Source organism: Eucalyptus grandis, chromosome 5 (assembly GCF_016545825.1).
Source record: "Eucalyptus grandis isolate ANBG69807.140 chromosome 5, ASM1654582v1, whole genome shotgun sequence".
In the NCBI taxonomy this organism is placed as follows: domain Eukaryota; kingdom Viridiplantae; phylum Streptophyta; class Magnoliopsida; order Myrtales; family Myrtaceae; genus Eucalyptus; species Eucalyptus grandis.
The window spans coordinates 48,785,820-48,929,998 of record NC_052616.1 but is presented as its reverse complement, the minus strand read 5'-3'; the positions used below and the strand labels follow the sequence as shown (position 1 = coordinate 48,929,998).

The 144,179-nt window shown below is 38.2% G+C and overlaps 5 protein-coding genes, 1 long non-coding RNA gene and 4 pseudogenes across 8 annotated transcripts; 1 reads left to right on the top strand and 9 right to left on the bottom strand.

Moving 5' to 3' along the window:
• Nucleotides 1-10,349: 10,349 nt before the first annotated feature.
• Nucleotides 10,350-19,847, bottom strand: LOC120293977 (disease resistance protein RPV1-like). The gene is made up of 5 exons (XM_039313813.1): nt 19,760-19,847; nt 19,285-19,648; nt 18,080-19,175; nt 12,459-12,740; nt 10,350-12,107 (listed from the first exon to the last, which is right to left on the bottom strand). The coding sequence occupies exons 1-5, from the start codon at nt 19,845-19,847 to the stop codon at nt 10,350-10,352; spliced, it is 3,588 nt and encodes a 1,195-aa protein (XP_039169747.1).
• Nucleotides 19,848-25,100: 5,253 nt separating this feature from the next.
• On the bottom strand, nt 25,101-50,663 carry LOC120293976 (annotated as a pseudogene).
• Nucleotides 50,664-59,346: 8,683 nt separating this feature from the next.
• On the bottom strand, nt 59,347-63,883 carry LOC120293975 (annotated as a pseudogene).
• A 1,188-nt stretch (nt 63,884-65,071) lies between these two features.
• Nucleotides 65,072-67,797, bottom strand: LOC120293974 (26S proteasome non-ATPase regulatory subunit 12 homolog B-like). The gene is made up of 5 exons (XM_039313812.1): nt 67,591-67,797; nt 66,838-66,942; nt 66,189-66,247; nt 65,929-66,082; nt 65,072-65,185 (listed from the first exon to the last, which is right to left on the bottom strand). Exons 1-5 carry the CDS (start codon nt 67,795-67,797, stop codon nt 65,072-65,074), a joined length of 639 nt encoding a protein of 212 aa, XP_039169746.1.
• Nucleotides 67,798-79,353: 11,556 nt separating this feature from the next.
• Nucleotides 79,354-80,880, bottom strand: LOC120293973 (disease resistance protein RPV1-like). The gene is made up of 2 exons (XM_039313811.1): nt 80,858-80,880; nt 79,354-80,722 (listed from the first exon to the last, which is right to left on the bottom strand). The coding sequence occupies exons 1-2, from the start codon at nt 80,878-80,880 to the stop codon at nt 80,173-80,175; spliced, it is 573 nt and encodes a 190-aa protein (XP_039169745.1). The 3' UTR covers nt 79,354-80,172.
• An 11,275-nt stretch (nt 80,881-92,155) lies between these two features.
• Nucleotides 92,156-93,620, bottom strand: LOC120293539. 2 transcript variants are annotated; one of them, XR_005551540.1, is made up of 4 exons: nt 93,012-93,620; nt 92,753-92,906; nt 92,598-92,672; nt 92,156-92,509 (listed from the first exon to the last, which is right to left on the bottom strand). It is a non-coding gene; the product is annotated as an uncharacterized LOC120293539 (long non-coding RNA). The 2 variants fall into 2 exon arrangements; XR_005551539.1 differs by having other exon boundaries at nt 92,156-92,485.
• Nucleotides 93,621-98,696: 5,076 nt separating this feature from the next.
• Nucleotides 98,697-101,171, bottom strand: LOC120293972 (annotated as a pseudogene).
• A 207-nt stretch (nt 101,172-101,378) lies between these two features.
• Nucleotides 101,379-104,649, top strand: LOC120293971 (annotated as a pseudogene).
• A 1,178-nt stretch (nt 104,650-105,827) lies between these two features.
• On the bottom strand, nt 105,828-107,058 carry LOC120293970 (UPF0481 protein At3g47200-like). The gene is made up of 2 exons (XM_039313810.1): nt 106,477-107,058; nt 105,828-106,082 (listed from the first exon to the last, which is right to left on the bottom strand). Exons 1-2 carry the CDS (start codon nt 107,056-107,058, stop codon nt 105,828-105,830), a joined length of 837 nt encoding a protein of 278 aa, XP_039169744.1.
• Nucleotides 107,059-125,561: 18,503 nt separating this feature from the next.
• LOC104447265 (zingipain-2) lies at nt 125,562-141,741 on the bottom strand. 2 transcript variants are annotated; one of them, XM_039312578.1, is made up of 2 exons: nt 141,264-141,741; nt 125,562-126,377 (listed from the first exon to the last, which is right to left on the bottom strand). In XM_039312578.1, exons 1-2 carry the CDS (start codon nt 141,703-141,705, stop codon nt 125,797-125,799), a joined length of 1,023 nt encoding a protein of 340 aa, XP_039168512.1. In that variant the 5' UTR covers nt 141,706-141,741; the 3' UTR covers nt 125,562-125,796. The 2 variants fall into 2 exon arrangements, with proteins under 2 accessions (XP_039168512.1, XP_010059331.1); XM_010061029.3 differs by lacking the exon at nt 125,562-126,377 and adding an exon at nt 140,291-141,099.
• Between the last annotated feature and the right edge of the window lie 2,438 nt (nt 141,742-144,179).

Below are 144,179 nucleotides of genomic sequence, written 5' to 3'. Positions count from 1 at the left end.
ACTTTAGTAGAGAGATTTATCAATTACGTGAATCTCTTATGGACCCTCCACCTTTCGGTCGAGAGTAACAAGGCTAATATGCACCAGAAGTCGTGCCGTTGATTGCTCTTTTTTAGGGAAAATGACTAAAAAAGTCATAAACCTATTGCAATTGTGTCAATTCAGTTCTAAACTTTTTTTTGGCCAATTTAATCATAAACCTTTTATAATTGTGCCAGTTTAGTCCATCCGGTCAAAATTGGCCGGTCGGCCGACGTGGACACCGTTGTTTGGCAAAAGTTGACATTGCAATTTTTTAATATATATTTTTATTTTTTTCTAATTTTTAAATATTTTTATTTTTTTTTCACTTTCTCTTTTCTCGGCGAGATGAGGCCCTACCAAATGGCGAGGCTCGGCCTCACCCGGCCAAGGCGACAGATCAACCTCGTCGGTAGGCGGCAAGGCCGTTGTTGCTAGATCTCGGTGAGGTTGAGCAAAGGACGGCAAGATGCTCGACCTCGCCATGGTTGGGTGGGGCCTCGCCCAGCCAAGGCGAGGTAGACCTTGCCGGTGGGCCGGCAAGGCTCCTCACCGATTTGGGGTCCAAGGGCTCCTTGCCGATCTAGCGACGCGGCCTCGCCGAGGCCGGGCGGGGTTGAGCCTCACCGTATCCGGTGGGGCCTCTCCCGGCTGACGGCAAGGCTGGCCTTCTTGGCTGCCAAAGGAAAAAGAAAGTGAAAAATAAAATAAAAAAATAATTAATAAATAAAAAATATTTAAAATTTCGAAAAAAAATTAAAAAATTGCCATGTTAGCTTTCGCCGGCGGTTGGCGTCCATGTGCGTCGGTCAATTTTAGCCAAATGGACTAAACTGGCATAATTGTAAAAGGTTTATGACTAAATTGGCTAAAAAAAAAAAGGTTCATGACTGAATTGGCACAATTGCAATAAATTTAGAATTTTTTTGGTAATTCTCCTCTTTTTCATCACGTGAGGATTGTGATGTGCTTTGACAGAAACACAGAAAAAAAGGAAGATTGTTTTGGCCGCCTCTAAAAAAATTATGAAGATAGGGCCAATTCTTTTTTGGTAAGCAATGAGGGCAAAATCATAGATTTACACCATTACTTTACTAATAAAACTTGATCCCATCTGATCTCCTATCAACAAATGAAGCAAACCTCTCATTGGCCAAGATAGGGCCATTCCCAATCCATAGCTTTTATGCACAACAATTTGCCTTGTCTCTTGTCAACCATTCGATGCAAGTGCTTTAACTTATGTTGGCGGTTGTTCAATCAAAACGTTTTTAGTACCAATCATTGGATTGAGCATGATTAAATTACTGTGCTCAAGGCCACTAGGTCGTAGCAAAGGCCGAAAAATGAGGAAAACTTCTATGGTAACTGGTACACCTGCTGTAATGTACAATATTACAATGCGTCATAATAATTAAGTATAGCAACATCATAACTCAGAGAAAAATTGTTACATGACATTATAATATATTATTGTAATCAAGTGAAAAAATAGTGTAATGGAAGTGTGCGGCTAAAGTTTTCGGAATACAAGTAGAATCAACACTTGATTTACCCCTTCGTCATGTTTGATAGCATATATTATCGTATTCACATCGTATCCGATCTCTTCAGATGAATTTTGGATCACATAAACCTGTATAAGTTCGAATAAGCAATAATTAAAAAAAAATTAACTGCAAAGGTAACATAGAATAATTAATGGACTGGCAAACTGACACTTACAAACCACTGGGGTTACCCCAATTGTCACCCTTCCCACATGAGAAGGTAGAGATGGAGAATTCAAATCTCCACTTTCTCAAAAAGGGTGGGGTGAGGAAAATTTAATTTTAGGTGGGGATTCGATTCCCAAACCTTGCAAAGAGGTATGACAAAAATTTGAGAGTGAATTGAGAGTTGGAGTAGAATTTTAAAAAAAAAAAACTAACGCTTACTCATAACAATTCGTAGCTACATTGGACTGACTAGTGGCAATTCGAAATCGAACAACCAAAATTTCCATGGGACCAGTTGGTGGCCGTTGCTATTCCCGCAAACAACTAGCAAGCTTTTGTCCCAAATTAAGCCCGACAGAAGTCTTCAGGCTAGAATTTTGTAGGCCTAAAATCAACTTAGATCGACTCAAACCAAATTACTTTTATCAGGTGAGAGCTGGTTTTTAACCCCAAGCCAACGTCGAAATCTCTGTTTTGTTTTTCAAAAATCGAATTATTAATTTAGCATGCAATTACCAAATAATTAAAATAATACTACTTAATATTTTTAAAATTTTATCCATAGAAGTTCTGTTCCCTCTAACTTTTAGGGCTTATGGCTTTCAAAAATTTGTTCATAGTCATACATCAGGATGCTAAAAATTAAAGACAATCGAGCTTGCTTTCGAATAGTTTTCTTTTGTACTTTTTTGTTCAGCTTCTTGGCGACTTTCTTGTTTTTTTTTTTTTTGGCAGCAATGTTTCATTTTATCTAAACTTTTTTTTTTAAATTTTCATAACTGTTTTTAAAATATTTTTTATTCTTTGTAATATGTTTGGGCTAGTGTGAGCTTCCCAGATCCGAGGCCCCAACCGAACTTAGCTCAAGCGCAGCATGAGCAATCAAATAGCAAATTTTTTTGGGGGGGTGGTGGGGGTGTGGGGGTGTGGGGTTTGGAGAGAGAGAGATTAATGTTACATGGCCGTTGAGAAATTGATTTATTAGTCGGAGCTTTTCACCAAAACTTAAAGTTTCTCACTGTGTTACCCAAATACAGGCCCCAAGAGTTGAGAGAAATATCAAAACCAATGGACGTTGAAACATATTCCAGTGACTGAAAACTACGTCTCTCCAGGAGATCAAAAATGCTATTATCTTATCCAAACGAAGCTCCCCAGAATTTGGTTTTTAGAACTGCCAACAATCAAGTGAGTTCAAAAGAAACAAAATCTCTCCTCTGAAGATAATATTCAAATGTGAAATGAAACAGAAAAAAGAAAAAAGAAAAAGCATTCGTTAGCCTTTACTCTGGAGAGATAATGTTATCTCCAATGTTAGAAAAACACAAGAACCAGCAATATTTGTAATGCGAAATAGAATTTAGTAACAAGGCGCTCATTTCAGCCCTAATGAGTCTGCACATGCTGTGCAGCTGTGATGGTAACTGTTCTGTTGGTTCAAGTTTTGGACCTTGAAAGCCCACAAATCTTCAATTAAAATGAGGGGAAAGGGGAAAGATGAAAAGACCAAATTACATTCCTATGCAGAAAGTATTATCCATTATATTATTTCATTGCAAAACAAGTGCCCAGATCTAGTCCCCCTGCAAAATATGAAATCAAATTTAAGCCAGCTACACGAGAGTTCTATGATGAATACCTCCGGTCCCCACTTCAGAATACAATGTGAAGCAGCATTCTTAAGGCCTCTCACTTTTTGCGCGTGAGAGAGAGGGAGACTCAAGGGGAGAGTGATCATTCATTCAACTAAGAAAGAACATCCTTAAGCTCTCAAAGCAGCCTCATGAACCATGGTTTCCTTGTGGATTTTGTGGCAACTTTTCTCGGCAAGATCAAGCAGCTTTTCAACATTTGTTGCCCACGAGTTCAGGATGTCATTGCTGTCCTTTGTCGTATGGAAACAGGCAGCTCCCATTGGCCTATCTATCTTTCCCTTTACGGACTTGGAAAAACCATTTTGGAGAGATGCTTCTCAGCTTCCTAAACGGTAATATAGAACTAACAGGTCATGCTGATAGAATATCATACAGGCTTGTATAATCATATTACATGGTCTCTTTATCAGATGACAAGTGTTAATTAACAAACTGAGGCATTTGAATAATTAAAGCAATCTAAAACAGCAGTAGTAGAACCCTAAAATGAGAGCTGTTTTCCTTGAGTGATTTAGCTCACAGATTTTTGAACACATTAAGAAAGCTCTGACAGCGAGATGTACTTTTGCAACACAGGAAATGGTGTGTTAATACTGGCAAAGAAAGCTTGCTAGGCTATTTTAGCAATATAGCAGAGTTCCTCCTACCCTTCTAAAGTGCATTAGAATTTCAGGCTCTATGGGATGAGAAATGGTCTCACAATGCCAGATAATGACCCTTACAACAAATTTATTAGAAGTTGACTAAGCCAATTGTACACATATGCCGGTCAGAAATGTTTACGAAATATAACTATGAAGATAACATTCTCAGATCCATGAAAAACCTTTGGCTTTCAAGGCACCAAAACCTCTTTTTACACTATTTTAAAACTTGTATCCAAGTCCAGCAGCCATGGCCCAATCAGGGGTCATAGGTAGAGAGGCCGCTCAGTGTTAAATGAGCGGTCTGGGCAATCATTCATAGAAAGTGACATTGATAAAAATAAACATAGTGACATTGATAAAAAAAACATAAACAAATGTTCCACATAGTCAGACCTAGATACTAAGGCATAACAGCTCTGCAAGTATCTTTAAAGTAATCCTCGAGTAATACTTTGAAACGACAATAAAATTCTGCAGAAATAGAGGGAGTCACATCTGAATGATGATCCAATGAAAAGAAGAAAAACAATGAAGTTCTGTAATTACATTTTCAATGATTCTCTGTCTAAGATCTTCTACCACCTTCTCAACAAGTGCACCTACTAGCAAGTTTTCTCATTCTCAAATTCATCTTTGAAAGTACTTTAAAGGGGAGTCCGTTAAATAAACTCCACCGTGACCAATTGTTTCAGCAGCAACCAGCGTTAAAATATCAAAGGCATGGTCGATCAGATTCTTTGGCACATTACTGAGATATTACAAGATGTGCAACCAATTACCTAGAACAATTCAAAGATGGTACCTGAATAGGGAAATTTCTGAGAGATGGTTATCCTCTAAAGCGGCATTGAGAAGGCTTCACTGCATAGGATCATATGTTGATCGAACTAAGTACTAGCAGATTTTCCTTAAAACCTGCATTTAATTAAATCACAGAATGAACAGCTGTACCTTGAAAAACTCAGTGTAGACTTGACAAGAAAAGAGCTTCACCGGTATCCACTGCTCTGGGTTTCCTTTCACTGATGGAATCTCATATATCACCTTATAGTATCAACAAATCTCAAGGTAATCATTGTAATGTGAGTATTAACTATACCTGCATCGTTAACCACATAAATGCGAGGTAAACTAAGATGCGAGTTCAAATCTATCAAGTACACATCTGACACGTCAGAACTTGCAATAGAGCTAGAAAGGAAGAAGAGTATGTGCCAAATATATAAAGTCGTACAAGTTCATGGTTTGAACCACAACCTGAATAACAGGTGGCACTTGATCGGCAAAAACAAATTATTTAAAAGAAAGTGGAACCGTACCATGAGTCATAGTATATCCATTTCAAGTCCAGAAGTTACAGAATATCAGCTTGCGCTTGTTCCACAATGTTTTCACCTTCTTTAGGCTTTTTCTTCTGTTTGGAAGGCTCTGCATCAAACGCCTGGGGGCTGATCTTCCTGGAAAGGATATATGCACAACACAATCCCGGCAACCTAAGCACAAACGAATCTGCAAAATCCATTGATCAGAAAACCAATCATAGCAATAGTGCATAAAACGGCTTAAAGCCAATACAAAAAACCCATACTTGTTAAAAAATAAAGGAAATTTTCTCCGTCCTTGCCATTGCTCCACACGTTTCTACCTGCATTTCAAACCCATCATAGGAATGTTGGACAAGGAAAAACTGATGGGAACCGGCTAACAAAAACCAATTACAAGATCAGTGACAACAGAAGTAAACTTCTAGTAACCCAAATTTCTTGATTTGAATCAGTAGCTTTTGCTATAAGATCATGTTCATTTGTTTTTGCAATTTTCTTGATCAACCGCGCTCTCTCAATTTCGACATATATCTGCATGCTGAAACTAGCTATAGAAACCATGAAACAAAAGCAGATTGCTGATTAACATAAGCTGCAATAGAGTTTGTAAAGCAAGGTGCAATACAAATACAGGAATCTCTATGAAGAGGATCCCAGCCAACTGAAAACTTGCGAATGCCACAAGCACCATAATATACCCATTAAGGATGAGGGCAACACCTCGTTCTCATTTATAATCCCTTTACAGTTCAATCACAAAGTTAGCCCTGATCAGCAGGTTTGGCCTTTAGACCTGGGGCCTTATTTAGTTTACTATGAGATTGAGTGTTAGATAAATAGACAAAGTAGGATTTTGCTGTAACCAACTTTTATTCTTGTTGATTTCATCCTATACAGATAGCAATCCGAAGAATGAATTTCACGATAAAAATCCTGTATAGTACAAATAATAGCCACAAGTCATAATGCTCCGACTGATCCAGAGGAATTTATCAGCATTCAGCATGGCATAACAATGAAATACCATCAATGAAGAGTGACAATTCCACCAGCTCATCACCTGAAAGAAGGATGAAAAGGCAAATACCTGGACATAGGTTAACCTTGATGATCCTATTCACTTCTAACTAGGGCGCGTAAGATACTTCTATTATTACAGGATATGTTCGGAACAACTAGATACAGAAAAAACAATTTAACATGTATGATTATCCAAGTATCATTGTCATCAAATAATTTTGACTCCTTTATATCACTTGAAGAGGAACGCAAAGAGTGCTTTATTCAGGGAAGACAAAAGTTCATGCCCCAAGAACTAGGTAAACGACCTAACACAATAATCTTGGCCCCTGCTTTTTTAAATATTCCTTTCTCCAGCAGCAAACATAGCACATGCTGTGTTCATGCAAGGGAGAAACTCCATGGCAAATCCTTATTGGAGGGGAGAGGTACAGCCTGTACTCATAGTTCATCTTTAATTGATTGTGTATTAATTTGTCTGTGGGTAGACAAACATCAATCCCTCAATTAGTATTAGGAATCACTCCTCTGGCACCCAATCTCAGTTTCTTTTCTCACCGGTTTCTTTGTTATGTAAAAGGTATAATAAGTAAGGCACCAAGGAAAAACCTAACCATCTAAAACAAAGAGAATCCATCTCTATACAAAATAATTCAAACCCTAAAACAAATCTACTAACCAGAATGAAAACAAAGAGGAGCACCCACTACTGATTCACTAATCCCTGAAAAGATGATAAAACAATATAAAACTACTGAACTCAAACATTGTGCCTTTTCTATTTGTTGTCATAGACCGAGGATATTATCTATTTTCCAATCCTCCACTCCCACGTCTAACTTCAATTCCAAAAGAAGGGTGCGTCCATCTTGTGAAAGTCCAGGTTCAGAGTATTTTGCTAGTAACTGCCTCCTAGATAGTGCTGCAATGTGCAGCTTATCCACATTGCTTGGTGCATTATTTTCCTACTGAGCTGAAAGAATTATTTTTGTCCTTTGTTGATGAGAACTTCTGGTTAGTGCTCTTGGTAGTGTTCTTGGTGCATTATTTTCCTACTCAGCTGAAAAATATTTGCCAATAACTAATCTCGGTTATATGCTTCTGTTGAGCTACCTGGAAACCCTTCAACAATTTCTACCTATTGAGTTTGCCGTATCCTCCAACGCCAAGTGGTTATGATGGAAACTCACTTTGTACTAGTAAGGCGCTGAAGACTCGGTGAAATTGGTCAATTTTCACTTCATAAGTGTAAATACAAGCACCGTGCCAGAAAGGATATCGCCAGGCTCATCCCTTTGCTTTTTTCGTCTTTTTATACGTACACAGGCGCCACCATTTAAACTTCCACCACCAGAATACCAACCCCAACATTTCTTCCTTTAAATTCAAGGAAAATAGAGAGAGAGGAACTAACCAGGTAGGTGAATCAGGCATCGAAATTGGAGAATTGCTAAAGGACGGATTCGATCAAAAGGAAAAAGAACTAACCCGTCTCGATCCGCTTCTCTAGAAATCGGAAGGCGAGCTTGAAGAATCGGCAAAAAATTCTGCGCACACAATCGCTCTGGAGCCCTCAGGGGAAGGAAAGTGGAGAGGGAAAGAGCACTCGGTCGCGAAAACTCTCCTCCCCCGTTCTTTCCCCTTCTCTGAACACACACCGATGAGAGAGACTAAAAACGGTAAATAAAAAGTTCAGGGGAATTAAAAAAAAAAAAGTAAAAAAGAGAGAAAGAAATAAATAAAAGAGAAATGGGAAGAGCAATCGGAGATCCGAAACACCTTCTGTGAAACTTCCGCTGGCCCGACTCCGCCGCCATCCGGGAGCGATGATGCTTCGTCTCTCGGTGTTAGCACCGCTAGTCCTGTTCATGTGCATTGCCAGAGGCTGGTAATAGGTGGAGTGATGATAGACTGCGAGGATGTTGCTACTCGCCATGAACATGAAATTTGAATATACTGAGTTCAAAGGCGTCATCTCCCAATTCTAGCATGATTCATACAGATAGCATTGCTCAATCTTGTGATAGTTCAGAAGTTCCGTTCGGATGCGCATATGGTTCTCCTCCGAAATTCTGAAGTTCGGCTTCTCTGGGAGGTTCAATATCCATGCAGACAAAGATTATTAAGGAATTGCAAAGCAGCAGGAGACGGATGCTTCCATACTGGAAAGTCGAAACAGAGCATCGCTAGAACAAAATCCTCATTGCCATAGCGAGGAAATCCCAGCGATGGGATGGCTAATGAGCAGAAGAATGAATCGCGTGGTGACAGGTTAAACGGTGTGCATCTCGTTAGGATCAAACTCAACAGCATAAGCAGTTCATCGGAAATTTAAAACTGACATTGGAACTATGAACTCGCACTTTGCAGTCCATGACATTAAAGCTTGAAAGAACCTGAAGAATTCTGGGGGATCCTGAGCGCCATAAATCCGGCAGTATGATCTCCTTCTCCTTTGCCTATGTGTTTTTGTGCTTTGCCTCCAGAAGCTTCCTTAACAATCCACATGTTAATCACTAATTTTACTCTGAGTAGACAAACGAGAACAGACAAAAGAGAGAAATGCAGTTGAAATATCGCAGAACGAAAAAAAAAAAAAAACCAATTCAAGCAATCAGGAAAAGCAAGCAAATTCACGTCATTCTTCTGTAAGATTTTAGTTGCTGACCTTAAGAAACTGAGATGACTATGGTCCAAGGGATTTTCTTAAAGAGCTGCTTGTTCTTCCAACATCTTGTAATTTCCACCGCATCAATATCACGTATAAACCAGTATGCCTGGCCTGGCATTATAAGAATCAAATAGATATAAAAAAGTTTAACTGGCCGTGTCAACCAAGCAAGCAAGTCATAGATGACCTGCGAGCAAGCACAACCACCTTCAAATACAGAACTTGCAAAAAGATTACTACTTCTAAAAGTCTGGTTCTCGATATCAAGTTGAGAATGAAGAACCATAGGGGATGAAAAGTGACAAATTATTTTCTCAAAAGGCACTCTTACGTTCTAGTCCTCCAACAAGGGCTGCCAGTGACATTTCTACCATGATCAAGAGAAAGGTTTCATTCTAACCACGAAACTTGCATCACTCGGTAATGTGAAAAGAAGCATCACTCACAGATGATATGCCAAGACTGCCAGCTTCATTCCTGCCAATATCAAGACTAAGATTTTGCCTTGTCAAGGGACATGGATCGTCTCAAATATAGCAATCTCGTGCGACCAAAATATTGCAAGTTCTGACACCCTGACAAAATCTCGTAAAGTCTCAATAGACGAGCATCTTGAAGTCTATATACTTCCTAGGTATCTTGATCCTTTGAGCCTTGGGATGTCCGATAGTTCCCAACATCTGTCACCATCAAGTTCCTTAAATCTTCAAATGCCAACACATCCAGATATTGTGCTAACGACTTGCATCCTTGAATAGACAAAACTTTTGTGGGATGAGAATTTCAAGCACGATAATCTTCCTAGCAAAGTGCAACCACAGATATCCAATATTACCAATAGTCAAGACCAATAAGGCCACGAATTTTAAGACTCTTACAGTTTGCAGCATGAAATGCCCTTGAATATTTTAAAGTAAAAATTCCGGTAATCTTTTGATAGATCTGCACCCAGAGATATCCAATCTTACCAATAAATCCAATCTGTCAAAGCCAAGAATTTCAACTAGAATGTGGCAACTTGTGGCATAGTATTCCCCCAGACCTTTTGAGCTTGGAAGGTCTGGTAATCTTTCAATGGGCACGCATTCAAAACCTTACCAAAGATTGTAACCGGCGAAGGCCTCGACTTCAATAAAATCCCTCAGATTGTTTAAACTTGAAGGTCTGGTAATCTTTTGATAGATATGCACCTAGAAATATCCAATCTTACCAATAATTCTAACATGTAAAGACCATGAATTTCAATTAGGTATTGGCAATTTGCAATATTCCAATGGCATCAGACAATTCCACTATGTCAAGATCCTCAACTTCTGCCGATTTCGAATGCTTTTGGGTATTTCCACAACTGCTGTAGATCTTAAATCCAGCTCAGTCAATGATGTCAACTTTGCAATCGAATTAGGAATTTCTCTCAAGGAGCAGCATCGTCGTAACAACAACCGCTTCAGAGACACAAGGGAGCCTATGGAGTCCGGAAGTTGAGCAAGTTCACCGCATTTCCTTAGGTCAAGGAGAGATAGAGATGTTAGATGGCCAATGGAGTTGGGTATGTAGGCTAACGATGCGCAATAAGAGGCATCAAGAACCTCAAGCTCCTTTAGAGAGCCAATGCTTTTGGTTAGTTCCGCAATCCCTGTACGTCTCAAATCTAGCTCACTCAATGATGTCAACTTTTCAATCGAGTTGGGGATCTCTGTCAAACATCGGCATTCTCGTAACAACAAGCGTTGTAGAGACACAAGGGAGCCTATAGAGTGTGGAAGTTGAGCAAGTTTTCGACAAAATCTTAGGTCAAGGAGAGATAAAGATGCTAGATGGCCTATGGAGCTAGGTATGCAAGTTAATGATGCACAATAAGAGGCATTAAGAGTCTTGAGCTCTTTCAGAAAACCAATGCTTTCAGGTAATTTTGCAATTGATGTATGTTCCAAATTCAATTGAGTCAATGATGTTAACCTTCCGATCGAGTCTGGGATCTCTCTCAACAAGCAACATTCTTGTAGCAACAAGCGTTGTAGAGAAACAAGGGAGAATCTTAGGTCAAGCAGAGACTGAGATGCAAGATGGCCTATGGAGTTAGGTACACAGGCTAACAATGCACAATAAGAGGCATCAAGAATCTTGAGTTCCTTCAAAGAACCAATGCTTTCAGGTAATTGCACAATCGCCGTAGATTTTAAATCCAACTCAATCAATAATGCCAACTTTCCGATCGAGTCGGGGATCTCACTCAACGAATGGCATTTCCGTAATAACAAGCGTTGTAGAGATTTTAGATGGCCTATGGAACTGGGTATATGGGCTAACAATTCACAGTTAGAGGCATCAAGAGTCTTAAGCTTCTTCAGAGATCCAATGGATTCAGGTAATTCTTCAATTTGTGAATGAGATAGGTCTAGGTGTGTTAACGACAGAAGGGAGCCCAAGGATTCTGGTAATTCTTTGATGCATGAATAAGATAGGTTCAAATGAGTTAGCAACTCAAGGGAGTCCATGGATTCAGGTAATTCTTTAATCCGTGAATGAGATAGGTCCATCTGAATTAACAACACAAGAGAGCCTATGGATGCAGGTAATTCTTCAATCCGTGAATGGGATAGGTCAATCTGAGTTAATGACTCGAGGGAGCCAATGGATTCAGGTAGTTCTTCAATCCATGATTGAGATAGGTCCAACTGAGTTAACGACACAAGGGAGCTTATGGATTCTGGAAGTTGAGCAAGATATTCACAACATGAGGCACGTAAAATCTCTAGCTTGCTCAAACTACCTGTCAAAATAGGAATCTCTTTTATAGCGCTATCATTTATGATAAGCTCCTTCAATTCTTCCATTCTACCTACTGTTGCCGGTAGCTCCTTCAGTCTCCAACATCTCCTAACAATCAAGGAAACGAGGGTCTTGATATCCTCGATAGAAGGATGAATCTCTTCCAGATTCTCACAATCTTCAAGAATCAAAATCTCCAAGCTTTTGAAATCGGACAAGTCGGGAGTTCTTATCAAAGAATGACCCGAGAGGTTGAGAACTTTGAGCTCAGCTGCCATCTGAATGAAAGAGATGATAGCTTGGTGAGATTGGGCCACTCCAACTTGTGACTTTTCACTACTCCTATTAGACTTTTTAAAATTCCTTAAAGATATCCATGCTACACTACTCCTATTTAGACTTTTCAAAAACCATATATAAATGTTTTGAAGCTTGGTTCCCATTCTATCATTGCCATGATGCTCCACTACTTTGTGTCCATTTAATTGAATATTTCTTAAGTAGTAACATTTGGCTACTTCACTAACATGTAAATGTTCCTTTTCAAAAGAAAGGAAGGAGAATTTGGTTCCATTGAACTTTCGACAGCATGTAATTATTCACAAGAGGTAGCCTTCTCTACATCTTACCTTGAGGGGATCCCATCCTCTCCAATCCTTCAAAATTTCACTCCACGACAAATCGAGCACAACTAATTTCTTCGGGTGAAAGTTGGCTGCTGCAAAATCTGAGGGACAATCCTTCCACTGTAACCATCTTAATCTAGGAAGTAAGTTTTGGAAGTCTCCAGCAAGATTCGCAGCCCTCACTTGAAGGAACCTCAAGTTGCTCAAATTTTCAAATTGTTTACTTGTGTAGCTTCTTCCTTGTCCATTTTTGTTAAGAGAAAGAGCCACAATCTTACGTGTGCCCTGCAATTATGAAACATTGTGGACCGTACATTTTGAATGATGAGAGAAGACCAATTGTATGCAAGAAAAATGAACTAAATTCAATTTGCTATCATATTATTCTAGTATACGCTTATCGCTTTCAACTTTGTGGATGACAAATTGTGGTTGCATGTTATACATTTAATTAAGGGTTAATATTAGAAAAAATCATAAATTATGCCTACTGTAACACAACCCAAAGTTGTTTTTGTATCACTAAAAAACTGTAAACTTGCACATTGCGTATAAGTATCCCAATTTTTTTTTTTTTTTTGTGTCACAAAAAAATCCTAATTTATACCAAGATGACAAATATACTTTGGATGGAACCGTAATAAACAAGTTTGGGTTTTTTCGTGACACAAAAAAAGTTTGGAGTATTTATGTCACAGTGTGCAAGTTTACGGTTTTTTAATGATACAAAACAAGTTGGGATATTTGTGTCACGGTGGGCGTAATTTAGGATTCTTTGTAGTATTAGGTAATATTATTTACTTGTTTTCAAAAAGTAAGTTTGGATAGACACATTTTTTCATACTTTTAATAATAATTTAGAAGGTGTTTGGTTTTGAAATAGTATGTTTATTATGTGATTTGCATTCCTCTCATTTCTCCAATTAAACGCATCGCATGACCACATTAAAGTTCAATTAGGCTCAACTTCAAGTGTACAATAAAAATATCCTACGCAGGTATTCTTTTTGTCTAAGATGAAATAGACATCATAAAATCCTTGGAGCTATGTCATTATTCATAAAACAACACCTTTCTGACTACTAAAAAAAAGGAGAAATGCCGCTATTCACATGCATTGCATATGTAATCTTTTAGTAAAATTTGGAAATTTTGTCATTTTGCATCCACCATGAATAACCTTCCCATATTTATTCTTAAAATTAAATGACTTTCGACAATGTGTTCCCTTCTACACATTATTTAACTATTTATCGTTATTACTTCGTCACTTCCATTTGTCTTTCCACTTATTTCGTTTTTTTTTTCTTGAAAAACACATACTTCTCTATGAAACTTATTTTTCTTTTTTTTTTCTTGGTGACAACTTTTTTATAACGCATGGAAAGAATGTTTGAATTCTCTTTTTTCAAGTGTTATAGATCGTAATAGGAGTAGAGGTCTTGTGCTGTACACAAGTTTAAGACTTCCTTCGCATTTTCTACTGTAATGTAATATCTCATATATTTTTTGAGGATTTATTACAATGTAAATATGTGATTAACTCAATCTGATTAGACTACCTTTTGTGGAGAGCTTTAAAGAGAAAAAGGAAAAAAAGAACGCATGGATCAGAAGAGAATGTGAGAAGGTAGTTGCAGCATAAGTATGTTGTGGGGTATTTTTGTTTTGTCACAATTATTTCATCAACCATTTGACATGTATCCAGCTCATTCCTCAAATCGATCTAGAGACATAAAATAGGAGGAATTAGACAGATATGGATCAAAGTGAAAAAGCATTCCATGGTACGTGATGCAGTTCCCAATAAATTATGGATATTGTAGGTGTGGTGGTGTAGATTATTGGGAAAATTATCAAAAAAATTGTAAACCATTTATAATTGTACCAATTCAATCTTAAACCTTTTTTTTTTGCCAATTGAGTCTTAAATTTTTTGCATTTATGCCAATTCAATCCATTCAATCAATATTTGCTGGCCAGTGTTGACATGGACAGCAACCGTTTATTGGCTCCACCAGCACTTAACATGGACAATTTTTAATAATATTTTCATATTTTTATTTTATTTTATTTTATTTTTCCCTTTTCTTTCTTTTTGTTCTTTGCTTCCTTCTTCCTCTAGATCCGGCAAGGCGAGGCTTGCTTGAGGCCAATCGCCTGAGCTAGTGACCAATTGGAGGAAGAAAGAAGTGGAAAAAATAAAATGAAAGAAAGGAAAAAAAGAGAAAAAGAAAAGAAAAATAATTAAATATTATCAAAATATTATTCAAAATTGTCCACATCAATGTTGGTGTCGCCATGTAGAATAGCCGACGTCTATGTCGGCGTCGACCGGCTAACATTAGTCAGATTGACTAAATTGACACAAATGCAAAAAGTTTAGAATTTAATTGGCCAAAAAAAAATTTATAACTGAATTGGTACAATTACAATATCTATAGGACTTTTTAAATAATTTTCTTGTAGATTATCGGTGTAAGCCATTGATAGCTTTTGTAGATTGGTCAAACTTGAAAATTGAGATCTTGAAACTAGAGTGTGCAGAAGAAGCTAAATGCTTTTTGAGTGTTATAAATGTAAGTAGAATATGCATGGCTCCATCGGTCTTGTAAAATTTCAACCTTTATCTTCTAACGTCTTTTTTCAATCCAAAGCTCTTACCATATACCATATGCCATTTAGTTGAACACGTACATTGAGCTTTAGTCACATATATATTTTATTGCGATGGATTATTCCAGCACGTTGAGATTATTACAAAATGTTTGGTTCTAGGAATGGCTATTTATGGCCTATTATAACTTTTACTTGCAGTAACAGCCACTGAGCTAGGCTGTAGTAACTATTATCGCTTTGTGCCATAGCTATTACAACTTCCCAAAATATCCATATCTTTTTTCCCCACTCACTCTATCAATATTAGATTATTAATTATAATCAAATATACAATAATGATAACTAAGCTTATTTGTAGTATTATTTTATTAATAAATAAGATTTTTCTATTAGGTCAATAGTGATTTAAAGTGATTATGTCATCCAGAAAAGAAATGATTATTTATTATATACAAGTTATTTGTGATATAGTAATTAGCACAATATTATTTGCTCCCCATTAGTTACATTTGTAATAAAGTAATATTATTTTATTCATATTACAATGATCATCTTGATCAATGCTAATGGTGGTATAATTATTATGTCAATCATACTATTAATTATGCAATAAGTAGTACTTATTCAATACCATGTTATCTATTAATTATAAATTACACTTATAAATTAATTATTAAAAGATAGACAAAAATTTATGTATTAAGTTGCAATATCTTGATGACTTATATTGCGTATTATACTCATGATTGGCTATTAAAGTGATAATTACTACAATATAATATTTATTTTTAATATAATCACATATTATGTGTTTAATCTTCAATGATTATTGTAAATAAATTATTAAAATATTAATAAATATTTTATAAGATAGACTATCTCTTTAATAATTTATGGGGTATTAAACTCATGAATCATGACTAATAATTTAAGTGGTAATTATAATATTCCCTCTAATTTTTATTTTAGGGATATTTTGGTAATTCTAATGTTATTCTTCTCATATTACATGTCATTCATGAAGCCAAATGATGCGATAAGTATTACATTACTTGAACTAAACAGTATATAAATATTACAATTTTATTACATTACAATGTAATAACTATTACTCTGTAGCCTTATTCCGTTACTATAATTAAATAGGCTATTAGTGTAAGTCGTTGACCAGAAGCTAAAAGTATATTGAGTGTTAAAGATCTAAGCAAAATATTTATGGCACTATTAGTCTTGTTTATTGTAAAACTTCCAACTTTTTTCTTCTGATGTCTTATTTTAATTGACGGATCTCACTATAAAACATGTGCCATTTAGTTGTACACGTATAATAAGTTCTAGTTACATATATATTTTATGGCAACAGAAACAATTTTTGGATTTATGATTTATTTATGCAATGGGCTCATATTTGACGATAAATAATTTCAAAACTTAGTTGTCGAATAATAATAATATCAGAAGATCAATATCATATTGCACTCATAGTTGACAAATAAATAAGATTAAAAGATCATAACAATGGTATCCATCATATAAAAAAAAAATTATATAACATGCTTTACAAATATATTTATATAATAAAATTACCTACCATAGAAGGGAAAAAAAGTATCTGTTCACCTATATTACGAAATGATAATAAGTGATGACCATTATGATTGAAAAGGTGTACGGATATTCATTGTAACTAAAAAATATGCATCATCACAAAAAATATGTTTAACATGTTTTACAAATAAATGAGTATAATAACATTGTCCATAGAATTAAAAACAAATATGTTTAGAGGGTTCTAATACATGTGTAGATATATTTTAATAACGAGTGTAAGGAAATGTGCAATAAGTGATGACTATTATGATTGAAAGTTGCAGTAGTACTCATTATGCGAAAATATTTTGCCGTACTTCATAAGTAAATGGGATTAATAGACCAATTAAAAATTATATAACATGATGACTCATAAATAACGGATAAATTATATAAATATCCCATATATGTGCCTATTAAAATGCTCACTAAGAGTAAATGATGTTGAAATATATATTAAAAGGCGCTAGTCTATATTTGACGAATAAAAAATTAATAAGAGAAATATGTAATATGATAGCCCATATTTATAAATCTTAACTAAATTTTTGCTAAATAAGATGCTCCCTAAAAGTGGAACAATGTAGAAATAATTATTATAACATCATAGCCTATATTTGACAAAAAAATGTTATTAGGGGTTTAATAGAAAAAATATTCATTGTCACTATTCACAGATAAATTTATGCACTATCATAAAAAGTTTGTTGAATGATTAAATATATTTAGAGGTTTATATTATACAGCCACGCATAGATCACAATTAATATGAAAGCCAATATCAAATTGATGGTGTTGAGAACGAAGGACTTGACTGTATAAATTGTGAAAGATTAAGGACTACATTGACAAAAGAGAATAGATATGGGATTACATCACACAGACAGTGATACTTAGCGTACCAATTTGTACTTAAACCCAACTTGAAAAATATAGGAACTAGGATAGGCAATGGTCCCAAACGAATGGTCTTATTGATCACTGCAAACAACTTATAAGTGGTCAATCCTCAGTAATAGGAAAAAGAAAGTAAAGACCTCATAAAATAATAAAAGAAGAATCCAAAAATAAAACATGTGCATCAAACAAATATATGGGAAAGCATGGCCCCCAACAATTTACTCATGTTGGGTTTCTTAAAAAGTGCTCTATCAAACATTGTCTTTCTAGTTTGGTTGTTGCATTGAAGTTACCAAAGGAAAGTGTCCTCATCACAATACTACGAGGTAAAGATATATATAAATCATCAATAACAAAGAAATTGCTTTTTTAATTATTTACTAGGCAATAATAGCAAGTAAACGAAAAGAGCCCGTTTGCTAATAAGAGTTGCAATTATTGGGGACTCAAGACTAACAATAATTCTTATCTCAAACAAGAAATAGAAGAGAGAGACAAGTAGAGAAAACTCTTACCTTATTGTTGTCAAGCACATCTATGGCATCCTCATATTTCCATAATCTACTACGCTTTTCAAACTCCATTGTATTTTCTAGACGAACAATTTCCCTTCCAAGATCTCTCAGTTGATTATGCATCATTAGCTTGCCGTCTTTGTCAATTTTAATGAGGGACATATCTCTCAATGTGTCAATCCCCGTCCATGGGAAAAAACCACAAGCATCCCACATATAAGTTGGACTTTGTTTAGATAATCCAATAAAAAAACATGCAATATCCAAAAATATCTGTTGCTCCGCATCATCTAATACTTCGTAACTTATCCTCAATTTCTCTTGCACTGTCTTATTAGGCACTTCGTTTAATTTCCTTAATGTATCTTGCCATACTGTTTTTGTCTTCCCACATAAGATCGAACCTATAACTTCAAGAGCTAAGGGAAGCCCCCCAGTAATAGATACAACATCACGAGAGATAACCTCATACTCACTCGGAATAGAATCCTTTTTAAATGCATGTCTGCTAAATAAAATCAATGATTGATCCAAAGGCAACTCGTTGAGTTGGTACTTAGGGTCCGCCTTGGCATTGTCAAGAATATTCTTGTTTCTGGTTGTTATGATGACTATGCTTCCTGCTTTAAACCATCTACCATTTCCAACAAAAGCATTCAAGTGAGAATTATCGCCTATATCATCAAGAAGAATGAGGACTTTCTTACTTGTAAATCGGGATCTGATGACATTGGCTCCCTCATAGACATTAGATACATCATGTGGACGTCTTAGTATATCGTGAATAAGCTGTTTTTGTAGGAATTCAATACCCTTACGTAAAGATGTTTCTCGAACATTTGCCACGAAGCTAAGATGTTCAAAACGACTAGAGAGATTGTCGTATAGGACCCTTGCAAGAGTTGTCTTGCCGATGCCGCCCATTCCATAAATTCCGATAATCCTTGTATCATCAAATTTAGCACCTATCAAGCTCATAATCTCTTCCACATGATTATCAAGTCCAATGTACTCTTTGGGAACAATTAGTTTAAAAGTACTTCTTAACTTGCTCATAACTTCTTTGACAACAATTTTAACCAACTGTCCTCCGTGCCTATCAAATAAGAAACGAATTTCAATATTAGGTGGCAATGTTTACATTATTTGTCAAGAAAGATCTATTTTTGAGTAATAAAACAATGTTTTGGTAGAGAATTATGTACCCATGATCAATTTTCTCAGATTCCCATCCTTTCAAGGAGCTGACTTCTTTGAGCGCTTCTTCCCATCTCTTCACAGTCATTTCGTCTGAATTCTTTTTATGTGCATTGATAGCATTTGCCCATGCCCCTGTAAGATGTCGCAACTGCGAGGGTGCCACTTTGTAAAATATGGGCAACACTATTTGCCCGCCGTTACTCTTGCACTTCAACATTTCAGTCAACTCGCAGAGGCACCATTTGCTAGAAGCATAGTCCTCGGAGATAATTGGGATCGAGATCTTAGACTGCATAATACTGTAGAGAAGCTCTGGACCAATCTTCTCACCAACAGGAAGCTCATTATCATCTCTGAACACTTTAATTCCTGCATCGACAAGGCCATTATAGAGATGATCGGTGAAGTCTTTGCGAGTATCTTTCCCTCTAAAGCTCAAGAATACTTCATAGTCATTTCCTTTCCCTTTTTTGGTTCCACCTTCATAATCACCTACGTATGGAGAAGTCGTTGGGGAAGACACCCCGTATGTCGGATCTACTGAATGAGTGGATTCTTTTCTTTCCATCTCGAGAGGATTGTACTAAGAGAAAGGCAGTAAAAGAGATTGAAGAAGAGGAGAACTATGAAATTCCAGATCTGGAAATTGAAAAAAATGGCTCTCAGAACTCAATTAGGAACTCGTCAATGGAGCAATCAAAGCAGTAAAGAGAAAAGAGAAGAGAAGAGCAGAGCAAGGAGTCATGGATTACCTGAGGAGCGCTCAAACAACACAATGGACCCACTGTTGAAATCTCCACCGATTCTCAGCCTTTGTTGTTGTTTACCAACGCTCAACACTCTCGACAGTGCGTGCTGAAGAATGCCGAGTTCTTGCAATCCAATGGTCCAAGACTTTCACGCTAATCGAACTTCTGCAATGCATGCCGAAGGAAAGGGCAATTATTGCAGGCCTAATATCCAAAAGTATTGTGCGGTAGGTGCGTGGAACCTACGCAGGCCTTTTGTTTGGAAGCGAGCACCGAGCAGACGAGGACGACTTGGACTTGACTTGCTTTTGATATTAATAAACAACTAAAAAAGAAAACCGAAGAGCAATATAGCACGCGTAATTGCCGCAGTATCATGTGGAAGGTGCGAGGAACCTGTGCAGGCGATTCTTTTCATAACATGCTTTTTTATTTATATAACAATTTATAAGAAAAGTAAGGAGCAATGCTCACATGCTTCCAGTGCTAGTGTCCATGAGTCAATGCCAAAAATGATGCGTTTTGGGGTGGAGAATGTGTTTTGAGTGAAAATGGATATATTAAGACCACCGCAGCATGAAGAATGCAGCACCAATCAAGGAAAAAAGATCAGGATAGATAAGTTCACGACTAAAATTTAAAGAACAAACCACTTGCAAAAAATTTCGGATTTTTACCACCATGGTTTAAAAGAAAACCACAAGATTGAAGGACTTCTTGGTTCATCACTAACGAAGAATCCACCAACCAAAGATAAAGAGCCGGGACGGAAATTCACTAACTCAAGGAATATATCTATTCATCGAAATTTAAGTCTATTTTTTACATTTGAGAATTTGTCTCTATTTATGGAGTATCTAAAGCATAGGAAATAGCCAAATGTTCAAAGAAATGGGAACTGCCCAAATATTAAATACATAGGAACAAGAAAACTCGCCAATGACCTAGAACTAAAAAATACATTTAAAGCATATAAAAACTTGACTCTTTAAACTTCTAAATCAACCACCAACCGTGCTCTTTTCTTCTACATTCCCTTTTCACTTTGTAGAAGCCCTTTCTTTGACACTTTGGACCTATTGAATTAAGTTATGGCCGAAATTCCCACTTGCTTGGATTATCAATGGATGGCCTTGAGTGATTTATGAGGTTTGATTAATGGAAATTCCAACCTTTGACGCTCCTGCATCATCGAACGAGGACCGGATGCAGTGTAACTAAGATAAGACTCTCCATTTTTGTCCATTAGCCTTGAAAACCAAATAGCCAAATTTGAAGATGGACAGACGACATAGAAAATCTATTAGAACAGCCTTTAGTTGCTAAGCAATTGATTAATAGCCTCAAGATGACAACAAATTTGTAAATTAATATCTTGATAATCAATTGGCAACTATGAAATTGACAACTAGTTTTGTGAGTCAACAACTAGTGTGTAGATCGATATCACCCACTGAATCAACTTGTGGCCAAAATTGGTCTTTGCACAAAGGAATAAAGATTGAGTTGGATTAATCGACAAGTTTAGAGTTGAGCTTGAGATTTGACTCGTAAAGCCCGATACTCCCGCATTAAACTCCACAAGGACGTTTGAGATTTGTCCTCAAGTCTGATATGTCTTCATCTCCTAGATTAATAGTAGCCAAAATTCCAAAACCATCCTATTGAAGGAACTTGATCCCGATAAATTTGTCGGATAGTCTCTCCAACGAACTAGATAATACTATAGTTGCATACTAATAAAATCTTCAAAACTTGCTAAAAAGCTAAAAGTATATCAGACGTAGGAAATTATTGAGGTTTGATCAGTGGAAATCCCAAGCTTTAATACTCCCGCATAATCGAACTAGGTATCGATGCATTGTAACTAAGATAAGCCAATCCAAATTCGTGCTTCAGCCTTGGAAGCTAATCAGCCACTTCTGAAGATTGACAAACTACAAAGAAAATCAATCAGAATAGCCTCAACTTGCTAGATAGTCTAATAGTCTCGGAGTCAACAACAAACTTGTAAATCACTATCTTGATGATTGATCGGCATCCATAAAATCGGCAACTAGTGTGTAATATTGGCATCTTCAAACTTGGACCCGCTAAATCATGCCCATGGCCAAAATTGGTCTTTGCATTTAGAAATGAAAATGGAGCTACATCAATCGATGTATTTGGAGTCGAGCTTAAGGGTTGATTGATAAAGCCTGATACTCCCATGTCACAAAGTCATACCAACACTCACATCCTCCTGGTGTTAGTAAATGCGTAGATTTTCAAATATGGAATTTTGTTATTTTCAATCCACAATTTGACTTTTTTTCCTTTTCAAAGAGATTCCTCTAGCAAAATAGCTCCCTCACTTAATCTCCCCCAATATAATTTCTTTTTAAACTAGATATCTTCATGCCACATTATGCTAAAAATTATCCAGTCATGTTTAGAAATTCTCAGCCAACGGGTCTCCACGGTCGAATGATTATTCAATGATACCATTTTCCTTTTTATTTCAGTTTTTGTCGAAATATTTATTTCATGTGGGATTCTCGGCCATCAGGTTCCCCACCAAAATATATTTTTTTCAGGCATGACAATTATGTACAAATCCTAAGAAGACAGATAATTACTTAAAGCTAGGAAAACGATTATGAATGGGCTATCTCGAATCAGACTTGATCGGAAAATTTACCACCTGGGATGACTCTTCTATCAACTCGAGCGTAAAATTTTGACTGTCCTATTCAACATGAGTTCCTCCGCACACTTAACTTACAAAACATCTCGACCAAATTCCAAAATAAATAAATAAAGAACTTACGAAATATGAAAACAAATGAAGTCTCACACCGACAATGGTGGAATAATCAGGTTTCAGGGTCAAAAGATGTGGACTTTTCACTCAAGTTGCTTCTCATCCTTCCTTATAGGGATGAGCATGGCTCGGATTGGACCGGTCCAACACCTATCCTGAGGACCAACCCGCATAGTATTAACCCTCATTTTTAGGGATTAGAGACTGATCTTGTTGAGCTTGATCTTGTTGGGCTTGGGATCAAGGACTGGACCTACCCTATGGGTTTGATCATGTTCCAGAGTTAACTCGAGACTAATCAATTATTTTTTTGTTCTATTTTTTGTATTTCTTAAAAGGACAAACAAATTCTTTCAACTTACATACACATTAATAATGTGACATTGAGCAACCAAATTATAAACATCGATACATTTCAAGCATAAATCTAAGATAAGATAATAACAAAAATCTTTATTTCCGTCGCATTTATGAGGTAGGATAAGAGAGGCAAGCGATTTCACTAGCTAAGTTGCACTCATGAGGAGAGGCCAAAAAAGAAAAGCAAGACAAGCGAAAGGAGGCAAGCGACAAGCAAGATGAGTGAGACTAAGGCGAGCAAAGAGGGTTTCTACTTCTTCTTTTTATCAAGTCTAGGCTGGATTTTTACTTTCTAATTTACACGGTAGAACCACATAAGAAAAAACGGAGGTGAAGGAACAAGGGTTTAAAGTAGACAAAAATATGCAATATATTATATAATATACATGATTTATACATAATACATATTATATATTATATATGTATTAATATATATAAGGTTGATATGGGTTGGACCAACTCTAAAGTCCTAGCATTGAGGATCAACCGACATAGTGTAGGGTCCAAACTAGTCAATCCTAAAATCAAGAACCAAATCAAGAACCGGCCCAATCCCCTTGGAAATTGAACTAGGATTGACTGGGTTGGGCCGGTCCAAAGTTGGTCTAGGATTGATCCAAAACCGATGCCCACCCCTGCTTCCATGAGGATTTGCTACTCATCCAACACTTTATTAGACTTAAGAGACCTACAAAAAAGCGTAACATAAAATTTAGGAGCAATACATGCTTATTTTCAGTTGAACATGTGCCATGAAACAGATTAAAGTTCAAGAAGTACTCAATGGTTCCTATAGGAGTCACCGTTTCCCCATTTCACTCTAAGACCTAACGTTCAAACTTCAAACCCTTACCATCTTCTCTGGTGAAGAAAGAATATTGAGACAACTCATTGATGAAATTCAAAAAAATGTCGAGATTAATAGGAAAAAATGTGATTCTTTCTATCCCTGAAGTCATAAGGTAAAAGCGAAAACAATTAGACAAAAAAATAATCCTAAGTAGTCACTTGGAAACAGCAATAATAAATTGAAAATGGGAAGTGAATATATAAAAAGAAGTTCCATCAAATCTGAACCATGACAAGAGTTGTCGAAGAAACCCATTATACTCAATATGTAAAGCTTCCCACTGTATTACCCATATATGCCAATAGCTAAGAGAAATGTCAAAACTAGTGGGCATTGAAATGCATTCCAGTGACCGAAAGTCTTAGAAAGAAATGAAATCCCCAAAATGTGTCCCTGGAGAACAAAGGCCCTCTCCTATCATGTATCAACTTAGAGAAAAAACTACGTCTCTTGAAGAGATAAAAAAATGCAATTATCTTATTGGAATGAAGCTCCCCAGAAACAGGATTTTAGAATTGCCAACAGCCAAGATTGGGTCCAAAAAAAAACAGGGGCTCTCCACTGGATATTAAATTCAAATGTGAGATGAAAATAAAAATAGCATTCATTAGTTTCACTCTGGAGGGCTAATGTTGTCCCTCCTGTTAGGAAAACACAAGCCCCAGCACAATTTGTAATATGAAATAGAATTTAGCAACAAGGCACTCATTGTAGTCCTAATGAATGCTTATCTTGTCCTGATACTTGTTCCATTAGTACAAGAAGTTCCAGACCTGAAAGCCCACAATCTTCAATTAAAAGGAGGGGGAAAAGAGGAAAGATGAAAAGACCAAAATCCCTTCATATGCAGAAAGCGTATTCATTATATCATTTCAGTCCGAAACAAGGCCAAGATCTGGTCCACCTGAAAATATGCAATTAAATTTAATCCATCTACACGAGAGTTCTATGATGAATATCTTCAGTCCCCACTTCAAAACACAATGTGGAACAGCATTCTTTAACTTCTCCCTTTTGGCAAGAGAGAGGGAGGCTCAAGTGAAGAGAGAGATCATTCATTCAACGAGGAACATCTTCAAGCTTCAAAGCAGCCTTATGAACAATGGTTATCTTGTGGATTTGGTGGCAACCTTTCTCCACGACATCAAGGAGCTTTTTCAAATTTGTCACCCACAAGTTTAAGATGTCATTGCAGTCATTTGTTGTCTGGAAACAGACAACACCAGATGGCTGTGCTATCTTTGCCACCAGGGACTTAGAAACAAACCACTACAGAAATGCTTCTCAGCTTCCTAAAATGGTAATATAGAACAGGTCATGCTGATACAATATCATACAAGCTTGTATAATTATCATTATATGGTCTCTTGATCAGATGATTCGTGTTGATTTAACAAATTGAGGCATGTGAATTAGATCTATCTACAACAGCGGTAACAGAAACCCAAAAACGGAGCCCTTTTCTTTGAGTGATTCAGCAACATAGATTTCTGAAACATTAAGAAAGCTCAAATAACAAGATATACTATTGTAACACAGGAAATGGTGAGTGTTAATACTAGCAGAAAAAGCTTGCTCAGCTATTTTAGCAATATAGCAGAGCTGCTCCCACCTTCTAAAGCGCATCAGAATTTCAGGCTCCATGGACAAGAAATGGTTTCACAATGCCAGAAAATGACACTTACAGAGAGCAGAAGTTTACTGAGCAGTGTACACATGAGTCAGTCAGAAATGTTTATGGAACAAAACTACAAAGACAACACATTCAACCTTATGACAAGCCTTCGGCTTTAAAACCTCTTTTGTATCCAAGTCCAGCAACCATGCCCCATCAAGGATCACAGGCAGAGAGGCTGCTCAGGGTTAAATGAGGGGTCTAGGCAATCACTCATAAAGATTGACATCGATAAAGAAAATAAACATATGTTCAACATATTCAGACCTGGATGCTGAGGCATAACAGATCTACAAGTCTCTTAAAAAAAATCCACAAGTAATACTTCCAAAAGACAATAATATTCTACAGGAAGCAGAGTGAGCCACTTCTGAATGATGACCAATGAAAAGAAGAAAAACAACAAAGATCTGTAATTACATGTTCAATAATTCTCTGACTAAGATCTTCCGCAAGTGTGCTCCAAGCATATTTTTCTCATTCTCCAATTCATCTTCAAAAGTACTCCAAAGAGCAGTCCATTGTATAACCTCCATTGTGACCAATTGTTTCAGCAGCAACCTGTGTTAAAATATCACAGGCACAGTCACCAAATTCTATGACACATTATTGAGATATTGCAAGAAGATGTACAATTAATTATCTAGAAACACGTCCAAGATGCACCTAAGGGCAATTCCTGAGATATTTCATCTTCTAAAATAGCATTAGGAAGGCTTGACTGCATAGATAATGTGGTGACGGAAGTACGTACAAGCAGATTTTCCTTAGAACCTTCATTTAATTAAATCACCGACTAAACAGCTGCACCTAAAAAAAAACTCAGTGAAGACTTAAGGAAGCCTCAACTTTACTGGTATTCACTGCTCTGGGATTCCTTCCCTGATAGTATCTCATATATCGCCTTATAGCAACAGCAGATCTCAAGATAATCATTGTTATGTGAGTAATAGCTACATCTCTGGCCACATCACTGCAAGGTAAACTGATTCAAATCCCCATCTCTAATGTCACAGTTTGCAATTCAGCTAGATAGGAAAAAGACTGCATGCCAGATAAATGAAGCCCCAGCTTAAACCACAAACTGAATACCAGGTAGCTTTTGATTGATGAAAATCATTTTAATGAAAAGATAGTAGACAAAACATTGGAATAAGTCTAAACACCAATTCACCATATCATGAGTTGATAGGATATCTGTTTCAACTCCAGACGATGACAGATTATCAGTTGGTGCTTCTTCCACATATTTTCACTTCGTTTAGGCTTTTTCTTCTCTTTGGAAGGATCTGCATCAAACACTCAGGGGCTGATCTTCCTGGAAAGGATCTGTGCACGGGCATAATCCTGGCAATCAAGCACAAACAAACCCACAAAATCCATAGATCAGAAAGCACATCATAGTAATAGTGCACGAGTAGCTAAAAGGAACCAAAAGAAGAAAAAAAAAAAAACCGTACTTGTTAAAGGATAAAGGCATTTTTCTCCATCTTTGCCATTACCTCAAAAGTTTCTAGCAGCAATTCAAACCCATCATAATGTTGGACAAGGAAACCCCGATTATAAGATCATTGATCACAGAAGTTAACTTCTAGTTACTGCAATTTCCTGCATCAAATCAGCAGCTTCTGCTATAAGATCCCGTTCTTCCTTTATTTTTGCAATTTTCTTGATCAGCCTTGCTCTCTCAATTTTAAGGGTGGGCATGGTCCGAGTTGAGCTGGTCCACCCCCTAACCCTAGGACCAACTTGCACAGTGTCAGTTCTCAATTTTTGGGATTGATGACCGGATCGACCCAATGGGTTCGGTCCGGTTCTAGGGTCAACCCGGAACCAACCAATAATTTTTTTTTTTTTGTACTCCTTGGAAAGGCGACTAAGGACCGGGCTGACCCAATGGATTTGGTCCAACCAATTTCAAGGTCAATTTGGAACCAATCGATAATTTTTATTTTTTATTTTTTGTACTCCTTAAAAATGCGATTGAGGATTGAACTAATCTAATAGGTTCGGTTTAGTTCTAGGATTAAACTGAGACCAACCGATAATTTTTTTATTTCATTTTTTTGTACTCCTTGAAAAGGCAACCAAGGATTAGAGTGATCCAATGGGTTTGGCAACAAGTGAGGTCAGCGAAAAGAAGCGATTGGAGAGCATCAAATGGGGCAAGCGCCGAGCAACAAGGGGGGCAAGCGCCGAGCAACAAACAGCAAGCGGCACGAGCAATCAAAAGCTTGCGAGGCTACTGTCAAGCAACAAGCGGCGAGCGAGAAAGTTGTTTCTTTTAATTTTGGCAAATTGAAGACTAAGAGGACAAAAAAGACAGAAGAGAATGAGTATTAGAGGAGGATACCGTGAAAAGCTGTTTACGCCGTTTTAGACGCCGTGAGGACCCTCAGATAGACATTTTCCTCATTTGTAAATTATAGTTGTCGATGCTGTAAAAGACATTAAAAATCTAAACTATTAAATAACAGTGTAAAATTACTTGGACTCCTTACTAAGGAGCCGTTTACTACTATTGATACCGTTTGACTTAAGGTTTTCTCTAAATAAAAAATTATACATAATATATTAGATATATAATATAAAATATATTTTTTAGATATATTATATATAATATATATAGTTAGAGTTGGTCCGGGTTGGACCAACCCTAAACTCTCAAGATCAAGGACCAACCCACACAGTGTTAATCTAAAGGTCCCAGAACCAAGGACTGACCCAGTCTCCTTAGGAACCGGACTAAGACTAGTAGGGTTGGGCCAGTCAAAGGTTGACCATAGACCGATGCTCACCCCTACTCAATTTCGACATATTGCATAATGAAACTACCTATAAAGCCCATGCTACCAAAATGGATTGCTCGTCAACATAAGCTACAAAGGTTTGATTTCATATAATCACCTTCCCAGCAGCAAAACAATTAAGTTTCATATCAAGCTCTACCTCAGTCTCAAGATCAAGTGTATGGTTAATATATTGCATAGCTTGCTGCACCATTGCTATCACAGCCTGTTAAAAAGAGAATACCAACATATATTTCACCATAATTGACTTGATTATGTCCAGAGCACAATCACAACTTCAAGTTGAACAATTTGATTAACAGCAAAGAATATTTTTCACTCTACAAAGAAAAATAGTCAAAAAAGGAACCAAAAGGGGTAGTAGGATGGTGCAATACAAATACAAGTATCTCTATCAAGAGGAACCCCACTTGAAAACTTGCAAATAATACAAGCAATATAATTTCTCCAATAAAAACATCATGAAACATATCCCAAACTTGACCTTAAAAAAAGAGAAGCGATTCATACAATATGATGATGGCAGTGAAAATAAGAAAACGGGAGGATGAAAGAAATAGACAAGGGAAAGAACTATATGCTCTTACAAGAAGAATTTTGTCACCAGCCAGAAGAAATGGTTACTGTACAAAGGTGATGGCATTGTGCCGCACTGCTGTTTGCAGAGCAGATCTCCCATTTGGCCTATCCCAAGTATTCATGAAAGTGGAACCCACTTCCAACTCTGGCAATACAAGGTTATTCTTGTCCAACTGAAAGCTTATGGACTCTCCCAGGTCTGTATAGTATCTTCATCCTTGCCACAACAACCAATTATATCTTCCGTCTAGCTATTCAATCCAATCCAGGATGGAACCAACACCTCATTCTCATTTATAAACCCCTTATAGTTCAATTCCCAATGTTTGCATACCCTAAGTAGCAGGTTTGGCCTTTAGTACTGTTTTAGACATACAATGGGTCAGGCACAATGAGAACTTGGGCCTAATTTGCGTACTCTGAGGTTTGAGTCCCAATCATATAGTCTAAGTAGGATATTTGGGACTGGATCAAGAATCCCACTCTACATCTCCAATGATCCTACTCCTAAACCCAACAAGGAACGATATCCGATGTGGCCCACTTCCATAATTTTAATTGCGGGGTAAAGGCACAAATAGTCTTTAAACTTTGGTCCAATGTGCAATGTGGTCTCTAAACTTTCAATTTGTTCAATTTGGTCGTTGGAACTTTAGCCCAATATGTAATGTGGTCCATGAATTTTTAATTTGTTCAATGAGGTCCATGAACTTTCGGTAAATGTTCAAACTAATCTCTAAACTATATGATAATAATCAATATAATCCTTCTATTAATTTTAGTTTATGGACAACAATGAAAATTTTCATATAACCTAAGAAAAAGTTTGAACATGTACTAAAAATTCAGAGATCACATTAAACAAATTAAAAATTAAAGGATGACATTGCACATTAAGCTAAAGTTTAGAGGCCACACTAAACAAATTAAGTTCAAAAATTATATTGCATATTGGGTCATAATTCAAGGACCATTTGTGACATTTTCCCTTTTAGTTGCATTATATAAAGATAGCATTCCTAAAAACAATGTTTAAGGTAGAAAACTTGTTCATACAATTAATAGCTACTAGTCATAAAGTCAGCATTCAGCATAGCATAACAACGAGATATCATCAATGAAGAGCAAAAATTCCTCCAGCTTATCACCTAAAAGCAGACATGAAGAGGCAAATATTTGGACATAGGTAACCTAAAGGATCCCATTCGCTCCCAACAAAGAAATGTATTATTTATAAACGTACTTCTTTGCTTACAAAAAAGTTTGAATACAGGAGAAAACAATTTAACGCAATTAAAAACGACAAGAACCATTGTCGTCAAACAATTTTGACTCCTTTATTATCACTTGAAGAGGAAGGCAAAGAGTGCTTTGAGCTGGAAAATAAAAGTTCATGCCCAAGAACTTGGTAGAAGGCTGAACATAATAATCTTGGCTCCCGTTTTTTAATAGTCGTTTCACGATTAGCAAACCTAACACATGCTGTGCTCATGCAAGGGAGAAACTCCACAGCAAACACTTATTGCAATGGGAAGTGACAACCGGTGCTCATAGTTCATCTTTAATTGATCGTATACTAGTTTGTCTGTGGTAGAAACATCAAACCCTGAATCATGTACTTTGAATCACTCCTCTAGCAACCAATCTCAATTTCTTTTCTCCCAAGTGTCGTATAATATACAAGGCACGAAGTACGTATCCATCCACAAACCAAAAAAAAAAATCCATCCCTATACGAGATAATTCAAATCCTAAAACAAATCTACTACCCTGAATATAAACAAAGTGGAAGCACCAACTACTGACTTCATCAAACCCTAAAAGGACGATAAAATAAAATAAAAATAATTAACTAAAACAATGTACTTTGTCTCTTTGGCATCATCAACTAAGGATAACTATTTTTCAATCCTTCAATAAGATATGTTTTACTTCAATTCCAAAGGGAGGATCCATCTTGTAAAATTAGAAGTTCAAAGTATTTTGCTAGTAACTGCTAGTACTGTGGTGTCCAACATATCCACATAGCTTTGTGCATTATTTTCCTACTCAGCTGAAAGAGTCATTTCTGTTCTCTGTACTGATGACTTTCAACTAGTGTTCTAGATAATATGCAACACAACGAATTTAAGTTGACTGGATGGACTGGGCAAATAGTTACCTATAACTAATCTGTGCTAAATGTTTCCATTAAGTTACCAAGTAACCTTTGAACAACTTCTACGTATTGAGTTTGCCATCTCCTCCTTGTTCTCCTAGCAAGCGACACCGCTAAGTGCTTACGGTGAAAACTCAATTTGTACAACTTATGTAATGATGACTTGCTGACATTAATCAATTTCACTTCATAAGTAGATACAAGTATCCTGCCAGAAAGGATATCACAGGGCTAACTCTTCGCTTTTTACCCATTCTTGGTTCACACAGGTGCGCCATTAAACTTCCACAGGAATATAAACTCCGACATTCCTTCATTAGAGAGCTCCAAGAGCACATCTTTTAACCAATTCTTCCAAATCTTGCCAACTTGAATAATTTATTTCCCGTGAGAAGTCTAACTTCAATAAATAATAAAAGTAGGTGTCAGACTTTACACGATTGTGCTTCCTCTAACTCAACAATGTCACCAACATTCAGTACTCACGGTACTAAAGTAAGAAGTTTAGGTAAAAACAGAGAATCCCCTTATTCAGTTGCCCAATACCATTACCCAGGACTAATACGTAAGCCAGCAATTGACCTATCAATTACTTGCCGCATGGGTCAACCCAGCAAACTAGCAACCCGAAAGCAGGAACCAAATTTCATGATTAAGCAAGGGTAAAAGATTATAACTGGAAATGAGCGAGAAAAAGCCATTCCTTTTTTACCTGCCTAAGCCCTACCGTCCCGCTACACGAACCAGCATGAAAATTGGACAAACGCTAAACGACGATTCAATCAAAAAGAAAGAAGCTGTAGATTTCGTAGATCTGAAAGCAAGGACGCCAACTAACCATCTTATCTGCCTCCAGAAATCGGAAGGCAAGCTCCAGAAATGGAATAAACAAAAAAGACGCAATTTCAGGGGAATAAAGGAATGAAAAAATGAAATAGAAGAGAAATCGGGGATCCGAAACACCGAAAAGATGCGAATTGAATCCGAATCAGACTGCCCCGACCCGGTTCTTAAAAATCTCTGTTAGCCCGCAAAGATTCGGTCTCATACTTCGGCCCAGTGAGGCTGAAATTTAGGTGGGCTGGACTAGCCTTATTTCAAATACGCCTAATTCCCTAAAAACCCCCAAACTTTAGGCGTGGTATTAATTCTATCCCGAACCTTTTTTATCTTAGAAAAATCCATAAACTTTAAGTCTAGTCCCAAATCTACTCCAAAAAATTTTTATCTAAAAAAACTGTTCAACTTTAGATCTAATCTCAAATCTACCCCAAACTTTATTTTTTGGTTGAGAAAAGAAAAATCATCAAGTTTTACTTTAGTGTTACATATGTTCCCATTAGCTCTTTATCCAAAAGTCACGGTCGGTTGTCCCTAATTTTTATATCCTAGAGCATTTTTATTTTAAAGATAATTTGTTGTGTCACATTGTTGATGTGGATTTATTATCAATATGGAAATGTCGACAATGGGGTAGATTTGAGAATAGACTAAAAGTTGGTGAATTTTTTACACAACAAAATTTAGGACAAATTTGGGACAAAAACTAAAGTTTGTGGTTTTGTTTCTAAGACAAAAAAAAAAGTTCGGGCAAATTTGAGACTAGACATAAAGTTTAGAATTTCCAAGAAAAAAAACTAGGTAAAATCGAGACTAAGGACGTGTTTGGTAACCATTCTGTTTCTAGGAACAATTTCGATCGAAATGATTTTTTTATTCTATTCTGGAAACAATTTCGACAAAAGAACGCATTTGGTAACTACACAAAATTTCTGATTCTAGATAGAAAAAGAACGTAAATGCATTTGGTAACTACATAAAAATTCTATTCAAATTCTTTTTCAATTACCTTTTTAGATGAGTGTAAATTTGATATTGGACCACTCACCAATATAATTATCTTATGAGTGAAAATATCATATTATATTATATTATATTTTCAATTTCAAAAGAATTAGAATTTAGAATTCTATTCCATTCTAAACTATTATCAAATCGTAGAAATTATATTGATTAATTATATTTGTACTAAGTAATAAAAATATTAACTAATCAAATTTTTATTAAATAGTAAATAATAAACTATCAATATAAATACTAAAGAATAAATTAAAATGAAAAATTAAATATGTATTTTATATATAGCAAAATTTCAATTCCTACTTCATATCATTTTTTTTTTTTTAAACAATTTTATTATTTTTTTCCTTTTTTTCTTCTTTTTTCCTTTCTTTCTCTCCCTCTTCTTCTTCAAGGTGGCCGGTCGCTTGACCTTGGGATGACCAACACGTCCAAACGAGGGTGACAACTTCACTAGTGCGTTGCCGACCCTCGGTGAGACCATGCCTCATCGGCCGAGCCTCGCTAATAGCTAGGCGAGACTTGCCAATGGTTGGGGGAGCCATGAGTGAGGCTGCTTGGCCACCAGCGAGCCGAGTCTCATTGGCGGCTCCAAGCCTCGCTAGTGGCTGCGTGAGCCTCCGGTGAGCTCATTAGCAACCAACGACGGTGGGTGGCGGGTGGTGGCATTCGGCGAGGGGCGACAGTGGCAACAGACGGCAACGATGGTGGCAGCAACACTTGAAGAAAAAGAGAGAGGGAAGAAGAACAAGAAGAAAGAGGAGGAAAAAGATAAAATAGGTAGACTTGATTCTAGAATTGTTCTCGGGAACAAAGAATCAACTTTTTTTTTTTTATTTATTGATTCTACTCCAAATCTATTTCTGGAAAACAAAAATTTTACCAAACGCAATTCTGTTCCAAAACTACTTCCCGAACAAAAGAGTAAAAATAAACATTGTTTGGCCGGTTACCAAACATGTCATAAACCTAAAGTTTGGGTTTTTTTTTTTTAATGGAATTAGGCCCTTTCAAATGATGATGAATTTTTCTTTTCTTTTCTTTGCTTTTTCTCTAACCGCTCGAAGCTACAACCACAGAAACCATTCACAGTTACATTGAGAAAGTTGAAGTCGAGAAGAGGAAAAAAAAAATCATTTGATCAAATATAGAACAGGAAATTGAATATGATTGGAAATTTTAAATCCTTCGAGTCTAACATATTAGTTAATCTGTGCCTGCTGATATCCGTTCTTAATTGTGCAGGAGACCATCTCCTGTGCCATTTCTGGTGTCCAATTTAAAAAAAGAAAGAAATTAACCAAAAGCCAAGAAGTAGCAATCTAAATAAGTTACCGTTCATGACAACTTTCAATTGAAGATTTGTCGATCCTATTAAGCCCAAAGATTGAAAGATTATATGCTTGCGTTCTGAACGGCTAGCAAAAGTTGCAGGCTCTTTGTAGAATCTTGCATGTTAATACAACATCGGCCTTTCGATCGATATCAGTCAATTACAGTAGTTCGTTTTCAATACATAATTGCTTCTGAACAACTTCTTATTCCATACGATGAAGTCCAAAAATTTCGGAGAATCCTCATTGATCTTGGTGCCTCCGCGATCTTTGACTAATTATGGTTCTTTTCCTTTTCACATCAAGATAACTTGGTTTGGATTGATCTCTTTTACAGTTTATCATAGGATTCACCTATCATGGTGCATATGTCATTGCTATATTTCAGTTACTTTGTCAAATCAAGGGTAGGCATGGGAGTCCATGGGGTGCTACTTTTTCAATGACTTTTCTGATCCGTGACACGAGAAAGTTTCCTACTTTCATGACTTTGCTATATTCGACACTTTCTTTTGATCAAAAGTTTTGTTCTCGCTATTTTCAACCCCCGAAATCGCATTTTCCATGCATACTTGTGCAAGTTATCGATGGAATTTGTGAAGAGCGCATATAGGATTGGTAGGATGTAATACTTATCTCTTTCATTGTGAGAGTTGTTTCCAATGTTTAATTTGTTGTGAGTTATTTTGTATGTCAATACTAATGTTTATGAATAGATACGGAGGTTACACACTGAAGCATAGTTCTCTACTTTTTGAGGTCGAGAGTCTTGAGACACATGGTACAAACAAATTCAGCTAATTCCTAGATAACATCGGTTAAAATTGCTCTTCCGAGTCTCGATTCTTCTCGTTTCAGTGGAAAGACTCACAATGCCAGATCTCTTTTTATTGGTCAATTAAGAACATCATAAAGTAATCCATGTTTTAGCAACTCTGCTCTTTATGTAGTAGTATCTGAAGACTTAAGACACATGAGGCGATTCAAAATATAAGCAGTATGCTATAGAGAAGCGATTTGAGCAGTAATTTCTTCCAATCCAGTTATTCTACAAAGTTATTGTAGAGTATGAAGAAACAGATACCTCATAATGCCATGAAGCTTGCAAATCTAGATGTAGACTAATGTAATATGATATGAACTTCTAGCCTTTTCGCAACGTGTTTCGTCGGATTGAGTGAATGTTGATTAGACAAATATTCTGACGAGTTGGTAGAATGATCTACAAAGTGAACAGATCACCATAGAATTGACTAGTTACACCCCACCGAAAAAACAGATGTGAATGCATCACTTTGACTTTTTCTTCTTCGGTGAATGAATAGTACCGGCTTCCATTATTTTCAATCTTAGTCTCTCTCACCAACCACTCGAAAAATATTATACTCAATCGAAGCAACAAAGATAGTGCCTCACTGCACATTACATATATAGCCTTCGCAACATTAGTTTTCCACCAAAGTATGCCCTCAAACACGCCACCTTCAACAAAGAAAACAAAACATCAGAGACCTCAGTATGAAATATAACACAGGCCAAGCCAAAATGACTAACGCATTGCAGCATTTTTATCGAATGCAGAGGCAACGACTCATATAATGGGAGGTTCTACAGCATGGAGGATTCCTTCTAGCACAATCACGTGCTCCGACCGGGTGAGCCAATTCACCTTCGAGGTCCGTGATGTTTTAGGTGAGCATTTTACTCCATGAAGGCGGTTATTCCTCGCCGTTATTTTCAAGTTCCTATGACGTCTATTGATCTCCATTTGCCATGACGCTCTTACATAGCCGAAGAAGATTAACAAGTGTGGCATATTCTTCTCGACCCATTGGGGGAAGTTGTTTTGTAAGAAGTTCAAATAAATAATACAATTTGAACTTCACTCTTTGATGCCGATGATCTTCCATTATTTTTGCAGTGTTCAATATACGGTCACACACCGTCATGAGCATGTCAATGGGGGAAACGTCAACTGCAACATCGCTTCTCTGATCATCATTCTAACCAACGGACAGGCCACCTTTTCCTTCAGTAATGCCGGCGAGTATTACTTTATCTACTCTTTTGCTAAAGGCGAACATTGCTCTCAGGGCCAAAAATTAGCAGTCACCATTAGTGGAACTCCCACTGGCCCGACCTTCACTCCAGAGGGATCCCTGTCACTAAAAGCACCAACCACCAGCGCCACCACATATCCGCCACACCCTGAAAGTGATGCTTCATTTCTCGGTGTTGCAGTGCTAGTCCTGTTCATGTCCATTGCCACAAGCTTATTATGCTAAGTCACTATACATGGGGATCATTATTTTGTACTAGATATAGATATACTCTTCATAGATTGTGAGATGTTGCTACATCATAAAATGAATAAACTGTTCGAAAGGCTTCATCTCACAACTCCGGCATGATTCATACCGATAACATTGCTCAAACTCGTAATAGTTCATAAGTTTCTTAGGAATACACATTGTGTTCTCCTCTGAAATTCTGAAATTCAGTTCAGTATCATGAAGACCAAGAATGTTACAAAAAAAGAAAGCAGAAGGAGACAAAAACTTGCATACTGGAAAGTCGAAACAGAGCATCACTAGAACAAAATCGCCATTGGCATATCGAAAAAGTCCCATCATTGGAATAACTATTAAGCAGAAGAGTAAATTGGGTGGTGATAGGATAAACGATGTGAATCTTGCTAGGATCAAACTCAACACATAAACAGTTCATTGTTCAAAATGAAAATGAAACTTTGAATTCACTCTTGCAAACTTGCAGCATATTAAATTCACACCCTATGAAATTAGCTTGAAAGGAACCCGACGAATTCTCGGGATTGAGAACGCCACAAGCAGTATGATCTCTCCCATTTGCCTATGTGCTTTTGTACTTTTCCCCCAGAAGCTTCCCTAATTATCCACATGTTAATCATTAAATTACTTTGAACAGTCATACGAGAATAGAGTGAAAATATTGCAAAAACAATAAAAAACCAATTCAAGCAATCAGGAAAAGCAAGCAAATTCCCGTCATTCCTGAGTGTAGGATTTCAATCCTCCACCTTAAGAAAATGAGATGACTATGGCCAATGGGATTTTCTTGAAGAGCTGCTTGCTCTTTCAACGTCTTGTAATTTCCACAGTATCAATGTCGCATATAAACCAGTATGCCCAACATCATAAGTATTGAGAAAACTTACCGTTATAAGTTGAAGATGACAAAAGCTTTGATAGTTCATCTTGAATATGATAAAAGCAGAAGTGTTTTCTTTCAGTAACTATCTTTGAAGAGAAGTCTATATCATTCTTGATTATGTTCAGACTCTGCCCACTGCTGCGGCTAAAGCTTAAGATTATTATTTCGTGGATATTATTAACACATCTTATGGATATCATCAAAGCTACAGTATAGAGCTCAGCAAAACTTATACGTGGATATCATCAAAGTTCGGACTCTATGCTAAAGCTGAATATCACCATATTATGAAACCTACTTTAGACTATATTCAAACGTAAACTCAAGAACTTATATTGTCACAGCTTTTATACCTGGAAAATATTGATTGATCTCCAATCTTGAAGATTATTTTGCAATAAAATTCCTCAAGCAAAACATCTTGATTGACGGACGATATCTCCAAAGGCAAGATACTTTATAAAGTCAAACAACTCTACTTATGGAAACCAAATTAGTGAGATTCAGATCTTATCAATCAACAACTACTCAATCTTCTTGATATATTTTGTCCAACAGGTTGATTGGAAGATGATCCTCTAAAAAACTATCCAACAGTCAGTTTGGAAGTGGAGGAATATAAAGGGAGACCAAGTTGTCAATGAACAAGAGATCCAGAATAAAAAATTCCTAAGTTGAAGAGCTATTCGATCTTACATTCGTCATTTGAGAGATACAAATTGTAATCTTTGAGAGGCTTTGAAAAGAGTGATAGTGTGAAATAGTGAGAGCTATCCCAAACTTGAGAATCATCACTCACATCTACAACCTCTCATTGATTGTCTAGTGAAATCTAGCTAGTAGGCCGTTAGCATTGGAGAATGGACGTAGGCTACCACTATAATTTTTGTGTGCAATTTCCTTTATCCCTCAACCTTTCTTTATTACTTTTGATTAAGTCTGGCACACTAGTAGTAATAATCATATCATTGTCAATATTCAGATTCAAATTTCACTAAAATTTGACAATATTCATCTTGACTGTTTTATTTCCACATTGATTTGTCAAGAATCATTTAGAATCAGCTATTTATCCCCATCTAGGTGATATTGCTAGCAACAACAATAAGAATCAAACAAAATAAAAGTTTAACTCACCATGTCAACAAAACAAACAAGTCATAGATGACCTGCGAATATGCACAACCACCTTCAAATACAGAACTTGTAAAAAATTATTAATGAGAGTCTGGTTCTCGATAATAACATGTCGAGGATGAATATTCATAATGGATGACAAAAGACAATTTTGAGAAATCCAACCTGTCAAGGCCGCGAATTTTTAACTAGATTCCAGCAATGTGCACCATAGAATTCCCCCAGACGTGTTGAACTTGTAAGGTCCGGTGATTTTAATATCATACGGAGATATTAAACATTTCCAAAGATTGGATATTTCTGGTCGCCCATCTATTGAGGGATTACCAGACCTTTCCAATTTCAAAAATTCGAGGAAGTTGCAAACTCTGCAAGAATCTAGTTGAACTTCAACTAGATTTTGGAAATTTACAGCATTCCAATGACACCAGGCAATTTGGGTATGTGAGTTCAACAATTGCTAGAGATCCTTAACTTCTGTAGCTATTCAATGCTTTTAGGTAATTCTGTAATTGCTGTACGTTTTAAATCCAGCTGAGTCAATGATGCTAACTTTCCGATCGAGTCAGGGATCTTTCTCAACGAGCGGCATTCTCGTAATAGCAAGCGTCGCAAGGACTTGAGAGAGCCTATGGAGTCCGGAAGTTGAGCAAGTTTTGGACAAAATCTTAGGTCAAGGAGAGATAAATATGCTAAATGGCCTATGGAGCTAGGTATGTAGGCTAAGGATGCACAAAAAGAGGTATCAAGAGTCACAAGCTTCTTCAAATAACCAATGCTTTCGGGTAATCTTGCAATCGCTGTATATTTTAAATTCAGCTCAGTCAATGAAGCCAAATTTCCAATCGAGTCTGGGATCTCTTTCAATGACCGGCATTCTTGTAATAACAAACGTTTCAGAGACACCAAGGAGCCTATAGAGTCTGGAAGTTGAGCAAGATTTCCACAAAATCTTAGGTCAAGTAGAGACAAAGATTCTAGATACCCTATGGAGTTAGGTAGGAAAGCTAAAAATGCGCAATAAGAGGCATCAAGAGTCTCAAGCTCCTTTATAGAACCAATGCTATCAGGTAATTCTACAATCGCTGTAGATTTTAAATCCAACTTTGTCAATGATCTTATTTTTCCGATTGAGATGGGGATCTCTATCAACGAGCGGCATTCCCGTAATAACAAGCATTGCAAAGATCCTAGATGGCCTATGGAGTTGGGTATGCAAGCTAACCATTCACAATTGGAGGCATCAAGAGTCTTGAGCTTTTGTAGAAAACCAATGGACTCTGGTAAAGCTTCAATCTGTGAATGAGATAGGTCGAGTTGAGTTAAGGACACAAGGGAGCCCATGGATTCGGGTAATTCTTCAATCCGTGAATGGGATAGGTCCAGCTTTGTTAATAACACAAGGGAGCCCATGGATTTAGGTAATTTTTCAATCTCTGAATGAGATAGGTCCAACTTTGTTAACGACACAAGGGAGCCCACGGATTCTGGTAATTCTTCAATCCCGGAATGAGATAGATCCAATTGAGTTAACGACACAAGGGAGCCCATGGATTTAGGTAATTCTTCAATCCCTGAATGAGATAGGTTCAACTGAGTTAACGACATGAGGGAGCCCATGGATTCTGGAAGTTGAGTGAGTTGTCCACAATTTGAAGCACTTAGAGTCTCCAGCTTCATCAAATAACTTGTTGAAATAGGAATCTCTTGTATAGCAATTTCATCTAATATAAGCTCCCTCAACTCTTCCATTCTACCAACTCCTGCAGGTAGATTCTCCAGTTTGCTACATCTTGTGACATTCAAGGAGATGAGGGTCTTGATGTCCCTGATAGAAGGATGAATCTCTTCCAAATTCTCACAATCTTCAAGAATCAAAATCTCCAAGCTTTTGAAATTGGACAAGTCAAGAGTCCTTCTCAAAGACCGACAATGTGAGAAGCTGAGAACTTTGAGCTCAGTTGCCATCTGAAAGAAAGAAAGGAGACCTCAATGAGATTGGACCACTACAACAGCCATGCTCTTGTTATTTGGACTATATATATATATATATGCCCCACTACTTCACGTTTCTTTTTTATTTTAGATGTTTTTCAAACGACAATGTTTGGCTACGTCCCCAACATATAAATATTTTTTGAGCATATCTTTTGCGGAAAGAATGTTAGGGATATATAAGTGTCAACTATATTTTCTTATTGCATTAGGGATATCTTCCATTTTTTTTTTTTTTTTTGGTTGTAACATTATCTTCCAATTCGGCTAAGATAAATATCAACTAGTTATCACTCATAGAAATAACATATAATTCCCCCTCACAAAAACTGCCATAAAGCAATGCACTTATTATGAAGTAGCAGTGTGAAGTTTCGTTTCAAAAAATTATAGATTCTGTCTATGACCATTCAAATGGTACCTTAAAGTAGTTAGAAAGTTTGTGTGAACGTACATAAACACTATCTAAATAGTTGTAACATTTCATTTCTCAGGAAAGAAGATTGACACGAAAAATGTAACCAAATCGCTAAAACACATACTTTTACGAGGGGAGAAATTCACTTAGATGCAATAAACTATTTAAATTAAAAACCTCAAGATAGGCACAAATATTGTAATTATATTTTCAACAGATTTTAATTAATATAATAAAAAAAAAAAAAGATTTTTCTTCAGTGTGTCTAATGTTAAGTATGATTGCTTGTAAAGATATCACCGATTTAAGATATTGAGGACAGAAGCCTATGGTATGTTTAGGTGCCTACAAATTGCTCTTATATCTAAGGAAAATCCTTAATCTAGGGGAGGATATTAAACCATTCTGAAAGAAAGATAGGAGAATTTGGTGTGATTGGACCTCCAACAGTATGTGATTATTCACAAGAGGTATGACTTCTCTATAACTTACCTTGAGTAGACCCCAACCTGCCCAATCTTCCAAAATCTTGCTCCATAACAGTTCGAACACAACTAATTTCTTTGGATGAAAGTTGGTCATTGCGACATCTGAGGGACAATCCTCCCATTGAAGCCATCTTAATCTAGGAAGCAAGTTTTGGAAATCTCCAACGAGATTCGCACCCCTCAGTTGAAGGAACCTCAAGTTGGTCAATTCTTTAAATTGTTCACGAGTGTACGTTCTTCTTCCCCAGCCATTGTCAAGACAAAGGGCCTCAATCTTACTAGTGCCCTGCCATTAGGAAACATTGGGGACCGTAAGTTTCGAATGATGCGATGAGACCAACTATATATAAGAAAAGATGCTTATTTCAATTTGTTGTCATCTCACTTTCAACTTCATGAAATGACAAGTTGTAATTGCATGTTATATATCTAATCCATGCAAAAACATGAAGCTTAAGAGGTTGTTCCTGAACATTTTCTCTTCCAGCTATGCCCTTTGTAATTTGCACCTTTTTAATTTCCAAAAACCGCATCCTTCGAAATTACACTAGAAGGGCTCTCTTCATGCGCACGGTACTTCAAAAAATATTTATTGAAATTCATGCCCTTTATAAGTGAAATAGCATAACCCTAATTCGTATATTTTATATATGAAACCACATGATTCTTGTAGTCCAAATTAATCTATGAAACTTGCCATCAAAACATGTATCAATATTAAAATATCCCAATTGGAGAATCCCTCCACTATTTCTAGTGTACCTTCTTTGCAATTTTGAGGAACAAAATGAAAACGAGAATGTCATCCCAAAAGCGCCCACGTGTTTTACATTCATTTCATATCACGTGTTACTTCAATAAGAGTTTTTCATTATACATGAAAGAAGAATGATTCATACATCAAATGCTATATAAATTATTGTAACTCCTCTTTTTATTACTAAAGACGTTTGATGCTATTTTTTTATTGTCGTGTTGATTTTGTTACAAAGAAATAGTAGTCATCCAAAGTTTTGATAAATTTGCCCTTAGATTAATGAGATCTTACTCACAACAAAATTGAACATGAGGAATGATTAAATTGAATGCTCAAGGACCTCAAGTCTCATCCATTTTTCTTTCGCTGTAACCAAATACTTTATGAACTCAGATTCGTCTCTTTTAGGTGACTAATTGCACATTGAGCACAAATCATGAGTCAAATACGGATTTATTTGTTGGTTTAAATTTTTCCTTCAAACTTTCATTTTTTCAGATCAGACACTACTTATTTTTTCCTTCAAAGTTTCTCGTACATTTTTGTTGTACTTTTATCAATAACTTGATAAATAACCTTTTTTCAATTCTAAGCAGTGTTCTATTAGTTGATTACATTTTCATTTGTGCAAAAATATGCTCGCTGAAAAGCATGGGTATTATTTTTTTTTCAATAATCTTGTTACTTCATTATATTTTGCATCTCAATGTTTACATTCAGTGTTTTTAACTTGAAAGATATTCATGACTTTTGTACATGCTTGTTTGATGCTTCTACAAATCATCCATATGTTATAATTGCTTTCAGTTGCGTGCCTTTTAACTTTCATGATACTAATGACAATTAATCATCACACAGTTCAAAAGCATATTAATTTGTAAGATGAAAATTAAAAGAAGAAAATCATTAGAAAAAACATATTATCAAAATATATATGAGTCCTTAAACTTTCAAAAATTGCAAGCAAATGCTAGAACTTTTTCAATCCATGAAATCGAGTAACTCTATTAGTCTCGTCCAATTTGTCTAATAGAAAATACTGACGTGGTTTTTTAAATATTTTTTGAGACTGCATGACACTAACGTGGCGACAAATGGGAGCCACATAAAAAAAAAAAAAAAAATGCTACAACGACAAAAAAAAAAAAAAAAAAAAAACGAAAAAATTCCCATAACGGACGTGAAGTCTCAAAGAGACAATGTGAAACCAGCCAGATGCTTCAAAATTAGACAGAAAAACGATCGGCTCATCAACAATCAATCAAGAAACAGAAACGAAAGAAAGGTCAAGAATGCAAGTTGTTATTGATATCTCCTCCGAAGACGATCTTGAAGAGGCAGTCACGTGAGAGAGTATTTGATGAAGAGGCGATCGCCTTTGTTGTCGAGGGCCATCAATCCTCATGTTGCACGATGGGGGTGTGACTATTCGCCACCACCATGTGAGGTTCAGTCGGCCCTCGCATTACAGTCGCAAGGATCGTGTGCTGGATAAACTACCTTCGCCCTGAACTCAAGCATTGTGCTCCAGGATTGCATAACCACAATTGTGTTTCCTCTCCGTCAATTCCAAAGCTTTCCCTAACTATTTTCTTTTTGTATTTTTCTTGGAATATTCTTACTTTAACTAGATTCATGGTCGCTGTTTAATTTTCCTCTTGTAATTTTTTAGCAAATGTTTTACTTTGACAAGATTCATGATCTCTGTTTCTTGCCATTAAGCAAGCCTCCTTCAAATAAATTTTCTTGAACAAGTGTGCAATTTTTCTGTTAATTTCATTCCTTCTTATCATCTTTCGCAAGTACCACAGAGACAACTACCACGAATTCAAGAAAGTGGAGCTCAAGACAGAGCTTCATGAGGAAGACAACCTCTGCATGACAAGCCATGGCACCACCACCTATGAGGAGCATAAGTCACAGAAACCACCACGCGAGCTCTAGCCCCCTACTGCATAGCCCTCATCCACCACTACACAAAGGGCCTAGAGGCCCTAACCTAGATATGGCTGGGCAAGGGTTGCAGGCCCCAACACCGACATCGACACAATAGAACATGTTGTGTATATACATATACATGATAAATTATCATTTTATGATTATTTTAATCATATTAATTTAATTCAAATTCACAAATAAATAAATAATAATAATAAAAGCCTAAAATAAATTTACATTAAAAACATTAATCCACACTTTGTTAATATTATTTATTATTTTAATTTGACAAATTCAACTTTATTTTAATAGTCCATAAAACTTGGAGAAAAAAACAAGTAATCCACATTCTGGACTCGCGTATCGGAATGTGTCAAAAGAGAAGAAAAAAACAAAATTAGGGTGAATTGTGTGTCATGAGAAGTGAAAGTTAGAAGAAGAGAAGATTAGATTTTCTTCTTTCCCCATTTATTATTTTTATTATTTTTATTTTTTACATATTTACATATTAACCCATCATTTATTGAAAATTTTTAAAATTGATGCTATGCATGTTAGAATCACATGTCAAAATTCTACACTCGCGTGTCAGAAAGTGTCGGGAGAGTTGACCAGGTATTGAATTTTCCAACGACTATTGATTGAGTGTCAAGCATGTGTCATGATCTGTGAATCCTTCCGTACTCGTGACACTTGTGAGTGGTGCTTGGAGTTATCAAGTGAAAAGTGATGATGCAAAGGAAACGAATACAACTAGTCCATGGGAGTGGCATCGGGACGGTTGGTACTAGAAGTTATAGGATAGAAGGATTATATCACTTAGGAGCTCTGAATGACGAGGTTGGCCTCCCATGCACAAACTGATTGGGATCTGATGCCGCTCTCCTGACGAGGCCATGACAGGCCGAAACCAATTATTGAACTTAAAGAAATCTGTTATCTCACTCGATGAACTAGACGCCCGAGCAAAGCTAGGCGTAGTACGATCTCATACAAAAAAGCATTTATCGAATTGTTCGCTAGAACAATTATAGAAAGAAGGCTAGCCTGACAAATTCTGCTCGCCAATTGCCACATGGGTTATTCCACGGCCAAGGAATCTATCAGCCCGAGACACATGGTATTAGAGCAAGAATCCCTTCAGTAAGTGGGTGAGTCTGAGAATCGAACTCCTCGCTCTAGTGTGGGTTGAACTGAGAAGTACTAGTGGTCTACTCAGTCCTATGAGGACGGAGAGTGAATCGTCGGGGCAAAAGGTGCTCAGACAAAGCGCGGCTCTCAGCTCCTAGTAAAACAATTGGGGCACTAGGAAGAGTCGGTTCCTCCACGAGCGGATAGTGAGTTGGAGAAGAACCGAATCCTCGCTGAATGGGGATAACGTTCTTGGATCGATCGGTGAATTCAAAGAAGAAGTCTACTGCCACATTTTCAACAAGGAAAGAACCTCCATTTGGTTTGCTGGGGTCAAGATGCTTAGTAAGCAAAAATGGTACTGCCAAAAAATGCGGTTAGCGAAAAATGCCACTTGCCAAAGAAAGTGCAGGTGACCAAGAATGGCCCGAGCAGCTAAGATCAAAAGAAGCTACCAATTGAGCAAAACCTATTTTGTTGGGCGAGCGTGACCATTTAATATGAAATCCCAAAAGTGGTGCATCAATGGTTAAGGGATGCAAGGAAGCGACGAAACAGATCGCAGTGAGAGCGTCGCGAAATTGAGTGGGGGAGATGTCACGTTCCGTGAATCCTCTCATACTCGTGACACTTGTAAGTGGTGCTTGGGGTTATCGAGTGAAGAGTGAGAATGCAGAGGAGACGAATACAACTGACCTATGAAAGTGGCGTCAGGATGATTGGTGCTAGGAGTTTTAGGATGGGAGGATTATATCACTTAGGAGCTCTGAAGGCGGGGTTGGCCTCTCGTGCACAAACTGGTCGGGAGCTGATGCTGCTCTCCTAACGAGGCCATGGTAGGCCGAAACTAATTGTTGAGCCTAAAGAGATCTGCCATCTCACTCAATAGACTAGACGTCCAAGCGAAGCTGAGCGTGGTACGATTTTGTACAAAAAAGTATTCATTGTATTGTTTACTGGAACAGCTATAGCGAACAACTATAGAAAGAAGATTGGTCTAGCGAATTCCACTTGCCAGGCGCCACACAGGCCGTTCCGCGGCCAAAGAATCTGTCGGCCTGTGACACGTGTCGAAGTGTCCAACACGTCATGAAAACTCTCAAAGAGTGTTGGTGCTTCCTAAGCAAGCCCTCATTAAGTCCCTTTAATGGCCATCACAAGGCGGCAGCAGCTGCAGTGTCCCTTCAAAACCCTCCACCCCAACACACCAACCCATTGAAGACCTCTCTAAAGAACCCAGCATTTGATCTTGTTCTTTCTTTCTTTTCTTTTTTTTTAATATTTAGGTTTTTCTTCTTGACATACCCATTTGGCGACATGTTAATGTCATGTGGAAACTAACAAAGGTACTCGATTGCACGAATCAAACACGTTTTATGACTCGATTACACCTTTTAAAAATTTCAATACTCATAAGAAGTTCTAGGATTCCAAGTGCGTTTATCCCAAAAGTAAACTTAAAAGTATTCAAATGAGGCATTGTTTTGAATTAACCCACTCTTCACTAATGTTACGCATATTAACCTTCACATTTAGTTCTAATAATAGAAAAATTATTTTGATTTAAATTTAACTATTACAAAGTGATGAGAGCTATCTCCAGCTGTGCAATTAATAATATTAGAATATACGAATGTTATTAACTGGTATTATGTAAAGGCATGGTTCTACAACTTATGTGATGATCATTTCTTACAAAAATTTTGAATCAACATTATTTCTTATCCTAAATTTGATTATTGAATTAAAAATGATATTGAAATATATTATGTTAATACCATTTCTATCTAAGCATTTGCAAATTTGTCTTTAGTTTTATTACTAATTGGCATTCTTTTAAAAATTTCTAAAGTGTTTTAAATGCAAGGTTATTTGATCACTAAGACATAAACCTTCATGATTCTCTGCAAAACAAAAGTTGTGTATATATTTTCAAAATATCTAAGTTCCAAGTTTAACAACTATCGTGCTAGAGAGTTTAGTTTTGTTTCTTCGACGAAAAAAAGCTCGTCATTATGTGATGGAAATGTACGTTTCTTAACACGTTTTTGTTGAAAATACATGTTCCACAAATTAAGTATAAAAATAACGTTGGCAATACATAATTGTAAATAAATATGTCATCTCACCACTAAAATTCTTGTACACACTTTTTACCGAAATGGGGACCTGAGAATTAATTTTAAGGTGTATCAATTTATACATAAATGTCATAATTTTTAGGTATATTATTATTCTTTTAAAACGTAGTCATTTAGATTCATGGTCTTTACTCTTGACCATACATCATTTTTTAATTGTTAACATAGGATCTTAAAATTAATATATTGTTAGTATTATGTACTTCATCAAAATAGTATGTTCATTTTAAATATGTAGACAAATAGAGTTTTTATCCACATTATCATTAACGAAAACCTCTATTCAAAATAGTGCATTTGAATATGCATCATTTTTCACATTTTTAGTGACAAGTTAGACTCCATTGGTTTTTAAACAGTGCAATTTGTTATGCTACTACGATTCTCTTCTTTGTTGAATTTGAAGCAAAAGTACCCCTTCGACTAGTTTTATCTACTTTATTATTGCATGAAAAGGAATTTCTCTTTAAAAAAAATGACATTTAACAGTACATTCCTAATATTCTGATGAATAGATGCCTATTGGAAGTAATATTCTTGGACCAGACACTTCTCTTTGGAGGTAATGGCATTTGCAACTTCATGGTATTAACTAACGGTTTACAGCAAAGGACTCGATTGCAAACTGTGAAACATAAAGGACTACAATGAGCCAAAAAAAAAAGGGACGAAGAAAGGGGACTAAATTGCACAAACAATAATAATTAGCAGACAACATCTGTACCTAACCCAACATGAAAAATACATGAACCAAGATAGCTAATTGTCACAAATGAATGGAGGTCTCATCTATCGTAGCAAACAACACAGAAGAAGTCAAAATTAGTATAAGAAGACAAAAGAAAAATAAAAGAAAAGACCTCGCAACTAATCAAAAGAGGAATCAAAACATCAAACATGCGCATCAAACAAATTAGGGCCCCAACAATTATAGATGTCAAGCTTTCTCTGAAAGTGCTGTCAAATATTATCTTATTGTAATTTTGTTGTTGCATTGAAGTTACAGAGGAGAGTGTCCTCATTGTAATACTGCGATAAAGATATATATCAATTACCAATAACCAATAAATTGCTTCTCAATTATGTCCTAGAATTAGGCAAGAACAACAAATAGCCGAAAGAACTCTTTTATGCTGGTAGAAATGGCAAGTATTCGGGACTTAGGACAGACAATTATTTTTATCACAAACAAGAAAGAGAAGATGAACTCACTGACTAAGACAAGCAGAGGAAGTCTTACCTTGTTGTTGTTGATCACATCTACGGCTTCTTCATAATTCCACAGTCTACTACGCTTTTGAGGCTTCTTTAGATTTTCTAGATGAACAATTTCCCTTCCGAGATCTCTTAGGTGATCATGCATCATAAGCTTGCCATCATCGCTAATTTTAATTAGGGACACAAAATTCAAAGTCTCAATCCCCTTTCTCGGGAAAAAACCACAAGCATCCCACATATAAGTTGGATTTTGCTTGGATGATCCAATAAAAAAACATGCAATATCCAAAAACATCTGTTGTACTTCAAAATCCAACATTTCGTAAGCGATCAGCAACTGCCCTTGCACTTCCTTGGAAGGCACACACTTTAATTTCTCTATTGTATCTTTCCATATTTCTCTTCTCTTTCCATATAATAATGAACCTATAACTTCAAGAGTTAATGGAATACCCCCAATAACACATACAATATCACGAGAGATAACCTCATAGTAACTCGGAAGAAAATCCTTTCCAAATGCATGTCTTCTAAATAAAATCAATGATTGATCAAAAGACAATTCTTTTAGAAGGTACACGTAGGCTACCCCACCCTCATCAAGAATGCTCTTGTTTCTAGTTGTGATGATAACTATACTTCCTGCTTTAAACCAACTTCCATCTCCAATCAAAGCATTCAAGTGAGTATTATCATCCATATCATCAAGAAGAATGAGGACCTTTTTCCTTATACATCGAGATTTGAGGACACTGATTCCCTCTTCGACATTAGACACATCATATGGACTTCTTAGTATATCATAAATGAGCTCCTTTTGTATGGATTCAATACCCTTGCGTCGAGATGTTTCTCGAATATTTTCCATGAAGCTATGGTACTCAAAGTGACTCTGGAGTTTATTGTATAATACCTTTGCAAGAGTTGTCTTACCAATGCCTCCTATTCCATAAATTCCAATAATCCTTGTAGCTTTGAATTCGGGATCCATCAAGCTCATAATATGTGCCACACGATCATTAACTCCCACCAACCAATCAGGAATAGTTAGGATAAAAAGTCTTTTTAACTCGCTCATAACTTTGCGGATGACAAAGTTAACCAATACTGATTCATACCTGCCAAAAAACCATAATAATCTCATTATAGGATGGCAATATTTATGTTCTTTTTCACGTAAGATCTAGCTATGAGAAACTAAATGATGCCTTGGAGGAGTGTAATGTACCCGTTATCAATTCTCTCTGATTCAAATCCTTTCATGTAAGCAACTTCTTTGAGCGCTTCTTCCCATTCGTTCACAACCATCTTGTCCAAATTCTCATAATGTGCATTGATAGCATCTCGCCATCTCCCTGTAAGATGTTGCAACTGCAAGACTTCCACTTTGTAAAATATGGGCAACACTATTTGCCCTCTGCTTTTCTTGCTCTTCAACATTTGAGCCAACTCGAAAAGGCACAATTTGCTGGAAGCATAGTTCTCAGAGATAACTGGGATCAAGATCTTAGACCGTGTAATAGCGTAGAGAAGCTCTGGACCAATCTCCTCACCAACACGGAGCTCATTGTTATCTCTAAACACGACAATTCCCGCATTAATAAGGCTAGTATAAAGATGATCAGTGAAACCTTTGCTAGTATCTTCCTCTCTGAAACTCAAGAATACTTCATAATCATATCCTTTCAGCATTTTGGTTCTGCTTTCATAATCATCTAAATGTGGAGAGGTCGATGAGGATGACGCCCCGTGCATCGGATCTTCTGAATGAGCGGGTTCTTTCCTTTCCATCTCGAGAGGATTGGTTTTATTACAAAGTCAGTGAAAGAGAGTGATGGAGCAGAGTCTCAAAAGAAGAGAAAGATGGAATCCCAGATCTGGAAATTGCAAAAGTGTATCTCCGAACTCAGATACAAAGCTCGTCGGAAGAAAATGGAGCAATCAAAATAGGAAAGAGAGATGAGAGGAGAAAGGGGTCGCGGATTACCTGAGGAGTGCTCAAACAAACAACGAACCACCCGCTGCTGTGATCTCTACCGATTCTCAGCTTTCGACTTGAACTACCAACGCACAACCCTCTCACATGCGAACTTGAGAAAGCTGAGCTCTTGCCATCCAACGGTCCAGGACTCTTCAACTGACCGAATCGCTGCGATTCATGTTGCACGGAAAGGGCAATTATTGCAGGAGCTAATTTCCACAGCATCGTGCGGGAGGTGTGCAGAGCCCACGCAGGCGTTTTGTTTGGAAGCGAGCGCGACTCGCTTTTTCTGTTAATAATACAATTGGAAAATAAAAAGCATGGGTAATTATTGCAGGCGTAAATTCCGGGAAGGTGCGTGGAACCTACCTAATACGTGATGGGCTTCTTGACGCGACTTGCCTTTTCAAATAATTAAAAAATAGAAAAAAAAACCAATCAGCAATACCGATGCTCCCAGTTTTTCTTTGTGGTCGAAAAAATAAACTGCAGTATCGGTAAAGCATATTCTCCTCCGACTAGATGGTAAAGCGCATGCTCCTAGTTTAATAATAATTAGATTGTGATAATGCCCACTCTCTCTTTCCACGATGGATGTACGGGAACCACGACCGATCCGATTTTTGTAAAATCATGAGCGGCCCCTGCTCGCGCATGATAGCGCCGAATGATGATGGTATGTGGAAGAAATTTATTTAATTAGAAAAATCGACCACCAAATCCGTGCATAGAGTTAATATTGTTGGTGCTGCCTAAGGTCAATTGGAGACTAGATGAACATATTTTACGAAAGACGAGACCTGGGTGAAACTTTGTGTTCTAATCTGAATGGAGATACAAGTCTATGAGCATAGTACGACATGATATATCAACAATTACCGGAAAATCTACAATATATAGATATTGCATTATCAAGTCAACTGACAATCGATTCATAATAAATGAGAGAGGTTTTGTTAATCCTTACTTGGGCAAGTTAAGCGATTACGACGATCTTATTTACATGATCAATCACTAATTAAGTTACAGTGTTAATTTAAATCCATCTCATTACGTAAATAATGTGATTCTATCGACTCCCTTTTTTGTCCCTTTCACAAACTCATGAGACATTATAGTTGGCTCCTCTCGAGTTGGTAAAATCGTGGGTTTACATTGGGGAATACATGTTAACGCCATACCACTATGCCCCAACTGAAACAATTGAAATTTTGTGATTAACATCCTGAGATAATATGGTAACAATTATATCCATAGATTTGAAGCTTCTAACTCGTGCATATGCAACTCTATAAATCAACCTTATGAATATGACCCCCACTGCTTTTGCTTCCAACAAGACGACGTGCTTTTACGGAGAGAACAGCAAGGGCTTTGATTGAAGTTTGAGATCCAACACGACTTGACCTGCTCGTTCTATTAATAAGAAAAAAATCAAAAAGAAAACCAACAGGCAATACTCACACCCTCCTAGTGTTAGTAAATGTTTAGATATTCAAATAAGGAAATTTCATTATTTTCAATCTACAATTTGACTTTTTTTTTTTTTTTTTTTGTTCAAAAGAGATTCCTCTAGAAAACTAACCCTCAAAATAAATATTTCCAAAATCAAATTTCTCAAACTAGATTTCGCTATGGTACATTATACGTGGAGATTATCTAGTCATCGCCTCCTCACTCAAGCTTTTATCTCTCTTTTAAATTAATTTTTTTTTAAATTTTACATAGATTTTATTCTTTACTCTCGGCTTGTGGGTTCTCTACAGTCAAATAATTATTCAGTGGTGTCATTTGCCTTTTAATTTCATTTTGTGTCGAATTTTTATTTCATGTTGACATTCTACGACAATAGGTTCTCCACTAAAAGTATTCTTTTCTTAGCAAAAGTGTAAGCTCCTTCAGAACCCGAAATGACCAGAGGATATAGAAGAGCTCAACGGCTTAGTATGTGAGTTACTAACCACACCCGATCATTATAATATCAAAATCCAACGAGTAAAAGGAAATCCGGTATGTTCGCTATAGAGGTGATTGGATCTTAATTCAATTCGCTTCCACCTAAAAACTGAGAATTGGATTAAGAGGATCAGTTTCTCATTTTGGGAACTGGGAACGGACTACCTGGTCTTGAAATCAGACTGACCGGTCCTCGGGTGGTCCAATGGGACCAGTGGACAGCCAAGTCGAGGAAGAAGTCAGGATGGCCAATGGAGGGTTGAGGTGGGAGGTGAATCACCAGGAGAGGGGGAGGTGGAGGGCGGAGATGATGGGGACATTGTCGAAGTGACCGATTTCGCATTTTCTCATTTCGCAGAGGCTCCTGATGTACGCCGGGGGGTGGGGAGGGCGAGGGCGTGGACGGAGGGGTGTCCGGAGAGGAGTGGATTTAGACCTCGAAGCGAAGTACACACGGGCTGCAGGTGATTGAAAAACTCGCGAACATTTGCAGCCGATTACGTTTGTATCGGCGTCAGGAACGTCTTTTCGATCAATGGCCCTATATTCTAATTTTCCGATTATATTTTTATAGACTAATATACCCTTCAAAGTGAGACCTAGCGAGGTCTTTAAACTTCTTTCCCGAATAGAAGATCCTTGGAACTCCTCCTCACAAGCCATTTACAGGCAAGTGAGGGGAGAGTAGTATGGGATAAGCTTCCCATTGGGTAACCCGGCCGGGGTGGCCGGCCGGCGAAGTGGAGCCAACATCTCTTTCTGTGGGAGACACGTGCTTTGAGGCAAAAGATGTCTCTTTCAGTGAAGGAGCTCCACGGGCCAGAGATACCGTCGCTTCGTGCAAGTAAAAGAGAGAACAAATTCAGGACCCGCAACGCAATCTCTAAACAAGTTGAAAATACAAAAATGAAGATGACAATGGTCAAATTTTCAAAGCTCAAAACGAACAATTGAGGCTGAGTCCGCGGAGGGAGAGCAGGAAGCGCCCAGCTGCGGAAGCATGTGGCTTTGCGCTGGGTGGGAGAATAGCCCTACGTACAGAGCTGGAGACTCCATGGAGATGAAGAAGATAAAGAAAATACGTTTTTTTATTTATTTTTTTTAATGAAAAAATCGATTCAGTTTGGGCAGTCCGATTCTCACCATAAAACAGAAAACTTGACTGTCACTAGTTCCAATTTTACGAAACTGGAAATTGAACTGATGCTTTTGGAAACCACTCAAAACCGACTAGTCTAATTGATTTTCGGTTCAAGCAGTTCTTATTGCACACTCCTAGTTCACTATCCCCAAAAAAAAAAAAAAAAATTCATCAAGTTGTATCATAGACAAATTCAAAAGTAATTTGGAGTTGGAAGCTTTAACACATTGGTAAAACTTTGTTGCTACGAGTGTACATTGTACAGTCAGAATCACGTCCTTCGAGATTTAAATAAATTCCTTTAACGTGAGATGTACAGAATGTGTGAAATGCATTACCCTGGTGTAGGGTTGTGATTGGATGGATGATTAATAGAGTCAAATACCAAAAAAGAGTTCAACCAATACCGCTATTTCATTTCATTAGTTGAAGATCTTGTTTCAATTAGTATTAACTGGTGTGGAAAAATAATCCGGCCTGCCAATACTAATCAGACGCCCAACATCCCAATCCGGTTCTAATATCACTGTATTAGGCAACTTAAACCAAGCTTTTGTTGTCACTATTGGCAGCGGTCACATCGATTTGAATTTGTGTAATTAACAATCCAAACATAGGTAATTTCGGATCAAATAAATATTTGACACCTAATATCCACATACATTTCGCGTAACTAATTTTCCCTATTTTTTATTCTTCTACCCCGAAATAGTCTTAAAAAGCATGGAATTTGAGAATACCTGAAAAAAAAAAAAAAAAAACAACCCCAAATAAATGAGTCAGCGATCACTTACGTCCATCGATAAGTGTCAAGATGTAGATAGGGCTGAGCATGGTTCCGGGTTACCGGAACCGAACCGAACCGGGAGGGTCCGGTTCGGTTCCCGTTCCTAGGGGACCGGTTCCGGTTTCGGTTCCTTTTTCTAGGAACCGGAGTTCGGTTCCGGTTCCGAGTTCCCATTGGAACCGGGAACCGGAACCGCAACCGGAACCGGTTGCGGAACCAGTAACCGGTTTAGGGCTCCAAAGAATCTCCAGTCCACAGCTCTTCATTCAGATTTCAATCTTCAAAGTACAGACCTCACACTCACACAGTCACGACTCACGCCGCTCTGAGTCGCGCCGCCGGACGCCGCTCGCCCTCGAGGAGGCCGCCGCCGCCGGACCCCGCTGGACGCCAGTCGCCGACGCCTCTCGCCCAATCCCTCGCCGCTCGCGCGCCGTCGCCCAAATCCGTGAGTCACGGTGCCGGGCGCCGCTTTGAGTCTCGCCGCCGGACGCCGCTTTGAGTCTCGGCTGCCGGGACGCTCACCTTGAGGCCGCCGCCGCGGGCGCTGGCGGACGCCCGATCGCCGCGCGGCTCGCCCGAACCCTCGCCGCTCGACGCCGCTCGCCCAAACCCTCGCCGCTCGACGCCAATCGCCGACGCCGCTCGCCTAGACCCATATGTGCCTTTTCGATCTCGCTGAGACTCGACTGCTTCTGGTCGAAAGATCGACCGCCCTCCATTGTTGGTCACGTGGGCTTCCCGTTTCTTGATTCCGGTTAGATTAAGGCTCGTCCGTTTCTACGTGTTTCGTGGGTCGTGCGCTGTTTCGATGAATTTTTCGGTTTTGGGTGCTGTGGGAATTGTGGGATGGTTTCTTGGGTTCGATGAGTTACGTGGAAAGGATGGTGTTGTGGATTCGTCGGCCTTTCTTTTCTTTTGATCGAATTCACGATGCGTTTTTGCTAAACTTCGTCGGCCTTTCGGGTAAATATGGTCTTGATCGGCTTGTGAAGATGCCACAAGACAAGTTAAGTATTGATGGTTAAATCTTTTGCTATATATTTCCTTATGTAGGTGGTAGTTGCTCCAATTCTCTTAGGATCTTATGTTCTGTTGATGCCATTAAGCGTCGATCGGCACCTTGCGGTAAATATGGTCTTCGGTTAGCTCGTGAAGATGCCAAGCTTTCCTCTCTTGTACATCTTCAGCGATGCTTATTTTTTCAAATTACTATTTCTTGCAGCTTTAGGCGAAGTGGTAGGTTGCCCTGTTAGAAATAGTTGCTCTTTGATATTCTAAAGTGTGTGCTGTAACTACATTTCGAGCAAAGCTTTTGATCTATTCCCTGGATGTGTAGTACAGTAAATTTAGCGAGCATCCACAAGTTATTGAAATTCATTTTGAGATAAGTGAATTTGTCATGTAGGATTGATTTTCACAAAGAAAAAGGATTTTTGGGCCCTGTGCTACGCCATAATCTTCCTTAATTTGAGTGAGCAATGACACTTGTGTCTGTTCTTTTGCATTAATTTCATTGTCATCATCATTTGAACATGCAAGTTTTGAGTTGTCGCAATGATTCCATTTTCTCTAATCCATTCTTATGTACCTTTTCTTTTGCAGCATTAACCCATTTAGGCTCATTGGGTTTGGACTTTCGATATGGACTTCGGCTGCTTCTCATATAAGACCTTTTTAAATGCAAGCTTTGCTCCTATTCAATCAAAAGAAAGACCGTCGACATAGAGACGCCTTCTGTGAAACTCAAGGTTCTTCTTGTTATGTTTTACTTTTGGAGACATATCACTATGTTTATGTCTGCTTATTATGTCAACGATATCTCATAGAGCAATGGCAAGATTTTAGTATGATTGTTTGCAATCTATTCCGAACAAAAGACCTCGTCTTTCAAGTTACCGTAGAGTATGCGTGTACGTTATAATTCAAATTTGAAAATGAAAAAAAAAAAAAAAAAACCTGTGGAACTGGAACCGACCCGGAACTGTGTGAGGTAGGTTCAGTTTCTTGGTTTTGACGGGTAGAGTTCCGAGTTCCAAATTTTTGGAACACATGCCGAGTAGGTTCCGGGGTTTGGACGGAACCGAACCGGAACCTCGGAACCGCTCACCCCTAGATGTAGATGTGCACAATTGAAGCTTTTGCTTAACATCCAAATAAATTATTAACGAAAGACGTCAACATCACGAAGCCTATGCCCAAGATGTCTAAGGGTGCGTTTGGATGGGCATTTAGAAAGCTCATTCAAATTCCCAAAGCCCTTTCGGCCAAAATAAGGGTGTTTGACAATCTCTTGAATGAGCTTTCAAATGAAAGTGGAGTCCTTGGAAATGTTCAAATCATTTTATTTCTTCCTAAACTACCCTCATTAATTTTTCATATTTCCTTTAGTACCCCTATATTTATTTATTTTTAAACGAAAAAGGAGCAGCCCTTCGCCGGACCGGCAAAGGGCGACGGCCGCCGGCGAGCGGATCTAGCGCCGGCGGCCGTTTGATGAGGTCGCCCGAGGTCGGGCGACCTCTCGCGGCCCTCGGCTGGGTTGCGCGACCCTCGCCGGAGGTCGCCCGACCTTGGGTGACCTCAGCCGATGGCCGCCGGCGCCAGATCTGGCTCGCCGGCGGCCGCAGCCCTTCGCCGGTCCGGCGAAGGGTTTAGCTGAATTTTCAAAAAAAAATAATAAAAAAATAATACCCATCAAAGCCCCTTGTGAAAGTTTTTTTTACCAAACACACATTCAACTCAAAGTCCATTGACAAAATTTTTTTACCAAACACAACCGCATTTTCCTCAAGTAGCTTAGGGCTTTCGGTATTTGCATTTGACTCAAAGCCCATTGCAAATCTTGAACCAAACGCAGCCTAAACCACTTTGGTCCGTTCAACCCATTTTTTTTCATTTATTTATTTAGGCCCTCTTATACTCTCCGCCTAGGTCATTGTTGCAAATGTACTTTTCGAATTCCTTCACATACATTTTACGGTCCACTTAAACTCAAACTAATAATGACTTTGAGACTTATAAATCGATCTAGACCATCGTTGAACTCAAATGTTCCCAGGCGTGGCAATGATGTACACATCCTAACAGCAAAACATAGTTACTTATTGCTAATAAACAGGATTATGAGTGGCTTTCTTGAATTTGACTTGTTTAGAGTTTTTTTTACTTGAGATGACTCTTCTATCCACTCAAGTGTAAAATTCGAAAATGCAATCAGCATGACGTTCATTATCAACTCTGTGTTGACGCAAATTTTGGACTGTCGTATTCAACATGAGCCCATTTGTACGCTTAACTTTAAAAAAACATTAAAAGAAATGAAGTATCCAAAACTCTGCGCCTTGGCATAAATGTAGTAATCAGCTTTCAGGGAGACAAAATTAGGACTTTTCACTTGAGTTGCTTCTCATTCTTCCATAAGGGGTTGCCACTCATCTAATACTTACTGGAGTTAAGATATCTACAAAAAGATAAATTATAGTTCAAAAACTACTCCATGATTCCCATAGAAGTCGCCCTTTTCCCGCTTCTGTTCAAATGATTAACATCTTCTCTGGGAAAGGAAAAGGAAGGGGATTTAAGACAACAATTAATTGTTGAAATCAATCAAATGTCGAGATTAACGGGGAAAACGTGGTAATCCTAACTTGCCACTGGAAAACACAAGTAGTAGATTGAAAATAGGTTATTTAAAGATAACTTCATTTGGCATCATCTATTGATTGGGTGAGATATCAAAAGATGCTACTTTGGAGAAGCTGAAATTCGCGAGGACAATGGCAAGTAATGTGAATGAGTGTTTTAAGTTCGCACACCGATGAACTAAATCCCTTGGAAGCAAATAAGAATCATTATTTACCAAAAGAGATAAAAAAAAAAATGGAATCATTTGTCAGTCCTCCCTTTCCACATTTATAAAGTCAACCAACAGAGAGAGAGGTCACATGACATTCATTCATCACTTGGAGCTTTTCACCAATACTTCAAGCTTCTCACTGTATTACCCACATATATGCCAACGGTTGAGAGAAATGTCAAAAGTACTGGACAATGGACATTGAGACCCATTCCAGTGGCTGAAAGTTTATAGAGAAATGACATCACAAGAAATTGTCCCTATCAAAGTATCAACTTATAGAAAAACTATGTCTTTCGAGGAGATAAATAGTGCAAGTTATCTTACTAAAACAAAGCTCCCTAGAAACAGGCTTCTACAATTTCCAATAGCCAAGATTGGGTCTAAAAAAAACAAGCTCTCTCCACTGAAGACAATATTCCAATGTGAAATGAAGTAAAAAATAGCACTAGCCTTTACTATTGTTATCCCCAATGTCAGAAAAACACATGTATCGGCAAAAAATTGAATTTGGTAACAAGGTGCTCATTTCAATCCTCATGAGTATCATGTGCTAAAATCTGTTCCAGATCTGGTCCAACTGCAAAATATGCAAACAAAATCTAAGTCGGCTACACGAGAGTTCTATGATGAATACATTTAGTCCCCACTTCAGAGCACAATGTGAAACAGCATTCTTTAGCTTCTCTCTCTTGGTGAGAGAGAGGAAGGCTCAAGGCGAGAGAGATCATTCATTCAACTAAGACATCTTCAAGCTCTCAGAGCAGCCTTGTGAACCATGGTTTCCATTGGGGATTCGGTGGCTTTCCTTGACAAGATCGAGGAGCTTCTCCAAATTTGTCGCCCATGAGTTCAAGATGTCATTGCTATCCTTTGTCGTTAGTAAACAGACAACTCTTATTGGGCAATCTATCTTTGCCGCCAGGGACTTGTAAACAATCATTTATGAGAGATGCTTCTCAGCTTCCTAAAATGTCAATATAGAACTAATAGGTCATGATAGAATATCATACGAGTGTGTATAATTACAATAATATGGTCTCTCCATCAGATGATGGGGAACCCAAGAAAGAAAGCTCTTTTCCTTTAGTAATTTAGCTAAATAGATTTTTTTTTAACACGGAAGTTCTAATGGAGAGATACTTTTTTAACTTAGGAAATAATGAGTGCTAATACGAGTTGAAAAAGCTTGCTAAGCTATTTTAGCAATGTTGTAGTGCTCCTCCCACCCTTCTAAAGGATATCAAAATTTTAGGCTCCATAAGACAATAAGGGCAAAAATAATTTCTATTCTACGGAACAACTATTTCTATTATTTTGTTACGGGAACGAAAAAGAATAGAAACATGTTTGGTAAATTTTTTGTTCCGATAACAAAAAATCTATTTTTTTATTTTATTTATGGGAATAGATTTGGAACAGAAACAAGAAGTAGAAAAAGTAATTTTTGTTCCCAAAAACAAATTTTTTTCTCTTCTTTCCTCTTCTCTTTTCTTTTCTTTTCTTTTCTCTTCTTCTCTTTCCTTTCCTTCTTCTTCCTTTTGGCCGTCGTCGCCCTCGGCCATGGCCGGCAATCGGCCGACGAGAGCCCGCAACCTCGCCGGAGCATCGTTGGCCCCCGGCACACCCAGCCACGGTGAGGCTAGGCCTCACCTTGGCTAGGCAAGCCTTCGGCGAGCTCACTAGATGTCGCCTAGCTTGTTGCCGGCCGCTACCAAGGCAGTGACTAGCCATAGGGGAGGAAGAAGGAGAGAAAAGAAAAAAGATAAAAGGAAAAATGTAATAAAAATATTTTAAAATTAAAAGAAACAATAAAATTGTACAATTCTATCAAGCGCATTTCTATCCCGAGAATAGAAATTTTGTGCGTTAGTAAGCGCATTCTTTTACTCAGACGTAATTCCTGATAATAGAATCGTTACCAAACACGCTTTAAATTGTTATGTTGCTTTAATAGAGTAATTTTTATTTTATGGGTTTTATTCCTTTTACACACATGAGGGCATTGTGGTCATATATAATTTATATTAATGTAAACGCAATTTGTGTAGGGCTTCCATTACACAGAAACCTAGGACCCTTTTTTTGGTTTTTATGTTCTCTTTCTCTCTGTTCTTCTCCTCTCTATTTCTTCTCTTATCCTTCTTTCTCTCTTGCTATTTGCCATGGGTTTTCTAATCAACTGTGTGACAGGAATGATTTCATAATACCAGACAATGACACTCATAGCTACAGCAAATTAATGAGCAGGAGTTGGCTAAGCCAAATGCAAGCGCGCGTGCTTGCACACACTTATATCGGTCAGAAATTTTTATGGATCAAAACTACTGAGACAACATTCTCAATTCCATGACAAGCCTTTGGTTTTCAAGGCACTAAAACTTCTTTTCCACATTTTTGGACCTTGTATCAAAGTCCGGCGACCATGCCCCAACCAGGGATCACAGGCGGAGACCCTGATCACGGTTAAATGAGGGTCCAAGCAATCGTTCCTAAAGATTTTACAATGATAACAAATATAAACAAATTGTCGACATAATTACATCTGGACGCGGAGGCATATATCAGCTCTGCAACTCTCGTTAAGGTGATCCTGAAGTACAGCTTCGAAATGACAGAAATATTCTGCAGAAAAATAGAATGAGTCACATCTGTCCGATCAAAATAAGAATAAACAACAGAGTTCTGTAATTACATGCTCGATCTGTCTAAGATCTTCTGCTGCCTAAGTGCACCTCCGAGCATGTTTTCCCCATTCTCAAATTCATCTTTGAAAGTACTCCAAAGAGCAGTCCATTGGATAACCTCCATTAAGACCAATTGTTTCATCAGCAACCTGTGTTAAAAATATCAGGGGCACAGTCAACCAAATTCTATGGCAGATTATTAAATATTGCAAGAAGATGCACAACCAACTATCTATAACAATTCAAAGATGTACTTGAATTGGGAATTTTTGATAGATTTCTAGCTTCTAAAGTGGCATTACGAAGGCTTGACTGCATGGGATCATGTGGCGATAGAACCAAGTACCACCGGATTTTCCTTAGAACCTGCACTTCATCAAATCACAGAATGAGCAGCTGTGCCTTAACAAACTCATTGAAAACAAAGCCTCATCAAAAAGAGCTTCACCGAATCCACTGCTCTGGGTTTCTCTTCCCTCATGGAATCTCATATATCACCTTATGGACATGTCTCAAGGTAATCATTGTTATGTGAGTAATACCTACATCGTTAACCACATGAATGCAAGGTAAACTGAGATGGGTGCTCAAATCCATCAAGTACATCTTAAATTTAGAGTTTGTGGTAAAGCTAGAAACGAAGGAGTGTGTGCCAGACAAATAAAGCCGATAGCCAAAAAAAATTTAGTGAAAAGATAGTGGACACGATATTAGAAAAAGACAAACAACAACTTACTGAAACATGAGTTCGTAGCATATCCATTTCAACTCCAGACGTGACGGATTCTTCCACAATATTTTCACCTGCTTTAGGATTTTTCTTCTCTTCAGAAGGATCTGCCTCAGAGACTTGGTGGCTGATCTTCCTGGAAAGGATCTGTGCTTGAACATAATCCTGGCGATCTAACCACAAATGAACCTGCAAAATCCATCGATCAGAAAACCGATTATAGCAATAGCGCATAATGGCTGAAAGACATACAAAAAACCCATACTTGTTCAAGGATAAAGGCAATTTTCTCCACCTCTGCCATTGTTCCAAAAGTTTCTACCCGCAAATTAAGCCCATAATAGGAATGTTGGACAAGGAAAAACCAATTACAAAATTAGTGACAATAGAAGTCAACTTCCAATAACGCAATTTATCGCATCAAATCAGCAGCTTCTTCTATAAGACCCCGTTCTTCCTTTATTTTGCAAGTTTCTTGATCAACTGTCCTATCTCAATTTCAACATATATCTGCATAACAAAACCAGCGATAGAAACCACAAAACAAAAACAGATTGCTCATCAACATAAGCTGCTGCAGTAGAGTTTGATTTCACAAAATCACCTTCCCAGCGATGATAGAGTTAAGTGTCTTAATAAGCTCTATCTTGGTCTCAAGATCAGGTGTCTGGTCAACATATTGCATAGCCTGCTGGGTCATTGCTGTCACGGCCTGTTGATAAAACAACAATATTTAGGTCACTATCCAATCAAGTCAATGACTTGATAATGTCTGGATTACAATTAAAACTTTGATTTGAATTATTTGATTAACAGCACAGAAAATTTGTCACTCTAGAATGAAAATATGGTCAAAAAAGGCACCAAAAGGGACATAAGCAAGGTGCAATACAAATATGGATATCTCTATGAAGAGGATCCCAGCCAATTGAAAACTTGCAAACAGCACAAGTACCATAATATCCCCATAAAGGACATATCATGAAATGTATCCTGAAATAGACATGAAAGGAAAAGTAATGCGATTCATACATAAGTACAAGAAGTAAAAATTTGGGCCAATCATGGGAGACAATCCAGAAACACAAGGTGAGAAACTGAAGAGGATCCTACAATACTAGATTCTAGAGGATTCCACCATACTAGATTCTAGAGCACAAGCACTAGGACTGAGATCTTGCATTCCAACAGATTGCCTAGAGCCAACTCCCATGTTGATGTGCCAAGCACATTCGTTTTTTAGATAGTTATACATAGATGGCATGTCACAGCTACACGAAATGACAGTTCATGATCTAGTCAATATACATAAGGGAGACAATCCCTACAATATAAAATCTAACCCTTAAGGTAAAGGTTGTTAAGATTGATCCTAATTGCTTGACATTGGACCATACTTTGGATCTATGATCATAAGACTCTACAGACAGTTAAGGGCTAAAGTGATAGATTCTTAATCTATTTTCTGTGCTAACACCTGTATGTTATCTTTGAAAAGAGGGAATGAAGTTTAAAAGCAGAAGACAAAGGCATGATTATCACTACAGCAGAAGCACATCACTGAAGAAGCTCTTGTACCTCATGGAGAAAGTTAACTAGAGAAGTATCTGGGGCAAAAGTAGAGAAGAGAGTAAACAAACACAAAACCAGATGATGGCAGTGAAAAGAAGAAAACAGGAGGATGAAAGAAATAGACAAGGTGTTGGCAATGGGCTGCATTGCTGTTTGTGGAGGCACAGCAGACCTTCCATTTACCCCAACCCAAGCTCTCATGAAGGCTATTCTTACTCACTGAACAGCTTATGAATTCTCCCAAGTCTGTATAGAATGTATATTCAACCTTTCCACAACCGCCAATTAAATCTTCCATCCCATCTAATTCATGATGAGGGCAACACCTCATTCTCACTTATAATCCCCTTATAGTTCAATTACCAAAGTTAGCCCTAATTAGCAGGTTTGGCCTTTAGGTATTTTTAGATGTGCAATGGGTCATGCACAGTGATAACTGAGACCCAATTTGGTTTACTATGAGATTGACTCCTAATTAAATAGGCAAGGTAGGATTTTGGGACTGGGATTAGGAATCCCATTCTACATCTCCAATGATTCTGCTCCTAATCTCAATTGGGAATGATTTTCGATGTGACCAAATTCCATCTTTTTAATTGCATGGTATATAGATAGCAATCTTAATAACAATAGTGAAGGTAAAAATCCGGTATATGTATAATAAATAGCCACCAGTCATAGTGCTCTAACTAATACAGAGGAACTTATCAGCATTCAGCATAGCATAACAATGACTACCATCAATGAAGAGCAATATTTCCACCAGATTATCACGCAAAAGCGAAGATGAAAAGACAGATACTTGGACATAGTTTAATCTCCATTATCTAATTCGCTCCTAACAAAGGAGTGTAAGATACTTCCTTTAGTACAAGAAAGTTTGGGAGCAACTATATACAGGAAAAACAAATTAGCACGTATGAATATCCAAGTATTAGTGTCATCAAATGATTTTGACTCCTTTAATATCCGTTGATGAGGAAGGTGAAGAGTTCTTTGAGCTGGGAAGACAAAAGTCACAGTACTTCTGCTGTAAAGAGTGCACATCTTGTTCTGATACCAATTCCATTTGCACAAGTTCTGTACCCTGAGAACCAAAAACTCTTGAATTATAAGGAGGGGGGAAGAGGAAAGATGGAAAAGATCAAAATATATTCCTTCGTAGAAAGTGTATTCAGTGTATCATTTCAGTCCAACACAAGGCCCAGATCTGGTCCACCTGCAAAATATGCAATCACATTTAAGACAGCTACACGAGAGTTCTATGACATCTTTAGTCCCCATTTCAGAGACAACATGAAACCACATTCTTCAGCTCCTCTCTTTTGGTGAGAGAGAGGGAGGCTCAAGGGGAGAGAGATCATTCATTCAACTATGAACATCTTCAAGCTTTCAAAGCAACCTTATGAACCATAGTTTGCTTGTGGATTTGGTGGCAGATTTCCTCAACAAGATTGAGGAGCTTTTCCAAATTTGTAGCTCGAGTTCAAGTATCATTGCTCTCCTTTGTCATCTGGAAACAGACAACTCCCATCAGCAGGTCTATCTTTCCCACCAGGGACTTGGAAACAACGATTTTGGAGAGGTGCTTCTCAGCTTCCTAAAATGGTCATAGAACTAACAGGTCATGCTAATAGAATATCATACAGGCTTGTATAATTACTATTATGCAGTCTCTCTAGCAGATGATAGTGCTGATTTAATAGATCAAGGCATGTAAATAATTAAAGCTCTCTACAACAGTGGTAACAGAACCCCAAACACAGAGTTCCTTTCGTTGAATGATTCAGCTGCATAGAATTTTTGAGCACATTAAGAAAGCTCTAATCACAAGATATACTTTTGTAACACTGGAAATGGTGAGTCATAGCAGAGCTCCTCCCACACTTCTAAAGCAACATCAAAATTTCAGGCACCATTGGACAAGAATGGTTTCACAATGCTAGACATTGACACTTATAGCTATAACAAATTTTATGAGAAGAAGTTGACTAAGCATAGTGTGCAATGTTCACAGAATAAAACTACGAGGACAAAATTCTCAACCTCAAGACAAGCCTTGGCCTTCAATGCACCAAAACCTCTTTTCCACTTTTTTGGAACTTGTATCAGGGCAGAGAGGCTGCTCAGGGTTAAATGAGGGGTCTAGGCAATCAGTCAAAGAATGACATTGATAAAGAATATAAATAAATGTTCAACATAATCAACCTGGATGCTGAGGCATAACAGCTATGCAAGTTTCTTCAAGGTAATCCTCAAGTAACATTCTGCAGAAAATAGAGAAAGTCTCATCTAAATGATGATCCAAAGAGATCAAGAAAAACGACAAAGTTCTATAATTACATGTTCGCTTATTCTCCGTCTAAGATCTTCTGCTGCCTTCTCAACGAGTGCGCCTTCGAGCATGTTCTTCTCATTCTCAAATTCATCTCTGAAAGTACTCCAAAGAGTAGTTAATTGGATAACCTCCATTGTGACCAATTGTTTCTGCTGCAACCTGCGTTAAAACAACAAAGGCACAGCCAACCAAATTCTATGGTAGATTATTGAGATATTGCAACAAAATATACAATTAAATACCTAGAAACAATTCAAAGATGTACCTTAATTGGGGAATTTCTGAGAGATTTTTATCTTCTAAAGCGGCATTAAGAAGGCTTGACTGCATAATCATCACGTGGTGACTGAACTAAGTACCAGCAGATTTTTCCTTAGACCCTGCAACAAATTAAATCACAGAATGAACAGTGCACCTTAAAACAATCAGTGAAGACTTGACAAAGGTTCATATGAAAGAGCTTCATTGGTGCCCACTGCTCTGGGTTTCCCATTCGCTGATGGAATCTCATGTATCGCCATATAGCAACAACAAACCTCAAGGTAACTATTGTAATGTGAGTAATACTTACATCATTAATCACATGACTTCAAGGTAAGATGTGTGTTTAAATCCATTAAGTGCATCTCTAACATCAGAGTTGTGATAAAGATAGAAAGGAAAAAGAGAATGTGACAGATGAATAAAGCCATGGCTTGAACCACAACCTAAATTCCAGTTACTGCAATTTCTGGTATCAAATCAGCAGCTTCTGCGATAAGATCCTGTCCTTCCTTTACTTTTTGCAAGTGTCTTTATCAACCGCACTCTCTCAATTTTGACATATAGCTGCATAATGAAATTAGCTGTAGAATTTCTGAAACCAAAACAGATTGCTCATGAACCCCCAATAGAGTTTGATTTCACATTTTCACCTTCCCAGCAGCAACAGAGTTAAGGGTCCTAATAAGCACAATCTTGGTCTCAAGATCAGGTGTCTGGTCAATATATTTCATAGCCTGCTTCTCCATTGCTGCAACCTGTTTATAAGAGAGTAGCAACGCGAATGCCACCATCTAATTAATTCATTACTTGCTTATGTCTTGAACACAATTAAAACTTTCAATTGAACTATCTGATTAACAGCAAGAAAAAATTTTCATTCTAGAAAGAAAATAGAGTGAGAAAAAGGACCTAAAAGGGGTAATAGCAAGGTGCAATACAAATAAAATCAGGAGGATCCCAGCCAATTGAAAAGACTTGCAAACAGCATGAGTGCAAGGCCTGAGTTCTTGCATCTCTAGAGATTGCCAAGAGAGTACACGTTTTTCATATATTCATACATGATGGCATATTATGACTACACAGGACGACAGTATAAGATCTAATCAGTACACATGGGAGGCAATCGCTAAAGTGTGAGTCCATAAAAATAAAACCCTTAAGGTAATGGTTGTTAAGATCGATCCCAAACGACTGAGACTGGACCACCCTTTGGATCAACAATCATTGGACTCTGCACTGTTGATGATGGCAAAAGTATAGAAGAAAACAAAATGAAAGCAAAACCAGATGATGGCATTGAAAAGAAGAAGAGAGGAGGGTGAAAGAAATAGACAAGGTAAAGAGTTATATGCTATGACGTAAAAAAGAATTCCGTCCCCAGCAAGAAGAAATGGTTGCCATACAAAGGTGATGGCATTGTGCCGCATTGCAGCTTGTGGAGGAACAGTAGACCTCCCATATACCGCAACCCAAGTTCTCACGAAAATAGAGCTCACTTCCAACTCCAGCAACAAAAGGGTTTTCTTAATCGAGGTGAAAGCAGATGGACTTTCCCAAGTCTGTATAGAAAGTATCTTCAGCCTTGCCGCAACAATAATTAAATCCTCCATCCAATCTAATTAAGGACGATGACAACCCCTCAATTTCATTTATGATCCCTTTATAGTTCAATCCCCAAAGTTAGCCCCAATTAGAAGGTTCAGCCTTCAAATATTGTTTCAGATGCAAAATGGGTCATGCACGACAGGAATTGGGGCCTAATTTGATTTACTAAGAAGTTGAGTCCTAATTAAATAGGCAAAGTAGGATATTTGGGACTGGGATTGGGAATCCCATTCTACATCTCCAATGATCTTACTCCTAATCCAAACTGGGAATGATTGTCGATGTGACCAACTTGTATCTTTTTTAATCGCCTCCTATACTGATAGCAATCCTAATAACAATTGTGAAGGTAAAATTCTGGAACAAATAAATAGCCACTAGTCATAACGCTCTGACTATTTCAGAGGAACTTATCGGCATTCAGCATAGCATAACAATGAAATGCAATCAATGAAGAGTAAAATTTCCACCAGCTTATCAACCCAAAGAAGAGATGGAAAGGCAATTACCTGGACATCAATTAATCTCGATGATCCAATTTGCTCTTAACAAAGGAGTGTAAATGCTTCCTTTGGTACAAGAAAGTTTGGGAGCAACCACATACAGGAAAAACAACTTCACAGATATGAATATCCAAGTATCAGTGTCACAAAATAATTATGACTAAATCACTTGACAAGGAAGGCAAAGAGTGCTTTCAGCTGGGAAGACAAAAGTTCAATCCCCAATAATTCAGTAGACGACCGAACGCAATAATCCCTCCTGCTTGTTTAATATTCCTTTAGCCACCAGCAAACCCAACACATGCTGCATTCATACAAGGGAGAAACTACAGCAAACTCTTATTGCAATGGAGAGGTACAGCCCATACTTATTGTTCATCTTTAGTTGATTAGTACTTTGAATCACTCGTCCGGCACCCAATCTCAATTTCTTTTCTTCCTGGTTTCTTTGCTGTGTAAAAGGTATAATAAGTAAGGCACCAAGGAAATACCTATCCATCTAAAAAAAAAAAGAATTCATCCCTATACAAGAGAACTCAAATCCTAAAAAAAAATCTACTAAACAGAATAAAAACAAAGTGAAGCACCAACTACTGACTTCATTAAACCCTGAAAAGATGAAAAAACAAAATAAAACTACTTAACTTAAACAATATGCCTTTTCTCTGTCATCACAGACTAAGGATCTCTATTTTTCAATCCTCACTCACACATGTTTACTTCAAACCCAAAGGGAGGGTTCATCTTGTAAAAGTACATCAAAGATTTTGCTAGTACCTCCACACTAGATAGTATCACAATGTCCAGCTTATCCCCATGGCTTTGTGCATTATTTTCCTACGAGAACTTCCCATCAGTGTTCTTGATAGGATGCAACATTACATGATCTTACATTGACTTCATGGATCGGGAAGATAATTATTGATAACGAATCTTAGGTAAATGCTTCCTTTAAGTTACCAAGTAATCTTTCAACAACCTATTGAGTTTACTATCTCCTTTTTTTTTTCTTTCGAGAGAAAGTGACAGTGCTAACTGCTGGAAACTCACCTTGTAAATACAAGCACCCTGCCAGAAAGGATATCTCAAGTTAACTTTTTGCTTATTACCCATTCTTTGTTTACACATAAGCACCATTAAACTTCCACAGGAATATAAACGCCAACCTTCATTCATTAAAGAGTTCCAGAAGCACATCTTTTAAGCAATTCTTCCAAATCTCGCCATCTTGAATAATTTATTACCTGCAGAAAGTTAATGTCAACAGGTAATAGTGTCAGACCCTAAAAAAATCATTTGCAAGATAGTGCATCCACTAAATCGACAATGTCACACATATTCAATAATTATGGTACCAGACCAAGAAGTTCATGTCAAGACACTGAGAATCCCCCTATTTAGTTGCCCAATACAATCACCTAGGACTAATACGTAAGCCAGCAATCAACTAGCTAATTCTTGCCGTAAGGCTCACCCCAGTAAACTAGCAACTCGAAAAGTGGGATCCAAATTTCACAATTAAACAGAGAGAGGCAGAGCACAAGGAGATACTTCAAAAGCGTGGCTGAGCACAAAGAAATTAGCAAATATTTACCCACCAATTGTTCAACAAAATTCTCACCAAGATAATGCTCCTACAAGGCCTGCATGCATCGCACAACCTAATCCCCAATGAAAACAAACTTATAGAGAACAAAGTTGCAACTGAAACCCAACACATGGGCATTACACCCTGTCGTCTCAGCTTCGACGTTTTAAATCCACAAACGAGGAAAGCACTGTGATTTAGCGCTATTTATTATTATTATTATTATTTTTTTTTTTTTTTGGTGGGGGGGGGGTTGCTATTGTTATGAGCTGGTAAATGCATTGGACCTGGTGCAGCAACTTAAAACCTCTACTCATCCTATCCATAAACTTACAGGTCCTTTGAATCAGCAGCATAATTGATGTCCAAAAGATTGCCTTCTAGTTGTACATTTATACATCCGAAGACGAAGAACCAGGAAGCAAATAATGGGATTGGTTCTGCACCTTCAATTGGGCAAGGAAGTGCAGGAAGAAGTTTGGGTATGCTCAGCAAAACTTGGAATGCCAGGAGCATGGATCTGATCATGTCGTAGGCCCAAGAAATCTTGAACTTCAGGACTTGCGGCAGCAGATTGCTCTATGGGAATCTGAGCTGAAACTTAAGTTAGCTCAACAAAACAAGCATCCGGTTTTAGGTTCTTCCGAAAACAGTTATAGTCTTAACCTAAACAGGAATTCAGGTGGTAAAGGCGTCACGACCTCTGCAGACCTCCCACGTTCTGTAGACTTCCCACAATTAGACACAGAAGAGCCCTCTCATAAAAGGTTGCAGCTTGGTGTATCTTCTTATTCCCAGCGATATGTCGATCAAGCGACAACCGCTGCTAAATTGTGCCCACCTCCAAAGGATCTGTTGTTGGAAACCAGCAAGATGGACAAGATTGACCATGTTCCAAAAGCACATTCCACTAGTATGACTGAACCAAATGTCACTAGATGTGAAATACAAGATAGTGAAAGGGTGGCAATGGCCTCAGCTAACCTACATGGTGTGGTCAAGGTTGTTTTTTATTTATTTATAAAATGTACAAGATCCTTTACGAGATCTAGTAACCCTTGATTTACGTTGGTTCTCATCCGGGTATTACGTTGCGGCGAGGAGAGGTGGGGGCGCTCGTCAAGGCAAGACGGCCTTCCGGGAGAGCTGCTTCTTCACTCTGAGCAGAGAGAGCGGCTCCCTGGCGGATCCCACGACACCCCCATTGTTGTGGAGCTTTGGGATATTGGGGCATGGCTCGACCATCTTCGGTCGCTGAAGAAGATGGTGATGGGGGTATGAGTTGATAACAACACTCCAATCCAAGAAATGGCGCGAAAACCTCGAGCTTTAACTGAAAGCTCCAACGACCGGGAATAGAACAAAAGTCCTTCTTCATGAGCACAAGAATAGAGGAACGATTCGCTTAAAGCCAAAAACAAGAATGATAAATTTTCAATTACTTCTTTTTTTTTGAAAATTTATCTCTTCTCCTTTAAAATTTACCACGTTGCCGTTGTCAAAATGCTGATGGTTAAAATGACTACAAGTAGGATGGTAGTTAAGAAAATTGGGAAAATATTGAAAACTGAAGAATTACACAAGAGAGAGAAGATGGGATTCAAGGTTCTATTAAGAAAACAACAAAAAGAGGAAAACCAATTAGGGTTTTCAAAATTGAGTACAGCTCAATTTGCCGGAAAATTGTCAACTATAATCCATGGGTTCTTCTTCATCAAGCATATGATTGGCTCGTTCATTTTAAAAAGAGTTTAATAATTTTTTCACTAGAATTGATTGGTTTCAACAATTGCTCTTTTTTATCAATGAAAATTTTGATTTGATCATTAGCTAGTCCTTGCCGTAATGAATATCACAAACCTTTTCTTACGTTAAAATTGGTCAAATAAAATGTTTCGAACATTTTGAAGATTTCTTTTGCCAAACAAAAATGTTTTCAATGCTTTATAGCGGCTGTGTTTTTTTTTTTTTTTTTTAAAATTTCAATTAGTTTTCTAAGTACATGACAAAAACAGATCTTTAAATAATGGCCAAAATATTTATTGACCGCCCGAACGACTTTCAAGTGTATTTTATAATAATTGATGTAATTTTCAAATCTTTGACTATAGGAATAATAGGAACAAGTTAGAACATTAAAAATCACTAATATTCTTCGTCTGACTTATGTTGATTGCTAAGCTAGTCTCATAGTGGCATTCTTCAATAAAATGACAAATAAATTCATTTTGTTAGGAAAGTACTTGTTATTAATTGGGCATTACTACTTCCACAGCTAAAGCTAAAGATGTGCCTAAGGCTTTTTCTCGATGAACAAACAAAACTCCCCACGTATGTAGATTGCCTATTGCTGAAATAGACCAAGGGTCGCCCCAATCGTTTCCTCTTCCCAATATTTTCAGCTTCCATGATGAAGAATGCAAGAGCTAGAACTGCAGAGAACGAAGGCCCCTCCCCTATTGAAGTATCGACTTCAAGAAAAACGTTGTCCCTTGAAGGAAATGACAAATAGCATTCATTAGCCTCACAAGCGCCGGCAAAATTCATAATGCAAAACAGAATTTAGTAATGAGGCACTTATTTCAGTCTTAATGAGTGCCGATCTTGTGGCGATACCTATTTCGTTGGTACCAGTTTTGGACCTTGAAAGCCTACATATCTTCTATTAAAAGGAGAGGGAAAAGAGGAAGCATGAAAAGACAGAATACATTCATATGCAGTGTGTTCAGTATATCATTTCAGTCCGGAACAAGGCCTAGATCTGGTCCCCTATGCAAAATATGCAATCAAATTGAAGCCAGCTACGCGAGTTCTATGATGAATATCTTCGGTCCCACTTCAGACCACAATGTGAAATAGCATCATTCAGCTTCTCGTTTTTTTTTTTTTTTTTTGGGGAGGGGGTGGGGAGGGAGTAGGGGCTCAAGGGAGAGAGATCATCCATTCAACTAAGAGCATCTTCAAGCTCTCAAAATAGCCATACGAGCCATAGTTTCCTTGTACATTTGGTGACAACTTTTCTCGACAAGATCAAGCAGCTTTCCCAAAATTTTGCCCACAAGTTCAAGATGTCATTGCAGTCTTTTGTCATCTGTTCCAGATGACTCCCATTGACCGGTCTATCTTTGCCACCAAGGAGTTGGAAACAACCATTTAGGAGAGATGCTTCTCAGCTTCCTAAAATGATAATATAGAACTAACAAGTCATGTAGATAGGATATCATCCAAGCTTGTATAAATATCATCATATCGTCTATCATCCAAGCTTGATTTAATTAGTTGAGGCATGTGATTGATTAAAGCCCTCTACAACAGTGGCAACAGAACCCCAAAAAAACTGAGCTCTTTTCCTTGAGTGAATCATACAGCAGTGGTAACACAACCCAAAAACAGAGCTCTTTTCCTCAAGTGAATCATCTATGCAGAATTTCTAAACACATTAAGAAAGCTCTAGTAGCGAGATATGCTTTTGTAACACATGCAGTGGTGAGTGTTGATACTAGCAATATAGCAGAGCTCCTCCACCCTTCAAAAGCGCATTAGAATTTCAGGCTCCGTGAGACAAGAAATGGTTTCACAATGCCAGACAATGACACTTATAGCCCCAACAAATATATTAGAAGAAATCGACTAAGCTGAGAGTACATATATTTGTTAGTCAGAAATTCATGACAAGCCCTCGGCTTTCAATGCACCAAAAACTCTTTTTCACTAATTCGGAACTTATATCCAAGTCCAGTAAGCATGGCCCAATCAGGGATTGAAGGCAGGTAGGCTGCTCAGGTTAAATGAGGGGTCTAGGCAACAATTCATAAAGATTGACATTGATATAGAATATAAAAAAAATGTTCAACACAATCGGGCTGAATGCTTTGAGGCATAACCCACAAGTCTCTTCGAGGTAATCCTCGAGTAATACTTTTTGAAATGAAGATAATATTCTGCAGAAAATAGATTGAGTCACATCTGAATGATGATCTGAAAAGAAGAAAATTGACAGTTCTGCAAGTTCCAAGTTCAACAATTCTCTGTCTAAGAACTTCGCTGCCTTCTCAACGGGTGGACCTTCCAGCATGTTTTTCTCATTCTCAAATTCATCTTTGAAAGTACTCCAAAAAGCAGGCCATTGGATAACCTACAACTTCAATTGTTTCAGAAGCAACCTGTGGTTAAATATCGAAGGCATGGTCAACCAATTCTATAGCACATTATTGTGATATTTCAAGATGTCTGACCAATTACCCACAACAATTCATAGATGGTACCTCAATTGGAATTTTCTAAGAGATTTGTATCCTCTAAAGAGGCACTAAGAAGGCTTGACGCATAGGATCATGTGGTGATAGAACCAAGCACCAGCAGATTTTCCTGGAATCTGCATTAAATTAAATCACGAAATCAACGGCTAATCCTTGAAACACATAGTGAAGACTTAACAATGAAAGAGCTTCACCGGTGTACACTTTCTGGGTTTCCCTTCACTAATGTCCACTGCTCTGGGTTTCCTTTCACTGATGGAATCTCACCTATTGCCTTGTAGCATCGACATATCTCAAGTTAATCATGGTTGTGCAAGCAATACCTATACCTACATCGTTAACCACATAAATGCAGGGTAAACTGAGATGTGAGTACAAATCTATCAATTACATCTGGAACGTCAGAGTTTGCACGAAAGCTAGAAAGGAACAAGAGAATGTGCCGTGGTTTGAACCACAACCTGAACACTAGGTGGCACTTGATCGGCAAAAACATCAGTTAAAAGATAGTGGGCACATCACTAGAAAAAGCAGAACACCAATTTACCATATCATGAGTCATAGCATATCCATTTCAACTCTAGAATTGACAAAATATCAGCTGGTGCTTCTTCCACAATGCTTTCACCTTCTTTAGGTTTTTTTTTTCCTCTTTGGAAGGAATTGCATCAAACATTCTGGGGCTGATCTTCCTGGAAAGGATATGTGCTGTGCACAGACATAATCCTGGCGATCTAAGCACAAACAAACCTGCAAAATCCATCAATCAGAAAACCAATCATAGTAATAGTGCACAAAAGGCTAAACAAAAAACCCTTATTTGTTAAAATATAAAGGCAATTTTCTTCGTCTTTGCCATTGATCCAATAGTTTCCATCCACAATTCAAGCCCATAATAGGAATGCTGGACAAGGAAAAATCAATTACATGATTAGTGACAACAGAAGTCAACTTCTAGTTAACCCCAATTTCTTGCATCAAATCAGTAACTTCTGCTATAAGACCATGATCTTCCTACATTTTTGCAAGTTTCTTGATCAACCGTGCTCTTTCAGTTTCGACATATATTTGCATGACAAAACTACCTATAGAAACCAAGAAACCACATAACAAAAACAGATTATGACTGAATATAAGCTGCAATGGAGTTTGCTTTCACATATTCACCATCCCATCAGTAACAGAGTTAAGTATCTTAATTAACCTCTATCTTGGTTTCAAGATCTGCTGTCTGATCAATGTATTGTATTAGCCTGTTGCACCATTGCTGTCACGGCCTGTTGATTAGAAAACAGCTACATGTATGTCACTGTCAAATCAAGTACATCTAGATCACAACTGAAAACGTTGATTTGAACTATTTTTTTAACAGTGCGAAAAATTCATCACTCTAGAATGAAATATGGTCACAAAAGGAACCAAAAGGGGCAATGGCAAGATGCAATACAGATAAAGGTAATCTCCATGAAGAGGATCCCAGCCAATTGAAAACTTGTAAACAACACAAGCACTATAATGTCCCCTTAAAGGACATATCATGAGACGTGGCCTGAACTAGACCCAAAAAAAGAAAAAAAAGGTAATGTGATTCATATGAGTATGAGAAAAAGTAAAAAATTTGGCCCAATCCTGGGATTAAGTCAGCTATTTGGACTTGGATTAAGAATCCCATTCTACATCTCCAATGAACCTACCCTCAGCTCAAAAACAGCAAACCTAAGCTCGCGACCTTGGTCAACTCACCAAATCTCGACAGAACCATGGCAGCCAGCGCGACTTCCAGCTCCTACCGCCTACCCGATTGCTGTCGAAACTACTGTGCTAGCTACTACTGAGCAAACTAAAATCTCCAATCCGGACAATCGATGAACGACACTGAGAGACCGTAGGAAAGCTCGAGAGACGCGTGCGTGCGTTAACCTGGAGCGGATGGAGAGGGCGTTGCCAGCCGTGGCATCGCCTTGTCGCCGTCGCCGTCGCCGTCGTCATCTCCGGCGCGCCGACCGACCTGCCCGCCTGCCTGCGGTGGATGCGGGGTGTGAACGGTGGCTTCGATCTTCGAGCCTGGGAAACTAGCAGGGCGACTGACTAGTAAAGAAAGAGAGAGAGAGAGAGAGAGAGTCCAAGGACATCGAGCCGTCCTTCTCTTCTACCCCCGTAGCTCTTCAGGTCTGCTCACGGGAGAATTCTAATCTCTCCGGTGGAAAGTTAGGATCCCCGGATAGTAGGTGACTTCTTCAAGGCCAAGTTCTCTCATCTGCGTACGCCTAAAATTCGACACGTCGGGCGATCCTTCGAGAGATGGGCTTTCCCTAATTTCGAAATTTTGCAAGTGTTTCAAGTCTGACAAATTCGTCAAGGCTTTCAATTTTCCACACCAAGCAATATGAAGCTCCGATAGTCCAATGGGAAGCTCTGGGACACATTCAAGCCGATGGCAATCGTCAAGAGAGAGTATCTCGAGACGGGTTAGCTGGGAAAGATGGGGCAAAGACTGCCCCTGGCAAGTGATTATTAATTTCGTTATGCTGGAGGGCAGTTCTGGTAATTCCTGAAGCTTTTCACACATACCTAGGCAGAGCTCCTCTAGCGAAATCAGTTTGCATATATTATTAGGTAGCCGCTTCAGATTTTTGCAATTCCAAACTTCCAACTTTTGGAGTTTTACCAAATTCCCAACGCTTTTGGGTAATTTCGTAATCGATGTGCAACTTAAGTCCAACTCAATTAATGATGCCAGATTTCCAATAGAAGGATGAAGATCTTCTAAATTCTTACAATTTTCAAGAGTCAAAATCTCCAACCTTCTAAAAGTGGACAAGTCAGGAGTTCTTTTCAAAGATCGACAATCCGTGAGGCTAAGAACTTTGAGCTCAGTCACCATCTGAAAGAAAGAAAGGGTACGTTAGTATAAGTGGACCGTCACAACTTGTGATTTTTCGCTACTCCTTATGTATTTCACTTTTTAGAATTCCTCAAAAATTCTTTGTGCTCCTCTACTCCTTCGTGGTTGTCCTACTTAATTTTAAATGCCTCTTTCAGTAATGTTTGGCCACATCAATAGATAAATGTTTTCAAAGCACATCGATTGCAAAAGAATGTTAGGGTGTACAAGTGCTAATTGCATTTATTTTCAAATAACATTTCAAAGGAGATATTTGCTTATTAGACATTAGCAATTTATAATATCAAAAAAGCATATGACAAGTCCAAATGAAAGAGAGATGCAATCATTAGGCACCATGTTGTCGTTCAGTAGTATGAAATTAAAGAGACATAGCTAGTTTAATTATGAGAATCAATTTTCAAATGTACAAGGAAAAAAAAAATGTTAAGTTAAAAAATACTTCAATGCCTTCTTTATGTCTTACCTTGAGTGGATCCCATCCTCCCCAATCCTCCAAAATTGCACTGAATGACATATCGAGTACAACTAATTTCTTTGGATGAAAGTTGGTCGCGGCGAAATTCAAGGGACAATTCTTCCATTGAAGCCATCTTAAATTAGGAAGTAAGCTTTGGAAATCTCCAGTGAAATTCACACCATCTGCTATAAGGACCCTCAAGTTGGTCATTTTTTTAAACTTTTTGGCAGCGTATCTTCTTCCCATACCACATTTGCCAAGAGAAAGGGCCTCAATCTTTCTATTGCCCTGCAACTTGGAAACATTGTGGACCATAAGTTTTGAATGATGAGATGAGACCAACTGATATAAAATAAAATGCATTGATTTCAATTTGCTGTCATACTACTATGGCATAGGCTTCTCACTTTGATTTTTGTGAAATGAAAGGTTGTAGTTGCATATTATTTATCTAATCTATGTAAAGATGAGAAGCTCAAGTGGTTGTTTCCAAACTTTTTCCTTATCCAACTATACCTTTCGCAATTTGGACCTTATAAATTTCCAAAATTTCGGTCCTTTTGCAATTACAATGCAAGGCCTCTCTTCATGCATATACCAAAATATATTTATCAAAATTAATGCCCTTTATATGTGAAATAACACTTCCTTTACTCCCATCATGTATATGCGAACCAATACAACTCTAACCATTCAAATGTATCTACCAACCCTGCCATATATTAAAAGAAGCTATCAACTATTATGAAAAGTCTATACAACACAAATAATATATGTTTAAAAGGGTTATATTGAATGGTTGCTCATCTATCATAACTAAATACAGACGCCACATCAACAAATTGGTGGTGTCAACCAGTGATTGACCACAAATGACTCGATTGCACAAAAAAGTGAAAGAGGACTATATTCAACAAAAACAAAAATAGATGGGGGACTAACTGCACAACCAATAATACCTAAGGGATACACTCAACCCAACTTAAACAAATATAGGAACCAAGATAGCTAAATCGTCACAAATGGATGGTCTCATTTATGATACTAGAATTCATAAGAAGTCAATACTTAGTAAAAGAAAAAAGAAAGAAAAGACCTCCCAAAAGACGAAAAGACTAATCCAAACATAAAACAAATGCATCAAATAAATATCGCGGAAAGCATGGCCGAAACATTCTACAAATGTCAAGTTTTATCTAAGAGCACCCTGTCAAACATTCTGCTTTTGTAGTCTTGTTTTTGCATTGAAGTTACCAAAAGGAGAGTATCCTCATCATGATACTACCATGTAAAGATATATATCAATCGTCCATAACCAACAAATTGCTTCTCAATTATGATCTTGAATCAGGCAAATACTGCAATTAATCAAAAGAGCTCCTTTGCTAGTAGATGCAACAAGTTTTGGGGACTCAAAGTGACAGTTATTTTTGTTTCAAACAAGAAAGGGAAGATGCACCCACATTCACCAACTAAGACAAGTAAAGAAAACTCTTACCTCATTGTTAACAAGCACATCTAGGGCTTCCTCATAGATGCACAATCTACTACACTTTTGAGGCTCCTTTGGATTTTCCTGACGAACAATTTCCCTTCCGAGATCTCTCAATTGATCATGCATCAATAGCCTTCCGTTTTTGTCAATTTTAATTAGGGACATAAGACATAATACTTCAATCCCCTTCTCGGGGAAAAAATCACAAGCATCCCACATATAAGTTGGATTTTGTTTACATGATCCAATGAAGAGGCATGCGATATCCAAAAATATTTGTTGGTCCTCATACTCTAATGCTTCGTAACTTATTTTCAACTTCTCTTGCACTTTCTCATGGGGCACTTTCTTTAATTTTTTCAACGTATCTTTCCATACGTTTTCTCTCTTTCTACATAAGAATGAACCTATAACTTCTAGAGCTAATGGAAGCCCCCCAGTAGTAGATATGACATCACGAGAGATATCTTTATAATCACTTGGAGGAGAATCCTTTTGAAATGCATGTCTACTGAATAAAATCAATGATTGATCAAAAGACAACCCGTTGAGTTGGTACTTGTGATCTGCACTAGCTTGGTCAAGAACATCCTTGTTTCTAGTTGTTATGATGATTATACTTCCTACATTAAACCAATTACGGTCGACCAAATATTCCAAGTGAGCACTATCATCTACATCATCAAGAAAAATGAGTGCTTTCTTATGTGCAAATCGAGATCTGATTAGATGGATCCCCTTGTCCACATTAGACACATCACATGGACTTCCTACGCTAGATATGAGCTGCCTTTGTAGGCATTCAATACCCTCACGCCGGTATGCTTCTCGACAATCTGCCACAAAGCTATGATGCTTAAACTGATCCAAGAACTTGTTGTATAATACCTTCGCAAGAGTCGTTTTACCGATGCCACCCATTCCATAAATTCCGATAATCCGTGTACCATTGGATTTAGCATCTATCAAGCTCATAATATGTTTGATACGATCATCAATCCCAACCAACTGTTGGGGAACAATTAGTTGAAATGTTCCTTTTAACTCGCTTAGAACTTTTGTGACAACAATTTTGACCAATGCTCCTTCATGCCTGTCAAATAACAATGAATATCAGTATAGGATAGCAATATGTGTATTCTTTTTGAAAAAAGGTCTATTTATGAATAATTAAACAATGTTTTGTAGGAGAATAAGGTACCCATTATGAATTTTCTCCGATTCCCATCCTTTCAAGGTGCTAACTTCTTTGAGTGCTTCTTCCCATTCCTTCACAACCGTTTCCTCCATATTCTTTTTATGTGCATTGATAGCTTTTCTCAATCTCCCTGTAGGATGTTGCACTTGTGAGGGTTCCACTTTGTAAAATATGGGCAACACTATTTGCCCTTTACTCCTCTTGCACTTTAACATCTGAACCAACTCATGAAGGCACCATTTGCTGGAAACGTAGTTCTTGGAAATAATTGGGATAGAGATTGTGGACTGCGTAATGCCGCAGAGAAGCTCTAGACCAATCTCCTCACCAACTCGGAGCTCATTGTCGTCTCTGAACACATGAATTCCTGCATCGTTAAGACTAGTATAGAGATAGTCGGTGAAATTTTTGCGTGTGTCTATCCCTCTAAAGCTCAAGAACACTTCGTAGGCATTCCCTTTCGGCCGTTTGTCTCCCCCTTCATGATCTCCTCCATGCGGAACATTTGATGAGGAAGACGCCCTGGAATTCAGATCTTCTGAGTGAGTGGGTTCTTCTCTTTTACAGTTCAATTGGCAATTTAAGTTGAGAGGGCAATGACGTGAAAAGAAACGAAAGGAATTGGAGAGAAAGGAAGAGAACGGAAGGACCATTTACCTTTTTCTTGATTGGATGGACATCATGGAGTAATTAACCAACGAGATTCTTATTCTGTTTTAAAATAAGAGATTGATCAAGCAGAGCCTTAAAAGAAAGCCAGCCTTCACGGTCCAGATCTGCGAATCGGACAAATGTCTTTCATGACTCAGTTAATTCAAACGAAAATAAAAGAACTCTCACACCCCTTACTTACTCGGAAGAAAATGGAGCAATCAAAGTAGGAAACAGAAAAGAGGAAGGAGTCGGTTGGCTGCCTGAGGAGTGCTCAAACAACACAACCCTGGTATCTCCACCGATTTTCAGCCTTTGAAGTAGGATTACCAACACGCGAAATTCTTTAATATGCGTGCTCGAACAATCGAGTTCTTGCCATCCAACGGTCCAAAGCTCTCCATGCTAATCGAACCGCTGTGAGCCATGCCACGGAAAGAATAATCATTGCACGCGTAATTTTTGCGGCATCATGACTTTTTTCTTTCTTTTTTTGGGTCGAAGTAGCATCATTGACTTGGAGACACGCAATAGTCAAGGGCATCGTGACTTGACTTGCTTTTTATATTAATAAGAAAAAGTGGAAAAGAGAACTGACGAGCAACACTCACATGCTCCTGCTGTGGACTGGTCTCCACCGATTCACACCATGTTACTGGGAAGGTGCTTCGAACCTGTCTACGCGCTTTCAATGAAATTTGAGAGATCCAGTACTGGCTTGACTTGACTTGCTTTCATTCTCTTATATACTGCTAATTTACATGAGTCAGACATGAGCATAAAATCGAGGGATTATACAGGATTTTGTTATTAAAAGTCTGCAGGAGGCTTTTCCTTTTTTATTCGTCTAGAAAAGTAACTTTAAAATAAATCTTTTTCAAAATAATTTCGTTAAACTAGATTCCTCCATTCTACTTTTTACTTGAAAATTATCAAATCATTATCCTCCATCCAGGCCACTTTTATCTCTCCATCTAAATTAATAGTTTTTAACATATTACATAAATTTTATTCTTTTGATTTCGCGTTAATAAATTCTAAGCTAACAACTCTCCATATTTGAATGGTAATTTAATAATACTTTTTTTCCCCTTTCATGATCATCTTTTGTCAGGCTTTTTATTTCATGTTGCCAGTCTCTGCCAACATGTTCTTCACCAAAATACAATTTTTTGCAGAACAATAAAGGAGGATTCACTATTAGCTTATTTAGCATTAGAAGATGTGATTTGAAAAACTGAAGGTATTAAATAGAGAGGAATTGCATTAAACACGACAACAAGGAATGATTACGTTGACACCTAGTGTATATATAGCTATATAATATTAGCCTACTTTTGCTGCTTTGACAACCAGCTTAGCTTATAAAACCTCCTAAGAGCATGAACTCACTTCTTTACTTATAGGTACAAACATTCTTTCAACTCAAGTGTATAATTGAAAACACATCACACATGACGTTCCTAATCATTTAATTCATATTTGTGCATATTCTCTTTTATATTATTTGAGTTGATGTAAATTTCAGACTTTCATATTCAACATAGGCCTTTTTGTACACTTAATATAAGAAATGAAGTATCTAAAGCTCTACGCACCGATATCAATGAAGTGAATAGCTTTTGAAGTGAAGAAGAGATGATGACTTTTCACTCAAGTTGCTTCTCATACTTCCACGAGGGTCACGATACATATGATACTTACTAGACTTGGAGATCTCCATTTAAGTATAATCAAAAACTTAAGAAGTGAACCATCTTTTTGTTGTTCCATTCAAATATGTTCCATGAAATGAATTAAAGTTCAAGAACTATTTAATGGTTTGCATAGGAATCACTCCTTTCTCATTTCACTCTATGACAGGATAAGGAGAAGGGATTTCAAATAATAAATGATTGATGAAATCAATCAAATGTCGAGATTGATAGGAAATATGATGGTTTCTGTGCTTCACCAGCTAGAAGATAAAGGCGAAGATGAATTAGACAAAGACATCATCTTAGGTTGCCACTTGGAACTAATTGTAAATTGAAAATGGGAAGAGACCGTGTTTTGAGAACTTCCAGCCAATCTGAAATTTGATAAGAGTCCTCGAAGAAAAACATCCTCCTCCATATTTCAACCTTCTCGCTGTATTACTCACATACATGCCAAGAGTTGAGAGAAATATCAAAACTAGTCAACATCAAACACATCTAGTGTCAGCAAGTTAGAGAAATGACATCACAACACTCTCTACTGTGCGTGCAATGCTGAGTCCTTGCCATCCAACGGTCCAAGAATCTCCAACTAATCGAACCGCTGCGATTGCGATGCATGCTGCACAAAAAGCGGAATTATCGCATGCATAATTTCTACGGCATTGCGCGGAAGGGGCGTAGAGCCTATGCGGGTGCCTTTTTTCCTAAAATGAACATGAGTTCAACTTGACTTATTTTTCTATTATTAAAACAATTAGAAAATAAAAAGCAAAGGGCGACCATTGCAGGCATAATTTCCGCAACATTATGCAGAAGGTGCATTGAAGCTACCTATGCAAGTGCACTTGACTTGACTTGCTTTTTCCAAGTAAACGAAGAATTGGAAAGAAAACCAGCGAGCAATGCTGATGCTCCGAGTGACGTCGGCCGAAGATTAGTGCACACTTTCTACGAAAGATTGGATTTGGGTGAGACTCTGTTTCCAGATTTGGATGGAGCTACAAGCATATTCAGGCATTTGATATTTCAATAATGACAAGTGAATGTACAGTATATGAGAATTATCGAGACAACTGATAGTCGATTGATAGTAAATACGGGTGGTTTTTTTGGTCCTTATTTAGACAAGTTAGAAAATTATGATGATTTTGTTTGCATAATCAACAACTAATTGAGCTTTAGCGTTATGTTAAATCCATCTAATTAAGTACATGAGGTGATTCCGCCGATCTTCTTTTTTCCATTTCATAGACCTACAAGGCATTATAGTTGGCTCCTCTTAAGTTGGTGGAATTGCGGGTTTATACATTTGGTGTCACATTTAGAAATTCTTGGCCAATGGGTTCTTTGCACCATCGAATAATTATTCAGTGAATATCAATTACTTTTTTATTTCATTTGGTGTTTAGCTTTTTATTTCATGTTTACATTTTCAGCCAATGGCTTCTCCACCAAGGTGCATTTTTTCTTTTGCACGATATTAAGCTTCATGCTTGAAGAACACTGATTGCAGAGTCCTCCAAGAATGCTGAGTCATTGCACGCGTAATATTCACAACATTATGAGGAAGTTGCGGGGAACCTCTGCAGGTGCTTATTGACTTTACTTGCTTTTTATTTTAACAAAAAGGTGGAAAAGAAAACCCACTTGCAATAAAGATGCTTCCAGTCCTTGCTTTTTCTACTATGCGTGCTTGAACGCGTAATTTCGTTAGCATCATGCGGAAGGTGCGCGCCACCTACACAGGTGCTTTTATTGAACTTTGAAATCAAGCACAACTTGACTTGACTTGCTTTTCCATTAACAAATGGAGTCTTTAGGGAAATGTAATGGGAAGGTGAAGCGAGCAAGTCACCACGATTACGTTGCCGCATGCGAAAACGGAAGGGTAAAATAGTGAGAAGCACAAGCTAGGCGAGGAATTTGGGAAAATTGGTGTGGCTGGGCAGAGAATTTTTGGAATTGAGTAGTGAATTTTTTGTAGAGGTTCTGGAGGATTAACAAGAACAGTTTCAAAGCTAACTTAAAGGACTGGACAAATGCAGTTTCAACATCTGCTCTTCACCGGTATTTGTAATGAAACCCCGTGGCACTCCTATGAAAAATCCTTGTCAACATGATTTATGCTAGATTGTCCGTAGCTCTCATTCGTAGCGGCCGACCTTTATCTATTCACTTTGATAAATGTTGTGCTAAACTCTATTCATTTTTTGATCAATTCATTTTAGGAAACTATTGACAACTTGTCCTACGTCAACCAATAAATTTTTGAGATTTTCAAAATAGGGGTTTTACATAAAGAGATTGAAACTATATCTAATTAACCGTTTACACGAACAAATACAATATCACTTCATATATGGAATGGAACTACTTGCTAAAAATGAAATCGAAATTGGGCCATTACCTAAACCCCGTTAATGAAACTATTATCTCGCATTGCCTGTTTAAATAATGAAATGAACATTGGATTTTATTTTGAATGATAACAGATCTATTCAAGCGAATCGCGTTTTGCAAACGCGTAAACTCGAAATATAATTTAACAATGAATTGACCATGAATTTGCTCCCATAAAGATGGAAGCAACTTCCCAAGGGCTTTCGATTGAGTTTCCTCCAAACCCTCATCACCTCATCCACCGAAAGGTGCTGTGCTCACCTTATCCTGTCATATGAATGTGGGGACCTAAATGTGAATATGATTCTCCAAAGTTCAAGAGAATACAAAAGCTGTCGGCTCAGAACCGCAAAAGAGAATCCACGACAAAATAAAAAATATCGGGCCCACAATGCCAAGCACTTCAATTATGTACTTATTGGAAACTTGACGGTCATATGGCCATGGGTACCCCTCTTCCTTATTATTCCTTTCAGTCTCCAAGCAAACTGCGCAGTAGAATTCTTTTCTTTCTTAAACTAGTCCATTAGTTGGTCTACAGACTCCTTCGTGCCGTCAAATCCTCCTCCTCTTAAAACATATAGACAGAACAAGCTGGAGGAGGAGGATCCGAACGACTGAGTTGCTAGGTTGCGCGACACCTCTGCCTTCCAAGGATCAACTTCATATGTCTGTCTCCATAGTACGTTTTGCACATGAATGGACACATTGATTGTTCATCGGAGCATCTTGTGGATAATGGCCGATGTGCATCAACTGGAAGTCAAGTGGAGTTCCACGCACTTGAAAAATGAAATTCACTTTTAGTTTATGTCAATTGGTAAGGACCCCTATGGCAGCAACAATGCATGATTTACCCTATGCTGGTGGTCTATTTAGCAAGCAAGCACCTTCATGATAAAGGAAAAGCTGCTTTTTTTGGATACATCGAGTAAAGGAAGAGAGAAAAATTATGAATTTCCTCCCACTTCTTCTCGTAAAGGTTACAAAATTTACTTCATTTTGCTCCTCTTCCCCTCCTTCCCAGACAAAGCATAAATATACGTTTTGCCCTTGTGTCTTGTTAGATACTAAATAGAAGAATTTCTTATGCTTGGGAACACAAAATCACACTAAAATTATCCAGAATACACCTGAAAAACGGCATGCAGCTTAAGACTACGAGACGTGAATTGAAGGAAGCATAACGGTCTTGGTTAAAAGAGTTTTCAAAGGTTTCCTCTCAAAAGCAAGAGCAAAGCGAGTCAAGTAATTTAGAGTTGCCTTATTATAGACCATAACGATCTCACAACCACTTTTGCATGGTCAAGTAAGACATCATTACAAGCCGTGCGATCATGTTGTGGTGCCCAATAGTTGACCAGGTTCTTTCTTTCGGCCGACGAGTGGACAGGTTGGAATTGGGCTGGCAAAGATTGTCACATACGTTCGGTCAGCAAAACTCGTGCATCACGTGAAGGGAGAGTGGGACATTCCCTGAGCAGTACCCCGTGCTTGTATAGATGTGAATGCGATTATTGATAGTTGAATAGCCACTTAATATTAGCATGACAAGCCATTCTCTTGACAGTAGCATATGTAACATATCCTGCCTTGAAGGACAATATAATCCAATGGAACAAAACAAACATGTATCTTGGCTAATCAGCTGAGAATGGGCTTGATTGAATCTAAAAGCAATTGCACTTTTGCCATCCTGAACCACTTTCCACGGTCTTTTTTCATCCTCGACAAGTTAAGTCATCTAGCAGCAGTTGAAGCATCATGGTATGCATTCAATGACCTGCAATCTCCCGTAAGCTCCTAACATAAGTAGATGTGTCTCTTCCAAATCCAACCGTATAAGAGGGGATGTAAGAAGTCAGCCTTCAATACATGCTTAAATGTGGAAATCGACGAAGAGAGTGAACAGAAAGAGGGTTAAGTAAGGTCCGCAGGGAAGCATATCATCTATCTAGGAGGGCAATTAATATCAAGAAATGTACCTATCAATTATACTGGCAAAACGGAAAACCTCATGATCGTCATTCAAGTCAAGAAAACGAGAGGGAGAAAATGGATCCCTCTTTCCATAGGAAGAATGAATAGAATGTTCCCATTAAATCCACTTGCCAAGAAGTGAAGTGTTTCGCAAAACGCTGACTGCTTGTTCCAACGAAAAAGCAGAAAAAGATGACATCCTACAATCTAGTTAGAGCCTTCTGAACATAGGGCGGCCTTGCTTTCTTCCCATAAGACTGTCTACCCGAATAAGGCCTCGAGTTGATTAAATTCTTAGCATAGCTAACTAACTCGGATTATAATACGTTCCTCGTACCTGCAGGAATATTGCATAAATTTAGATAGGCGTTATGAACAGGAAATTGCCTTCATCAAATATTAATTCAGGTTGGTTTGTGCGAAATGGCAAAACTCAAAAGTGTTACATTTGAGTCCTTCTCGAAGGGCAAATTCGAATAGGAGCAAGCAGGCAACAGCAAACTATTAAAATCTGGCTTTATTTAATTGACCAAGAGAAGAAATTACAACAGCCTTTATCTATTTAATAAAACACAACCAAAATCATAAAACTCTTAATGTCATGCTCTAAGGTATAGGTATACCAAAATTATTTTTTCATGATAATAATAGACTCCCAGAAAATAATTGTCATGTCATGCTCCAAGCCTTGATTTTATAATTTTTCCCGATCTCTCTACTTAAATTTTCAAATGGCCAATCAGATGCAAAAGTTACTATTTACACGTCCTTTCCTAGACTAAATCCCAATTTATAGGATGCTCCTATTCAAATCCCCAGAAAAGATGAGCTCTCTACTTTTGCTGGGATGCAGCGATAGAAATTTCAAGAATGCAAAAGATATTATATAAAAAAACATGAAACACAATTTTCACATCGTATAGTGTATTTGTTTTCTCCAATGACGCTTTTAATAATTGGGCAAAAAAATTGAAATCCAGGATGTAATCAGAGCAAAAAAAAAAAAAAAGTTATCATTAATATTTTTTATTAACACCATATATATCTAAAATGGAGTTTCTTGATAGTGACTTGTTAGGCTAGTTTTCTCAAGGTGGGCCCTGCATTTCTTCCGTTTTTCGACTGTTAATTTTATTATAGTCATGCGTTAAGTATGATTGATATTTTAAGAGCAATTCTTGCGATAAAGAAATAAATGTATTTAAACAGACTTTCAATATACATTTATTAGCCATTTATTGATTCAAAATTAATGATTCCACATTCATAAATTGTGCTTCAAAATATTGCCATCCAAATTCTGAATTCAAAGTCAATAATATATTAACTTTGTGGAGTAAGAAGTCAATAAATTAAAACTCGGTTTAATGTGTGCAAATCTTACTTGGGAATAATTATTTGTGATAGGTTAATAAAAAAAGAAAGGTTATGCAAAATGTTAAAAATTAATTCTGAGGAGAGATGTGGATGTGATTGGGATAAAGGTGTGATGACTCTACTATCTTAAAAGTATGGTGTGGCATAGATAAGTCTAATTTGAGAAATAGCTACAAGAGAGATCTTTTAGTACTCATCCAGAAGACACAAAAATCCCAGTTGCTTTTGCTTACTCTTAGGAGCTATCATTCTCCATGTCATAATCGTCTTGCAGTCGTTTTGTACAATGGATATTTTTATAATAGCAAGTAGTTACATAAAAAGAATTAAAAAATAACGTTCAATTCCATTATTATTCCAAACCCCATAGATATTTCTTTTCTTTTGTTTAAAATAGAAAAATATGTGAGTTTCGAGGAATAGAGAGCAGGTATTAGGATACCCTGAGGTTCTCATTTTCATATATAAGTATATCTTTTTTTGTTCCTTGATAGTTTATAAGGTTGTTCAACATTTATTTTGCAATTGTAATTACATGCTCTCTTTATCCAATTGTTTACCATCAATCAAAAAATGACTACAATTTAAGGAGAACATACTCAAAAGAAATATAAATAATTTTGTCTTATTTTCAAGAATGCTTCCAAATAAAAGAAATATAAAAAAAAAATCTTTCGAAATCCACAAGACCGATTCCTAATAGACCGGTCTCACGAAAGTGTCCTGTCGGAGTGGGCCCAAATAAGTATTACTGGATAAAAAAGAAAATAATTTATTTTCTCCGTGTACGAAATTCCCAAGGAAGAAATCATAAGGTTATTCTGTTGTGATGGAACTGTAACAAGACAAGTTGGAAAGAATTAGCCATGAATGATGATGATTTTTGTTGTAATCTAAAGGCATGAGTAGGGGTGAGCAGTGGTCTAGGGTCGACCGGACCGACCTGGACCGCCCTATCCTATCGGTCCCGGTCCGGTTCCTAAGGGGACTGGATCGGTCCTTGGTCCTAAAATTCCGGACCAATGCCGGTTGTTGGTCTGGTCCTAAAATTTTAGGTCGGTCCAACCTAGACCAACCATGTATAATATATTATATTATATTATAATTCTTTTATATATTCAAACCTAAGTAAAATGTCGTTATATTATATTATATTGAGATGTTCTATCAATAGCATTAATAGTAATTTCAATTTAAAACTTTTGTTAAGTATTAATTATGTGTCGTTTGTTTTGTTTTTAGGTATTTAGAAGTTCAAGTGAATTAACAAGATGTGAAGTTATATATTAATGGTTTATATTAAGTATTTTAAACTTTTTATGGTTTAATTGTATTTTACTAATGAATTTCAGCTGCACTTTGCTTTTTAATTTGTGTCAAATGGTAGAAGTTTTGGAAGAGTAAAGTAGTATTGCAGTTGCTACGGTGATTTGCTAGTCAAGTGGTGTGAAGCTCATTTTTTGGTTGAGTGGACTCTACATGATCAAATGTTAGTCAAGTGGTGTGAAGCTCATTTTTTGGTTGAGTGAATTCTACATGATCAAATATGGGAAAACGTTTTTGCATATGGTGTTATGAATATTAAAGATAGATGATTACAAGAACTTTCCATCTTGTCTCATATCTCGATGAGCAGTTAATAGGTACGGAATTTATATTATTGTGTCGTTTTAAATTTGCTAAATATGTATTGGTATTTATAGTTTAGTTGCACAGTGTCGCATTGTCGATAGATGTGTAATTTGAATTTTGTAGGTTTGTTTTTTTAGGGAGTATAAAAAAATAAGAAAAAAAATTATTAATCGGTCCCGGGTTGACCCTGGAACTGGATCGAACCCATTGGGTCGGTCCGGTCCTTGGTCTCGAGCTCAACAGCAGGTCGGTCCTCGGTCCTAAAAATTGAGGACCGACACACGTATGGGTTGGTCCTAGGGTTAGGGGTGGCCGGACCAACTGGACCATGCTCACCCCTAGGCATGAGCACGTATGAAAATACTAATTATGTCTAATTAGTATATAAAAAATAAAAATTAAAAATTATTTTCTTGCATGTAAGTAAAAATTGCTCTTTGAGTATTCATTTAGAAGAGCCAATTATGTGAATCTCATATTGATTATAATTTCAATGGTTGAAATTAATAAGATTTTTTTTTTGCCTGAAAATTAACAAGACTATTGTGCACCGAAAGTCATTAGGTTGATTGGTTTTCTTTTCATGCCATCAGAATCGTGGGGGCAAAAATTCAGAAAATAGAAAGAAAGAAATATCGATTCTAGGGCCTCTAAAAACTATGAGGAAGATGGGGCCGTTTTTTGAATCCGTGTTTTCGCACATCGATCATGCCATATCCCTTGTCATCCATCCAATGCAAGTGTTTCAATGTCATCCGTCTATTTAATTTGTGTCATCAAATGTTCAGTCAAAATTTTGTTAGTGTCAACTATTAATTGAGCATGATAAAATTGTTAGGTTTAAAGCCACTACTAAACCGTCCCAAAAAAGTGAAAGATATGAGAATATATGGTACGCATATTGCAACGTACTGTATTACGACATGTCATAATAATTAAGAATGAGAATATAATGTAAAATAAGATTGTTTTATGACATCATGATGTATTACCGTAACCAAGTGTTGATATGATGCAAAACATGGATGTGCGCTCGAGTATTTTCGGATGATGAATAGAATAAAAAAAGAGATGATGAAGTTAAGAAAGAAATGACATCGCAACACTCTATGCGGGCAATTATTGCACGCATAATTTCCACGGGATTGCGCGGGAGGGGCGTAGAGCCTACGAAGGCGCTCTTTTTCGAAAGCAATGACTTCCTTTTTCTATTAATAGAACAAATAGAAAATAAAAAGCAAAGGGCAATCACTGTAGGTGGGTTATTGCACGCATAATTTCATTAGCATTATGTGGAAGGTGCGTGCCCCCTACACAGGTGCTTTGATTGACTTGACTTGGTTTTCCATTATTAAATGGAATCATCGGGGAAATGTAATGAGAAGGTGAAGCGAGCAGGACAGCACGATTACGTTATTGCATGCTAAAACAGAAGGGTAAAGTAGTGTGAAGCACGAGCCAAGTGAGGAGTTTGGGAAAATTGGCGTGACTAAACAGGGAAGGGAATGGAGTAGTGAATTTCGGTAGAGGCTGTGTGTGAAGGATTGACAAGAACAGTTCCAAAGCTAACTTAAAGACTTGGACAAATGCATCTTCAGCAGCATCTGCTCTTCAGTCGTATCTATAATTAAAACCCGTGGCACTGCTATGAAAAATTCCTGTCCACATAATTTACGCTAGATTGTCCGTAGCTCTTGCTTGTAGCGGAGCGACCATTGTCGATTCATTTTATTATAGTGTACCTTTTACAACACTATGAATCACTAAGTTCCTAGATCACGAAAGCACACTTCTACGGAGAACTTGAGTGAACACGGCTAAGGGGCTGCAAAGCTTCTCAGAGATTTGCTGGGTTGATATGTCACCAAAGCTGGAACCAATAAAAAGGGTTATTCATAAAGCATCATTAAATCCGCTAATGTTGATGAAGATTCATCGTTACAGGAGCCGTCTTGCACTCGCTTGGAAACATCCATTTTGGAGAGATGCTTTTCAGCTTCCCAAAATGGTCATAGAACTAACAGGTCATGCTAATTGAATATCATACAGGCTTGTATAATTACTATTATGCTGTCTCTCTAGCAGATGATAGTGTTGATTTAATAGATTGAGGCATATGAATGATTAAAGCTCTCTACAACAGTGGTAACAGAACCCCAAAAACAGAGTTCGTTTCGTTGAGTGATTCAGCTACATAGATTTCTGAGCAAATTAAGAAAGCTCTAATCACGAGATATACTTTTGTAACACTGGAAATGGTGAGTCATAACAGAACTCCTCCCACACTTCTAAAGCGCATCAGAATTTCAGGCTCCATGGGACAAGAAATGGTTTCACAATGCCAGACATTGACACTGATAGCTATGACAAATTTTATGAGAAGTTGACTAAGCACAGTGTGTATGCATATATATCGGTCTGAAATATTCATAGAAAAAAACTAGAAGCACAACATTTTCAACCTCAAGACAAGCCTTGGCCTTCAAGGCACCAAAACCTCTTTTCCACTTTTTTGGAACTTGTATCCAAGTCCAGCAACCATAACCTACAGGTATCAGGGGCAGAGAGGCTGCCCAGGGTTAAATGAAGGGTCTAGGCATTCAGTCATAAAGATTGACATTGATAAGAGAAATAAATAAACGTTCAACATAATCAACCTGGATGCTGAGGCACAGCTATGCAAGTTTCCTCAAGGTAATCCTCGAGTAATACTTCAAAACGACAATAATATTCTGCAGAAAATAGAGTAAGTTGCATCAGCATGATGATACAAAGAAAGCAAGGAAAAAAAATGACAAAGTTCTGTAATTACATGTTTGCGTATTCTCTATCTAAGATCTTCTGCTGCCTTCTCAACAAGTGCACCTTCGAGCATGGTTTTCTCATTCTCAAATTTATCCCTGAAATTACTCCAAAGAGCAGTTAACTGGATAACCTCCATTGTGACCAATTGTTTCAACTGCAAACTGTGTTAAAATAACAAAGGCACAGCCAACCAAATTCTATCACAGATTATCAACCTATCGCAAGAAAACGTACAACCAAATACTAGAAACAATTCAATGATGTACCTGATATGGGGAATTTCTGAGACATTTTTAGCTTCTAAAGTATTACAAAGGCTTGACTGCAACCGATCGTGTGGTGACTGAACCAAGTACCAGCAGATTTTCCTTAGAACCTGCGACTAATTAAATCACGTAATGAACAGCCGTGCCTTGAAAAAGTCAGGGAAGACTCGACAAAGCCTCATATGAAAGAGCTTCACTGGTATTCTCCAGGTTTCCCCTTCGCTGATGGAATCTCACTATCGCCATATAGCAAACCATTGTAATGAGAGTAATAATTACATCATTAACCACATGAATGCGACGTAAGATGTGTGTTCAAATCCATTAAGTACATTTCTAACATCAGAGTTTGCAATAAAGAAAGAAAGGAAAAAGAGAATGCGACAGATGACTAAAACCATGGCTTGAACCACAACCTCAATACCAGGTAGCGCTTGATCGGCAAAAAAATTCTAGTTAAAAATAGTAAATAAGTAAAGCACCAATTCACCATATTGTGGGTTCTTATTATATCCGTCTCAGCTCCAGAAGTGACAGAATATCAGCTGGCGCTTCTTCCATAATACTTTCCCCTTCTTTGGGCTTTTTCTTCTCTTTGAAAGGATCTGCATCAAATTATCTTGGTGTCGAAATAGACAAGCTTTAGAGAAGTTTCTTGTACCCAATCTGGAGTGCATTTTCCTTTGTTTCTTCCTTTTCTCTCTTTATTCTTGCCTTGCTCCTTTTGTTGGAAAATGAAATCCGGGTTCTCTCCCGAATTATTCTTATCTTGATGCTAGAAATAGACAATCCCGAGAAGTTTTATTGTAGCAAATGCACTTCCAATGCATTTCCTTGGGTTTCTTCCTGTTTATTCTTTATTCTTGCCTTGCTCCTTTTGTTGGAAAATGAAATTCGTATTCCTTGCATGAAGATGAAGAAAAGCAAGCACAAAACAAAGTTAATTAATCTCCAATTTGACCAGCTCATTCAAATAAAAGAAAATGACGAGTAATCAATAACCCAATCTTAATTTATCTAATGAATTTCACTATAGAAAAATGCTTCAGGCTGATTTTCTTGACATATACAATTTCTTCCGCCATGTAATTATGTGAATGACTTTATCTGAACCGGAGAAGATCCAAAATAATAACAAAATTGAAAGAAAATATATATATATATATATATATATATCTATATATATATATCTCATGAAGAATGCGGAAACAAGATTTGAGGATGAGATGACATTTTTAATGGAAATTGTTCCAGTTGGACAATAATTAAGGAATTTCTCGAGAACCCCCGTTTTGGCGTGAACCAACTAGAATTTAACTAGTCAGGCTTACATTGACCAGTCGAGAATCCCAAGCAATTACCTCTCTCCCAAGCTTGCGAGTTGCAACGCTTTGGCTTTGCGTCCATGGCACGATCTGAGCGAAAATTACCAATAAATTCTTAAATTTATTGAACTTTTATCAATTTAGTACTAAATTTTAATTTGACCAAGTTTTAAACCGTTAGATAATTTGCCAATGCGGTCTATCAGAGCTAATTTTGGTAATAAATCATTGAAGCTGGGCCGGACATCCTAGGTGACACGATTAGCAACGACATGAATAATTTTTTATGATTTATCAATAATATTTTAAAATTTTATTTTCCTTTCTTTTTTTCTTTTTTTTTTTCATTTGTTCCTTCCCTTTCGAGCTTGGCATGGTGAGAGCAAGTGCTGGTAAGGGGGAGGGGTGAGAACGAGGACCCCTTCGCCAGATTTGGCCAAGCCAACCCTCATTAGGCCTCTCTTGGGCGCCAGACCAGTCTTGCAAAATTTGTTGAGGCCGAACCTCGCCAAGCGAGGTCAACTCTCACCACTGATGGTCGGCGAATGACACAAAAGGGAAAGAAGTAGAAAAATTAGATAAATTATTTAAAAATTATATAATTAGCCCAAATCGGCATCGGTCATGCCCGTAGGATGGTCAACATCCATACTTTGGCAAATCATTAAAGGTGTTAGGTTTTTTATATTTTTGGTAAAAAAAATAAAAAGTTAGGATTTAATTGGCCAAATTGAAAGGTGTAGATTATTAACACAAAGTTCAACACGATTAGAACTTTTTTTGGTAATTCACCTGCCATTGATATTCCATAATAAGAAAAGGAAAAAAAGGGAGAAAGAAGAAAATAGGTTGGAAATTAAATGGGCAGAGGAATATTGGCCACCGTTGCAGCTTTTCTCTTCAATTGCAGGCCTAGAGCTTATCCACTCAGGTTGGGAAAATTCCAGAAAAAATTACAAAAACAATTTTAAACCTATTGTAATTTTTCCAATTCAGTCATAAACCTTTTTTTATTTTTATTAACTTAATCCTAAAATTTTTTACAATTGTGTCAATTTAGTCCATTCACCTAATTTTGGCTAATTGTTTAGTGGATGCTAACATATAATATTTTGTTTTTATCTTATTTTTATTAATTTTTTTCTTTTTTTCTTTCTTTTTTTCTTCACTTCATCCTCCTTCCTTTAGCCGGTTGCCACTATGCAGCCTCTCTGCCCAGAGGTTGCCAATGGCTAGGCGACACTCGCTCGCCAATCTAGTGAGAGTCAAGCCTCACTAGCCATGAATGATGCCTCACCTCACCAAATGCTGATGAGGTCGTGCCTCACCAAAGCTCGTGGGGTTGAAGGGTGTGACCTCATGCAGTCTCTAGCATGAGCAAGCCTCGCCAACCATGAGCAAGTTATGGCCTCGCCAAATCTAACAGGGCCTCACCATCACTAAGTGAGGCTCACCCACAATAGTGGCTAGTGGGGATGAGCCTCGCCGTGCTCACTACTACCGGCTAGAGGAAGGAGGAACAAGGAAGGGAAAAAAAAAGGGGAAAAAAAAAGATCGTTAAAAGTTTCTAAAATAAGGGTATGAAGTACGTTTATCTTCTCAATTAAGGACTTGAAGTTGATCCTATTTTAAATGAGGGCTTGAAGTCCTTCAGTTTCTAAAATAAGGTTCTAAAGTGAATATTATTTTAAATAAGAGCCTAAAGTGACAATACTAGGGTCACACCCGAATCCTAAAGGGATGGAGATGACACAGCCGTCCTTACACTCGAAAGGCATAACCTCGAACCACCACATTCCAACTCTAAAAGCCCAATGCTCTCACTCTAATGGCCACTAAGTAAGAAACCTAAAAAGATTGGGAAAGAGAAGTGAGCAGCAAAGCTTAGTGAATAGTACATATCTTATAAGCAGATCGAGCCTCCACTTTACATATTTAGAACTCAATGACATGACTCATTTATGTCAATCCAACATATAACAAATTGGAAGAATAAAATGAATTATGTAATATTTCAAACTGGCTATATCAATAGCATAATTTCCTGTTTGTCCATAATATCAAAACAATATCACTAGTTCAATTCAATAATTGAACTCGTTGTATTTCATGTCAATGGTTCATTCCATTAATCAAACTCGTATCACCACGACAATGGTCTATCCCACCGATAAAGGAGGATAGTGTTCCGACGACCTAGACATGGCAGCTCGGGCAGCCATACAGCTAGCGAGATAGTTTTGTCGGTGATGCGAGGGATAGCTTCAAGAACAAGGACGGATGGATTATATTCTTTGTTATGCTTGCTTGACTTGACGCCCCATCTTGGGATATGCTATGTAGAATGGCCATGAGTGACTCTCATCTTGAGGTTAGGGTAACAAATTTTTTATAGCAAACGATATGAAACATCTACAAGAATGGCCATGAGTGACTCTCATCTTGAGGTTAAGGTAACAAATTTTTGATAGCAAACAATATGAAACATCTACGGGAGACCACCTACCGTGATGGCTCAGCTAGGTAGGCGCTAGACTTCCATCAAGGAGGTTTAGTGTTCGAAGCTCTTGCAACGCAAGTTGCAGGAAAGGCTAGCTTTGAGTCTTTTGGCGACTTACCCGGTGACACGTGTGTAGTGGCTAACACGTGTCGCCCCCGATGGTTTACCTCCGGCTGCCGGCCGTGCGGACTTCCTTAAGTTACCAAAAAAAAAAAAAAAAAAAACATCTATAGGGAGAGGCTGTATGTTCTGTTTAGGAAAAACATAGAAAATTCTTGATCGATTCGACCCAATGCCATCAAATGGTAAACATAATATCATGTGCTAGTACTTTTTTCCTCTTTTTCTGGATAGGTTATTAAATCATCACAAGCAAATGGGCTCAGCCATCAGACAAAAGACAAGAATTCACGCTAATGCCGACAAGAAGCCCACGTTACTGCAACCAATGGGTTTAGCCAACGTACAACAATTCATACTAATGCCCCAACTAACGACTTTATTGCTTGGTTCTCCGAACAACTCTTGTTGCATTGCCTAGCTATGGTATATCTCATATGGAGAGACTTTCTAGTTGCCAACATCTTGATGAGGCTTTGGCAACATGCTCACCAATCTTGGATCGTTAGTCGTGGGTGGTGCGGAGCCGGTCACCTTTTCCTGAAAAAAAAAAAGACTTGCTTGATACTGACCTAGCAACAGACTTCCAACTTAAATCATCAAGAGAAACCCCAAGCAATGCAATGTTGCCGGTGAATTCTAGAAGTTACTTCAACTCAACACAGCCTTCAGATCTATGTTTTGCCGTTTGTCTGACTTGCCTCTGAAGGTCATCAACGGAAGGAATATTCTGAGAATGCAGCAAGTCATTCTTAGCCGAATTTCATTGCATTTTCAGTCACAACCTAAGTTAAACCACAAATTACCTGCATTATATCCACTCTTATTTCCAACAAGATTAGGCAAGCCCGAAGCATTCTGAAGAAGAGTTACCAAGAGGAATGCTTGAGGCGAATTGCTAAGTCTAGCTTGAGTGCAAAGAGCCGAGAAAGTTTGAATGTGGTTGAATGCTGCGATCATCGGGAGGCTAAATGAGAAGCCATAAAGATATAAATTGCATTCTCTGCCGATATCCCAGTATATTTCCTAAAAGAACTTGAAGCTGGCAAAAGTATTTTGGCTCCATGGTGATGCAATCATGCATGGCCTGACCCCAAACTATTGATTCCCAAAACTTATGGCATAAACTTGATTCGTGTGGTATTTGTGAAATCTCTACCATCGAATGAGGTCAACTTCGGTTGAACTCGTCCTATGTAAACAGTAAAGGTGTCAAAACAAGTTGAAGACCTATTTAAACTTGTGTCTAGATTCTGATGAGCTTTGAAGATTAGCTCCATAAACCTCCTTTTTTTTTTTTTCAGTTGTGCAATAGCAAATCGATTCGGTTTATCGATAGAATTTGTACCAAATGACAAGCACAAGTAGTGAGAAATCTGTAGAAAACGTTTGCAATGGCACAAGATCTCCTTACATAGGGTCAAATCAAGGACTATATGAGCTCATTCAATACTTATAAAAACTATTAGATGCAAGTTTGAAAATTGCAATTTGTTCATCAATCATAGTAAATCAATTTTGTTTGGTTAAGTGACGAACCGTATCGCTATTGCAACTTCACTAATTTGTTGTGATGAATTAAACACAGAAAAATAATTCGCCACGACAAACTGGAAACAAAGGAAAATATTGTCCATATCTTGCAAAATTCTTCACTCACACATATTGCGGGTTCCCTCCTATGGTTGCTCATCTCAATCCCGATCCCTCCTTTAGAAACGACAGAATAAGTTTCGAGTTCTATCTGCCGTAACCCATCTCGATCCCTCCTTTAGTAACATTCTTGTCACTAACGAATCTAGACCAGTACCAGTGCTTCTTCCACATCATGCCCATCTCTTCGATCGGGATGTCTTTCGTCTTGGGCAAGGAGCAGTTGAATATGGACATGGCAAGCACGAAGAAGGCGAAGAACAGGAACAGCCCGAACTTCAATTGGCAGAGCATGTTGAGGAAGACCCGAGCCACCATGAACGTGAAGACCATGTTGACCGAGATGCTCTGGGCGGCCGACCGGATCTCCAGGGGGAAGATCTCGCTCAGCACGAGCCACCCGAGCGGCTCCCATGATCAGGCGAACGCGGCCACGTAGGTGCAGATGAAGGCCACCACGATGCCCGCGTACCACTTGAGCAACTCGCCTGGATTCCCGTCCACTCCGAATTTCGCACCAATCGCCGATGCTACAACAATCTGAACATGAATAGTATAATTGCGCATCTATATGCTCAATTTTCAGGGATGTATCATGATGATAAGGACCGAATATAGTGTCAAATATACAAAGAAATTATAAACATGAATAGAATATATAAATAATTTTGAATATGAATGAACCATTGGAAACGATGTTCTCATCGTATCTAATAATTAAAATTCATTTAAGTATATGTGATAGGATTACTTAATAATGTCTAGGAATTGAGTGACTACTAAAAATTGCTTGTTATGACATTTAACCATATGTCTGATGCACTAAACAAAGTGATTGCAAAATAATCTGGTCGTAGCAAAAGTCATAAGATCAAGTACCTGGCAGATCAGCCTTTGAGCTCCACCCTCTAGAAACGGATTCACCTACCCGCTTAATCAACCGCGTAGATCGAGACCCACGTGGCGCCGCCATTGATGAGCCCCGTGATCACGGCGGACATGAGTGAGGCGTTGTTCGCGAACCCCAGGGTGTTGAACAAGACGGGCGTAGAACATGATCACGTTGATCGGCCGGTGAGCTGCTGGAAGAAGGGAATCAGTGTTGCCATGCTGAGGTGAGGCCTGTACTTCCTCTGCAAGAGGTTCATCCAAGGGTGCTCCACTCGCTTCGACTCCTCACTCGCCGTTATCAGGTCGTCCAACTCCCCATTGACGTTCTCAACGCCGCCGATACGCTTCAGCTCCGCCTTGGCTGCTTCGCGCTTGCCCTGCTCAATCATCAAGTTTGGGGTATCGGGAGGACGAAGGACCTGATGGTGACAATGAGGGCGGGGGCCACGAATGGCCAAGGCTCAGGCACCACCCCCAACCGCCCTTGATCTTCGCGAAGTAGTTGAGGACATTAGCAACCAGGATTCCAACCGTGTTGGATAACTGGAACCCAATGTTGAGAGCACCTCTGTATTTGTAAGGGCATCTCAGATTAGAGTGGGACAAACTGGAAATATAATCCCAGTTAACATATTAGAAAATTAGTCATTCAAAAAGAATGATAAAAAAAATTGTTGAAAATCAAATAACCATTATATATACATTTTTACTTAGGGATGTGTTAAAAAAAACTAGGGGACTGTCTAGAATCAGCAATTCCTATAGGAATCAATCCGGTTCTAGTTCTAATTTACTGAAATCAATGAGTACTGATCCGTTTCTCGATTTTAGCTATGTGATGCAGCTCACATTAAAGACTAGCTCTCGACCAAAAAGATCGGCCCGCATTCAAGCTCGACGAAATCGAGAAGCTGTATCGACATCTTGAGTTCATCCCGGAAGCTTGAAAGACACCTTAGAAGCTCGCGTGACGCTTTTACTAGTTTATAGTTTCCATGCTCTTTACTATATCTCCTAGTTTCAATGATCCTTTATTTCTCCTAGTTTCAATGCTCTATCTTTATTTCTTTGATGATATAAGCCCAGTTTCTTGTAGAAGACAGACGACTTTTGACAAATAAAAAACTTTGCTTTGAAGCAAGTATCTTGAACCTTGTAGAGTTCATATCCTTGAAAACCTAGAAGAGTTTTCACTCCGTGAGTCGGAGCTTTTGAAATCTGCATCCTTAAAGAATTGCAGTCATCGATCTAGAAGAATCGGTGCCCCTCAACTTCCTTGGAGGCCTAGAAGAGCAACCAACGGAGTTTCTATCTTTTCATATTCTATTCGTTATTTCCAACCCAATTTCGACTATCCTACAGTGTTTATTTCAGAAAACCCAAAACATAGAAATTGTAGATCCAGAAGTCTTTGTTCATTTGGCTTTGGAATCAGGTCGATCCGATCTGTATCGACAAAGATACAACTGTTCTCCTGAGCTCGCGCAGTGTTGAAATTCCTGTCGTCCTGTTTCTGTGTGCGAGTCACTCTCCCAATCCTACTGCTTGAGAAAGCCTCCCTAGGCTTGCATCACTGTGGAACCACCCTCCCACTCACTTGAATTGATATATACATATATAATAATTTTTAAGTTTTAACCTTTCAAATAAGAGTTCCAGCTTTCTCTCCATTTCTCATCTCACTTATCTCACGGCCTCGCCTCCCTATCTCTCTCTTGGTGGCCTCTAGCCTCATCAATCCCTCTCTCTGTCTCTCACTCTTGCTCTAGATTGCCTCTAGTGTTGTTGCTCCCTTTGTTGCTCTCGCTTTCAGTCGCCTCTAGCCATGGACCCACCCGAAACTGGATCGAACCAACGTTCTGATTCCTAGCTGGGTCTATGGAACTAACAGGCAGTTCCTGGTTTTAATTGGAACTGGTTTTTAGTGGGCCATTTCAGCTCCAGAGTGGGAACTGCCCATCCTGAAATAGATCACACCTATTCAAACTTACTCATTTAGTCTTTGTTCTCTTTTGTAAATATCTGCATCTTTTTTTCCAATTTAAAGAGGTCATTAACGATCTTTTTTAAGAAATGCCCTCCATTTGATTGAGTTGATGGACCATCTCCTCCTTTCTACAACATTTGGAGACGCATCGGATTCCAACAGTGGCAAAAGACATATCAACATGTTTCTCACCGGTGGTTCGCTTCGTTACATCCTGGAGGCTTGCTTCCACGTCCTTTCTTCTTGCTTCATTTTTTCAGTAGGTCTACATGTAAACATGTTCTTGTTCTTATTCTTTGATTGGTTGCCGTATTCGTATTGTTAAGGCACTGGTATTAAATGATTTTTGGTTTTTCTTAACAGAGCTTCTTGGTTAGATCTGCAGTTGGTTTATTTTACCTCTTTGTAGTTTGTCTATTACATATTCCTCGTGTGATTGGCATGCTCTTGAACTGTATTCACCTAATGACCCTTGATGTGATCTACCTGGAGGAATTAATAGAATTTCTGGGGGAAAAAAACTCTGTTCTTCCTTTTGTTCTGCTTATCTTCGGGTGTTCATCCCGTGACAGAGAAGTTGAAATGAACTTCATTTCTACGATTGACTCGTGAAGAGAGGAATTTCGCCATGTATATTTACAGATTTTATTGTTTAGAGGAAACCATTTGCCTATGTTGACATTCTCTTTTCATTGTTCTCGGTCATGGCATACCAAGAAAAACTCCATGCTTATTATGCTCACGCTTGTGAGATTGGCAGTCAAATGAGATTGATGAAATCATCAATTTGAATTAGTCAATTACAATCGACGCCTTTCCTCCAAGAAATATGGGCTTTTTTCCATATTTTATTTGCTTATGGAAAATCAGAAGAAATTTTCTCATCGTATGAGAACTTCAGCTATCCAGGTCTCAACCAACTAAGCCTGGAGGAAAACCGAGGAAGGTCGTTCTTGGGACGGGTTAGGCGGCTTGCTGGTTTATGAAAGGGTTTGATGTGAATGTGTATTGATATCGTGTGGATTTCTCCCTGAAATCACATGGTTTTCACTCCCCTTCTTCCATCGAGCCATGGAGTTCCAATCAGCTGCTGAGCCATTAGCCGGATACAGCCTGCTCGTGGCAACTCCCAATTCGTTCTTCTACTTGGCTTCCTGCACTGGAATTGACGCTGGCAAGCATGAAGTAAGTCGAATATCTGGCTATTGTATGTTCATTATACTTTTTCCCTGGAAGGATGTAGTCAGTTTCATTTAGCATGTATTGCTTGATTATTCAGGATGTGTAGATGGAATTTTCCTCCATGTTCTTTGATTAGCAATTGACAAACATCAGAAATTTATTATATGCTGTATAAAAGATCATTGACATGCACCGTCCATACTTTTGCATTTCCGTCGATGTTGCCAGCTATAAAAGTTCCATCGGCAGTTACCTGGCAAATCAAATATACTAACAAATATCGACACGCATTATCCCAGGTGTCAGACATGCTGAAAAGTGTTTTAGGTGCATACTATATAATGAGATAGGGTAAAATTTAATTTCTTAAACAAGATGAAACTGGAGATGCACCGGTAAGAAATGTCAAATAGCACTAGTTGTTGCAGATCCGCCATGTTTTTCCTTCATGATTTTCTATTTTGCTAGATCCTGTTCCTCATCGACCAGGTGTAAAGTAGTTGCCAATGGCGGACTGCCTTAAGATCCTTACCTGTTTAAAGTTGCATACAAACAAGCTGGTCATCGCAGCCAGAACCGAGCCCTTGACTTTCAGTCTAAAGGGTCTCAAGGAACACACCTACTTGCTTCGTGAGGTGAATCATGACAAAGAAATCGGGAAGAAGCTTCTGTTGAACCTCATGTTCTCTGAAAATCCAGCTATCTTAACTCTTCAACCTTATGAATTGCACTTAACAGAGCAACCTTACAAAGTTTCAGAAATAGAAGTAGATGCTCACTATTTTCACTTACAATTTCTCAATGATTAATGATCTTAAGAAGGATAAGTTGGTTTTCTTTCTCAAGTTACCATCATCTTTTCTAGCAGTTCATTGTGGTGATGATTTAATGCTCGCAATGCTAGTCTGGAATTCGTCTTTAAAAGGCCCGGTGAAAGAGGTGCATATGGAGAAAACCGTGCTGAATGATGGGACAGATGTTCCAAACGGTCTCCTAATCTGGTCCGCCGGTGTTAAACCTTCAGAGTTTGTCAAGTCGCTTAATCTTCCTAATCCGCTGGTGAAACGTGAGGAGAGAAGATCTCTTTACTCCCCTTTGTCCCTTAAATCAACAACTTCATGATAAGCTCATTTTAGCATTTGACCATCTTCCATGTGGATGATTTGTCCTCTCAACTATTTCATATTGGAGTGTGTTAGCTAATCCAATCCAAAAGCTTATATAAAGAGCATATAGATCTCATAGTCAAACGATGTGTGATCAAGTTTTCTCGAACAGATGGAGAGGCCGGTGCTTTAGCTTAGCTCCAGTCAACTAGTCTGATTCCTTTGAAGATTTCTCGCTGTTGTTTTTGGTTTGATCTCCACTCTTTACTTCTCAGGCAAAAATCTCGAACTTTATTTTCTTGTCCTACTCTGTACAAGATGTAGCACGCATACTTCCATTTGAACTTGGAAGTGGCCATTCACTATCAATTTTGCCCATTGCATAAAGGCTCAGTTTTCTTCTTTAATTGGAAAAAATATGAATGCTAATTTTCTGAAACAGGTCGCGGAAAGGGAAGGAAAATTCTTGGAGGAGCTGTTTCATAGGATGGAGAAGCAAAATGGAGGGAAAGCATTTTGCTTGAAAGACATACCTCTAGGAGACCCATTTGTGTACAGGCATTTGGGAAGCATGGCTTCTATTGGGCGTTACAAGGCGCCCGTCTATTTACGCCAGTCTAAGGTACATAACGTGCCACCATGCTCCAATTATGGTTTTCTTTCCTAATACCCAGATTTTGATGCACGCGTACCTTGATATTTCGCCAAATTTTCAGTGGTCACTTATGCAAACATTCCGCTTATGCAGGCCGCAAAGGAATTTCGTGAGTTCACTTTGGAGTTCGGCCTATGTTACGAGGGTAGTCAACTGGAGAACAAGTTCTACGTTGTGATAACTCTTATATTTGGAAAAGACAACTCGAGAATAGGTTGACCATGATAGAGATAAATACATTAGCTGCTTCATTGGTCCTGGAGTATTCTCAATTCTTTGATACATAGGGCCTGTATGGTTGTGTTCTTTTTTTTTTTAAGAACAGATTTTCTTTTTCTTTTTTTGTTCCCCGAGAACAAAAAAAAAAAGAATCGTAAACGCGTTTGTTTGCGTTTTTATTCCAAATTTGTTTTTTTGTTCCGGGGAACAAAATTGGAACAAAACAAAAAAAAAACAAAAAAACTTGTTTAATGTTTCTAAAACAATTTTTAAGAACAAATTTTCTCTCTTCTTTCTTTTCTTCTCTTTTTTTTTTCCTTCTTCTTTTCTTCTTCTTTTTTATTTGGCCGGTCGCCAGCCTCGGCCATGGCCGGTGACCGGCCATCGAGGGCCAGCGACCTCGCCAGAGCGTTGTCGGCCCCTAGCGAGGCCGAGCATCGCCGGCCCCAAGCCAGGCTCGGCGTCGCCAGACCACCGCCAGGCAACCGGTGGCTGGATGAGCTCGGCCTCACCGGGGGCTGGTTAGCCTTGCCGTGGTTGGGTGAGGTCGCCGGCCAAAAGAAGAAAAAAAAAAAAAAAAAAAAAAATTAAAAAAAAAAGAAAATTAAAAAGAAATTAAAAAAAAGTACACAAATTTACCAAACATGTTTCTATTATTTCTTTATTCCCGGAACAAGTTTACCTTTATGGTAAAAAATTATTCCCTAGAACATAAATAGTTTTTCTATTTCTATTCCCTAGATCACTTTTTGAACAGAAACACAAACAAACGCACCAATTGTGCTTTTTATGGGCGGAAAAGTGCAGGTATTTGTTAGACAAAGTATCTGGCATGGCTAGTAAAATGAAGACAATGTTGCACCAGTTCACTTTTTTTGCTTTTTTGGTTATGTTACTTTGGTTTTGATAGTTTCAGAGCGTGGTTTAATCAATTAAACTTCCTAAATTTGAAAATTTCAGGAAAAAATTGCACAGTTTTGAACTGGCCGGGGCTAGTAGATCAGCAATCTTGCTCTCCCCTAGTGATCACCACTTTAGTGATGAATATCCGTTTGATCGCTTATTCAAGATTGATGTGGCCACGAGGAAAGTATCAGCAACTCAAAAGATTCACTGAAAGCAGAGTCAATACATGTAATGGAATTAATACAGAAGATGTAGCTTCTAGATGTTGCCTGCTACTTGGGCTGATAGTATTGCAACAGAGCATACACCGTTTGAATCACGCCTGTAAGCGTCACTAGAAGAGTTACCACCGAAATAGACACCTCTGGATTGGAAAAATATACTTCTTTCACGAGTGCTTTCCACATACGATATGGGGTATACCATTTTTTGATTCCAATCTCTTCTAGATAGTCCGCCTGGCTATCACAAGAAGCATCCTTGCAGACATCACGGAAGAGTTGGGCAACATCGCTCACACTGTGATTCTGAAGAATGACTTCGTCACACAAAATTTTTACATCATCTTTGTTTGAATGAGGCGTCCCATGAACATGGCATAGGCAGTTACATGCTTGTCGCAATAGCTATGACATTGTTCAAAAGCAACCATATTGAGGAGGATGCAATTGACAGTGTCATCAATTCTAAGTTCCGGAATTGAAAAGACTTGGCTTTGGACGTCAAATTTGACCTCCATTAAGTGCAGGCTCCACGATTCCGCCTAAATCTAAATCCCCGTCGACAGTAATTGGAAGTTGACTTGATAGATGTAAAAGAGTTGTAAAAGGATCGGATCGAATTAGGAGACTTTCTCTTATTTTGTCGACCCTGAGGAATTAAGCTCAGTCGAAATGAATCGAGCAAATGCATTCCTTTTACATCGCCCTGTCTTTTCCAGCCACTGTAAGGTTCTTTCAGATAGCAACTGAAGACACGGAAGGCAAGATCGACCAAGGTAAATTTTACTTTCGAAACATTCGTGATTGCAAACAAATCCTCCAGAACAAAGTACGGGACCTGATTCTCAAGCCGTAGAAGGTCCCGCACAAGAGAAGTGAACAAGTACGAATTTCTTAATAGGGGATCATCCTGTTCGGATCCTAGAAGTTCGTGCACAGGAGCATAAAATGGATCTTTGCGTAGGCGGTAGTCGGGTTCAGACAGTTCAGATCTTACCCATCGAAGGAGGAGCTCGATGATGAAGCATCCATCGAGAACCATCATTTTCACGAAATCAGGTCCGCTGAACATGTCGGTGCTCTCTGAGTAGCAATGCCGGATCATTTCCTCTTTGGGCCCCACCACACCGATGAGATCCTCGAGCCCGATGCCATGCGGATGGATTCGGTCCAGCATAGCAGGGAGGTATCTCCACTTGTGCTCCTCAAGCATCTGCAACGCCGGTTTCCCATGGTGGTACGGACCAAAAGAGACGGTGCAAAGGCCAGCACGCTGCGGCATTTACTCCGGCAACTGCCTCAGGGACTCTGAAGATGCAGCAGCTGCTTTCGCCTGCTGATTCTTTCAACAATTTCGGCACTCCCTTCATATCTTCCGACATGGAAGGCAATAACATCTGTTTCATGACCTCGATCCCAGGTTTGTTGGCGGTTGCTTGACGGCCTCCTTGATTGTTATCCATGGGCGAGTTAAATTGTCAAATCTACGTGAGTTTCTTGCTGGAATTTCAATTGGTGTGAGAGAGAATTGAGAGGATATCAGGAGTGTTGCGCAGGCATGAAAGGGAGAAAATATTGGGTAGGTGAGACGTTCCAGCCTGGCAAACAAGAAGGTGCTCGGAGGACGACACGTGTCCTCGTGTCAGGCGCCATTTTGAAAAAATTTCGGACTGACTGACTGACTGAGCGTTTCTTCTTTCTTCCAAGTCTCTTTCTTCACGCCTCGTGCGGGAGGACCTGGTCCGTCTCTCTCCCCGTTCTCCTCTCTCTCCTCTCTATCTCTCTCCCCCCGCCTCCGTTGGTTGCTTCCATCGGCCCCCACCCTGACGCCGACACCGACGCTGACACCTCCCTTTCGCAATGTCCGCTTTGCTCTCTCTCTCCCCCTCCGAGAAGTCGTGCCTCTCTTCCAGCGAAACGACAAGCTCAACGGCACCGGCGACGGCGACAAAGCATAAGATGGAAACGAAGAAGCAGAAGCGCGCACTCAGGGTTATGGATATGGCTCGTCGTGTCGGTCGCGTTCCGGCTCGCCCTCGTCTATTTCCCTAGGAACCTCCACCTATCCACCCGCCTTGAGGTCACCACCCCTCTCACCAGCATTCGCCGCCATAACACCGCCTCTCTTCGCTCCGTCGATCGATTCCCGATCCCCGATCCCCCGCCCCCTCCTCCCTTGAAATCTTGGAGGTTCATTTTCTGATACGATTTTTGGTTTTTCTTGTTTGTGCCGCCTGCAGTTGGCAAAGGCTACTGGTTGAAGCAGTAGGCGATGTCTCCCTACGTAGATTCGGCTCCGTTCGATCGCTGGTGTGTCACTGTTTGATGCTTTGATCCCTTCCACAGGTTCCATGTATCACGGTACTCCTTTGCTATTGCACGTTCTCGGACCTCTCGCTGTCAAAAGGTAACTACCGGAGTATAATCGTCGATGCATTTTGAAGGCTAGGTTGATTGTGAGCTTTGCTGGTTATTTGCTAGAACTGAACTAGATTTATTTGGCATTATCAAAGCTGGCTTGTGCGAAAAGTTGTTTTCGATTCCAGAAATTGAATTTCTGGTAATTGGTATATTCTGTCATAGTTGAAACTTGGATCCACTTTCAGTCGAATCCAACCATGTTTTTTCTGTACATGTCTCAACTCTATCTCCTTTGCTTGTGCTTGTGCATATGCATTGTCTTTTGACCCATTATAAAAGGCCTCAGGTAGGGCAAGGTGCTACCTAAGTGCGTGAATCAGTTGGCCATTTGTGTAAGTCTTCATTTGGGCAGGGCATGGCCTTCAATTGGTTGTGCATTTGCATCTCTGTTTCCTGATGGCCTGCATCCTTTTCTCCTCCTCCTTTAAATTTGGTTGCTTTAGATTGTAGTGTAATGATAGCATGCTTATATTGACTCGACATCTGAGCCTCTGAAGATCTAGTGAAATTCCATTGTTTGCCAAACGAGCATCTGTCTTATTGAAATGTACCACCTTATGCTTGCTAAATAGTGGCAAAATCTGCATGGCATAGGCAAAGATATTACCCAGGGAACATATATGTAAACAGCATAAAACTACATTAAAGCACTACAACTGCCAAGTTCTCTGTATGCAGAACGGTATGCCATGCAGGGCAAATATCTCAGATTTAAATTGTGATCAATGGATAAATCACAACCAGACAAAAAGGCCAGATACATGGCCAAGTGAATCTCCATCAGCATAAAGCTAAGTGGAAAAAAGTCCAATATAAGCATGCTATCATTACACTACAATCTAAAGCAACCAAATTTAAAGAAGAAGGAGAAAAGGATGCAGGCCATCAGGAAATAGAGATCCAAATGCACAACCAATTGAAGGCCATGCCCTGCCCAGATGAAGACTTACACAAATGGCCAACTGATTCACGCACTTAGGTAGCACCTTGCCCTACCTGAGGCCTTTTATAATGGGTCAAAAGACGATGCATATACACAAGCACATGCAAAGGAGATAGAATTGACACATGTACAGAAAAAATATGGTTGGATTCGACTAAAAGTGGATCCAAGTTTCAACTATGACAGCATATACCAATTACCAGAAATTCAATTTCTGGAATCGAAAACAACTTTTTGCACAAGCCACAGCCTCCACTTTGATAATGCCGGATAAATCTAGTTCAGCTCTAGCAGATAACCAGCAAAGCTCACAATCAACCTAGCATTCAAAATGCATCGGCGATTATACTCCGATAGTTATCTTTTGACAGCGAGAGGTCCGAGAACGAGCAATAGCAAAGGAGAACCGTGATACATGGAACCTGTGGAAGGGATCAAAGCATCAAACAGTGACACACCAGAGATCGAACGGAGCCGAACTTGCGTAGGGAGATCGCCTACTGCTTCAACCAGTAGCCTTTGCCAACTACAAGCGGCACAAACAAGAAAAATCAGAAATTGTATAAGAAAATGAACCTCCAAGATTTCAAGGGAGGAGGGGGCGGGGGATCGGGGATTGGGAATCGATCGACGGAGCGAAGAGAGGCGGCGTTACGGCGGCGAATGCTGGTGAGAGGGGTGGCGACCTCGGGGCGGGTGGACAGGCGGAGGTTCCTAGGGAGGTAGACGAGGGCGATCCGGAACGCGACTGACGCAACGAGCCATATCCAGAACCCCGAGTGCGCACTTTTGCTTCTTCGTCTCCATCTTCTGCTTCGTCGCCATTGCCGGCGCCGTCAAGCTCGTCGTTTCGCTGGAAGAGAGGCACGACTTCGCGGAGGGGGAGAGAGAGAGCAGAGCGGACGTCATGAGAGGGAGGTGTTGGCGTCGGCGTCAGGGTGGGAGGTGATGGAAGCAACCAGCGGAGGCGGGGGGAGAGAGACAGAGAGGAGAGAGAGGAGAATGGGGAGAGAGACGGATAAGGTCCTCCTGCATTAGGCACGAAGAAAGAGACTCGGAAGAAAGAAGAAACCTTCAGTCAGTCAGTTCGAAATTTTTTCAAAATGGCGCCTGACACGAGGACACGTGTCGTCCTCCGAGCGCAGTCTTGTTTGCCAAGCTGGAATGTCTCACGTACCCAATGTTTTCTCAGGGGAGGGACATGTAGAGATTTTAAAAGGTCTCGAAGCAAGCTTTGGCGGCGGTCCCAGTGTACCTAGGACATGAAGAAAAAGTAGTCGACGGCTTTATGAGCCGTCAAAGGTCAGTGCACGGTTAGGTCATATCCAAAAACGCATAAGGCTAACTGGAGCAATTTGCATTGATGGATTTTCATGAGCCATTTTCATGGCGGGAAGACTAAAAGATAAATTCATAACTTATACGTACCCAAAAGATTAAAAATATAAATCACAGTAAGCAATTCTTTTGTTTATGCTTATGGAGTATATATAAATCTTACAAAAATAATTACAAATCAACACATCAAAAGACTAGTGACTAGGATTAGGCAGGGCTCTTCCTACCCCCTATATACAAATCAACACATCATATTGCTAGTATGAGTACCTAGAGGGGGGTGAATAGGTGCATAAACAATTTATCGAAATACGGAAGTGATTCTTAGCATATGATAGAAAGGAAATTCTCTCTTAATTAACAAAATGAAATACGATCGAGGTAGAGAGAGTGAGGAAGAGAGAATTGAACACAGGGTTTATAGTGGTTCGGCTTATTCCAAGCCTACGTCCACTCTTCCGCACTGACAGCCCACCGGCTGGATTTCACTATGATCAAAAGAGAAGTTACAGCACAACTTTGCCTTGATTTCACAGTGTAGATGTTCTACCACACCTCCTCAAGGTTTCTCACAAATATAGACTCTCTTTTGTATACAAGTGTTCGCTCAAGGGATTTGTCTAAACAAAAGAAGCTTCGACTTTGGAATTCTTCTATCGCGCACACCTTGAACAACTAAGACAGTCTTCCTTATATACTCCTTTATGCCATCATACCCGTTGGCACTTACCAAAGGAATTCCTCCAATCTACCCGTTGGACGGAATCGATTAGGAAGATTGTTCAAGCTATTAAAGGAACGTGTTGATAGCCCATCAATCTGTTCGCCCATACAATCGGGATCTCGGTTTCCATAAGCGAACCTTCCAATAATACTTAGGCAATCACCGGATCTTCAATTATCGAGTCAATCTTCGATCAATCAAAGGACTCCGTTATGTCTTCTCCAGCCACGAGATCTTCTCCGTTGATAAGGTCAAATCCTTAACGAAACATACGATTCACGGATAACCTTTCTTCAATGGATTAGAGAATGTCAATGAGGATAGACTTTGAGTCTTGAGTCGGCTGTCCTGGAGGTCTTCGACTTTAAATAGCGAGTCTCAAGCCTTCGAGACTAGACCGATAGAAACGTTTTGTCAACTTCAAAACACTTCAAGAAGATTTCTCCAACAATCTCCCCTTTTTGATGGTGACAAAACTTTCTGCAGATTTGGATATTTTTGACCTGCAAAACATTCCTCAAACACATATGCATATCTTATAGAGATAAATGGCTAACAGAATAACACTAGAATCCGCAACCACAGAAAATAGGTTATTACAGTATATGATGAAGCCATTCATAAGATATCAATATTGGTTAATAGAAGTAGTCAAGTCCAAGTCTAGTTCAGTTCTCATCCAGACACAAAACAAAGTCAAACGGGTTCAAACCACAAACCACAAAACAATCCAACAAACAAAAAGTTTAATGAATGAAAAGTTTTTGATCAAATCTTGCATCTCTCCCCCTTTTTGTCATCATTAAAAAGGATGAGATGAAGTTAAGATTGCTTGGGAACGCGGACAAGCTGGAAATCTTCCATAGACTGAACGATGCCTTCCAGCCTCTTAAAGTCTTCCTTTAGTTGTGCAATCTCCTCACTCTTGGCATAGGCCTGATTCTGAATAGAGAGGGCTTGCATTTTATCATTCAATGAACAGGAAGAAGCTTGACCTTCATTCTTCAAGCTTTGAACTTCGCATCCCAAGGCATAAATCTGACCTCGCATCTCCAAGAGAATATCCATGATTCTGCGAAAATCTGCTCCATTATCGGTCTGAGTACTTGCTTCGGCTCGATCTGATGGAGTAAATGCAGACGATGGTAGATCAGCATAATCTTGCAGGTTTGGTGATGACACTTCATGACCTTCTTCTGGAAACTGAGATGCATAAACATCCTCTGGGTCTGCTGGTGAGCGACTGACTCCTTCACTTGCATCAGGACATGAAGACTTCACTCCTTTCTCCTGATCTCCCCCTGTTTCCATGCCTACAGGTGGAGAAGAGTGTTCTGCATGTTCTCCTTCTTCTCTTCTTTCTTCTTCAGGTCTTTCCTCCTCTGTTTCTTTTTCAGCTTCTAATTCTTCTTCTTCCTTCTCCTCTCTTCTTTTGTCATTTGTTCCGATTCTTGTTTGTGGAACAGACGACTTAAATTCTTCAAAGCCAATGCAGAGATGGTGATGTCTTCCTCATCATCTTCATCCTCAACGAGGAGAGCTCTTCTTCTCTTGGATGGAGCAACCATGGGCTCCTTCCCTTTTCTTTTAGCTGCAGAAGAGATTTGATGAGATTTTGCAGGAGTCTTCTCCTTGAATTTCTCCAACTCCTTGCTCAGTTCCTTCAGACGCATTTTGGTAACCATTTTCAGACCTACCACCATATGATCGCATGGTCGAACACAAAAGATTTGTGGAGGCTGAATATTCAGATGTCTGAATAACTTCATAACAAGGCTTGGATAAGGGAGTTGACCTCTGTCCTTCATCATTGCTCTATACATGTGAAACATCACAGTGTGAGGGAGAGAAAACCTTTTTCCAAAAAGAATGGCATACATCAGCTTGGCCTCTGAACTTGAGACATCAGTCTTGGAAGTTGATTTCGGTCGGAGGCAATTAATCACAATCTTGTGAAGCAAGATGTTGAATGCACCCATCCTTAAGTAGGTGATCTTTTCATCTGTTCTCCTGTCCTTCACTAGTTCAAGTGTGGCCCGAGCAATGGAAACTTTGATTGTTTGATATCTTCCTCTTTCGACTTCTAACACATCTGCCAGCATATTCATATCCACAATATAGTCTTGGTCTTTAACGCTGGAAGAGAATCTATTCGCATCTAAAAAGCTTAGATTTGAATAGAAATATGCAGTTAATTCAGCATATGCCTCTGTAGAGTCAGAGCAGAACTTTTCAAGTTGAAGATAACTGAACTTTTCCCTCAAGTTCACATTCACTGCATCCAGAAAATCAAAATCCACACTCCTAGGGTTTATTACCCCACGCTTCAGCAATTTCGAGTACGAGATCCTTTTGCTCCTTTGATATGAACAAATCTCCCTTTTTCCTTGATTTTCAACCGCAACACCCATTTTCGGTTGAAATTGACTATATTATCATCATCATTCCCATCTACGATTCGGCCCCCCCACGAGGATCACTTGGGATATTTGCAAGGGTCTCCTCTGCCACCCCTTTTCGAGCAATTCCCAAACTTTCCATTTTTTTCAGAAAGATATATTCGTTCCCATGTCCTTTGTCTTTAAGAAAATCATCAATGTATTTCAAAGGAGTACGAATTCCTTTTAGGGCACGATATAACTGGTAAATATAAGCGGGCTTTTGAACTCTTACAGGGTCTGCATCCTCGATGATTTCTTCCTGTTGTTGATGATCAACGCCTTGAGGACTAGTTGGAGGAGAATGACGCTGTTGAGAATGTTGTGGGCTCGCTTGCTGTTCTGGAGTCACTTCATCTTCAGTAAGATCGAAGTGCGTAGGCCCCTCACTCATCCGCCGTGGTCCCCGCTTGCGATTCTTGAGGACTTTCTTGAAGATGACATCTTTCTCGCTTTTGGAAGATTCCTTGCTTGACTTTCCCAGGGAAAGATGACAACTTTTTGAGTATTGAACGAAGAAGACAAACGGGAATGGAGGATCGATGCTTTCTAGGGTTTTTGAGAGAAAAGTGAAGAGGAATCGACAGTGCACGATCGGTTAAAAAGAAGGGTAAACGAACCATCACAAAGGAAATTAAAATATGCATTTTCAAAATAACTGTCTTTTTCCGCAAAAATAGCTATTTCAAAAATAACTTCCCTTTTGAAAATGAAGCGATGCAATATTTACGTCAATTAAATATAGCAACAATTTAAACACAGCCTGATGATCGTACCTTTTCAAGATGAGATTCAAGGGAGAAAGACTTTCATGTCTGACGGACGTACCAAGACTGTCTTTCAGATAAAGTCTTGTAAGTCTGAGTCTGAAAGTCTTTAGGCTTTGATATCCTCATACCTCAAAATGTTGAGTCCGGAACGAATAGACTCAAATTGATTTTTCTCCAAAGGCTTTGTGAATATATCCGCCGATTGATTCTTTGAGTCAACAAATTGAATTGAAACATCTCCATTTTGAACATGATCTCTAATAAAGTGATGTCGAATCTCTATATGCTTTGCTCTTGAGTGGAGAATTGGATTTTTGGTGAGGTTGATAGCGCTGGTGTTGTCGCAATTAATCTCCGTGCATGAGTCTTCAATTTCAAAGTCTCTTAGCTGTTGTTTTATCCATAGAATTTGCGAACAGCAGCTTCCCGGGCTACATACTCTGCTTCATTGTTGAAAGGGACACAGTGCTTTGTTTCCTTGAAAACCAAGACACTGTCCCACTTCCAAGCAACTGGCAGGTTCCCGAAGTGCTTTTTCTATCAACTCTGCAACCGGCCAGATCTGCGTCTGAATATCCCAGAAGATTAAAGTCTCCCTTCTTAGGATACCAAAGACCGATGCTTGATGATGAAGCCACGTATTTAATGATGCGTTTCGCAGCACTGAGATGGGATTCTCTAGGATCTGATTGAAACCTTGCACAGATGCAAACACTCAACAAGATGTCGGGTCTAGAAGCGGTAAGATAAAGAAGTGAACCAATGATGCTCTGTACAGCTTTTGATCAACTTTCTTCCCTTCTTCATCTTTGTCTATCTTCAAAGAACTTGACATCGGTATGTCGGTCTTTTTGCACTTCTCCGGTCAAATCTTTTGACAAGATCATTAACATATTTTTCTTGATAAATAAAAGTTCATTCCTTCAATTGTTTTACTTGAAGACCAAGAAAGAATGTTAATTCTCCCATCATACTCATTTCAAATTCATCCTGCATAGACTTAGAAACTTTCTTACACAAATTTTCATTAGAAGATCCGAAGATAATGTCATCCACATATATTTGAACAAGTAAGAAACTTTTGATCTCCTTTTTGATAAATAAAGTCGTATCTACTTTACCTTTGACAAAACCATTTTGTATTAAGAACTTACTTAATCTGTCGTACCAAGCTCGAGGTGCTTGCTTTAAACCATACAAAGCCTTTTCGGTCAAGACTGAGTCTGGCTTCTTTGGGTCTTCAAACCCTGGTGGTTGTTCCACATAAACTTCCTCATGGATAAATCCATTTAGGAAGGCGCTTTTGACATCTATATGGAATAACCTGAAATTCTTATAACAAGCAAACGCAAGTAATAGTCGAATAGCTTCTAACCTTGCTACTGGAGCGTAAGTCTCATCATAGTCTATTCCTTCTTCTTGCGTATATCCCTTGGCCACGAGTCTTGCTTTGTTTCGTACGACTTTTCCTTTCTCATTCATCTTGTTTCTGAACACCCATTTAGCTCCAATAACAGTTTTACCTTTTGGTTTGGATGTCAATTCCCAACGTTCTGATTCCTAGAGTTCTCTTTGTCAGGGATGTATATCTAGGGAATTTTGCATATGTCCCTCAATTCTCCATATCTCTCTTAATCTTACCTATATCTCTTGGTTGCACATTTCATGATTGATTATGATTGTTGCAATATTTTATTATTTTATATAGTCATCTCATAAAACCTATAGATAGATGGAAAAAATGCCAGAAAAGTCCTAAGGTTTAGGGCTAATTTAGTCATAATCCTTTTAATTGCATTAATTTAGTCCTAAATTTTTTAACCTAGCGTCAATTTAGTCTTTTCTGTTAATTTTAGTCGGATATTACTAACATGGACAGCGGTCATCTTATATGACACGACTGGCGTTGATGTAATATATGGCATGACCGGCATTGATGTAAATATTTTAAAATAATTTTTAAAATTTTTCTTTCTTTTGTTTCTTTTTTAAAAAAAAAAAACTAGAATGAGGGTAGCCTCACCATATTTGGGGAGGCCGGCCCTTGTGCATGCTTCGTCTACCTCGGCGACATCACCAGCCATCAAAGGAAAGAGGAGGAAAAAAAGAGAGAGAAAGAAAAGAAAGGAAAGAAAAAAAAATGTTATTAAAAATGTTCATATCAACGCCAATCATGCCACGTAAGACAACAACGTCCACATCAGCAATATCAGACTAAAATTAGCAACAACAAAAAAAAACTTAATTGGCTTTAGATCAAAAAGTTTATAATTAAATTGACATAATTAAAAAGTTTAAGAATATAATGGCACCAATGCAATAGGTTTAAGATTTTTCTAACACTTTTTCATAAATAGGCTTATACACTATTCATCACTACATATTATAATACATATAAATTACACAATTCTCTTTGTAGTTTACCACGCAACCATGTCAGCCTCTTGCAAAGACACTAGCCACTTTAGCCTATTCTACAGTTGCATAGCCTCAACCACAACCATGCTTAGCCTACACAAGTTTGCCAGTTCTCTCTTTAGCAAACCAATAACAACATAGCCTGCAGAACTTGTTCTCTAACATTGATCAGTCTTCATAAAGGCACATCCACCTAAGCACTTTTTTCAATCTTTTCTTTAATCCACAAATGACTGATTTTGCGTCACTTGGAGTTTGAGGGATGTTATATATATATATTGGATATTTTCCGTAATTCTCTCAATTCTTCATATCTCTTGGAATTATGCAAATATCGGCCCATATTTCTGATTGATTGTAATTGAGATCTTATTATCTAACATAGTCATTTCATAATGCTTATAAATAGGGCCACGCACTCTACATCATAATATAGTATTATATGAAATTTACACAATTCACTCTTCAGCATTATTTTTATCTTGGTGTCGGAAATAGACAATCTTGAGAAGTTTTACCATACCCAATGCAAATCTTAGGGGAAAAGTGTCAAAAAAAAGTAATAAACCTTTTGCATTTGTGTCAATTTAATCTTAAACCTAATAATATTAATTTAATCCTAAACTTTTTGATTTATGCCAATTCAGTCCTAAACTTTTTTAATGTTGCAAATTTAGTTCTAAGCCTTTTGAACTAGTGCTAATTTAGTCCTAAACCTTTTAGTTTGGTGCCAATTTAGTCCTTTCGGCTTATTTTAGCCAGATTTTGTTGACGTGGACACCAGTCTGCTAACATAGATAATTTTTAATAATATTTTAATTATTTTTCTATTTTTTTTATCATTTTCTGATTTTTAATTTTTTTTCTAATTTTTTTTTTTTCCTTCCTTTATTTTTCCTTTTTTTTTCATTTCTTTTTCTCTCTCCTCCCTTTCTTGTTCCTCTTGGTGGCGGCCGGGTGATAGGCAACAATCGGCCATTGGCCAAGGCGAGGTGGAGCCTTGGGAAGGGCCGACCTCAGATCCTAGGCAAGGCCAACCAACACTTGGGCAAGGGCAGCTCTAGCGAGGCTCCCCTCGCCTAGGCTAGGGTGGCCTCATCGAGGCACCGCCCAGGAGAGGGCTCCGCCCAACCAGGTGAGCCCTCGCCGAGGCTGCCCTTACCTAGGCACATGTCTACCTCGCCCAAGCCAGATCCAATGAGGCTACCCTAGCTTGGGCAAGGGCCAGCCTCATCGGATTTGGCAGGGGAGCTCTCACCAAGGTTGCCTGCGAATACGTGGGTCGACCTCACCCAAGTCAGATCCAACGGGGTCGACCCCACTTCTGAGTGCATTTTCCTTTGTCCTTTTCTCTCTTTATTCTTGCCTTGCTCCTTTTGTTGGAAAATGAAATCCGGATTCTCTCCCCCGCATTATTTTAATATCGATGCCAGAAATAAACAATCCCGAGAAGTTTTATCGTAGCCAATGCCCTCCCGAGCGCATTTCCCTTTGGTTTCTTCCTTTTTTTTCTTTATTCTTGCCTTGCTCCTTTTGCTGGAAAATGAAGTTCGTATTCCTTGCACGAAGATGAAGAAAAGCAAGCAATAGACAAAGTTAATTAATCTTCAATTTGACCATCTTATTCAAACATAAGAAATCGATGAGTAATCGATAACCCAATCGATGAGTAATCGATAACCCAATCTTACTTTATCTAATGAATTTCACTATGCAAAAATGCTTCAGGCTGATTTTCTTGACATATACAATTTCTTCCGCCAGGTAATTATGTGAATGACTTTATCTGAAACGGAAAAGATCCAAAATAATATCAAAATTGAGAAAGAAAGTATATGTATCTCTCATAATAGAATGCGGAAACAAGATTTGAGGATGAGATGACATTTTTAATGGAAATTGTTTCAGTTGGACAATAATTAAGGAATTTCTCGAGAATCCCCTCGTTTTGGCGTGAACTAACTAGAATTCAACTAGTCCGAGGAGCTTACATTGAATCAGTCAGACCCCCAAGCAATTACCTCTTTCCCAAGCTTGCGAGTTGCGACACTTTAGCTTTGTGTCCATGGTACAATTTTAGAGGAGCTTTCTTTTGACTATAAGCTCCCTCAAATCAAACTTTGGCGAAGATATGACATGACAAAGTTTTTCGCACGGGATGAGATTGCTTCACAGATTACTACAGTAAATTTGCTATTCGTATAATTTTTCGTCGACACATAATAGACGTTTTGACCCCAAAAATAGCATGGTTGAGTGAAGTCTCAGGCTCTATTCGTTTCGCGAAAAATAATTTCCAGGTAAACATTTTCTGGATTTTCCAGCATTCGTTTAACGGAAAATGAATTCCTTAAGGAAAATATTTTTCATAAAAGGAAAAAAATCTTCTTATGGGAAAATGTTTTCCACTTTTGAAAAGTGAAAAACATTTTCCTCACTTATCTCTCTTATCTTACACCTCTACAAATCCTCATTTCCTCCTCCCATTTCTTCCTCTTCTTTCTTTTTTATTTGAATTATTTTTAATTCTTTTTCTTTTAATTCGAATTATTTTTAATTTCCTTTTTCTTTTCTTTTCTTTTTCTTTTCTTTTTTTCTTTTTCTTTTTCTTTTTGTTTCTTTTCTTTGTTTCTCATCTTCTTCTTTCTTGGCTAGTTGTTGGCCGTTGCTCTCGAGCTCATCGATCTCAAGCTTGTGCTTTGCATTCTTGCTTATCATTTTCTTTATTTACTCTACCTTGCAATTGTACATTGCTCAAGCAAAGGTTCTACATACTTTGCTTCTTTTTTCTTTTGTTTATTAGAAGACAAAAGACGCATGGGAAGAATATGCCACTCAACTGGAGGACTCTCATTAGGGCTGTACATGCTTTGCTTCTTTTCTCTTTTGCTTCTTTTTAAAAATGAACGTTTGGCGACAATGAGGGAACAAAGACATGAAGTAAGTTTGCCTGGATTTAAAGGACAATTCATATTTGATGGATTTATAGGTCGGTAAGTGATGTGTGCTTAAGTGGTGAAGTCTTAGAAAATATTTTCCATACCGAATACCGGAAACTATTTTCCGAAACATTTTCAGGTTTTAGTTGAACACTAGATTGTCATTTTCCTAGAAAATGACCTCTGCGAAAATATTTTTTTGGAAATAGCTCATTTTCCGCAAAATGAACGGATCCTTAGGCTCCGTTTGTGGTTTGTTCGTTTCACAAAATATTTAACGTTTCCAAAAAATGTTTTCCAAGAAGTCATTTTTCAAAAAAATGATTATATTTTTCAGTATTATGCTAAAATCCGAAAATGGAGTAGAAAATATTTTCCACTGTTCGGTATTTGATTTTATTTTTTGGGAAAAACTACTAAAAAATCGAATTTTAATTTTTTTAATCGACTAAATTTTTTTAATCTTAATTCTTATATATTTTTTAAAAATTGAATTTTAATTTTTCATATTTAAAAGTCTAATTTTTATTATTTTAAAATTTTTCTTTTTTCTTTTGTTTTTGTTTTTCCTTTTTCTTTTCCTTACTCCTTCCTCCACCGCCACGTGCCTCGGCGACGGCTGATTGCCTAGTGACTGACCAAGACTCAGATCAACGAGCTTGAGGCTCGGTTGATCCATGCGAGCCCGAGCTCTGCCAAGGCTAGTGAGCCTGAGCTCCACCGAACTGGGCGAGCTCGAGCCTTGCCATTGCCAAATTTGGCCTCGTGTGAGGTTGAGCCTTGCCCGCCTCACCACAGGCCAGCGAAGAGTTCAGGTTCGCCTGGTTCGGCGGAGCTTGGGCACACTCCTTTTCTACCTTGACGACTCCTAGTGGATTGTCTTTGCTCTGTTGCACAAACAAAAATTAGAAAGAACGACACAGGACTTGTTAGAATTAACTTTCATATGTTCATGGTCAAGTCAGATGCATCCTCAATATGAAAAGCCTTCGCCAAAGCCACACTGTTTTGAGTGAAAGAAATGTAAAATTACATGCGGATAATGAAGTAATGGATTTTGGTTCCTCTCGACCGGGGTACGAGGACTCCATCGCTATACCTTATTTGCCAGTGGGTGGGGGTACCACCCACATTACGTGCCATTCTGATGTACCCTTGCTCTCCCCGACTGGATTTTCTTGCCAGCGTATCATTTTCTCATCGTGGAATGTCGTCTGCCAGCCAAAATCAGATTTAGACAAAATGATGACAACTGTGGTGAAATTTGGAACTCGACTCATGTGAAATTCGATCGGTCTAAGTGATATTTTTGGTGGGGAGGCAAAAAAAATTTACCCTGAGAAGGAATAAGTCAAATCAGCTCAATATGGGCTTTCTTCGTATCTGGGATGAGCCACCAAATTATCCATTTCCATTATTATCGGAGAAGGAATCGTCAACTATGCCGGTCATCTTTTCTTCATTTTATGATAGAGTAAAATTCTTTTTTTTTCTTTCTCATTTATTTTTTTTCCTGATTTCTGCTTCAGTTAAAGTCCGTTTTTCACATATTCCAGTAGTCATTGTATGTAAAAATAACCTTTGTGAGACAAACCATATTTTCCTAAAAGTTTAAATTATTAGAACGTGGGCAGTCAATGTATTTATAGCATGCGATTTAAGAGGATAATTGCGGAAAAGGAAAATAGACAGAATAATGAGAACAACGAGTACGAGAAAATTGAAGAGTGTAGGGATTTAAATCCTTGACCCGTGCTTTGATATTAGAGGTTTGTCTTATACCGTGTTAGACAAATCATCTTAAAAGTTCGAATCGTTAGAAAATGGGCCAGCAATGGTATTTTATAGTATATGACTTGACAATGTTGATATACGGTAATTATAACAACACAATTTGAATTTACATCGATAAAGTGAAGACCTAAGTTTGTGCGTTGCTGCATTTTATGCATTCCGAGAAGGCTTGAAATCAATAAAAAGTCATGACATGTGCTTATATGCTTGCATAATTTGCAAATTTTGAGGAATATGACAATTACCGAAGGCTATTAGTTGAAAGATTTATCAAGTAGAAATAATCTCCTGCTTTAAACTTGCATCCTATATTGAAATATCGTGTACGAATTTTTTTTTCTGAACTCGATTTAGCAAAAAGGTATATGACGTTACCGATTGAGACATACATGAAATGATGAGGATGATATTCAAAGTGAATTTGATGGTGTGCAACAGCATTAATCTACTCGTAGCCCCGTAATTTCATGAATAACTGCAAAACAAAAAGCTCTGGGGTAAATGTATCTCGATTTCAAGTGCCCATGATCAAAGGTAAATATATCTCAATGATAAGTAAATGATTCGAATGTTAAAAGAAAAACAGAGAGAAAAGAAAGAGTGTCTATGCATTATGTTTGGCAGGTATGTAGTTTACAGATTCTCAACTATTTGTTGTGAAATTATGATAAAAATGAACTAAGATAAAAAAAATAATCATTTAATGTGTGAAATATAATGAACCGTGAATTGACAAAATGAATAGAGATGTATCGAATTGATGGTTTCCAAAATGACTACCCATTATTTGCTTACAATTCGGTATTTCATCGATTTAACCCAACAGATACATATCGTTAAGATCGAGTGTCATAAAATGTCGATAACCATGTCCCGAGCATTGCTTGTATCTATCCAGTGCTTGTAGTTCAAATTTTGCTTAATCCCAAATTTAACTCCTAATTCCAAAAACTTTTCTGATTGGAAGAATCAAGGGCATAAGCACTTACCCGGGCATTGCAAATTAAAGTAAATTTGGCTTGGTGAGGCATCTAATGTGAGTATGTGGAATCTTTTTCTTCTTCTCCTTCCACTTCTCATTCTTCTCCTCCTCCTTCCCTCTATTCACTGGGCGAAATGCTCTTTCTCCCTTTCTCCCCTTTTATCTCGCGATGGTCTTCTCTTTCTTTTTCTTCTTGTGGGCCCCGTCCTTTGACTAGATCAAAATATTCTTCTTCTTCTCCTCCTCCTTCTCCTCCCTATTCACCAGGCGAAGTGCTCTTTCTCCCTTTCTTTCCTTTTATCTCACGATGATCTTCCTTTTCTTTTTATTTTTCTTCTTGTGGGCCCCATCATTAACTAGATAAAAAATTACACATGTAGAGATTTTAAAGAATTAATATCTGAAAAATCCTAAATTAATATATTTATGATAAATTTATTCAAAATTAACTTTTTATAATAATTTTTTTAAAATTAGTACATGTATCAATTTGGTGATGTCAAATCTTTATTTCCCTCAAATTCTCGAATGCCCATTGAGCAAAAGGAGTCGTAAAAGTGCATCGGTTGGACCATGGAAAAATGAGAGATGAGACGGAAAAGTCACGAATTGCACTTGTAGAGCAACATTCCAAAGTTTTAGGAGGTGCTGAGGTGCACATTTTTAAAGGAACTGCGACCGGATCGAAAACCTAAAGACCTCACAAAAGACAAAATGTAAGCAGTTGAAGTCCATGATTTAGGACAGAAAGAAAGATAAAACAAAAAAAAATCTAAATTTCATAAAATAAGTGAATCTGAACATCGGTCTTTCCATAGCCCAGTCGTCGAAGGAGTTGCTGAGATAAAGACATTTTAAAGGAAGTGCATGCTTGGCAAGGACAAGTAGCGCCACAAAAGACAAAACGTAGGTTGGTGAAATCAATAATTCAATTTCAAGGAAAGAGAAAGTTCGAAATTTCAATTAAAATGTCGACATGAAGCAATCATGTATCTTCAAGTGGTTTCAATATTATTTTTACAGATGCCCGCATACTCCAAAAAATAGGATCGAACTAGTTAATGGATGTACACATCGCTACTGCTACATATTGACTCCAAAATAAACTTATAAAACTCAAACATGATGAAGACACTCTACCATAGAGTAAATTCCAGATAAAGACATGAACTGTCCTCATTTTCTCAAATAAGAATTTGAATGAATTTTAACTATTTCTAATAAGAGTTTAATCTCACTAGCTCCTCGGCTAGCAAAATATTCCGACCAAGCATAGATATTTTCATCCAAACACATTTTAAATTTAAATTTAAATTATATTAGATTAAAAATATGAAAAGATAAAAGTTATTTAAAAAAAAAAACAAAAATACAGGCGAGAGGGTTATTAAATAAAATAAAAAATTAAATGAAGGCTTCTTCGACTTCTTTTATTAAAAAAATAGAAATTAGAAATTATATTAGGAAAATACAATTTCTTGTCTTTTATTGTAATTAGTCCCCAAGCTTGGTTGCATGTTGATTGGTTGGTTCGTCTAAATTGCATGTTTAAATTCAATTTTGCATGTGAATGATTAGATACACGTTAGAAGCTCGATGCGTGTCTTTCGGTGGGCAATTTAGAAGTTAATTAGAGTTTAGTTAGGGTTGATTATCTTATCCTAATGTTTTGCTAACGCAAATGGCGATGAATGTTTATTGGATTCATAGTTGTGGTATTGGGGAAAATCGAAACGCATGTTTGCCTTCAAAGCCAATCCTGAGGCAATTGGGGATTGAATGAACTTTGGTGATTGCTTACTTTGATTTATGACATATTCTAATTGATGATGAATGAATGGACGAGAAGCGACATCTCGAGAGATGGCCGATAGCTCGATGATTGAAGGCCAACCCATGGCGGTCCAAGGCAGATGTAGCCTAGTTTAGCTTAGTTCAGTATGGTTAGACTCACAACTTTAGGCCCTAATTAGATTAGACTTTAAACAAGACTAAGAATCACTCTTTTAGAATAATGGTTATTTAGCTTAGGTTAGTCTAATCATGGATTAAAATTAGTAGAGTTAGGCTCGCCTTAGTCTAGCCCAACTCTTGAAATTAGTTTTTAATGTTAAGCTCACGGGGTTACTGTCCCGTGGCTCATAACAAGGTCGTGTGGTATTCTTTGTCCAATGTTGCATCGGCTTTATTTTCTCATACTTTACTCAGAAGTTGTCAATTTGCTTGAGTGTTTACCAATCTAGCTGCTTTCAATATCTAGATGTTTACTTATCGCGCCACTTTATAATAAATTGAGTGTTATTTCCTTTTCTTGAATAGGTTAGGGTTAGTTTAGAATCCTAATGAAAACAAAGATGTTTGCATGCTCATATAGCGGCTTTGAAAGACCTTTTTGGATTTAAATCAACATAACCAACAGTGTATGATCACTTAGACTAAACAACCAGCTAGTTTGGTACCGAAAAGATATTAATAGTAACATTAATGTAATCAATTCCCTATGCTTAGAAGATCTAGTTGCATAGGAATTGAGAATCTCTAGTTGCATAAGAATTGAGACAACGCTCTCGAATCTTAATTGGGTTCTAACTAACCCCAACAGGCTAATAATGACTCCTACACATACTTGGGTTGTTAAAGAATGTTAAAATGAGAAATTCAAATGTCTCGCGAAGTATGAGCTTAGGAAATCCCGTAATTAAACCGATGGCCTATGGGCTCGCCTTTTAAGCAATACCTATAGACTTTTCTTCTTTTTTTTGCCTCAACGCATGTCACAGAAAATTTAGGTCACAACACTTACCATTAAATTATCTTCTCAATATCTTCATCATCATCATTATTATATTAAAGATTTTGGCCATATATGAGGAGTATTTCACATAATAGTATTATTATTTGTTTTTCGAATCTAATCTAACTAATTCCAAGGATTAAAATGAAATATCAAAATCTAATTAATATGAGATTATTATAGGTATGAGAAATTTATATAAGGGGTTAGAACTCATGATAAGGTGACGTTAATAATTTAATATTGGGTAATTGTACTGATGGCATCAAGATCTTTCCAAAACGGGGAATTAATATGTGATCCTCCACATAACTTAGTGGCTACATAATTGCCTCCTTACAAGTACCACACTATATAGCTAAAAAATGAAGACAGACAGACGAATATATAATTAGGAGAAAAGGAGCAACTCGTAGGCTCACGATGGTCGTACTTTGTGTATCTATCTTTTAATTATTCTCATGCAATAGGATAAGAAGCTTGCGATGCGAGCCCGCATAATCCGTAAGAACTTTCACCACCTCTTTGAATCCTCATGTAACCATCTTCACCCCAACTCTCGCCCCAGGAGTTTCGGATCTTCCAGAACTTTCCTTCCTCACTCGTCCCATACCCGACCACAACGACTGCATGGTCCAGCTGCTCGCCACAATCCCCATTGAACACTCCGCCGATGTAGTGTCGGAACTCCTGCCCACCTCCGGCGATTCCGACCGAGACCGGCTGCTGTGCAACTGCCTTCAGGAGCTCGTCCTCACCAGGCTGCACGTCTGCAAAATCCGTGATCTCCGCCACCTGTTGGGCCGCTTTCGTTGAGTCACAAGTCCCGTCCATCTCTTGGTACGTGTATGTATCCTCAGAGGTGATTCCTTGGTTTTGGATGATGTACTGGAAAGCATCGTCAGGAAGACCGCCCTCGCAGCCATTGTTTTTGGTATCGCAATCGATTAGTTGTTGTTCGGACAGTACCGGCAGTTTACCGCTTTTGATCTGCGTGATTCCTTCTACTGCTGCGACTGCTGAGAATGCCCAACAGGATCCTGAATTAACAATTTTTGCCCAAAAAAATGCGTTTGGTAAATTTGTTCCAGGAATAAAAAATGGTTTGGTAAATTTTATTCTTTTTTTTGTTTCTTTTAATTTTTTATTTTATTTTTCATTTTCTCATTTCTTTTTTTTTTTTCTTCTTTCGGCCGGTCCTCGGCCTCCGGCGACCGGCCGACGGGGCCAACAGCCTCGCCCAGCCACGGCGAGGCTCGCCGTGGTTGGGCGAGGCTCGGCGACGCTCCGGCGAGGTCGCCAACCCTCGACGGCGTCGCCGGCCCTCGACGGCGTCGCCGACCCTCGACGGCCGGTCGCCGGCCATGGCCGAGGCCGGCGACCGGCCAAAAAAAAAAAAGAAGAAAAGAAGAAGAAAAGAGAAGAGAGAGAAGAAGAGAAGTGTTTCTTCAAAATCATTTCTGGAACAAGAAGTAAGTTTTTTTTGTTTCAATTTTGTTCCAGGAACAAAAAAACAAAAAAAGTGTTCAGAAACAGAAATAAGAAGTGTTTCCATGCAGGCCCTTAGTATAACACGTTTTCCAAAATATTCATAAATAACTAAGAGTAGATGCTCGATCTCATTTTTTATGCAACAATAGTGCCATTTCTTAACTCATACTAAATATAATTCATATTACTTTCAAAGTATGAATTTACATACTCAAAAAAGAGATGGTACACTTACCTGGAAATGCCTATGATTAAACAACAAAGATTACTCGAACCGTCGAACTCGCAATCCTATCAAATAGGCGAAAAATGATGTTAAAATTAAGTAAAACACTACCTTAACTATAACTCAGCTAAACTAAGCTTAAATGCTAATAAAACTACTCAAACGCACTCACAAATCACTCGTCCAAAGCCATTATTCAAAGTCATTTGCAATGCGAAGTTTGAGAGTTGAACTTGATCGCACTGCAACTTTTTCACCAAATTGTATTTAAAGCGAACTTATAGTCAAAAGAAATATCTTTCGAAATACTAGAAAACCCATAACTTGGCTGACCCAAAATCGAGTCAAAAACCAACAAAACTTGAGATGGAAAACTGCTGGTTGCTATTGTCCATCACGCATGTACAACTTCAAAATTTTGTTTTGAACAAAATGTAAGCTTAAATCGAGTTCCGTAAAGTCCTACAACTCCATAGCACTCTAAACTATCAAAACCAACAATTTCTTAGCTCAACAACTTCAAAATTTTACTTCGTAGTTCAAACTTTGCTTAATCCCAAATTTAACTCCTAATTCCAAAAACTTTTCCGATTGGAAGAATCAAGGGCATAAGCACTTACCCGGGCATTGCGAATTAAAGTAAATTTGGCTTGGCAAGGCGTCTAATGCAAGCATGTTGAATCTTTTTCTTCTTCTCCTCCTGCTTCTTCTTCTCCTTCTGCTTCTCGTACTTCTCCTCCTACATCCCTCTATTCACGGGGCGAAGTGCTCTTTCTCCCATTCTTCCCGTTTATCTCGCAATGGTCTTCTCTTTCTTTTTCTTCTTGTGGGCCCCATCCTTTGACTAGATCAAAATATTCTTCTTCTTCTTCTTCTTTTCTTCCTCCTCTCCTTCTCCTCCCTCTATTCACGGGGCAAAGTGCTCTTTCTCCCTTTCTTTCCTTTTATCTCGCGATGATCTTCCTTTTCTTTTTCTTTTTCTTCTTGTGGGCCCCATCATTGACTAGATCAAAAATTACATGTGTAGAGATTTTAAAGAGTTAATATCCGAAAAATTTTCAAATTAATATATTTATGATAATTTTATTCAAAATTAATTTTTATCATAGATTTTTAAATCAATACATGTATCAATTTGGTGATGTCAAATCTTTATTTCCCTCATCGAGCAAAAGGAGTTGTACAAAGTGCGCCGGCTGGACCGTGGAAAAACGAGAGATAAGACGGAAAAGTTACTAATTGCACTTGCAGAGCAGCATTCCAAAGTTTTAGGAGGTGCTGAGGTCTAGAAGACCCCACAAAAGACCAAATGTAAGCAGGTGAAGTCCATGATTTAAGACAGAAAGAAAGATAAAAAAATCAAAATTTCATAAAATAAGTGAATCTGAACATCGGTCTTTCCACAGCCCAGTCGTCAAGAATTGCCAAGATAAAGACATTTTAAAGGAAGTGCACGTTTGGCAAGGACAAGTAGTGCCACACAAGACAAAATGTAGGTCGGTGAAGTCAATAATTCAGTTTAAAAAGAAAGAGAAAGTTCGAAATTTCAATTAAAATGTGGACATGAAGCAATCTTTTATCTTCAAGTGGTTTCAATATTATTTTTACAGATGCCCGCATACTCCAAAATAGGATCGAACTAATTAATGGATGTACGCATAGCTACTGCTACATATCGGCTCCAAAATAAACTTATAAAACTCAAACATGATGAGGACACTCTACCATAGAGTAAATTCCAAATAAAGACATGAATTTCCTCGTTTTCTCAAATAAGAACTTGAATGAATTATAACTATTTCAAATAAGAGTTTAATCTCGCTAGCTCGTCAGCTAGCAAAATATTCCGACCAAGCAGAGATATTTTCATCCAAACACATTTTTAATTTAAATTTTAATTAAATTAGATTAAAAATATGAAAAGATAAAAGTTACTTTTTCAAAAAAAGTAAAAATACAGGTGAGAGGTTATTAAATAAAATTTAAAAAAAATGAAGACTTTTTTGACTCCTTTTATTAAAAAAAATGGAAATTAGAAATTGGATTAGGAAAATGCAATTTCTTGTCTTTTATTGTAATTAGTCCCCAAGCTTGGTTGCATGTTGATTGGTTGGTTCGTCTAAATTACATGTTTAAATTCAATTTCGCATGTGAATGATTAGATACACGTTAGAACCTCGATTCATGTCTTTCGGTGGGCAGTTTGGAAGGTAATTAGAGTTTAGTTAGGTTGATTATCTTATCCTAATGCTATGCTAACGCAAATGGCAATTAATGATTATTGAATTCATAGTTGTGGTATTGGGGAAAATCGAAACGCATGTTTGCCTTCAAAGCCGATCCTGAGGCAATTGGGGATTGACTGAACTTTGGTGATTGCTTACTTTGATTTATGACATATTCTGATTGATGTTGAATGAATGGACGAGAAGCGACATCTCGAGAGACGGCTGATAGCTCGATGATTGAAGGCCAACCCATGGCGGTCCAAGGCAGATGTAGCCTAGTTTAGCTTGGTTTAGTATGGTTAGACTCACAACTTTAGGCCCTAATTAGATTAGACTTTAAACAAGACTAAGAATCACTCTTTTAGAATAATGGTTATTTAGCTTAGGTTAGTCTAATAATGGATTAAAATCGGTAGAGTTAGGCTCGCCTTAGTCTAGCCCAACTTTTGGATTTATTTTTTAATGTTAAGCTCACAGGGTTACTGTCCCGAGACTCATAACGAGGTCATGTGGTATTCTTTGTTCAATATTGCATCGGCTTTATTTTCTCATACTTTACTCAGAAGTTGTCAGTTTGCTTGAGTGTTTACCAATATGGTTGCTTTCAATATATGGATGTTTACTTATCGCACCACTTTATAATAAATTGAGTGTTATTTCCTTTTCTAGAATAGGTTAGGGTTAGTTTAGAATCTTAATGAAAACAAAGATGTTTGCATGCTCATATAGCAGCTTTGAAAGACCTTTTTGGATTTTAATCAACATAACCAACAGTGTATGATCAGTTAGACTAAACAACCAGCTAGTTAGGTACCGAAAAGATACTAATAGTAACATTAATGTAATCAAGTCTCTATGCTTAGAAGATCTAGTTGTTGGAGAAATCTCTCTAGAGTGTTTTGAAGCTGACAAAACGTTTCTATCAGTCTAGTCTGGAAGCTGTGCAGACCCTTGTACTTAGAGTCTGAAGACTTTCAGATCACCAGACTCAAGACTCAAGACTCAAGACTATTCTCATTGACAGTTTCTAATCCAGTGACGAAGGCGATCCAGAGCTAAAGTGTTTGGTTAAGGATTTGGTCTTATCGACTGGAGAAGATCTCTTGGCTGGATTTGATACAACGGATTAATTATTCGAAATCAAGATTGTTTGAAGATCCGATGATTGACGAAATATTCTTGGAATGTTCTATTCTTAGAAACCAAGATCCCAATTGTATGGGCGAACAGGATTGATGGGCTATCGACATGTTCCTTTAATAGCTCGAATGACCTTCTTAATTGATTCTGTCCAACAGGAAAATTGGAAGAATTCCTTTGGTAAGTGCCAACGGGTATGATGGCATAAAGGAGTATAAAAAGAAGACGTTCCAGTTATTCTAGTAATTGCTCGATAGAGAAATTCCAGAGTCTGAAGCTCCTTGATTATTAGTCGATTCATATTGAGCGAAACTATACACACAAAGAGAGTCTATACTTAGTGATACCTTGAGAGAGTGTGGTAGATCTTCTACACCAAGAAATCAAGGAAGAACAGTGCTGTAATATCTCTTTGTTCATAGTGGAATCCAGCCAGTGGGCTGTCAGAACAGAAGAGTAGACATAGGCTTGAAATAAGCCGAATCACTATAAATCTCGTGTTCATTTTTCTCTTCCCTACTCTCAGTCTTACTTTGATCATTGTTTGTTTATTGACAAGGAAAAATTGTCTCATTTTTATCAACTGTCTAGTATTGTGCGATTATCATTAGAAATTACTCATTATACCTATTCACCCCCCTCTAGGTACTTATACTAGCCATATCAATTGGTATCAGAGCTCGTGTACTCACTTTATTTGAAGTGTTTTACTTCAGAGTAAAAGATCAATGGCTGGTATGCTAGCTCCAGGGCTAGTGGAAGGTCAAAGCAATACCAGACCTCCTTACTTTGATGGAAAGGACTACAACATCTGGAAAAACAAAATGAAAGCATTTCTTCGATCAAAGGATCCTCTGGAATGGGACGTTGTAGAAAAATGAATATCCGTCTCAGAAAGAGGGAAAGAAACTGTTGAGACAAGCGGAATGTCTCAGGAAGAGATAATCAAGAGACAAACTCTTGATGCAAAAGCTATATATTCTTTATATTGTGCCTTGTCACCTACTGAATATAACAGAATATCTTCTTGTGTTACAGCAAAAGAAGTGGGATAGGTTACATATCACCTATGAAGGAACCGATCGAGTAAAAGAGACTAGAATCAACATCCTTCTCGGTCAATATGAAGCCTTCAAAATGAGACACGGAGAATCTATAACCGACATGTTTAGCCGTTTTACGAAATTGTAAATGGTCTTGAAAATCAAGGACAACCAATTTCTGATCCCATGAAGGTAAACAAGCTACTGCGTGGACTCTCCAAGGATTGGAATCACATAAAGACTTCAATAAGAGAGACGCAAAGAATCATGCCACTATCTGTCGATGAGCTGGTTGGAACTCTTCAGTCTTATGAAGTGGAACGAATTAACGAAGACGAAGATCCAAAAGGTAAGAAATCCATTGCATTAAAATCAAATGATGATTCTGATGCTACAGATTCTGAAGATGATATGGACGATGAGGAGCTTGCTCTCATGATAAGAAGATTCAGAAAGCTGAATAGAAAAGGAAGAAGATTCAATTCAAAGAAACAAAGCTTTCAAAGACAACAGACCAAGTATGTTGATGATGATGAATCAAACAAAGATATAGTTTGCTTTGAATGTAAGAAAAATGGACACATCAGACCCAACTGTCCCCTTCTAAAGAAGAAGAAAGGAAAAGCTGAAAAGCCTCGAAAGGCTCTCAAAGCCGAAACCTGGAGTGATACAAAGTGTGAAGGAAGTGATGATGAATATGCCAATTTGTGTCTGATGGCACAATCAGACTCAGACTCAAACTTTGAATCAGACTCAGACAGTGAATTTGAGGTAAGTAGTTTTACAATTCCTGTCAAGGTTTCTAAGTATATTGATGAGTTGTGTTTTAGTCTTAAGATTTCTCTTAAAAGGATTTCCGAACTTAAAAAAGAAAACGATGTTCTAAAACAACAGGAAAATGTGTTGAAAGAAAGAGTTAAATGTTTAGACATGAGTGTTTCTACTCTTAAAGAAAGTGAAGAAAATCTTTTGAAAGAAAATGCTCTTTTAAAAATTGACTCATCAAATATTTCAAAGAAATTTTCAATAGGGTCCGAGAAACTTGAAAAAAATCTTTCAGCTTAAAGACCTTATTTCAATAAGTCTGGTTTAGGTATGACTACAGAAACTATTCCCTTGATTGATTTTCCTAAAGTAAAAGAAAGAATCAAGCAAAGACCCTCAAGAGAGGCCTACAAAAATCATTTCAAGAAGGTTTTTGAAAAGTCTGTAAGTCGAAATGCTCTCAGGTGTTCAAAATGCAATAGCCCGGATCACTTTGAAAAAGAGTGTCCTATGGTTTGGAAACTCGTTAAGAAAACATTGGCTAATACTGTTTATCTTACTAACACCAATGGACCCAAGAAAATATGGGTTCTAAAGAAAATTTGAGATTCTCTTTTAAATGCAAGTCTCCATCAAAGAAAATGTAAAGTGGTATTTGGACAGTGGATGCTCAAGACATATGACAGGATACTCAAATTGCTTTATAAAGCTCGTTCAAGTAAATGGTGGAAAATTCTCATTTGATGGAAACAGTAAAGGAAGAATTGTGAGATTTGGAACTGTGAAAATTGGAAATCTCACAATAAGTAATGTTTCCCTAGTAGAATGACTCAATTATAATCTTCTCAGCATAAGCCAACTATGTGATACTGGGTTTAAGATCTTCTTTCAAGAAGGAATATGCTCGGAATCGGTAAAGACTCTACTCGGTCTTTTATGGGTCGAAGGCATGGAAATATCTATCTTACGGATGTGAAACCGGATGAATCGCAATGCTTAATTTCAATTCAAGATGGAGCAAGCTTGTGGCACAGAAAGCTTGGTCACATCAATATGAAGCAGATAGCCAAAATCTCATCAAAGCAGCTTGTTCGTGGTCTACCCAATTTATCATACCAAAAGTCTTATCTATGCACTCCATGTATATTGGGAAAGCGAGTAAGAAATTCATTTAAGCCAATAAATCATGTCTCTACTAATCATGTACTGCAGCTCTACGCATATGGATCTTTTCGGACCAACCAAAACCCGAGCATTGGAGGTAAGAAATATTGCCTGATAATCGTGGACGATTACTCCCGATTTACTTGGGTATATTTCCTTGCAAGTAAGTCTGAAACCTTCTCGTATTTTGAAAAATTTGCTAAAAATGTTCAAAATGAAAAAGAATATGTTATTTCAAGTATAAGAACAGACCATGGAGGTGAATTTGAAAATCAAGATTTTACAAAATTTTATGATGAATCTGGCTTCAAGCATGTGTTCTCCTCTCCATACACTCCTCAGCAAAATGGAGTTGTGGAAAGAAAGAATAGATCTCTTCAAGAAATGGCTAGAACTCTTTTAATTGAAAGTAAGATTTCTTCACAATTTTGGGATGAATCTGTTTCAACAGCGTGCTATATCATAAATAGAGTCTTTTTAAGACCTATTCTAGATAAAAAAAAAAAACCCCTTATGAGTTATTCAAAGGTAAGAAGCCTATTGTTTCGTACTTTCATATGTTCGGTTGCAAATGCTTTATATTGAAAAATGCAAAAGATCGAGTTGGTAAGTTTGAAGAAAGATCATATGAAGGCATCTTCCTTGGATATTCTACATCAAACAAAGCCTACAGAGTCTATAACAAGAAGAGTCAATCAGTGGAGGAATCAATGAATGTTAAATTTCAAGATTCAATGCAAAATGAATTCAGTCAGACTCAACATGAAGAATCTGAACCTGCTCCAGACTCTTCAAAGTTTACATCTCAAGAAGCATCTCAGACTCTGGAAGACCAGCATCAAGTTGTTCGTGAAGATTCAAGTAAAGAAAGAGATCATCAATCAGACAGATCAACCAGTAATTGGAAGCATAAGTCCAGTCATCCCAAAGATCTCATTATTGGCAAAATTAATGAAGGAATTCGCACCATATCCAAAAGGTGTGAAGAGTCTAGTCTTTGTGGCACTTGTTTCTCAAATAGAACCCAAAAGCATAGAAGAAGCTTTATCGGATGAAAGCTGGATTGAAGCTATGCAAGAAGAGCTCAGACAATTCAGTATCAATGATGTTTGGGAATTGACTCCTAAACCAAAAGGTAAATCTGTTATTGGAGCTAAATGGGTATTCAGAAACAAGATAAACGAGAAAGGAAAAGTCGTAAGAAACAAAGCAAGACTCGTGGCCAAGGGCTATACACAAGAAGAGGGGATAGACTATGATGAGACCTACGCTCCAGTAGCAAGGTTAAAAGCTATTCGATTATTGCTTGTTTTTTCTTGTTATAAAAATTTCAGGTTATTCCAAATGGACGTCAAAAGTGCCTTCCTGAATGGATTTATCCATGAGGAAGTTTATGTGGAACAACCACCAGGGTTTGAAGACCCAAAGAAACCCGGACTCGGTCTTGGTGAAAAAGGCCTTGTATGGTTTAAAGCAAGCACCTCGAGCTTGGTACGACGACTAAGTAAGTTTTTAATACATAATGGTTTTGTCAAAGGTAAAGTAGATACTACTCTATTTATCAAAAAGGAAAACAAAAGCTTTCTACTTGTTCAAATATATGTGGATGATATTATTTTTGGATCCTTTAATGAAAGTCTGTGTAAGAAATTCTCTAAGTCTACGCAGGATGAGTTTGAAATGAGTATGATGGGAGAGTTAACCTTCTTTCTTGGCATTCAAGTAAAACAATTGAAGGGAAGGAACTTTTATTCATCAAGAAAAATATGCTAATGATCTTGTCAAAAGGTTTGGACTGGAAAAGTGCAAAAAGACCGACATACCAATGTCAAGTTCTTTGAAGATAGACAAAGATGAAGAAGGGAAGAAAGTTGATCAAAAGCTGTACAGGAGTATCATCGGTTCACTTCTTTATCTTACTGCCTCTAGACCTGACATTTTGTTGAGTGTGTGCATCTGTGCTAGGTTTCAATCAGACCCTAGAGAATCTCATCTCAGTGCTGCGAAACGGATTATTAAATACATTGCTTCATCTTCAAGCATCGGTCTTTGGTATCCTAAGAAGGCAGACTTTAATCTTCTTGGATATTCGAGACCTTGAATCTAGCCGGTTGCGAGTTGATAGAAAAAGCACCTCGGGAACTTGCCAATTGCTTGGAACAGGACGGTGTCTTGGTTTTCAAGGAAACAAAACACTGTGGCTCTCTCTACAACAGAAGCAGAGTATGTAGCTCTTGGAAGTTGTTGTTCGCAAATTCTGTAGATAAAACAACAGCTACAAGACTTTGGAATTGAAGACTCATGCAATGAGATTAGATGTGACAGCACTAGCGCAATCAATCTTACTAAAAATCCAATCCTTCACTCAAGGGCAAAGCATATAGAGATTCGCCATCACTTCATTAGAGATCATGTACAAAATGGAGAAATCTCGATTCAATTTGTTGAGTCAAAGAGCCAACTAGCGGATATATTCACAAAGCCTTTGGAGAAGAATCAATTCGACATCATCCGTTCCAAACTCAACATTTTGAAGCTTGAGGAAATCAAAGTCTAGAGACTCTCAAACTCTCAGACTCAAACACTCACGGCTATAGACTGTAAGTTGTTTTAATATTCAATCTCGAAAAGGTACGATCATTCGTTCAGTTATATTTGATTTATCTTTAATTTCTGAGAAAAACGGAATCTCATCTTTTCAAAAAGATAACCTTTATTAAAAAGGCAGTTATCGTTTTTAAAAAGGGACGACTGTTCACTTTCCTTTGTGTCGATTGGTTTTTTCTTTTTTAACTGGGTTATATACAGTAAGTTGTCTTCTTCGCTTAACTCCAAAACCCTAAAAAGGCATTCTCCTCCCAATCCTGTCTCGATTTCGTGTTCATCTTCGAGAAAGTTGTCATCCTTTCTTGGGAAAGCGAGTCAAGGAATCTTTCAACGACAAGAAACGATGTCTTCTTCTAGAAGGTCTTCAAGAATCGCAAGCGGGGGACCACGAGAGAATGAGGGAGGGTCCTACCCATTTCGATCTCACTGAGGAAGAAGAGTTACCGAGACAGCAACAGAGCCCGATTCACTCTCAGCCACGTCAATCTCCATTATCTACCCCCACAGAGTGTGGATCAACTACCACAGGAAGAAATAATCGAGGAAGCAGACCCTGTAAGAGTCCAAAAACCCTCTTTTATTTATAAGCTCTATCGTGCTTTGAAAAGCTTAGGTACACCACTAAACTATGTGGATGCCTTCCTTAAAGACAAAGGGTATAAAAATGAGTATATCTTTTTGCGACGGATGGAGGATTTGGGAATTGCTTCCAAAGGAAAGGCTGATGAAGCACTTGCGAACATTCCAAGTGACCCTCGTGTAGGGGGATTTAATTCGACTGACGGGAATGACCATGATAAATTGTTTAGAGAATTCCAACCCAGGATGGGTGTTGCTGCGAAAGTGAAGGGAAAAAGAACGAAGTTGTTCAAATCAAAGGAACAGGAGGATCTGTTCTTCAAATTGTTGAAACAGGGGGTAATAAACCCCAGGAGCGTTGATTTTGATTTTCTGGATGCCATCAATGTGAACTTGAAGGAGAAGTTCAACCTGCTTCAACTAGAGCAATTTTGCTCTGACACCACAGACGGTTATGCACAATTGACAGCATATTTCTATTCGAATCTTAGCTTTTTAGATGCAAATAAAATATTCTTCAGTGTTCGAGACCAAGACTATGAGGTAGATGTGGACATGTTGGCAGACATAATTGGAGTTGAAAGAGGACGATATCAACCGATCAAGGTTTCAATCGCTCGTACCACACTGGAACTTGTCAAAGACAGGAGTACAGAAGGAAGAGTTACCTACACAAGAATGAATGCCATCAACATCTTACTGCACAAAATCGTGATCAACTGTCTCAAGCCAAAATCAACATCCAAGACAGGACGTGTCTAATTCCGAGACGAAATTGATGTACGCGATCAATTCGGGAAGAAGTTCTCTCTTCCTCACACCATTCTCTTCCACATGTACGAGCAATGGTGAAGGATAAGGGCCAGTTGCCTTACTCAAGTCTTGTGACTAAGATCTTCAGACACTTGAACATTGAACCTCCACAGACTCTTTGTGTTCGACCATGCGACAAAATGGTGGTGGGTTTGAAAATGCTAACAAAAATGCGTCTGAAAGAACTTGATAAGGCAATGGAGAAGTTCAAAGTGAAAACTCCAGTTAAATCTCATCCAGTCTCTTCTATGTCGAAAAGGAAAAGGAAGGAGCCCATGGGTACTTCATCCAAAAAGAAAAGAGCTCTAATCTTAGAGGATGAAGATGAAGAGGATGAACTCACTATCTTTGCCTTGGCATTGAAAAGACTCAGTCGTTCTGTATCCGAATCAATGGAACGATAGGAGAAAGGAAAAGAAGCAGAGAAACAAGAACAGAGAGAAGCAGAGGAAAAAGAAGAGAAAGAAAAAGAAGAAGAGGAGAAAGAAGTTGAAGAAGAAGAAGAAGCAATCAAAGAAAAGTCTGCAAATGAAGCTGGAGAGAAAGGGAATCAAGATTCTACTGAGCATGACCATCACTCTTCCCCAAATGAGGCCTTAGAAACAGGGAGAGATGACGAGCAAGGAAGGACTACACCATATCCTGATCACAGTGAATGTGTGAGCAAATGCTAGCAAGCAAATCCAGAAGATATTCAGGCTTCTCAAATGCCTGAAGAAGGACATGACACCTCAACGCCAAATTTGCGCGATTACACCGAAGTTCCATCGTCTGCCTTCACTCCATCTAATAGAGCAAATGCTAGCACGCAGACGAACAATACAGCAGATTTTCGTCGTATCCTTGATCTTCTTCTGGCAATGCAGGGTCAAATATATGCTTTGGAATGTGAACTTCAAGTCCTGAAGAATTCTGGACAAGCATCTTCTGTTACCCTGTGGGATCAAATGCAAGACCTCGCTCTTCAAATTCAAGCAAATGCCAAAGGAGTAGAGGTGGCACATCTACGGGAAGACTTGAAGAGGCTGGAAGGCGTCGTACAGTCGATGGAAGATTTCCAGATTGTGCGCGTTCCCAAGCAGACTTGACTCTTTCTCACATTTTTAATGATGACAAAAAGGGGGAGAATTGCCAGCTTTGAACTGAATTGAACTTTGATTTTGAATATCTGCTTGTTTGGATATTTATTTTTTAGTATGACTTGGGTGTGGTGGACTTGGTGAATTTAACTGACTTGAGTGTGTGGATTTGAAATTGACTGTTGCATTATCAAATGTTATTGTATGGCTTTACTCATGAAAGACTAACCTATTTTCTGTGGATGCAGAGTCTAGTTGAGTTATTAATCTTTATGAGATATCCATACTGCTTGAGTAATGTTTTTGCAGGTCAAAGTCATTCAAATCTACAGGAAAGTTTTGTCACCATCAAAAAGGGGGAGATTGTTGGAGAAATCTCTTTAAAGTGTTTTGAAGCTGACAAAACGTTTCTATCAATCTAGTCTAGAAGCTGTGCCGACCCTTGTACTTAGAGTCTGAAGACTTTTAGATCACCAGACTCAGCACACAAGACTCAAGACTCAAGACTATTCTCATTGACAGTTTCTAATCCAGTGACGAAGGCGATCTAGAGCTAAAGTGTTTGGTTAAGGATTTGGTCTTATCGACTGGAAAAGATCTCTTGGCTGGATTTGATACAACGGATTAATTATTCGAAATCAAGATCGTTTGAAGATCCGATGATTGACAAAATATTCTTGGAAGGTTCTATTCTTGGAAACCAAGATCCTGATTGTATGGGCGAACGGGATTGATAGGCTATCGACATGTTCCTTTAATAGCTCGAATGACCTTCTTAATTGATTACCGTCCAACGGGAAGATTGGAAGAATTCCTTTGGTAAGTGCCAACGGGTATGATGGCATAAAGGAGTATAAAAAGAAGACGTTCCAGTTATTCTAGTAAGTGCTCGATAGAGAAATTCCAGAGTCTGAAGCTCCTTGATTATTAGTCGATTCATATTGAGCGAAACTAAACACACAAAGAGAGTCTATACTTAGTGATACCTTGAGAGAGTGTGGTAAATCTTCTACACCAAGAAATCAAGGAAGAACAATGCTGTAATATCTCTTTGTTCATAGTGCAATCCAGCTAGTGGGCTGTCAGTGCATAAGAGTGGACGTAGGCTTGAAATAAGCCGAACCACTATAAACCTCGTGTTCAATTTTCTCTTCCCTACTCTCAGTCTTACTTTGATCATTGTTTGTTTATTGACGAGGAAAAATTGTCTCATTTCTATCAACTGTCTAGTATTGTGCGATTATCATTAGAAATTACTCGTTATACCTATTCACCCCCCCTCTAGGTACTTATACTAGCCATATCACTAGTTGCATAGGAATTGAGAATCTCTAGTTGCATAAGAATTGAGACAACGCTCTCACATCTTAATTGGGTTCTAGCTAACCCCAACAGGCTAATAACGACTCCTACACATACTTGGGTTGTTAAAGAATGTTAAAATGAGAAATTCAAATTTCGAGCGAGGTATGAGCTTAGGAAATTCCGTAATTAAACCGATGGCCTATGGCTCGCCTTTTAAGCAATACCTATAGACCTTTTTCTTTTTCTTTTTTTGCCTCAACGCATGTCATGGAAAATTTAGGTCACAACACTTACCGTTAAATTATCTTCTTAATATCTTCATCATCATCACTATTATATTAAAGATTTTGGCCATAAATGAGGAGTATTTCACATAAGAGTATTATTATTTGTTTTTTGAATCTAATCTAAGTAATTCCAAGGATTAAAATGAAATATCAAAATCTAATTAATATTAGATTATAGGTATGAGAAAGTTATATGAGGGGTTAGAACTCATGATAAGGTGACGTTAATAATTTAATATTGGGTAATTGTGCTGATGGCATCAAGATCTTTCCAAAACGGAGAATTAATATGTGATCCTCCACATAACTTAGTGGCTACATAATTGCCTCCTTACAAGTACCATACTCTATAGCTAAACAATGAAGACAGACACAAGAATATATAATTAGGAGAAAAGGAGCAACTCGTAGTCTCACGATGGTCGTACTTTGTGTATGTATCTTTTAATTATTCTCATGCAATCGGATAAGAAGCATGCGATGCGAGCCCGCATAATCCGTAAGAACTTTCGCCACCTCTTTGAATCCTCATGTAACCATCTTCACCCCAACTCTCGCCCCAGGAGTTTCGGATCTTCCAGAACTTTCCTTCCTCACTCGTCCCATACCCGACCACAACGACTGCATGGTTCAGCTTCTCGCCACAATCCCCGTTGAACACTCCGCCCACATAGTGTCGGAACTCCTGCCCACTTCCGGCGATTCTGACCGAGACCGGCTGCTGTGCAACTGCCTTCAGGAGCTCGTCCTCACCAGGCTGCACTTCTGCAAAATCCGTGATCTGCGCCACCTGTTGGGCCTCTTTCGTTGAGTCACAAATCCCGTCCATCTCTTGGTACGTGTATGTATCCTCAGAGGTGATTCCTTGGTTTTGGATGATGTACCGGAAAGCATCGACAGTAAGACCGCCCTCGCAGCCATTGTTTTCAGTATCGCAATCGATTAGTTGTTGCTCGGATAGTACTGGCAGTTTACCGCTTTTGATCTGCGTGATTCCTTCTACTGCTGCGACTGCTGAGAATGCCCAACAGGATCCTGCATTCATAAAATTTGTCGACATGGTAAATACAAAGTATTTTTCACATTTTGTTACCGTTGGTATCTGAATTCTCGACAAAGCTAGGCTCCAAAAGTTATTTCTAAATAGAAGTCAAACTTGATATCACAATCGGATGCATACAGGACGTTTAGATTCTTACCACATTGGCCTTGGTCCTTGATTGGATTTGCGGCGCCTTTCTCCACCCAATCGATGCTCTCAGGAACATCCCCACTCGGATATTGTTGGCTCAATGACGCATTTCTGCGGGACTTCACTTGCTTGGACGCCAAGTATCCCGTGTGGCTCTGAATGAATTCGTCATCAGTCAAGTCCGAGAATTGGTTGATGCCTAACTTGAAAGTCCGATTCCCGGATGCATTGAAATCCTCAATGAACTGCAAGTGTTTCTTGAAAATCGCCCGGCGTTTCTCCTTCTCCTCTTGGTCCTTGTATGTCCGACCATATTTGGCCATCCATTGCTCGTGCTGCTCGGCAATGTTGGATTCATGCAATGTGCGTACTGAAGTGGCATGCCATGCCCAAGCGTTAAGAATTAGAGCAAGGGCAACGATGAATTCACTCTTGAGAGAAAATGCCATTGCACAATTGTAAGTGGGAGTGTGTTTCTCAGTGTAATACTAAGAAGTGGATGATAAGATACCTGCGCTGGACATGAATATATATAGAGTCTTGCTTGTGATAGCCGTACTGCATAAGGCATGCAAAAAGTCTACGTTAATTGTAAGGTGGAAATTTTGGTTCCATACTCTGCGGATATACAGCTAACAAAGCCGTTCTTGTCCGAACATGCGAAACTTTAGGGACAGCCGTGGAGAGCACGAGTGCTTCCTGTACATCATCCACCACCACCACATTGGATAACCGGTGCTGTACTAGAATTTATCAGATTGCCTCAATCAACTCACACCGTGTCATTCTCCCCCCCATAATCTCCTCCGTGATATCTTCAGTGGGATTCATATCTAGCAAGTCGTGCTGTTTTGAGCACTCCATTTCTTTATTCTTTTCTTTTTTAACCCCATTTTTCTGCCGTTTTAAGCACTCCAATCCTCCATTTCTCCTTTTGCAAAAGTCTGGAAAATGTCACATGTCGATTATTGTGACCACCTTGGGAATTGACATGTCGACATATGTTTTGTTTTGTTTTGTTTTGTTTTTGGGTCACAGACATGTCTTTTGTTGAGACGCGTCTGATTTCTATTTTTTCCCCGATGCCTTCGACCTTTCTGTCGCATTATAGAACCTGTCCAACTTTCTGCTTTTTCCTGAATGCGTCTCCAGATCGGTCGCGAGGGAGAGATCCTCAAAAGGAGAGAGATGCGCGCATAGAAAAGTACCGATCAAGCTCGGCTTAGTTCCAATCAAACTCTTTTACAGGAATTAGGCCCTATTGAATTTGCCTGTGACATTAATACAGGAGCTTTGACGTACGGTAATTAATACACTCAGTTAAATCTAACAATACTTGTAATATGCATGTGACAATCTATCTTGCCTTTTCAATTGTTAATTAACAAATGAATTATTAGATGCACATTGTGCGAATACTTTAAAATTAGTCTCAAATGCCATCATTTTTTTAAATAATGGCTGAAGTAAATTGTTTCAAATACGGATTTGAAATGTCAAAATTATCTCAAATAATGAGAAAATTACCAAAAATGTCTTAAACCTATTCATTTAGTCTTAAACTTATTTTTTTAGTCAATTAAGTCATAAATCTTTTTCCAGTTCAATCATTCCGGCCAAAATTGGCTGATTGTTGGTAGCACCGACAACAATTTTTTAATAATATATTTTTTTCAAATTATTTTATTAATTATTTAATCTTTTTTCCTTCTTTTTTTCCTCCTCCCTCCTTCCTTTGGCTCCGATGACCGGCCAAAGGGAAGGGATGGCTAGTCGCCGAACTAAGGTAGCCGTGCAAGCTTGCCCAGCCACTAGCGATGCGAGCCCTTGCCGAATCCGATGAGTGCTCGTCTCACTAGACCTAGCAACGACAAGGCCCCCTCGTTGGATCTAGCAAGGGATTGCCTTGCCAATGGCTGGGCCAAAAATCGCAGGCAAACCCTCGCCAGACCCGGGGATAGTGAGGGCTTTCCTCGTTAGTGGTTGGGCGAACTCACCCGGCTACCTTAGTCTGGCGACTAGTTAGCCCTTCCTTTTGGTCGGTCGCCGAAGCCAAAGGAAGAGGGAGGGAGAAAGAAGGAGGGGGAGGAGAAAAGAATATATAAAAAATTAATAAAATAATTTGAAAAATAAAATATTATTAAAAAAAATTATCGCTAGTCTTAGGTCAACGGCCATCTCGGCGCCAACCGGCCAATATTGGTCGAAAAGACTGAACTAGCATAATTGCAAAAAATTTAGGACTCAATTGGTAAAAAACATAAGTTTATGACTAAATTTGCATAGTTGCAATAAATTTATGACTTTTTTGGTAATTTTCTCCTCAAATAAGAGATTTTGATCGGCTAGTGACTACTTCGGCTATCAAAGAAGGGTTATGTTAGTCAAAAAAATTATAACTATGTTTTTCAACTTCTTTGATTTTTTTTATATCCTTTTTCTTTTTTTCTTTTCTCGTTGACCCTCGTCTGAGTCCGGCGACTTCCGCCACAGCCAGTGGAGGGAAGAGAGAAAAAGAAAAACAGAAAAAAGAAAAAGAAAATTAAAAAAAGTACAAGACGAAAATGATCCGGTATTGCCACTCAAACGGAACCGACAATTTCAGCTGATTTGACTCGCGAAAATGACGGTTCTCAACAAATGCTTCATAATCGAGCTCTTCCGTCAAGTTGCAAAATGCATACAAAGTCCTATTGATGAACTCATTCATGATTATTTCTCTTGCACGAGACTTTGTACGAATGGAGAATCAAATACCTTATTTTGTTCTCAAAAACTTGTTTGCGGCGACCAATGTTCCGTAAGGAACCAACTCGTGGGTGATCTTGCCTTCAGTTTCTTCCGGTGTTTTGGATTTTCCCGACAATGGCGAGGGAAGTGCGTGCCTAAACAAAAACGTGTATTTACTAGATACATTTCGTCT

What these genes read in the sequence shown, in the direction of transcription:
- LOC104447265 (XM_039312578.1), bottom strand. Translation starts at nt 141,705, where the DNA reads ATGGCATTTTCTCTCAAGAGTGAATTCATCGTTGCCCTTGCTCTAATT. An exon ending in CAAGGACCAAGGCCAATGTG is followed by an intron (nt 126,378 to 141,263) that starts GTAAGAATCTAA and finishes TTGTTAATTCAG; the next exon opens with GATCCTGTTGGGCATTCTCA.
- LOC120293977 (XM_039313813.1), bottom strand. Translation starts at nt 19,847, where the DNA reads ATGGAAAGAAAAGAATCCACTCATTCAGTAGATCCGACATACGGGGTG. An exon ending in ATACGTAGGTGATTATGAAG is followed by an intron (nt 19,649 to 19,759) that starts GTGGAACCAAAA and finishes TTGTCGATGCAG; the next exon opens with GAATTAAAGTGTTCAGAGAT. An exon ending in TCTGAGAAAATTGATCATGG is followed by an intron (nt 19,176 to 19,284) that starts GTACATAATTCT and finishes CTTATTTGATAG; the next exon opens with GCACGGAGGACAGTTGGTTA.
- LOC120293970 (XM_039313810.1), bottom strand. Translation starts at nt 107,058, where the DNA reads ATGCCGCAGCGTGCTGGCCTTTGCACCGTCTCTTTTGGTCCGTACCAC. An exon ending in GCTGGAAAAGACAGGGCGAT is followed by an intron (nt 106,083 to 106,476) that starts GTAAAAGGAATG and finishes GTCATTCTTCAG; the next exon opens with AATCACAGTGTGAGCGATGT.
- LOC120293974 (XM_039313812.1), bottom strand. Translation starts at nt 67,797, where the DNA reads ATGGAGGATTTAATTATTGTTGCGGCAAGGCTGAAGATACTTTCTATA. An exon ending in GGCACAATGCCATCACCTTT is followed by an intron (nt 66,943 to 67,590) that starts GTATGGCAACCA and finishes TCTTATAAACAG; the next exon opens with GTTGCAGCAATGGAGAAGCA. An exon ending in TCAGAAATTCCCCAATTAAG is followed by an intron (nt 66,083 to 66,188) that starts GTACATCTTTGA and finishes GTTTTAACGCAG; the next exon opens with GTTGCAGCAGAAACAATTGG.
- LOC120293973 (XM_039313811.1), bottom strand. Translation starts at nt 80,880, where the DNA reads ATGTCCATCCAATCAAGAAAAAG. An exon ending in TCCATCCAATCAAGAAAAAG is followed by an intron (nt 80,723 to 80,857) that starts GTAAATGGTCCT and finishes TCTGAATTCCAG; the next exon opens with GGCGTCTTCCTCATCAAATG.